The sequence below is a fragment of the Lytechinus variegatus genome, chromosome 8, assembly GCF_018143015.1.
Source record: "Lytechinus variegatus isolate NC3 chromosome 8, Lvar_3.0, whole genome shotgun sequence".
Lineage (NCBI taxonomy): Eukaryota > Metazoa > Echinodermata > Echinoidea > Temnopleuroida > Toxopneustidae > Lytechinus > Lytechinus variegatus.
The window spans coordinates 26,546,896-26,691,074 of NC_054747.1; the positions used below are offsets into that span (position 1 = coordinate 26,546,896).

A 144,179-nucleotide genomic window follows, 5' to 3' on the forward strand; every position below is an offset into this window, starting at 1 on the left:
CGTATACATCGTCTGCGTATAGCATCACTTGGCATTCGGATACCACATTTGGAAGGTCATTTACCATAATAGTAAACAATAACGGGCCCAAATTGGCGCCCTGTGGTACACCTGACACAGTGGTACCCCAATCAGATTCATATTTTCCTAATACCACTTTTTGTTTCCGATTAGTTAAGTATTCCATAAACCAATGTCTTTCTTTTCCTAGTACGCCATATTTACGTAGTTTTTCTATCAGAATTTTACGATCTACTGAATCGAATGCCTTGCGCAGGTCTATAAAGACTGCGCCTGTCATATGACCTTTGTCCATTTGTCTATAAATAAAATCAGAAAAATAAGTTAAAACTGTGAGGGTACTATGACCTTTACGAAAGCCAGATTGATTTGGGGGAGAATATTATTTTCTGTTAAGTATTCTTGTAATTGACTGTGCACTGCCCTTTCCATAAGTTTCATAACAATAGGTATAATGGAGATGGGCCTATAATTATTCAAATCAGATCTCTCACCACCCTTGAATAGTGGGATAACCTTAGCTGTCTTCCACTCATCTGGTAGTTTGCCTGAACGTAAAGATGAGTTGAAGAATTTGGTAAGATGTGTATAAATAATAGGTGCAGCCATTTTTAGAAACGTTGAAACGCAGGGTGCCTTACTATCATATTAAAGGGGTGCTTTGGGAGAGTTGATCGAAAATTCCAAAGTGCAGGTTTTAACCGATTATTCATTTACTGTTTCGTAGCTTTTAACATTAACATTAATAATGTCCTGAAGAGGTACATTTAGGGTCTGCCCTCTAGATAAAAAAATACAGAATAGTGTCTGACACGCTAATAACATATATTCAAACGGTTTACTTATTTTATTTTTTACTACTGTATAAGAAAATACACACAATTTTGAACTTTCAATGTCTCATTTCAGTTATTTGATTTTTGAAGCTGTGTATCCAATTTGTTAACAATACTAATCTAAGTAATTATTTTCTATTCCCACATGAACTGACTCTGCTGATAAAATCTTTAAAATTTCTTTCCAATCAAACATGATTATTAATGCTGTTTAGTGAGTACTCTTTCCAATTTATAGGAAGTATAATACTTCTATGAATCATTCACCATCTATGCGGTGAATTTTATGCATCTTATTAGAAATTCTATGTTAAACATTAAATGTCAGGTCTGTACCCATGGTCAGCATATCAGTGTTAAAAATACAATTGTACTCTCTTTATTTCAACAGTTGTATATGTTTATGTGTCTATGTGATGAGATATTAGTCAGTTTGTTTGTCAAATTGCTGGATTGATAACAAACAATAAAAAAGATAAAAAGGACGAGAATATTAAACACCTTTTTCATCAATTTTTAGTATGATGTGCATTAGCAGGTTAATAAATGATGAAGCGAATGCAGGAGAATGTGAGAATGTGTTCATAGAAATAACGAAACGTTGTAAGTAACGTTATGAAAATATAAATAGAAAATAATTAAGTTAACACTCTTGTAAACAATCTAAATAATGATCTTGCTACAGTTTAGAAATAGACTGGCCTTGAAAAAAAGATAAATGAGAGTTTGGAATAGGCATCCGATTGTTAAAACAGATAGCAGTACCCAATTTTACTGGTCCTGATGTAAGCAAAAGAGCAACTCAACTGAAATACTGATGAATTAGGATCATATTCCTACATGTAGGTACTGGAGCAAGCACAGAGAATAACAAGACGTCACTAAACAGTATCTATACATTCAAAAGCTTCCAACTACATTCGTATCCAAGCCACAACGCTGGTAAGAGTTCGATGCAAAGCATGTTTGATTGATGTGATACAATTTGGGGAAACTTAATAAAAACACTAAGTGATAATATATATATAAAAAAATAGATCCCTTGGGCTTACTTTAGATGTGGACTGGATGTATATATGAATTTGAACCAATAAATTTGAACCTATATGTAACGAATTAAAAGTTAAAGGACTAAATCATCGTTCTGATATGTAGCAATGATGAACTTTGAACTTTAGAAGCGGATTCCTATACGAATATTTTTGCCAAACAACCTAGGGTCACAGAGTAAATTGTCATTTCACAAAAGCCAGCTTTAGGAGTGTTGATTTTGTAAATAGGGTTGTCGGCGAAAATGGGTGATCATGCCACATTTTGAAGATAGACGTTATATATTTTACGTCACAATCTCATAGCTCGCTCCTTTAGAGGGTATTAGGAATAAACGTAAGCGGAGTTGTTAGAGATGCGCCAGCTGCTGCAGATCAACAACGCATGCAAAGCAAACTCATTAGCCTCTAAGATGGCGGCGCGACATGACGTCAATGTATAATCTCTTAAGTCAAAAGACAAGTGGTGTCATAAGTCATTTCGAAGTTTGGTTGATTAGCAGTAATTTATGTCCCAATGTCTCAGATTAGCTGTAGCTGTATAAGATTTTTTGTGTATTTTGTGCAAATTGGCTACAGTGGCATGTTCAAAGTTCACGGTGTTGATAAGGATCAATATGAATTTTAAACAAAATGCTTTCGGAACAGGTTTTCTGAAGTATCTCGGATTTATTGTGTATTGGAGCCCATCCCTAAAGAGTATGTGTCGTGAAATTTTTCTGCACGCAATCCTCAAAGCTCAACCTCAACTATAATAGGGAAAAGAGCACACTCTGTCGCTAAAACATTGAAATGCAGCAATACAGTTAATATAATCTATAGACCTAACATCGTACTTTCATTTTCGACCACTGACAAATTAAGACATTAAGTCGTACTGTTGTAATGTTGTAATGTGTTTAACGGCATGGACGACTGAAAGTAATCTAACAAATTGCCATCATATTCCTTCAACGTGTTTGGTACACATCGATGTCTTTCAAAAAAACGAAATTTGTATTACAAACTGCAACTCTCTTATAGTTTGATATTGAACGTTTCTTGGTTACTAGGATTTTAGATTAGTCAGTATCACCCTGATCTGAAATGGCATACCATATTTGGTGCTTGTTTGTTCTTCTTTTCCTTGTTAATGGTAAGTCGAATTCAAAAGATTTAAATTCATACATATTTGCTTGTAGCATTTCTCTGTGTAGTAAATAAAGGCTATGAATGGAATAAATAATATTACGCGAGGAAGTCATCCAGGATCTTGTAAGACCATTTGAAGTGATGTTATGGCCCAATACTGTCTGTATGTATTCATTTTTCCATCATAATTTTTTTTTTTACATTTTTTGATATCATATAAGAATGTGCACAATAGGCCTATCCATCTATAGATGACCTATGAACTACATTAAATACATATAAATAAAAATACGTTCACAAAGGGTGGATTCAGCAAAAGGTGAAATGGACACGTACATGACATATAATCAATATAATAATTTATGTATGATATAATTGAAAGTGCCCGAATGTAAACCAGCTCTAAGATTGTAGTCATTATATATCGAATTGGTTTCTCTGTATACAGGTAAAAAAGAAATATTAAACAAATCTGCAGCAGAACTCGAAAAAAGTGCAATTGTGACTCTTTTGGGTTAAATATCATGAAGGGTCCAACTTTGCACCTCTTGATACTCTAAAATTGATACCCGTCTTGGAAAATATACTATGAATTAGCAATCCGTCTGTTATTACCAATAATTGAAATATTCCTACCCAATCCATTTACAGGCTCCCGCACTACCATGTCTAGAGCCACGATTTCTTATCAACCAAGTCAGACCCTACCCGTCAAAGGAGAAGATTTTACGATGACGTGCATCTATTCGCCTCCTTCGAATGATCGTACAGTACATTGGACACACGGGGACAGCCAGGTTGCTTATGAATCGTGCAGTTCTGCGAGTAGCTGTACATCTGAAATTCCCAATCTTACAAAATACAAGTTAATGGGAGATAGCCGCAGCACATCGCTTACAATAATCAATTTGACTACTGGTGACAATGGGAGATACACATGCGATGTTTTTAACCTAGATGGACAACGTTCAGCGAATGAAATACTGGAAGTACTAAATCAAGGTAAAGAATATGGGGAGTGTAAAGCATACATGTATGAGCGACATTCAATGCAGTCTGACTTAGATTTGGCTAATAACAAAAAACACAACAGACAATGTCAATGAACGATCCTACTATAAAATATAATTTATATTCAAAAGTTAGACAATCAACAATCAATAATTGAAATTGTGATTTATATTTTTTATTGGTAAATCACCTACCATTCTGAAACACTGAAAAACAATACAGTGCTCCTCAAACAAAAGTTAGACAATCATAAAGTTAGACATTCAATAATTAACATTGTGATTTATTTTCGTTTATTGGTTAATCCCTACTATTCTGAAACACTGAAAAACAATACAGTGCTCATCAATCTAAAGTCAAAAGAAGATATACAAATGCAATTTCTACCAACATCCCTGAATGATTTATCGTTCCTTACCAATTTCAAAAATATCAAAATCAAAGTCCCGCATACTTTCAAAATCCTTACGAGACATTCATCACCGGCGATTATTTTAGTGTATGCCTATGCAGACAATTTATTGAAACAGTCAACCCACCATTCCCATCTTACGACCGTCATTTCAAAAATTTACATGGACCTGTCTCCTTTTTGCTAGCTATAAGACGTTTATTTATATACGAATTAATGTTTATCGTTACTCATTCCTGTTGAGTTCAGATTAACCATACCTTACGAAACAAGACACACGACTAATCTGAAATAGAAATAAACTTCACTCTGTATGATACAATTATTACTGTCTCTGGAAAACAAAGTTTCGTATAAATGAAAAATAAAACATAAAACAATGCAATTCATATTCTTCAAAAGTACATACAGTTTTTATAAAGTCCAGTCAAGAGGACATTCCAGTGGCTTTACCTCTGCCCATGCCATGGACAGCGCCAGTGCAAATCCAGTACATCTAATAGTTCTTCACAATCTACTTGAGATAGCAATTAGGATCTATGCGTTGAACGGTTTGATCTCCCTTACCTCAGAGCAAAGTGTTAAGTTATCTATTTTTTGTACGATACTGTATAAGAACGTCATAAAGATAAAAAACAGTCAATTATATTAATCATCGAAACATATGAATAGCAAAGTGAGGAAACTTGTTAGACACGAGTTTGAAATATATCATTTTTTCCTTTAGTGTCACCATCAAGGGTCGTTATGACTGATACGCAATCGGGCTGGCAATACTTGGACAACACCAGTATAAGTGTAACTGCTGGAGAGGCGTTTGGTATCACATGTGAAGCATCTCGGGCAAGGCCTCCTGTGGTATTGCAATGGGTGACACCTAAGGGTGTCTCCGCTGTTCATCACGATCAGTCGGATGTCATCCAAGATGGATCTTTCATCTCCCGGAGAACTTTGATAATCACACCGTCCAGGAACGATCACGGAAAGATTCTTAACTGCATTACATCACACCCAGAACTACAGAAAAATATGAGACGCTCAGTTAGTCTGAATGTTCATGGTATGTAACATTCATGAAATCATATACATATACATGTATTGATGTCATCATGAGCCTAAAAAATCCTGGATTTTTAGTCCTTGCTAAGTTTCTTAATATTCCATTTATGGAAAATAACCTAATAATTGAACCAATATTGCTGCAATATCACGTGCATTTCAGATCCTATTTCTAGTCCCCGAGTCCGTTTAAATGTAAGACGAACAGGCTGTTTCTAAACATCATTTCGCAGTAATCATGGTGATGTGATATGATATTGTATACTATTTCTATTTATTTCTCATTTATTTATATATCATTCAATTGCAAAACCGCTTTCCACAAAAGGGCATGTTCGTCTAGCATTCAATACTTCCTTCTTTATATATCCCTCTTTATGTTACTCTTATTTTATATCTTGCCATATTTACAGTTCTGCCAGCCAGTGTGCTGCTCTTTCCGACTGGAGGTAACCAGTCTCAATCAACGGTCATAAACGTTCAAGAAGATTCACCGACTTCAATCACTTGTAAAAGCATCGGGTCATTTCCAGCGACTGAACTATCATTTTGGCTTATAGTTGATGCCTTTGAGAGGACTCCGATCCTTGCAAATGTCTCAAGTAATAGGAGTATTTTAGACGACACTTTGTTTGACACTGAAAGTACCATTACCATAAGACCAGATGCCACGAAACATGGAATGCACATTGTATGTTCCTCGTATATGGAGGACGCCTTCTTTGTTAAATTACTGACAGCAAGACTAGTTGTTTACGGTGAGCTGTTATCCCTCAATGATAGTCTAACAATCAATATTTTTCACGGTAGAATTGTTTAAAGAGTATGATCATTCGATGGAAATTCATGTAGTATAATTTGCAAACCTGAAATGTATATTGCAATGTAGTTTTTCCCCTGTAGTTCTTTATGAAACGAACTCTCTATTGCTGTTATTGACGATTTAACGTTTATTTTGTTTTATTCCCCCATAAACTGTCCGGGATATGTTCAAGACCATGCTTATTTCTTCAGCTGAAGTTTAACTATGACCAATGGCTTTATGTTTCTATGAAGGGCTACCGGTCGATGTCACAATATCTATCCCAGGTGACATGTTTGAAGGTGCAGAGACCAACATAACCTGTAGAGCTCTTAATGGATACCCAGCTCCTCTCATTCACTGGTACATTGGATCAAGGAACCTGACAGATAATTCATCGCTGGAGGCTTCATTGAATGCAGCTGATCGATATGATGCTAAAAGCACTCTGACTATCATACCGTTGAGGTTTGACCATGGGAAACCTCTTCTCTGCCAGGCAGTCCAACCTAATATAACATCTTCTGCGGTGTTCGTGAATAACAGCATAGTTCTGAACATATCAACTCAGCACAGACATGGTCAACAGAGGGGCGATGACAGTATTGAACGATGAATTTGGTGGATTATTCAGAGATTGCAATAATAACCAAACGGGTAAATTAAATAATAATCGTCAAAGAAATGTGAATGGATGACATCAGTTCAAATCAGTATACCATATACAGAATTTTATTTTATTTTAACTATTGTTATTTCTTGGGTATGTGCGTTTCAACAAGCCTTTTTATGGCTTTTTTGTGCATGCCCGATTTCCATTCATTATTTTGTTCATCCATATTTTTATAATTATGTGCCAACCATAATTTCATTATCACCACTATTTGTTTCAGTTGTGTTCTGTTAATACCTTTTCTTTGTTTTATGTTACACAGCTATTTATTTTTACTTTGTGTATAGATACTTTTGTTCCCATTTTCTTCTTTTTAATGAATTTGGAAATAAATGCTGAATTGTTTAAACACGCTTTATTATGGCCATACGCATATTTTGTTCAAAGAAGGTCGTCGCTGAGCGAGCAAAGCGACCAAGCTCATCATGGGGACATTTTCTTTTGCATTTCGCGCACACTTTTGGTAAATATTTTGAAAATTGGAGTCAGTAAAAACGTGTCACTTTTGAAAATTCCGTGAAGGGGGGGGGGGGGTTCGCTGCGTACTGCTACGCACTAAATAACTAAGAAAATGCCAAAATCTTAAAAAAATAGAAAAAAAACTCAACACACAAAACACACACGTTAATATTATACAGGCTACCTTAAGTTACTCTTATAATGATGAAGAGTGACAGTTTTTCGAAAACTTCAAAAAGCATATTTTTATCTTTTTATTTATCATTTCATATAATCTAAATTTTAACTTCCTGACTAAAAACCCCATGTTATTCATTACTAATTATCTTGATTAGGATATGAAGAGAAACCTTGAGGTGGTGGGTCAGACAATATTGAAATAGGCGATGCGTAAAATTGATTTATATTGGAATATTACTTTTTATTTCACCTGTGAAGACAAATTAAAACAAATGTTGAATTATATAGTGAATCCGGTTGTATAAATGCTAATGAAAGTAATTATCTTCAATTGAAACAAAACTGACCATGCTGATTGTCAACAATGCCCCATTATATATAATGTATAATATACATATAATGTATAATATATTGTTTATTTCTTTATTTTATCTTATTTTTCATTCGTAAAATTCAATTAAAAAAGGGGTCCTTCACCCTTCAAGCTCTGCTTTTTAGTTGGTCTCATTCCCTTTCGATTTAATGGTACTATTGTATTAAAAAATGATTCAAATGTTATATTTTGTAAACATGTTTATTGAACTATCATTCTAAATGTAAAAATGTTTGAATGAGAATATGAATGAATTGAATTGAAATTGAATAATTACCCCTAGTATTGCAGCCAGAACTTAATTGAACCCATGATATTTAGTTGATTTTTATTCAACATCTATGCAAGGAACCCTATGCACCTTATTATAGATAAAATATTAAATGTCAGCACTGTACCTAGGATCAGAATATCAGTATTCACAATATAATTAAGTCTCTATATTTCAACAGCGGCCTATGCTATATGTATGTGATGTGATATCAAGCTCTTTATTTCTCACATTGCTGGATTGATAAAGAAGTCAAAAATAAGAAAAAAAATGTATTAAAATCAAACCTGTTTCTCCTTGATTAATAAGATACTATAGTGCGTGAGGACGTGTTTATAAAAGAATATATTGAGGTTCTAAAAATATTTAACGTCTAACCGATAACCAATTTATTCAAACGTTGACAAATAAGAAAATCTCAAGATAATGAAAAATATTGGAGACTCAGTATAGGGCATATATATTGTAGAATCTTGGTTGAAAAAAAAACTGTTAAAGCGTTCGACGAACATCGATTGAGTGACAGCAATAAAATATTTCAGATCTTCCTGTCTGTTGTGTGGTTTCTTTTCTGCTTCATGAGGTAAGTATATAAAAGAGTAAATAGTAAATTCTACAATTCAAATTAGCAAGTTAAATCAGTTTTATTATAGACAGAAGTGTAATCATTCAGTCAATTATCAATATCAACACCCAATTTCAGTTTTAAACTAATTTGGAGAAAATAAGTATTCTAAATATAACTTAAAAATAACAGTGATCGCACATCAACTTTTAAGGAAATAGGTAGAATCTGCTACCAGTTTGTTATCTTCAAGGAAAAACTCAATTAACTGAGTATATTATGCATTAATTAATGTATTCGGAAAAGTACTAACGATTCCTCTCCTTTTGTCTGACTTTCAACCTTGGGCAAACTAAATTGCACACTCTGTTGGTTAGATGTGGACAAGCCGATAGCCATAGATTACACAATAAATGTTAACAGATGGAAACTAAGTAGAGTATAACATGATTACTTTCGATTTTCGTGGCTGAACTTAAGTATACGACCTCATAGCCAATAGTGTAATTTGTTCAATGCAGTTTCGGACAACTTGGGAGTATGCATGTATTTTTTGGGGTCTATTACACTGCGATTGCTAAGCGAATTCTTATTAATATGACCGTGAGAATTCTATCATCGTATCTGGAAATGGCATCTTATTTGCACTTCTGCTTCATCATTCTCTTGTGCGGAAAAGGTATGTTGCATATCCTGTTCATAAAGTTCCAAAACATCATTTTCTGTCAAGAATTTCGAAAAACACGAAAAAATAAGTATTAAGGAGAAATACGGAATGCATAAAGTTCTATATAAACGTACTGATGATTTCCCCGTTCTAAAAAAGGGGGTAGTGTGGACGTATTCCGCATGTTCTTAGCTGATTCAAATATTTTCTTGCCACAAAATACATAATAAAATTGCTATAAACGGATTCTCATTTCGAAATGATGATACCTCTTGCTTTCAACATTAAATGTGGAATTTAGATATTATTAAGAAAATATTTCTATTAATCTATTTTGCAGACTCTCCTTCGGCAACTACGATTTCTTTTCAACTAGAGACCCTACCAGTCATCGGAGAAGATTTTACAATTGAATGCAGTTACTCACCTTCTTTCTATCCTCGCTCTGTACAGTGGAGACATGAGGACATCCAGGTTGCTTCTGAATCGTGTACTTCTACGAGTAGCTGTACAACTACAATTCCTAATCCAACAAAGTACAAGTTAATGGGAAATGACCACAGCACATCGCTTACAATAATCAATTTGACAGCTGGTGACAATGGGAGATACGCATGCGATTTTATAAACAAAAGTGGAATATGGTCGGCTGATGAGACAATACAAGTACTAAATCCAGGTAAGAAAGTAAAACAATTGGACAGCATGGGCGACATTCTATTCAAATTTTCTCAGGCTGTTTGGGGAAAGAAAATCAAGTTTCAAAGACAGCGCCAATGTTTCAAAGACAGCGCCAATATTTCAAAGACAGCGCCAATAGAATAACGTTTAATTTTGTTCATAGATAATGGCCTCGCTCAGCGATTCCAAGAAAGTAGGGGAAGGAGGGGCAAATTGAGCCACCAACCCCAGGCCAATAATGAATGAGTCAGACATTGTGGTGGTGTCATGTATTGATGATCCATTGCATAACCCCTTGCCCCACCACATTGTTTTCAACTAAAATGACATCCAATCAAGAGGGCATTCCGATGCAAGTGCAGTGCAGTCGTAGTTATCCTCAATTAACTGAAAATAGCTATTAGGACCAATGACTTGAACTGTTAGACCTTCCTAGCCTTATAGAAAATCTTAGTTTATTTATACATACGATATTGTAAAACACACACTAGATAGTCATTAAGATTGCAAGGAGAGCAATCAATTAAAGTAATCATCGAAGCAAGAGAGTTTGAAGAACTGTTTGACTCGAGTTTAACATCTAAATAATTATCTCCTGCCTTCCTTTTCCAAAGTTCCACCATCAAGGGTCTTTGTGTCTGATACGCAATCGGTCTGGCAATACTCGAACAACGCTAATATAAGAGTAACTTCTGGAGAGCAGTACAACATCATCTGTGGTGCAAATAGGGCAAGGCCTGCTGTAGTACTGGAATGGCTAATACCAGAGGACGTGACCGTTGTTCATCAGGATCAGTCTGATGACATTCGAGACGGGTCTTACATCTCCCGGAAATCTTTGACAGTTACACCCTCCAGAGAAGATCATGGAAAGATTCTTATCTGCATTGCATCACACCCAGAACTACAGAAAAATAGTAGACTCTCCATTAGTCTGAATGTTCATGGTATGTATCATTCATGTAATCATATACATGTTTCGATGTCATCATGAACCTAGCACATCTTAGATTTTCAGTCTTTGCGGAGTTTTTTAATATGCCATTTATGGAAAATAAGCTAAAGTTTGCAACACTACGTGCATGCTATATCCATTTTCTATATAGGCATCTGTTCAAATGCAAGACGAACCCGCTGCTTTTAAAAAAACATTTATCAGGAATCATGGTAATATTATTCATCTATCATTTGTTTGTATTTCACTAGCCGTTTATTTACAAAGGATTTCATTCGCTTACAAAACTGCTTTCCACAAATGGCCTACCCGCCTTGCATACAATACTTTTATTTTGTTATATCTCTCTCTGTGTTTGACACCTCTTTTCTATTACGCCTTATTTACAGTTCTGCCGACCAGTGTGCTGCTCTTTCTAACTGGAGGTAACCAGTCACCATCAACAGTCCTATACGTTCAAGAAGATTCACCGACTTCAATCACCTGTAAAAGTATTGGGTCATTCCCAGCAACAGAGCTATTGTTTGCGTTAGTTGGTGACTCTTACAGGACTCGGATCCATGCAAATTCCTCAAGCAATATGAGTGTTTTAGACGACATTTTGTTTGACACTGAAATTACCATAGCCATAAGACCAGATGCCGCGAACCATGGAATGAACATTGTATGTTCTTCGTATATGGAAGACGCCTTCTTTTTAAAAATACTGACAGCTAGACTAGTTGTTTACGGTGAGTTGTTTCCTTCAATGATATTAGAACTATGAATCAATATCGGTATTGGTAGAACAGATGCAAGAAAAAAATATGTTCATTCAATGTAAATTTATGTAGAATAATTTGGCAGGCATGAAATAAATTGCAAGGTAGTTACTTTCATGTACTAAAAAAAAAAACGATTTCACCATTGCTGTTATTAATGATTTAACTTTATTTTGTTTGATTCCCCAATAAACTATCCGGAATATGTTCAAGACCATGCTTATTTCTTCAGCTGAAGTTTAACAATGACCAATGGCTCTTTGTTTCTATGAAGGGTTACCGGTCGATGTCAGAATATCTTTCCCAGGTGACATGTTTGAAGGTGCAGAGACCAACATAACCTGTAGAGCTCTTAATGGATACCCAGCTCCTCTCATCCACTGGTACATTGGATCAAGAAACCTGACAGATAATTCATCACTTGAGACGTCATTGATTGCAGCTGATCGATATGATGCTGAAAGCACTCTCACTTTCATACCGACGAGGTTTGATCATAGGAAACGTCTTCTCTGTCAGGCAGTTCAACCTAATACAACATCTACTGCGGTGTCCAAGAATAACAGCACGGTTCTGAACATATCAAGTCAGCACAGAGGGGCGATGTCAGTAATGAAACAATAAATCTGGTGGACTATTCAGCGATTGCAATAATTACAAAACGGGTTAATGAAATAATAATCGTAACGATACAACAGTTGAAATGAACAATGCTTCATAGCTATTTTATACACGCTTTATCATGACCATACGCATATTTTGTTCAAAGAAGGTTGGCAGTGAGCGAGCAAAGCGGCCAAGCTTCTCACGGGACATGTTTTAAATTTCGCGCACACTTTTGGTAAATGTTGTGAAAATTGAGTCAGTAAAAACCTGTCATTAGTGTAATTTGTCTATGTGATGTGATATCAAGTTATTTTTTTTCTCACATTGCTGGATTGAAAAAGTTACCAAAAATAAAAACAAAACTATATTAAAATCATACCTGTTTCATCATTTATTGATAAAATACTATAGTGCACGATTACGGGTTCATACCCCCCAAAAAGAATATTAAGATTCTAAAAATATTCAATATATTAAAATGTTGACAAATAACAAAATCTCAAGATACTAAAAAGATTGGAAGTACAGTATGGGACATGTATATTGTAAAATTTTGGTTGGAAAAATAAAACTGTTAAAGCTTTCGACGAACATCCGAGTGACAGCAATAAATTGATATTCTTGAGAATTTCCTGTCTAATGTGTGGTTTCTATTCTATTTTTAAGAGGCAAGTGTAAAAGGGTACAATAGCAAACTCTACAATTCAAACTAGCAAATTAAATCTGTTTAGAAAGAAGTGTATTTATTCAGTCAATTATCAATATTAACAACCAATTTTAATTTTGAACTAATTTGGAGAAAGAAAGAGGTCTAAATAACTTAGAAATAACAGTGATGAGTAGAATCCGCTACCCGTTTGTTATTTTCAAGTAAATTTCAATTAGTATATTATGCAATAATCAATTCGGAAAAGTTCTAAAGATTCCTCTCCTTTTGTCTAACTTTCAACCTTGGGCAAACTAAATTGCACACTCTGTTGGTTAGATGTGGACAAGCCGATAGCCATAGATTACACAATAAATGTTAACAAATGGAAACTAAATAGAGTATAGCATGACTACTTTCGATTTCGTGGCTGAACTTAAGTGTACGACCTCATAGCCAATAGTGTAATTTGTTCAATGCAGTTTCGGACAACTTGGGAGTATGCATGTATTTTTTTCTATTACACTGCGATTGCTAAGCGAATTCTTATTAATATGACCGTAAGGATGTGAACATTCTATCACCGTATCTGGACATGGCATCTTATTTGCATTTCTGCTTCATCATTCTCTTGTGCGGAAAAGGTAAGTTGCATATCCTGTTCATATAGTTCCAAAACATCATTTTCTGTCAAGAATTTCGAAAAACATGCGAAGTATTGAAAAGAAATACGGAATGCATAAAGTTTTACTCCACAAACGTACTGATGATTGCACCGTTCTTACAAAAAGGGTAGTCTGAACGTATTCCGCATGTTCTAAAGCTGATTCAGATATTTTCTTGCCACCAAATACATAACAAGATTGCTGTAACGGATTCTTATTTCGAAATGAGGATACCTCTTGCTTTCAACATTAAATGTGGAATTTACCTATGATGAAGAAAAGAATTGTATTAATTTCTTTTGCAGACTCCCCATCTGCAGCTTCGATTTCTTTTCAACAACAGACCCTACCAGTCACCGGAGAAGATTTTACAATTGAATGCAGGTATCCACCTTCTTTATATCCTCGCTCTGCACAGTGGAGACACGAGGACATCCAGGTTGCTTCTGAATCGTGCACTTCTACGAGTAGCTGTACAACTACAATTCCTAATCCAACAAAGTACAAGATAATGGGAGATGACCGCAGCACATCGCTTACAATAATCAATTTGACGGCTGATGACAATGGGAGATACACATGCGATTTTCTAAACAAAAGTGGATTATGGTCGGCGGATGAGACAATACAAGTACTAAGTCCAGGTAAGAAAGTAAGACAATTGGACAGCATAGGCGACATTCCATTCAAATCGTCTCAGACTGTTTGGGAAAACAAATCAAATGTGCAAGACAGCGTCATTAAAAGAACGTTCAATTTTGTTAAAGGCCTGGCACAATGAATCCCAGAAAGTATAATGTCTTATTCTTTCACAATATTTCAACCTTTAGGTTTATTAATTACATTTTATTTTGACAAGACAAAAAAGATAAAAAAGTTCGCCTGAATCAAAGGAAACTGACGATGTCAGAATTATTCCTTGAAGCGCCGAAGCGAGTAATAGCTAATACACAGGGGATGATTATGGTCCATTATTATCAGACGTCTAAAAAACTAAATGCTTAGAGCCATTTAATGAGGAAAGATTATCATTGGCCATCAATAATCATTACAGCAGTGATGCTAGAAAGGCCAGGTAAGCAGAGGCCAAAACAAGATCGGACCTTCTGAGACCAAGGACATTGATTGCATGTCCGCTGCAAAGTCCAATTACTACTCTTCTATGGCCAAGCCCGAGTGCACTGCCTGAGTGAATGCATTGACTAAGTGAATGTCAAAGACCAATAAAACATGTCCGTCATTGAGTATGGACCCCCTCCCCTTCCCCATATGTAATTATTTTATTATTAATACCCCATCTTTCAGTGTATTATTTGATCTACGTAAAGAACTATGTAATTGCCGGTTGATTTTTATTTGATTGAAGGTTTTTTCGATAAAAAGTAGCATGAATAATGGACATTATTCCTAAATTAATGAACAATCTGTGTGAGCAGGAAATGTTGCACCTAGTCTCTACAATTGTTTTATAAATTTTCCCTACATTCATAGCTCCGCCGTCGCAGGTCTCCATTGACATTGCACAATCCAGCAACCCGATTTCGAACTCCGCAACTATAATAGTAACTTCTGGAGAACCGTATAACATTACATGCAATGCTTACCAGGCAAGACCTCCTGCAGTACTGACTTGGATTATACCAGATGATATGATATTTTATGTCCACGGTCAGTCCGATATAATTCAAAGAAACAAGTACGTGTCAAGTAAAAGAGCTACCATCACGCCCTCAATGAATGACCAAGGGAATGTTCTGCGCTGTGAAGCATCACATTCTACCCTATTCACCAACTTAAACGTTTCAGTGTCCCTGAGTGTTCATGGTATGTATAGGTTATAGATCAGCATAGCGTAGTATACATGTAATTATTTAATTGATAAAAAGGTCATTTTGGTACCGTTCAGTTAATCTGAAGGGTGCAGTCTATGGACTTGGTTCCATTCTTATGCAGGCTGTCAATCCTAAGATCATTCTATACGGTAAATAATAAATTCATAATTATGTTTAGCCAATATCGCAGAAATGTATCACGTTTAGTTATTGTTCATTGATTGGTGTATTAATACAAGACATATTCAAAATCATTTAACATTGTCACAAGATTAACGTCTGACTATTCTCTCTCCGTTTCCATTCAATTTTCAAAGTTCTACCGTCGAGCATGACCCTCTTTCAAAGTGGAATTGGCAAGGACAACGATTTTGGACAAGCAGTCATTTACGTTCAAGAGGGTTTACCCTCGTCAATAACCTGCAAATGCATTGGATCATTACCAGCAGTTGAATTTGTTTGGAAACTTGGTAGTTCTACCATTCTTCAAGATAATATTAGTCTTCAAAAGCATAACAATGCGATAGATCACAGTTTGTACGACACTAAAAGTATCATCACATTTATTCCAGAGAGAAAGCACCACGGAAAGTCTATCCAATGCTTTGCAAGCTTAGGAAGCTTTTCGGAACGAAGGTTTGCCAAAGTCCTTGTTAAAGGTGAGTTTCTTTCCTATATATACCTAAATTACATTTGTCTAATCCGTGTTTTCCTCCGAAATTACAAACATAATCCACTAAATCATATAAGATTTACACAGGTGGGATATATTTAATCATAAAACATCGTCGATACATCGGTTTCTTTACAAAAACACCATTATTTTTTTTTCAACTCTCTGTATGTTTTGGGTGAAATTACGTGTGACACCTAATATTACATCACGTTTGATAAGTAAATGTTTTTTTTCTATTATATTTACGTCATGTGTTTGCTGTACAAATTCCAGTTATTAGATGGTCCAAATAATTCCCCCAAACGAATTTCAGCTAGAACTAATGATAGTGACAGTTGTTGATGGTGAGAAATTTTGATAGTGAGGCGCACTTTGGCGGTAAATGTACACTAGTTAGATCTGTGGAGTAAATCGGCACCAAGTTTTATGAACACTAACCTTTTTACCGTGCAAGGACAATTTTCGAAAAGGTATTTCTTTTATTTGGATTTCCATTTCCATTATAAAGGTACACCTGACAGTATACAAATTGCTTCCCTTGAAGATGCTACGCTGGAGGAAGGAATGGAAATCAACGTAACCTGCAGGGCACTAAATGGATACCCTGCTCCATCAATTCATTGGTATATTGGATCAAGAAACATCACCAAAGACTCATCTCTTCAGAATACAGTCAATGCTGTTGACCGATACGATGCTGAAAGCACTCTGATATTAGTTCCAAATTGGCTTGAACATGGGAAGCGTCTCCTTTGCCAGGCAGTTCAAACTACACCAATTTCAAACATGTCAATAAACAAAAGCCTCATCTTGAACATATCATGTAAGAACTAACTCATGTCATGTTTTTGGTAGAAAAAGATAGGATAATTGTCCCTTTATAAATTCACGAAATTCCCAAAGAGACTGCTGAATATAAAATGATGTTCATATTCTTAAATGTAAATAAAGTAGTGCAAAGAGTAGAGATATTCATGATGTTGATTTGTTGATTGTTTTACCTCTTTGTATAAAAGGGTAACGTACAGATCGTTAAGCCTCTGAAGTCGAGACTTTTGGGATATTCTCTTTAAAAAAAATTCTCCTGCTTTTTCTTGCATAAAACCTATTGTTTTTATCACCTAGTGTCCTGAATGTTTATAAGGTTTTTCCCTTTTGTTTCTAGATCCGCCCATGGTCTCCATTACTGCTCGACGTCTTACATCACTTACATCCCATAAAGGAAGTGGGGCTTTAGAGTTCATGCTGACATGTAGAGCAGATTCCAATCCACCTGCCATTGTCTTTGAATGGTTCACTGATGAAACTGTTGTTTTCAATGACACCAGTAACATGAAGCTCCACCAGGATAACCCAGAACAAGCAGAAAGAGAGACCGTAACTACTAGTGACCTGATGATTCCAAGCCGACCCTCTGAACATCCATCGATTTACAATTGCAGTGCTGTGTCCAGATACGGATTCGGATCGGCAGTATTCAACTCCTCGTTATTTCGTAAGTTGAACTGCGATTTTATTTTTATTTTGGATATTCTGTTTTCTAAAGTATATATAATTGAATGCTTATAAAAGCTATACAAGTTAGCTTTCATTTATAATACAAAACATACAGTATGTCACATATGAGACAAAACAATGAATTGTGGTTAAATGAAATGAAAAAAATCGACTGATAACTTTTACTCTGTGTGCGCATTTTCATAAAGTTATCCCAGATCCACCTGCCTGGCTCATCGTTGATCAAGACCAGACAATATCTTCATCCATTGTCGTTGCTTGGCAGCCATGATTCATCATCGCGTTACATAAATATTGCTTTAAACTGAATCGAAAATAACTTTTAAAAATGCAGGGAATCAGATGAGTAAACGTATTCTATGTACATGTATAATGCATGGATGTAAGTATAAAAAGGCCCGAAACTATATTCACACTTAAAGTTGTTAGATATTTTTACTTCCGTGACGGAAATGCAAAATATTTACTTATGCATTAATAATGTTACATGTGTATTACAATGAATATTTGTTATAATAAATCATAATGTCCACCAACGACTAGATAATTGACTTTATTGGATATTATTGGATAGATTTGTGAGTGTGAGGCTGTATGTATGTTAATTCTGCCCAAATTTTCTTGTTCAGCATCTCCATTTATAGCGGAACACCACTGATTTTACAATAAAAAATGATAGATTCAAAAGGAATACCAAATTAATCACTCATTCAATGTCTACTGTTACCAATATTATCACTTTCCCCTAGAAACTGAGGAGTAACATAATCTGGATAATGTTCTGCCACCCTCATGCTAAGATAATCAAAGCCTGCCAACTGACGAAAGAGCGCCCCCTTTCCATCTACATGTAATAAGCTTTTATCGTTTTACTTGTAATGTTAATTTGAGTTTAAGTATGCGAAACCGAATCAGTGCAAGAAAGAGGATATATAAGGAAGTGTGATTGCTAATTCTCCTAAGCATTTTGTCTCTTGAAACTTTGTGCTCTCATAGTTTGTGAATCTACTCTCGGCTGAAACAAATAGAACGTCGTCGCATTGCTTATGATCACTGAATGATGACGTCAATTTCATTGCCAGTAGTTCTTGCTCTTTGCCTTGAAATTATCATGTCAAAAAGCTGTAAGTACAATGTTTTGTTTATTTTTTTCAATAAAGTAATTTGTTTGAAGCTCCTTGCTTGTAGTAAATAAATACCGGTCATCTGTTGTATATGGACCTATGACTTTTACCCACTGAAATCTTTACTTTGTTAGAGGGATATTAAACATATTACTTCAAAGCTATGACATCAAATATTTTCAGACTTTTTAACCTTCATAACTAATTCCTTCACGAATATATTATTATGTATGACACGAATTGGGCAAAATGTGATTGACTATTTACACTTAATTATTTCATTATATCATCAGCTCCACCCAGCATAATTTCAATCACGGATGGAAGGGGTATTCAACACTATTGTTTTAACAACCTCTCTTTAACTCCTGGGAAGAAAAATGATATCACATGTGAAGCTCATGGGGCAAGGCCTCCTGCAGTACTTCAGTGGCAGGTACCAGATGGTGTACTGATAGATCTTCAAGATCAGTCTGATATTATTCAAGACGGATCTTACATCTCTCGAAAAGCTGTGACAATCACACCCTCCAGGAACGACCACGGAAAGATTATCATCTGTATTGCATCACACCAAGAACTACAATATGAACCTCGGTGCTCAGTTCAGATCAATGTTCATGGTGTGTATGCCATAGTTATTTTGTGTTTGTAGATGCCATTCTTAATCTTTTGAGAGCCTTTTATTGCCTCCACTGTAATATTAAATATAACGAAATGTTTGAGCAATATTTATACGTTGCAGATTGCTTTGCAATATCTCAGCATTTACCTTCAAGTCGACATAACAGACAACTATGTCCTGTATAGTAGACAGTAGAGCATACATGTATCTCTCTTCAATATCATTTATCCACGTGTTAATCCAATAACATCCCTGATCATCCCGTCAGTTTAGCTCTCCAGCTTACCCACTCTCAATCTGTCTCTTTCTCCTTTCATTTGAAGTTCTTCCAAGGGATGTACTGATTTTTCGAAGTGGAGGTAACCAGTCCCATTCAACCGTCATAAACATTCAAGAAGATTCACCGACTTCAATCACATGTAAAAGCGTTGGGTCTTTTCCAGCCACCAAACTATCATTTAAGTTATTAGGTGGCACTGGTCAAGCTGACAATGTCCTCATTCGCGCAAATATCTCAAGTAAAAGGAGTGTTTTAGACGATACTCTGTTTGACACCGAGAGTACTATAATCCTACACCCAAATATTGAGCATCATGGGAAGTTCATTCAATGCTACGCAACACTTGATGGGGTCTTAGCCGAATTAGTGTTTGCCAAGCTGGTAGTTTACGGTGAGTTCTTCGTCGTCTGTTTCTGTTGGTGATTAGTGAAAGGAGAATGTTATTTATACAAATGTTGTTCAATCTAATGCCTTATTAAATGTGATCTGCTGGACGTCATCCTTAACATGATAAAGTATATACTAAATAGTCGTGTATTTTTTTTTCTTACGCTATTCCAAGCTGAGAAAGGGCACGTCGTCATGGCTTTATTGAGTTTCACTTAATCTAAAAAAAATGTTTCCAAGAAGTGTTTCCACTCTCTTTTACAATTTACAAAAGACGTTGTATGGGTTTAATTTGAACTAACACTTATTTCCTAATTTTAAAGCACTGAACTATGTATATCGATTTTACGTTTCGTCCAAAGGCTCACCAGAAGACATCATTATGAGCTCTCCTGTGGATCTTTACGATGGCAAAGAAATCAATGTAACCTGCAAAGCTGTTAATGGATACCCCGCACCGCATATCCATTGGTACATCGGATCAAGAAATCTTACAGAGGATTCATCTTTAAACATAAGTGAAAATAATGCTGGTCGATATGACATTGAAAGCACTCTGACTTTAATACCGACGAGGTTTTACCATGGGAAGCGTCTTCTCTGTGAGGCAGTTCAACCTACAACACTCCCAGCTCGATCGGTGAATCAAAGCTTGGTTCTGAACATAACGTGTAAGTATTGATTTCGGAAATGCATTTGATAAGACTTCTTGGCTGGTTGGAAAGATGGGGGCCTTGTTGAATTGCATATTGGTTGTCTACATGTTTACCTCATTGACCCGTTGACTATTTAAAGATTTGTTTTCGGCTTTTCTTGCTCGCTTGATTAGTAGATGTTTTACATATTTAAAGAAAACTTTAGACTTTTGGATTTCCTTTTATATTCATAGACTATAAACATCGCAATAAGACCAATTATATCCAAAATTACACTTCCCTCTTCTGTTTACAGAGTAGCTATACAATGTTTTGTTGTCTGTTTTTGTTTCTGTCTAAATAAGTTTGATTTTGATTATCTATTTCTGTTCTATCCACATGATTCTTATGCTATTCTCATTTTATATTCATTTCTGGTGTATTTGTATTTTGTCTACTCTATGTGATGTAGATCATCCCGTTGTGTCAATTACTGCTCGCCGTCTTACATCGCACAAAGCAAGTGGGACTACTGTGCTCGCGTTGATATGCAGAGCTGACGCATATCCTCCTATCATTACTTTCGTTTGGCTTTGCAACGAAACTGTAGTGTCAGACGACTCCAGTAACTACAGACTCCCTGAGACTATATCTGAAGATGCAACACTAAGGTCCAGCGTACTTGAGATACAAAACCCACTCTCCCAATACCATTCTGTTTATAAATGCAACGCTGAATCAGAATACGGCTCGGGAAGTGCAGAATTCGATTCCCTTTATTTGTGTAAGCTGACTATTATCATTTTCCTTTTGTATTAATCAATAACAAATAAAGTGGTGTGATCAAAATAATACTAAATACTTTGTGTAATTTTACATACATGTAATTGATGTTGTTTTGAGTCTTAAAAATAAAACATTATATTTTTAGACATGTGGCTTTTAATGGCTCCTCCATATTTCAAAAAAGGTGAATTTGATATGTTTTATTTAAAAATGAATAAAGAAAAAATAATAAACAAATTTATACATTTTGTTCAAAATGAAATATTTACTTTATCATATCAATAAGGTCTCAGCACAGAAAATATTGATGTGTATTGATTCATGTTATTAACTTATCCTGTTTTTTTAACCATATTTCTTCTGTTTTACAGATTTTATTCCGACTCCACCATCTGGGTTCATCATGTACCGAAACCAGACGAGATCGTCATCTCTCTTTGTTGCCTGGCAACCAGGATCACCATTAGGGTATGAGAAAATCGCTCCCTTTGCCATACTTTGTCGATGAAACAAACCTTCATACATGATACAACTTTTCAAATAATTCCAAGAACCAAAAAAAAAGATTGTTAAGAATTCGAACGAAGTGAAACAATCACTTTGACAATAATATAATTGAAAGAAAGGGAACAGGGTGTGAAACAAATCTAGGAGTATCACTTTCCACGTTTCGCTTTCCCCTTCATTTATCGCGTTTGAGCTTAGTTTTAGATAAATAAAATACATTTAATATGAAATAATATACTATTGTTTTAAGTTTTGCTCGTTGTTTGAATGTGAGTGCAATGAAAAACAGGTTTGTTTATTTTGGTATTCGAATTGAACAGATTTCTACAGCCGCATAAAACGCAGGATATCAGATATATGCTGGATACTATTTTGATACCCTTGCAGAATAATAATCATATCATACTCAGGTCCATTGACGAAAGAGCGCCCGCTTTCAATCTAGCGAACTTATGTATTGAAGACAGTTTGCGAAACCGAATCCAAGTAAAGAGTGCATATAAGGAAGTGCCACTGTTAATCGTCCAACCATTCCATAGAATCTTCTGTCTGTCGAAATAGACAGAACGTCGTCGCATTTCCTATGATCACTGAATGATGACGTCCATTTCTATGCAAGTAGTTATTGGTCTTTGCCTTGAAATTATCATCTCACAAAGCTGTAAGTATGATTCGTATTGTAATATCGTCTATGAACGTAGTGTACGAACCACATAAACACTTGCCGTATGAATATGCATGGGTTAGCATGACATATTTCCCCCTAAATTATTCCCCTAAGACCCCTGTACTCCATATTAGGGATGATACTTGAAGGTGCGAATATTCAACGAGGGCATTATTGAATAATTATATAATGTATATATACAAATGTATCCCTTTTCTGTAAAACTATTTAGAATAAAGAATATTTTCTTTAATACTGAATGTATTATATTTTCATCACAAGCTCCGCCCACTTGGATCTATATTATTGATGGAAAGGGCATCCGTTACTTCAATAACTACTCTTTAATGGTAATAGCTGGAGAGCCATACAACGTCTCATGTGCAGCAACTAAAGCAAGGCCTCCTGCAGTTCTGCAATGGCTGATACCAGAGGGCGTGGCCGTTGTTCATCAGGATCAGTCTGATGACATTGAAGGCAGTTTTTACATCTCGAGGAAATCGATTACAATCACATCCTCGAGAATTGACCAGGGAAAGATTTTAAGCTGTATTGCATTACACCCTGAACTACAAAGAAATCTTCAATGTTCTGTTCATCTCAATGTTCAGGGTAGGTATTTGTATGAATATTTCTATATCTGTAGGTTATGTTCCGATGCCATGCATTCTCATTTTTTGTCTAGCCTTTTATTGATCAAATAAGACAAACCTATATAGCAATATTACTGTTAAACAAGCCTTCTTTCAAAATCCTATGATCATTTGTTCCATTTAGTATGTGTTAAATGATCTAAATTCTAAAATCATTCCTTCTCTCATTTCCTCTTTGCCTTCCTTTAACCCGCTGACTTGCTCTTCTCTTTTCTTTTGAAGTACCTCCTGTAAATGTGCTGCTCTTTCCAACTGGAGATAAACAGTCAGAGTCAAGACACATAAACGTTCAAAACGATTCACCGACTTCAATTACTTGTAAAAGTATCGGGTCATTCCCAGCAACCGAGCTATCATTTCAGTTAGAAAGTGACATTGGTCTTGCTGACATGATCCCTATTCGTGCAAATATCTCCAGCAAAAGGAGTACTTTAGACGATACGTTGTTCGACACCGAGGGAAATATTACCAAGCACCTAAATATTGAGCATCATGAGAAGTACATTTATTGCTACGCATCATTTGAAAAACACATAGTCGGATTTACGTTCACCAAAGTGATCGTTTACGGTGAGTTTTCCCCCTTTTGGTTGGTGATCTGTTTTCCAAAAGGTGTTTTTTCCATACAAAATATTTTACAATTTGTTGGCCTATTAGGTGTTAGATGTATCTGGTGTTAACCGCCATCATTTGCATGACAAAAGTATATTCTAAATAAATGTGCATGGGGGGGGGTAAGGGCCAGTTCATCATCGCTAATATTCAGGATTTCAAGTAATGTACATGTAAGAAAACGAAGGTTTGCAAGATGTTTTTTTATCTCGGCCCCCTTTTACAAATTACAGAATACACCAAGTAGGTACCGTTGGAAATAAAATATTATTCTTAATTTTACGGTATTGATTTGTAAATACCCTTTTTACGATTTGTTAAAAGGCTCACCAGAAGGTATCAAAATTACTTATCCAGTGGACTTCTACGAAGGTATAGAGATAAATGTGACCTGCAAAGCTGTTAATGGATACCCCGCACCGCATATCCATTGGTACATCGGATCAAGAAATCATACAGAGGATTCGGCTTTGAACATTAGTGAAAATGAAGCTGGTCGATATGATGTTGAAAGCATCCTAAATCTAATACCGACGAGGTTCGATCATGGGAAAAGTCTTCTATGCGAGGCAGTTCAACCTACAACACATCCAGCTCGTTCGGTGAATCAAAGCTTGGTTCTGAACATAACATGTAAGTGGTGACTTTTTAAATGCATTTAATACGACTGGTGGACTGGTTGAATAGATAGTTAACCCGTTTGAATTGCAAATGATCTTGTCTGTCTACACACTTTCCTCGTTGACTCTGATTATTTAAGATATTTTTTTCTGCTTGTGCTGTCCGCTTGTTATGTGTTAAACAATATTTCTAAAGAAAACCTGACCCATTCGGATTTCTTTTTACGAGACAAACTTTATCCAAAATGACACTGCAAACTTCTTTTCAGAAAGTTATTGGACAATGTTTTGTTTTGTGCTTTGCTTCTTTTTACGTACATGAACTTGATTTTATCATCTTTATCCTGTCCCCATGATTATTATACTTTTCTTATTTCATATTCATTTCTAGCAAATTTGTATTTGTGTCTGTGATGTAGATCATCCCGTTGTGATAATTACTGCTCGACATTTTACATCAAACAAAGCAAGTGGGACTCCAAAGCTCGTGTTGACATGCAAAGCGGACGCCAATCCTCCTGTCAATACCTTCGATTGGCTATGCAACGAAACTGTAGTGTCTAACGACACCAACTACAGACTCACCGAGACTATATATGAAGATACAACACTAACCTCGAGCGTACTTGCGATTCAAAACCCACTCTCCAAATATCATTGTGTTTATAAATGCACCGCTCTATCAGAATACGACTCAAGAAGTGCAGAATTCAATTCACTTTATTTGTGTAAGCTGACTATTCTTATTTACTCTTGAAATAATAACAAATAAAGTGATGTGATCAAAATAATTCTAAATACTCTGTGGTTTTACATACATATATTTGATGTTTTTGGTCTTATACCAAACAAAAAGAAAACATTGTTAGACATGTGGCTTTTATTGGAAATTAGGTGAATTTGATATGTTGTATTTCAAATCGAATAAAGAAAATGAATAAATGAATTAATACATTTTCATTTTGTTTCAAAATCAAATACTCATTTAATCCAACCAATAATCTCTTAGCACAGAAATATTGAGGTATTGATTTAATATTTCATTTTTGTTATTAACGTATTCCGTTATGTTTTTTTAACCCTTTTTCTTTTGTTTTACAGATTTTATCCCGAATCCACCATCTGATTTCATCATTCACCGAAATCAGACGAGATCTTCATCTCTTTTCGTTGCCTGGCAACCAGGATCAACATTAGGGTATGAGAACATTGCTATATTGGCCATATGCACGTTGTCGTTAAACAAATCCTCATACATGATTAAACTTTTGTAAATAGTTCCAAGAACCAAACGGAGATTGATAAAAATTAGAACGAAGTGAAACGATCACTTGGACAAGAATATGATTTCAAGAAACGGAGCAGTGTGAAAAAAATAGGAGTATCACTTTCCACACTTCGATTGTGAACATCGCTTTCCCCTACTTTTATTGCGTTTGAGCTTAGTTTTACAAAAATAAAACTACATTCGTTATAACATAAAATACTTTTATTTTGCTCGTTGTTTGAATGTGAGTTCAATGAAACAAAGGCTTGTTCATTTTAGTGTTCAATTTGAACAGATTTCTACACTCGCATAAAACCCATGATATATACTGCATACTATATGTTGATACCCTTTTGCATAATGATAATCATACTCAAGCCCACTGACGAAAGAGCGCCCGCTTTCGATCTAACCAACTTGTGTTACCTGCTATGTTCATGGCTATTTAAAACAGTTTGCGAAACCGAATCTATAAAGGAGGGAAAATAAGGAAGTGCCATTGTTAATTTCCCAAACATTTCATGTTTCATAATTTCAGGTTCTTTTATTCTGCTTGCATTTAGAATCTATTGTCGATCTGAAGAGACAGAACGTAGTCACATTGCCTATGATCACTGAATGATGACGTCTATTTCAATGCATTTAATTCTCGGTCTTTGCCTTGAAATTATCATTTCACAAAGCTGTAAGTATGATGTGAAGTGTAATTTCTTTCATTAAAGAAGCTTGTATGAAGCAAATGAGCACTGTTCACGTGAATATGCAGAAGTTAGCACAGATGCGTGAATATGGCCCCTAAATTATTTGTAGGCCACATGAGGGATGATAGTTACTTCAACGGAACTTCGAATATTCTACTAGGGCATCTTATTATATAATTGTATTTCTAAGAATGTATCCTTTTACGTAAAATGCTTTACAAAAATAAAGAATGGTGTATCTAATACTTGAATGCATTAAGTTTACGTGAATGCATTATATTTTTTTCATCGCAAGCTCCACCCACTTGGCTCTATATCATTGATGGAGAGGGCATCATTTACAACTCAAACAACATCTCCCTAACCGTAATAACTGACCAACAACAAAACATCACATGTGAAGCATATGGAGCAAGACCCACTGCAGTATTAGAATGGCGTTTACCTGATGATATGGCAGTTGTTCACGATCAGTCTGATGATATTCTAGACGGATCTTACATCTCTCAGAAAGCCGTGACAATCACTCCCTCAAGGGATGACCACGGAAAGATTCTTCGCTGCATCGCATCACATCGAGAACTACCAGAAAACCTTCAATGCATAGTACATGTGAATGTACATGGTAGGTATTTTGTATAAATACATCTGTCTGTAGGTTATCTATACCGATGGCTGCCTCATTTACTCCCAGCTTGTCATCGTCCATTTTACACAAACCTCTTTACATTGAGCGACATTACTCTTAGACAAATCGGTTTTTTTTCTTGCAAATAATTTATTTCATCTGCCGATGTTAATATCATTCTCAGTATACCAAAAAAAAAATGCTAACGGCATGTCTCTTATAAAATTCATCCAATTCTACATGCCATTTAGCATCTGTTAATAATGTGCAACAGAACTCTTTATTTCCATTCCTTCTCCTTTCCCCTGCCTCTGTCTCTATCCCTTTGACTCGCTCTTTCACTTTTCCTTTCAAGTTCTTCCTACAAGTGTGTTGCTCTTTCCAACTGGAGGCAGCCAGTCCCAGACAAGACTCATATACGTTCAAGAGGATTCACCGACTTCAATCACATGTAGAAGCATTGGGTCATTCCCAACCACTCAACTATACTTTCAGTTAGAAAATGGCAATGATCTCGACGAAAGAATTCTTCCAAATATCTCAAGCGAAAGAAACATTTTAGACGATGCTCTTTTTGACACCGAGGGTACTGTCATCTTACACTTAAATATTGTGCATCACGGAAGGTACATCAAATGCTTCGTATCGCTTGAAAAATCTATAGTGGAATTGCTGTATGCCAAAGTAATCGTTTACGGTGAGTTCTTCTTTACCCATTTAGGTTTGCAATTTTTGAAACTGCATTTCCTATTCATACACAATATTGATGCAGGTGTTCCCTTTCATTCACATGCTAAAGAAATATTCTAAATTGCATTGTTTAGGATTTCTTACAATTTTCATTGCCAAAAATGGGCCACGTCGTCATCGCTTATATTAAGTTTTCACATAATCTAAGAAAATGAAGGCTTGCAAAAAAGTATTTTCCACCCTTGTACAAATCGCAAAATACATTAAGGGGGTTCAAATTCAACATGAACTTAGTTTTTCGTTTTTTAAAGCATCTAATTATGCATTTTGTTTTTACGTTTCGTTCAAAGGCCCACCAGAAGGCATCAATATTACTTCCCCTATGGACCTATACGATGGCATAGAAATCAATGTAACCTGCAAAGCTGTTAATGGATACCCCGCACCGCATATCCATTGGTACATCGGATCAAGAAATCTTACAGAGGATTCATCTTTAAACATAAGTGAAAATAAAGCTGGTCGATATGATGCTGAAAGCACTCTTACTCTAATACCGACGAGATTTGACAATGGGAAACACCTTCTCTGCGAGGCACTTCAACCTCCAGCATTCCAAACTCGTTCGATGAATCAAAGCTTGGTTCTGAACATTACATGTAAGTTTTGGTTTTGGTAATGGCTTTGATAAGACTTCTTGGCTGGTTGGATAGATAGGGGACCTTTAAAAAATGCAAACGACCTTGATCATGTTTTCCTAGTTGGCCCATTGGCTTTTAAAATATTTTTCTCTGATCTTCCTGCTCGCATCTTAAGTACATGTTTTAGAAATTGTAAAGAAAACTATAAACGTCGCCATGAGACAAATTATATAGAAAATGACACTGCAACTTTTTTTTACAAAGTAATTAGACAACATTTTGATTTCCATCTTGCCTCTTTCTAAGAAAAAAAATCATCGATTTCTGTCCTTTTCTTGTGATCCGTATGCTTCTTTTATTTCATATTCATTACTGGCAAATTGCATTTTGTTTCTTTGGTCTAGATGCTCCCGTTGTGTCAATTACTGTCATGCGTCGTACATCGAGCAAAGCAAGTGGGACTACGGACCTCGTGTTGATATGTAAAGCGGACGCTAATCCTCTTGTCACTACCTTCGTTTGGCTTTGCAACGAAACTGTAGTGTCCAAGGACACCAATAACTACAGATTCATCGAGACAATATCGGAAAACGCAACACTAACGTCCAGTGGACTTGGGATTCAAAACCCACTCTCCAAGTATTATTCTGTTTATAAATGCACCGCTATATCAGAATACGGCTCGGGGAGTGCGGTATTCGATTCCCTTTATTTGTGTAAGCTTACAACATTTTTTTTATTTTCTAATAATCGAATAACAAATAAAAGTATTTTAATATTTCTAAATGATTTTTGTAAATTTTAATAAATAATTTATGTCGGTTTGGTCTGAATACAGGAAGAATCATCATTCTTGTGGCTTGTTTCCCTAAACATTGTAAACTAGTTGAATATGATATGTTTCACTTTAAACTTAACAGATAATAAGGAGTAAATGAATTAACAAAATTTGTTTCAATATAAACATATACGTTGTCCTATCAATAATGTTTTATTACATAGAATATTGATGTATTGATTTAACATTTTGTTAATCTTTATAAATTCATTTTCTGTTTTTACAGATTTTATCCCGAATCCACCTTCTGGGTTTATCATCCGCCAAATCCAGACGAGATCTTCATCTCTTTTTGTTGCCTGGCAACCAGGATTCATCATCGGGAAATAAGACAAAAACATCTTTCCGAAAGTAAGGACCATGATATCAAATGATATGAGATCAGTAAAATGTAAAGTTTCATAGTAGCTTATATTAGCCATCGTATCGCCCACGTGCTTTTACAATATAAACACTCGAAAATGTGATACATCCGATGGTTATCTATTGCATATTATTTGATTGAATCAAAGGGTCTTTGAAGAGAAATGTATTTTATGGAATAAGTATAGTTTTGATAAATAAAAATATTTTTTTAATGTATCATGACATATACAAAGGATAATACCATGTGGTATATTGGATATGTCAGTGAATGTTGGTACCTGAAATTGTAAAGGTAGCCTTCAATCATTTTCCTCACTATCACACTATTGATGAATAAAGCAACAAAAAAGAGATCGTTCAACACTTTGAGCAGCTGAATAAAAAAAAATAAATATCAAGCTAAGACGAAACATGTGTATGAGTGCTTGTATTTGTTCTCCAATATGCTGAAACACTCCGTGATATATGATAAAATATAATTAAGACACAAGTAGCAATTTATTAGCATCATTTTGATAACCGTCTCTGAGACGTATTTAGCTTGTGCCCAGTTTTCTCAAATTCAAACAGTCTGTCGGCTGCGTTGAATGCTTTCTGTTGTGTGTAACTCATGTGCACCCACTATTATTCACTACACTGTACATTCATGGTGCATTGAATATACTGTATGTAGGTCATGGTGGGTTCATCCAGAGATTATGTGTTGTAACATGTAGTACAGATTCGCTCAATAAACGTTGTCATTGAAACTACACCTCATTCATTAAGAACCAAAATGAGATTTAAAAAAAGAAGAATCAGATCAAAGTGAATTGACCACTTTAACAAGACCATCATTGACGGAAACGAAGCACAGTGTGAAATATATCTAGGAGTATAGACACCTTCCATACTTCATTCATGAGCATCGCTTCCCCCTACTTTTAGAGCGCGTGTGCTTAACAAAATTTACATTCGTAATAACATGAAATACAATTACAATATCCGTTCGTTGTTTGAATATGAGTTTAATGAAAAATACACTTGTTCATATTGGCATAAAGTTCTAAAGGATTTTTGCAGTCACATAATGAGAATCATATCATACTAAGGCTCACAAACAAAATAGCGCCCGCTTTCCATCTAACAAGCTTTAACATACTTAACTTTTATGTTGACGTGTGTCTTAGACAATACGAAACCGAATCCATGTACGAAGAAAGGAATATAAAGAAGTACCGATGTTAATTCTCCAACTCATTTCATATCTCATAATTTCGTGTTCTTATACTTTCTTTCCATTCAGAACTGACTGTCGGTTGAAACAAGTAGGATCTCGTAGCATTGCCGTAAATTGTCGCTTAATTATGATGTCTATTTCTACACAAGTAGTTCTCGTACTTTTCCTTGGTGTTATCATCTCACAAAGCGGTAAGTAGACCTAGGTCGCATTTGCTTCATCAAAGCATGATGAGAGCAAGTTTTACGTAGCAAATAGATACTGATCGTATGAATTGGTAAGAACACTGTGTATGAACCAACGATTATTGATTATCGAAATATGTAGGGCCTACGCAATAGCATATTACCTATAAAACGAAATCATAATTTTACGGATAATATCCTGATAAGTGTGTATCAAGATATACATCATAACACAAAAAAATAAGTTACAAATTAAAAACCATTAATATAGCAAACTGACTTTACTACTGAATACATCTTATTCTTATATCTAGCTCCACCCACTTGGATCTACATCATTGATGGAAAGGGGGTTCGTTATTACTTTAACAACCTCTCTATAACGGTAAAAGCTGACCAACGGAATGACATTACATGTGAAGCATATGGGGCAAATCCTCCTTCTCAGTTCAGTATTGGATTGGCATGTACCAGATGATATAGTTATAGATCTTCAGGATCAGTCTGATGTTATTGAAGACGGATCTTACATCTCTCGTAAAGCTGTGACAATCACACCCACCAGGGATGACCACGAAAAGATTCTTAGCTGCATCGTGTCACACCCAGAACTACAAAATAAACGACTACGCTCAGTTCATCTCAATGTTTATGGTGTGTATGTCATATGTTGTCTTTGTTTGTAGAAGTCATTCTTAGTCATTTGAGAGCCTGTTGATTCCTCCACTGCAGTGTATAAAATGTCTTAGCGAATCTATTCCTTTGCAGATGGATTTACATTATCTGTGCATTTTGCTTTCATGTCCACATAGCATGCGTAATATACAGGAAAATGTTTTTAATGTATGTACTAAATCATTCAGTCTCCTCAATATCATTTTACCAAAGTGTAAATTCGATACCATCCATAATACGACCCTCCCGCCCCCCTCTCCTTAGTTCTCCATCTCACTCACTCAAAATGTCTCATTTTGTTTTGACTTTAAGTTCTCCCAAGGGATGTGCTGCTCTTTCGAATTGGAGGAAACCAGAACCATTCAACCGCCCTGAACGTTCAAGAAGATTCACCGACTTCAATCACTTGTAAAAGTATTGGGTCATTCCCAGCGACCAAACTATCATTTCAGTTAGTAGGGGGTACTGGTCAAGCTGACAATATCCCCCTTCGCGCAAATATCTCAAGCAAAAGAAGTGTTTTAGACGATAAGTTGTTCGACTCCGAGGGTACTATAACCATTCACCCAAATATTGAGCGTCATGGGAAGTACATTTATTGCTACGCATCACTTGAAAAACACATAGTTGGATTTAAGTTCGCCAAAGTAATCGTTTATGGTGAGTTTTTCTTCCTCCTTTTTAATTGGCATTTTTAAACTTCATCTTTAACTCATTCAAATGTTTTTCGATATCTTGCCATGTTAGGTGTTATATGTTGTTGACCGCCAACATTTATATGATAAAGTATATTCTAAATAGTTATTTTCAGCTTCTTACAATATTCTGAAAGGGGCCACATCGTCATCGCTGATATTGATGATAAACGCTATCTAAGGGTGCAGGGTGTGTTTCCTCCCTCCGACAAATAAAATAATACGTTATGTGGGTTAGTTTTGACACATATTCTTCAGTTTACGACATTGATCTAATGTATATATTACTATTCTAATTACGTTTCGTTCAAAGGCCCACCAGGAGGCATCAAGATTACTTCCCCTATGAACCTATACGATGGCATAGAAGTCAGTGTAACCTGCAAGGCTGTTAATGGATACCCCGCACCGCTTATCCATTGGTACATCGGATTAAGAAATCTTACAGAGGATTCGGCTTTGAACATTATTGAAAATGAAGCCGGTCGATATGATGCTAAAAGCATCCTAAATCTAATACCGACGAGGTTCGATCATGGGAAAAGTCTTCTATGCGAGGCAGTTCAACCTACAACACATCCAGCTCGTTCGGTGAATCAAAGCTTGGTTATGAACATATTATGTAAGTGGTGATTTTTTAATTGCATTTAATACGACTGGTGAACTGGTTGAATAGATAATAATAGTTAACCTGTTTGAATTACAAATGATCTTGTCTGTCTAAACACTTTCCTCGTTGACTTTTTGATTATTTAAGATAATTTTTTCTGCTTGTGCTGTCCGCTTGTCATGCTTGTTATGTGTTAAACAATATTTCTAAAGAAAACCTGACTATTCGGATTTCTTTTTATGTTCACACACTGTAAATGTAGAAACGAGACAAACTTTATCCAAAATGAACTGCAACCTTCTTTTCAGAAAGTTATTGTACAATGTTTTGTTTTGTGTTTTGCTTCTTTTTACGTACATGCCCTTGATTTTATCATCCCTCTTTATCCTGTCCCCATGATTATTACAATTTTCTTATTTCATGTTTATTTCTAGCAAATTTCTATTTTGTGTCTGTGATGTAGATCTCCCCGTTGTGATAATTAAAGCTCGACATCTTACATCAAACAAAGCAAGTGGGACTACTAAGCTCTTGTTGACATGCAAAGCGGACGCCAATCCTCCTGTCAATACCTTCGTTTGGCTATGCAACGAAACTGTAGTGTCTAACGACACCAACTACAGACTCACCGAGACTATATATGAAGATACAACACTAACCTCGAGCGTACTTGCGATTCAAAACCCACTCTCCAAATATCATTGTGTTTATAAATGCACCGCTCTATCAGAATACGACTCAAGAAGTGCAGAATTCAATTCACTTTATTTGTGTAAGCTGACTATTCTCATTTACTCTTGAAATAATAACAAATAAAGTGATGTGATCAAAATAATTCTAAATACTCTGTGGTTTTACATACATATATTTGATGTTTTTGGTCTTATACCAAACAAAAAGAAAACATTGTTAGACATGTGGCTTTTATTGGAAAATAGGTGAATTTGATATGCTGTATTTCAAATCGAATCAAGAAAATGAATAAATGAAGTAATACATTTTCATTTTGTTTCAAAATCAAATATTCATTTAATCCAACCAATAATGTCTTAGCACAGAAATATTGCGGTATTGATTTAATATTTCATTTTTGTTATTAACGTATTCCGTTATGTTTTTTTAACCCTTTTCTTCTGTTTTACAGATTTTATCCCGAATCCACCATCTGATTTCATCATTCAAAGAAATCAGACGAGATCTTCATCTCTTTTCGTTGCCTGGCAACCAGGATCAACATTAGGGTATGAGAACATTGCTATATTGGCCATATGCACGTTGTCGTTAAACAAATCCTCATACATGATTAAACTTTTGTAAATAGTTCCAAGAACCAAAACGGAGATTGATAAAAATTAGAACGAAGTGAAACGATCACTTGGACAAGAATATGATTTCAAGAAACGGAGCAGTGTGAAAAAAAATAGGAGTATCACTTTCCACACTTCAATTGTGAACATCGCTTTCCCCTACTTTTATTGCGTTTGAGCTTAGTTTTACAAAAATAAAACTACATTCGTTATAACATAAAATACTTTTATTTTGCTCGTTGTTTGAATGTGAGTTCAATGAAACAAAGGCTTGTTCATTTTAGTGTTCAATTTGAACAGATTTCTACACTCGCATAAACCCATGATATATACTGCATACTATATGTTGATACCCTCTTGCATAATGATAATCATACTCAAGCCCACTGACGAAAGAGCGCCCGCTTTCGATCTAACCAACTTGTGTTACCTGCTATGTTCATGGGTATTTAAAACAGTTTGCGAAACCGAATCTATAAAGGAGGGAAAATAAGGAAGTGCCATTGTTAATTTTCCAAACATTTCATGTTTCATAATTTCAGGTTCTTTTACTCTGCTTGCATTTAGAATCTACTGTCGATCTGAAGAGACAGAACGTTGTCACGTTGCCTATGATCACTGAATGATGACGTCTATTTCAATGCAATTAATTCTCGGTCTTTGCCTTGAAATTATCATTTCACAAAGCTGTAAGTATGATGTGAAGTGTAATTTCTTTCATGAAAGTAGCTTGTATGAAGCAAATGAGCACTGTTCACGTGAATATGCAGGAGTTAGCACAGATGCGTGAATATGGCCCCTAAATTATTTGTAGGCCACATGAGGGATGATAGTTACTTCAACGGAACTTCGAATATTCTACTAGGGCATCTTATTATATAATTGTATTTCTAAGAATGTATCCTTTTACGTAAAATGCTTTACAAAAATAAAGAATGATGCCTCTAATACTTGAATGCATTAAGTTTACGTGAATGCATTATATTTTTTCATCGCAAGCTCCACCCACTTGGCTCTATATCATTGATGGAGAGGGCATCATTTACTACTCAAACAACATCTCCCTAACCGTAATAGCTGACCAACAACAAGACATCACATGTGAAGCATATGGAGCAAGGCCAACTGCAGTATTGGAATGGCGTTTACCTGATGATATAACAGTTGTTCATCACGATCAGTCTGATGATATTCAAGACAGCTTTTACATCTCTCAGAAAGCCGTGACAATCACTCCCTCAAGGGATGACCACGGAAAGATTATTCGCTGCATCGCATCACATCAAGAACTATCAAAAAACCTTCAATGCACAGTAAATATGAATGTACATGGTAGGTATTTTGTATAAACAAGAGATATCACCTATCACCTTGGTATAAATATATCTGTCTATAGGTTATGAATACCGATGGCTGCCTCATTTACTCCCAGCTTGTCATCGCCCATTTTACACAAACCGCTTTACATTGAGCAATATTACTCTTAGACAAATCGATTTATTTTTCTTTCAAATATATTCATTTCATTTGCCGATGTTAATATCGTTCTATGTATACAAAAAAACAAAAATGCTTACCCCGTGTCTCTTATAAAATTCATCCATTTCTACATGCCATTTAGCATCTGTTGATAATGTTCAACTCTTTATTGCAATTCCTTCTCTTTTCCTCTTTCTCTGTCTCTCTTTATTCCTTTGACTCGCCCTTTCACTTTTCCTTTGAAGTTCTTCCTATGAGTGTGTTCCTCTTTCCAACTGGAGGTATCCAGTCCCGGACAAGACTCATTTACGTTCAAGAAGATTCACCGACTTCAATCACATGTAGAAGTATTGGGTCATTCCCAGCCACTGAACTATCCTTTCAGTTAGAAAGTGGCAATGGTCTCGGCGAAAGAATTCTTCCAAACATCTCAAGCGAAAGAAGCATTTTGGATGACGCTCTGTTTGACACTGAAGGTACTGTAACATTACACTTAAACATTGTGCATCATGGACAGTACATTAAATGCTTCACATCGCTTGAAGAATCTGTGGTGGAATTGGTGTATGCCAAAGTAATCGTTTACGGTGAGTTTTTCTTTTCCCTTTAGCGTTGCAATTTTTGAAACTGCATTCCTTATTCATACACAATGTTGATGAAATATTTTCCCTTTTTAGGTGTTATCCAATGTTAACCATGATCATTTACACGCTGAAAAAAATATTTTAAATAATATTGTTTAGGATTTCTTACAATTTTCATTGCTAAAAAGGGCCACATCGTCATCGCTGGCATTGAGGATTTCACCAAAGCTAAGAAAATGAACGTTTGCAAGATGTGTTTTCGACCACTTCTATTAATTACAAAATACATTCAGCGGGTGCGTATTGAACACGAACTTATTTCCTACTTTTACGGCATTAAATTATGTATATCGTTTTTTTTACGTTTCGTTCAAAGGCCCGCCAGGAGGCATCAAAATGACTTTCCTTGGGGATCTGTACGACGAAATAGAAATAAATATATCCTGCAAAGCTGTTAATGGATACCCCGCACCGCATATCCATTGGTACATCGGATCAAGAAATCTTACAGAGGATTCATTTTTAAACATAAGTGAAAATAAAGCTGGTCGATATGATGCTGAAAGCACGCTTACTCTAATGCCGACGAGATTTGACAATGGGAAACAACTTCTCTGCCGGGCACTTCAACCTACAACACTCAAAGCTAGTTCGGTGAATCAAAGCTTGGTTCTGAACGTAACGTGTAAGTTCTGGTTTTAGTAATAGCTTCGATAAGACTGATTGGCTGGTCGGATGGATAGGAAACCTTTTTTATGCAATCGACCTTAATCATTATTTCCTAGTTGACCCATTGGCTTTTTTCTGCTCTTTCTGCTCGCATGTTTAGTACACGTTTTAAAAATTGTAAAGAAAACTATAAACGTCGCCACGAGACAAATGATATATAAAATGACACTTCAACCCTTTTTTTACAAAGTAATTAGACAACGTGGTGTTTTCCGTCTTGTCTCTTTCAAAGAAAAACAATCATTTTTGATTACTGTTCGTTTGTTATGATCCGTATGCTTACTTTATTTCATATTCATTACTAGCAAATTGCATTTTGTCTCTCTGGTGTAGATGCTCCCGATGTGTCAATTGCTGTCCGACGTCGTACATCGAGCAAAGCAAGTGGGACTACGGAGCTCGTGTTGATATGTAAAGCGGACGCTAAGCCTCTTGTCACCACCTTCGTTTGGCTTTGCAACGAAACTGTAGTGTCCAAGGACACCAATAACTACAGATTCATCGAGACGATATCGGAAAACGCAACACTAACGTCCAGTGTACTTGGGATTCAAAACCCACTCTCCCAATATCATTCTGTTTATAAATGCACCGCTGTATCAGAATATGGGTCAGGAAGTGCGGTATTAAATTCCCTTTATTTGTGTAAGCTTACAGCTATTTTTTAAATATTTTATTTTATAATAATCGAATAGCAAATAAAAAATATATATTTCGAAATCCTTTGTGTAATTTGTATTACTTATTTGCATACATGGAGAATCATAATTTTTTTAGGCCTGTGGATTATACTGTCTGTAAACATTGTAAACTAGTTGAACTTGATATGTTTCACTTTAAACTGAATAGGAAATGAGGAATAAATAAATTGAAAAATTTGGTTTAATCTGAAATATATACGTTATCCTATCAATAATCTCTTATTACAGAAAATATTGTTGTGTTGATTTAGCATTTAGTTAATCTTTAGAATTCATCTCATTATATTCATTTTTTGCGGTTCGTATCATCTTTTTTCTGTTTTTAAAGATTTAATTCCGAATGCACCTTCTGGTTTCATCATCCAACAAAACCAGACGAGATCTTCATCTCTTTTCGTTGCCTGGAAACAAGAGTTCATCATCGGAAAATGAGACAAAAACATCTTTCCGAAAGTAAGGACAATGACATCGAATTATATGTAATCATTAACTATAGAGCTTCGTATAAAGTAGTTTATATTAACCATCATATCGCCTTCGTGTTTTTTTACAGTATAAACACTCGAAAATATGATAAATCTGATGTGTGTGTTTTTTTACATTTGATTGAACAAAAGAGTCTTTGAAGGGAGATTTATTTTATGGAATAAATTTATTTTCATAAATAATCATACTTTTAACAATATATCAAAACATGCACAAAGGACAAGACCGTCTGCTTCCCCAATATTGGATACTATGTTGGTACTTGAAAATGTAAAGGGCGCCTTCATTCATTTTCCTCACCATCACACTCTTGATGAATCAAACAAGTAGAGAGATCGTTGAAATTTATTAGCAGCTGAATAGAAAAACAATATTAACTGATTAAGCTAAGAAGATACATGTGCATGAGTGCTTGTATTTGTTCGCCAAAAAGCTGAAACTCTTTGTAGTATAGGATAATTTAGACACAATTAGCAATTTATTAGCATCATTTTGATTACCATCTCTGAGACGTATTTAGCTTGTGCCCAGTTTTCTCAATTTCAAATAGTCCGTTGGCTGTGTTTTATGCCTTCAGTTGAAAGAGACCCTATTTGAACATTGTACTCTCAATGGTACATTGAACGCACTGAATGTAGGTCATGCTGGGCTAATCAAGATCAAGAGATATGTGTTGAAGTGCAGATTCGCTCTACACACGCATTCACTGAAACCAAGCATTAGGAGATAATCAAAGCACACTTTGTGCACAGGAATGTCCTCCAGAACATTCAGATCTTCAGTTGAGGTCCTCCTGCCATCCATTTCGTCCCATTATTCCCAATATGGCTATGTGCCAGTAGCATCAGGACGTGATGCCACCTCCAGCTACTCAATTTTTGTAAGATGGCTTTATATCTCTTCCAAATCCGGGTTGAGGACATTGTAGCAATCTCCATAAAGTTCAAAGCCAACTTCCTTCTGTTGGTTATTCCCATCTTTGAGAGAAGAAACGGAGAGACTTTGTTTGATATCCACTGCATATAGGGGGGGGGGGGGGCTACAACCCCCCACCTTCCGACTTTGAAAACTTTGTTAGACAAGGGATTTCTGACATTCGGTCAATGCTTTCTAGTTTTGAGGAGTCTCTAGCTTTTCAGGATGTTGCACAACGGAATTGGAGAAGAAGGTTACTCCTCTCGAGAAACAGGTGTAGGATTTATGATCACGCATTTCGACCCATGAATCCCGTCTTGAAATGGCAGAGCTAGCCAAAAACAAGTTGGAGCGTTTCTCCAGGAGATATAACTTTAGAATCGTTGGGGTACCATTTCATCCCAATGAGAACCCCATGGAAGTTGTAAATCATTTTCTTACTGAGTATTTTGATATGGAACACCCACAGATAGAACGAGCCCATCGGTACGGCCCTCAAGTGAAGAACCTGCCACTCCATCTTCTGGTAAAAATGTTGTCGTATCAGGACAAGAGGTAGGCCTACATTGTTTCGCAGCAGAGAAAAAAGCTAGAAAGGGAAAGAATATATATCATCGATGATCTAACGTTAAGAGGTAGAGAATAGAAGAAGAAAATGGATGAATGAATGAAGGAAGGAACGCGGTGTTCCGTTCGGGAGCACGTTTTTATTTCTCTGCCGGAAAATGGCGGCAAGGGCGTGGCAACTTAGCACCATTCTCCAAGACCAGCGCCGCTGACTCGCCTACACAGAACGTCTCGCGGGGAAACCCAGGCAAGGCACGATACTCCAGGGAAGGAACCAGCGTTCATATATTCTCCTACACACCCACTGCCACACCCCCTTCCACGTCTTCTACCGGTGTTTAGGACCTCCTCATATTGATCGTATCGTCACAGCGTAAGTGCATCGTGATCCCGACGACGATGATTTGGTTCTTCCTTGATCTGATTGGCATGGAATTATTTTGAATAACGAATTGCGAAAGGTATGGAAAACAATATTTACTCTACTTATGTTTGGCGAAAACATTTCTACTGCCACAAAGTTCTTGTTTGCGATACGGAGTCTTTCGGTGAAATGTTACAGAAGTTACCTTTACTCATTCAAAGAAAAAGAACCGATATTGAAGCAACGATACAAGTTGATCTTTGTAACTTTTGTCTACATAGACACTTTAATTAATTCTCATGTTATGATGGACAAAACATTCTAATTCAAGCTATTAATAGTAGAATTGGATCCATGGATAACAAATGAATATTTAATTCTTAGAAGAAACAGAGAATTTCACAAATCTAAATTCGACTATTTCAAATCTATTGGAGATATGGAGAAAATGAATTACTTTTGGTCTGAATATAAACATATTCGTAATAAATTAAACAATATGAATAAAAAATTAAAACGTGAATATTACAGCAATAAATTTAAAGATTTCTCAAGTGATCTGAAACAAAAATGGAAAACAATAAAAGAGCTTTTGCCAAAAAGTAAAACCAATGATAAATATAATCTTCAATTTGAGGGTAAAATCATAGAGAATAGTAATGAAATTGGTAATATTTTCAATAATATATTCAATACTGTAAGAGACAGAATTAGTAATTCAGACACACAAAGGACAGAAGCAGATGTTGGTGAAGTAGATGATCCTTGCATTAGAAATATACCCGATGCTGATACGATATTTTGTTTTACAGAAATAAGTGAAGAATTTGTATTGAAAGAGCTTAAAAATATTGATACGACTAAAGCCTATGGACTCGATGACCTTCACCCTCGATTAATCAAAGACGCTGCAGATTTTATTGTAGGACCTATAACCTATATATTTAATTGTTCACTTAGAACTGGTTGTGTTCCAAATGATTTTAAATCAGCCAAAATAATACCAATACATAAAAGTGGTGACACGTCACAACCAATGAACTACAGACCTATATCGATTTTGTCGGTAGTTGGAAAAATTCTTGAGAAGGGAATTCATAAACAGCTGTATGAATATTTAAACGACCATTCATTGCTTACTGATAATCAATCGGGATTTCGACCATTTCATTCCACAAATTCTTGCCTCCTTGACATCACTGAATATATTTTACAAAATATGAGCTCTGGCTACCTAACGGGTGCTGTAAGAGCTGCAATCGGTCGCAACTCTAAAAATCATGCGCAACTTGATTTTCAACCAATCAACAGCGCGCATTTGGGACTTGCGTTTGATTTTTTGACCTGCGTTTAAACGCAACTCTTTCTGCAAAATATGAGCTCTGGCTACCTAACGGGTGCTGTATTTTTAGACCTTCGGAAAGCTTTCGATGTGATTCCGCATGATAAACTATTAAAAAAAATGTTATTGTATGGTATACGAGGTACTGAATATAAGTGGTTCCAATCATATTTAACAAATAGAATACAACGTGTCTCCATTAATAATGTTTTAAGTGATCCTCTCTTTGTTAAAACAGGAATTCCCCAAGGCTCAACCCTTGGGCCATTGATTTTTAGCTTATATATTAATGATATTTGTGAAACTATCAATATGCCACTTAATAAAATATCGTTATATGCAGATGATACCGTTATTTTTTGTAAATCAAAAAACAAAGAAAATTTAGAAATAACACTTCAATCTCAATTTAATATGATAGTTGATTGGATGAGGGTAAATCAAATGTATATTAATGTCGAAAAAACCAAAGTTATGGTATTTGGTACGACTAAAAGGATTAACAAATGCAAAATCAATATTTCATGTAATAACTCATACTTAGAAACAGTTGACAACGTAAAATACCTAGGAGTAATTATTGATTCTTCGATGAAATGGTCAAAACATATTGATGCACTTGTAAGCAAACTCTCTCGTTTCACTGCATGTATACGTCGAATTAAGATTTATCTAACACAGAAAACAGTAACTGATTTATACTATTCTATGTTTGTACCACACCTTGATTATTGCAGTATTATTTGGGGAACCTCAACGAAGCATAATATTACCAAACTGCAACGAGCTCAAAATAGATACGCTAGAATGATTTTGAATGTCGATAGATATACACCAACTAAGGTTCTGTTACATACCCTAAATTGGCAATCCGTTCAACAACGTATAAAATTCAATTACTGTATAATGATGTATAAAATAATTAATAACCTTGTACCAATGTATCTAACGAGACTCGTTTGCTTTAGACCAATTTATTACTCTACAAGATATGCTGCAACCAATCCTTTACATGTCCCAACACCTAGAACAGAATATATGAAATCAACTTTTTCTTATCAAGCAATCGTCATTTTTAATACCCTTCCTTTAAATATACAAACTTGTGGATCATTTGTCATATTTAAGAAGCATTGTAAACAACTAAGTTTAGAATTTTAGTTCATTTTAAAGTAAACTGAATACATTTTAACTGAATTCCGATATAATCATATGTGATAGTCATAGTGGGCTTTTAGTGGGGTTGGGGATGGGGAGGAATTGTTGCTGTTGTTGTTTTTCTTTCTTTAAATGTTTTATTGTAATCTATATTTTTATATGTGTTTACCCGTTTAGCATTTTTTTTTTACTTTGTTTATAATAAACCGATGATAAGATCGCCATTATGACGTTAACTGGCGTTAACTGATTTTACTGCATTACTCCATTTTTAAGTATTTCTATTTTATCATGCTGGTGTGATTTGTTGTTGTTCTCTGGTTTTTATAGTTGCTGTATGTTGTATGTAATGTTTTACTCTTTTACATTGTATAATATTGTAATATGTTTGTTTACATTTAACAGGGCTCTCTTGCAAAGCAGTTGTATACTGAAGAGACTACCCTAGGTAAATAAAACAAAATAAATAAATAAATTGAAACGACCTCATTTGTAATCCATTTTACGTGGTCGGTATATTGGTGAAAATATTCGCTTTACCTTAGATATGATTGAATTTACAAATGAACATGATATTCCAGGTTTTATGTTAATGGCCGACATAGAAAAGGTAAGCTTTGAAATATTTTAGTTTTGGTGAAGATTTGATATTATGGATTAGACTTAAGTACAATTATATATATTATTGTATTTTGAATAATGGACATGCTTCAGATTTTTTTCAAATTTCATGTGAAGTAAGGCAGGGCTGCCCTTTAAGTCTTCTTCTTAATATCATTTGTAAAGAAATGATGTGTTTATGGATAAGGGGAAACAGTGATATTAAAGGTATAACAGTGAATGGAATAGAAATGAAGCTTAACTCTTTTATATAAATGACGTCAAGTCTCTTAAACTCATTATGTATATTTTTGATGAATTTAAGGTTTTTTTAAGGGCTTTGTATTATTCGAAATAAATTCTGAAATTGTGGCACTTGGTTATTATAAAGCACATCCTCCAGACATATCCTTTTCCGGATTAAGAATTCCCAATGGCCCATTTTGATTATTAGGAGTATATCTTTCACCTGACTTAAAATACATATTTGAATTGAATTTTATTCCAAAGCTTTAAAAAATAAAGAATGTTTTAAGAGTATGGAAAATGAGAAATTTAACTCCAATAGGGAAAATAACTGTTTTGAAGTCTCTCGGCCTTTCTCAAATTATATTTCTATTGTCTGTATTACCAAAACCTCCAGAAGATTTTGTGAAAGAATGAGAAAATTTAACTTACGCTTTTATTTGGAATGAAATACCGGGTAAAATCAGTCGTCTTACAATTAGTAGAGACTATAGTCAAGGTGAATTGAAAATGTTACATTTGCCTTCTGTAATTTCTGGCTTGAAAATTGCGTGGGTTAAAAGTTATATGAGCACAGAAAAAAAGAAGAATGGAAATGTTTTTTTCGAACACAACTTGGTCACCTTTAGACATGTTGGAGGAAAATCGTTTTGGACATGTAATTTAAAATACGATGATCCCAAAATATAACAAATCAAAAATAAATTCATTCGAGAAATTTTAATTAATTGGAGTTGTTTAACATTCTCTCCTAATTTATCCGATTTGAATATAAAGAATCAAATGTTATGGAATAACTCATTGATCAAAGTAGATGGGAAAGTTATATATAAACAACTTTGGCTTAAAAATGGGATCATCAGTATTGAACATTTAATGGATGGACCAAACAGTTTTCTCTCACATGCAACTTTTTAACAAAAATACAAAATTAATTGTAATTATCTTGAATATTATTCATTGATTTCTGCAATACCCAATAAATAGAAACGTTTTAGTCATCATCTTGTTCAGAGTAGAACACTCAAGAAGTCCCCTACTTCGCAATCAAAATTGGCATCCATTTTAAATGAACCGGTTAATAATTGGAACAAATGGTATATAATTCCCTTTAAATGCTGTCTTTCAAAAAAAATCCGCTACTTTCAATATAAACTTTTCAATTGTATAATGGGGGTGAACAAACCTCTTTAGGATATTGACTTGTCTTGAATCTAATATATATACATTTTGTTCTTCCTCTGTTGAAAGTATTTCACATTTTGGGACTGCCCTGTAACTCAACAATTTATTCAAAACTTCCAAACCTCTTATTTAAACAATGACGTGCATTTGAAAAAGAATTTATTTCTTTTTGGTTGCCCTGACTCTCAATACTCTACTGTAAATCGTTATATTCTTTATGCTAAATATTTTATTTTTTTTCGACACGTTGTAAGGGTAATCGGTTGCGTTTTAGCTCTTTTAAGAACGTATTGAAACGCTATTGTGAAATTGAAAGGCTTCTTGGTTAAAAACATCATAATTTTGTTTTATCATTAAATAATAGTACGCATGGAGAGTTGTTGTAAACGTGTTAGCTTCATGTTTTTTCTGTAAATTGAATTGCTTTCGTGTTTGATTTTTGATAAAATCTTTCTATGAAAGAATAAAAAAGAACATCATGTTCAACAAAAGGAGACATTGCAAACACATTATAACTACGTATTGGCAGATTTTTTCGAAATCAAAAATTAGTAGTCGAGATGATGAATCTTTTCAGAGAAATTATTTCTTTGAGAACAACAGCTAAATGTATTTTAGCACAGAAGCGCACAAAAAAGCATAAGCATGGGGGGGGCGAAGGGAAATTACGCCAACTTTTAAAGAATGCGCTCAAATATTTTTCAGAAGAGACGCTTCTACTGGTTGACCTAAGCATATGCAGAATTTATTGATTGGTTTATGATAAAATATTGGGCATCTCAGAGATAAAAAAAGAGGCAGGGGACGTCCTTACAGAGATAAGACAATTTCCAGAACACCGATATGAGGCAATTTAGCGAGCTGTTATCTTACTAAAATTGCAATAATATTTAAGACAATTTTCAGAATATCACCCCAGGATTGTTTATTTTTGTATTTACTTTGAAAAGATGTCTACAGCTGTATAATAACCAAGGATATGTCGTATACTAAATACTTTGACACATGTACAAATGTACATGAAGAAAATCATATCACACTTACGCCTACTGACAAAAGAGCGCCCGCTTTCAAACTGACAAACTTTAAGCGTTTTGTATGTAATATTGATTGGTGTTTAAGTGTGCGAAACCGAATCACATGACGTATAAAGGGAATATAAGGAAGTAACATTGACAATTTTCCAACATATTGCGAATGTCATCATTTCATGTTCACATACTCTCTTTGAATTTTGGAATCTACGGTCAGTTGAAACATACAGCACCTCCTTGCATTTCCATCGATGTTCACCGAAGGATCATGTCCATTTCTACACACATAATACATGTACTTAGCCTTTGTATCATCATCTCAAGAAGCTGTAAGTATAATGCGTTGTTTTTTCATGGAAGTAGTTTGTGCGAAGCAAATAATTACTGGCCGTATGAATGAATATGGGATAGCATGAGTGAGTGTATCAAACTAAGTCTGTAAGCCATAATTATGAGGGATAATATAACCAGTATCTTGACGGAGGTCAGAATGTGGACCATTTCCTAATTACTTAATGGACAATTCTCTCAAATGACCTTTCATTTCTTTAATTATGAAAGGCAGATTTCCAAGCAAGATATTACGTAAGCATGCCTTACATAGCAGGTGGATAAAGTGAGTAGACCAGGTGACTTGAATAGCACATTAATAAACACTCTATGAAGAAATCTGTTGCATTCTACTTTGAATGCATATTATAGCATGTTGGACAATGTACCTGGCAAACTGTAAAATACCAGTCGTCCGTGGACGCATGGTTGTTTTTTGTAGATCAAAATCCACAATTTAAAAGAGAATATGAATAATCAATACATCGTAATTAGTGCTTATCTCAGATTTTAAATCACCATGTCACTTTTAGTACAAATAGCCTTCCTCTGATCATGTGCAGAATCTTTTGATCATGCACAGAAAGGAACTACGAACTGGCTTATTCTTAGAGTGCATCTTTTTAGAGAATGGTATGCCAAGTTATGTATCAACACACGTAAGATGATTTAAAGAAACAAAATGCATACTGCATGCTTTACATTTTTATTGCAACCTCCAACGAATTGGCCATATATCGGCAAGGGAATCAATTACTATTCAAATCCCACTATAACACAAATCGTCGACCAACAACAAGACATCACAAGTGAAGCATATGGAGCTAGTCCTCATGTAGTCCTGGAATGGCGTTTACCTTATGATATGGTTGGTTTTCATCAGGATCAGTGATGTTATTGTACACTGCCGATCTCATTTCAAATGTTCAAACATGCTCTCCTGAGTTATGTCAATGCTATGCTGGTGACACACAGCTGTATATATCATTCAGTCCCACTGAGCATGCTCAAGAACAAGCAGTATCACCTCTCGAAACATGTATTGACTACGTACGGGGATGGATGCTTCGGAGTAGGCTCATGCTAAATGATAGTAAAATTGAATTTATAATTGACACAGCTAAACAAATATCGAAACTGAACTTAAATGGTGTTTCACTTGGAAACTCTTTGATACAACCATCTTTTCGTGCTAGGAATATTGGTGTACAGTTTGATACAGAGATGAATATGAAAGACATATCACTACTGTTTGTAAATCGACACATTACACGGTCTATAACATTTGTCGTATCCGAAATAGATGTAGCAAAAGATTGTTCATGCATGCATCATTATCAATTTTGATTATTGTAATTGTCCACTATAGGATTCCTGACTCTCAATTATTGAAATTACAGAGGGTGCAAAACAGCTGCATAAGGCTTATATTTGGTTGTACAATACATGCACGCATCACACCAATACCAGGAAACCTACATTGGTTACCAATACGGTAGAGAATAACATTCAAAGTCTCACTTTATACAAAGCACTTCTTGCTCAAGCTCCTGGCTTTATTAAAGAAATATTTAGATATAAAACCAATAATCAAGGCCGCAATTTGCGCAGTTCAACGGATCCTTTACTTTTTCAGATTCCATTCTTCAAAACAAAAGTAACGCTAGGCGATCAAGCATTTGCTTGTGTAATTCATAGATTATCATTAATCGTATCAGACATCTGAGCAAGGCAACTTTAATACATTATTGCCTGCATAAGACTGGGATAAAGTGGTCGCTCAATAAGTTTGCATTTGTTTCACCACGGAGAAATGTATTGCCCGCTCAGGAAATTTATGAGAAAATGAGTGGACAGGTATCGGACAATAATTAAAGCATGTAAAGTAAGCTAACATCCGGGTATTCTACGCGTTTTGTACGCGGCCTTGAACTGCGCAGAACTATACGTCAAGTGGAGACGAATGCTGCGTCCCCAAGCCAGGGGAGCTTCCTGTCAATTGCGTCAAAATGGTAAAGTTCGGAGGCCCAGTCTGCTCAATTTAGATTCCCATTCTTAGACTGTAAATATTAAAATTGTCACAATTCTCGCTTTAGATGTCTGATCTGGTTTATAATAGCAATATTGACTGGCCTGGGGGAGATAGAATATATATCGCCCTCACCAAATTGATATCACCCTCGTCTACCACTCGGGCGATATAAATTGAGATTGGGCGATATATATCGTATCGCCGTGAGGCCAGTCAATATTGCTTTATTATTATTTTTAATATTATAAGATGGAGTTTACATCTCCTGGAAAGTTGCGACAAACGCACCATCTAGGACTGATCACGGGAAGATTCTTAACTGCATCGCATCACATCCAGAACTACCAGAAAACCTTCAATGCTCAGTTCATCTGAGTGTTCATGGTAGGTATTTTCTATTAAAAATCTATCTCTAGAATATGTAACAATTCCAGTCTCATTTCCTTCATTTTTTTTTTATATACACAAACCTCCGATTTTTAGAAACATTACTCTAACACAAATCGATTTTTTTTTTCTTTCATGTATATTTGCTTTATCCTCCCATTTCATCCTATTTATACTAAAATGGCAAACGGCATATGTCTTTTAACTCTTCATGCGTTACGTTCGCATTATTGCACATCCGTAGGTGTGTTTCGTTCGCATTTTTGCACAACCACACATTTCCCATAGACGTCCCCTGTCCCATTGTTTTTCAAACAATTGCATGCCCCGGTGCGTACCTAGCTACAATGTATAGCTTGGCGTTTTTGTATACCGTACATGTGTACCGATCGATCGATCGCGCGTGCGACATTAGTTTAGCGTTTGACGGATTATCGCAGTTTACAAATTACAGAATCGTTGAGTTATCCCCAAAAATCAATACATCCTGATTACAGCCATGAAGTTCATTGAAAAAGGAGAGGAGAAAATCAATAAAACCCTCCTCACAAACAATACCATGGGCCAGGTTTATTGTTAGAAATCTGTGACTCATGGCACGAATGTGAATGAGAGGGGATCACTGCTAAAATAATGCAACACACGGGGGGTTTACAGGTGAACGCATGAAGAGTTAAAGATCATAGGATCATTCATGACATTTACTAATTTTAAATTATATTCAATGGAATTATTCAAAACCATTCCTTCCCCCATTTATTTCTATCCCTCTTTATCCCTTTACTCGCTCTTTCTCTTTTACTTTGAAGTTCTTCCTATGAGAGTGTTACTCTTTCAACTTGGGGGTAGCCAGTCCCGGTCAAGACTCATGTATGTTCAAGAAGATTCACCGACTTCAATTATGTGTAAAAGTATTGGGTCATTCCCAGCGACCGAAATGATCTTTCTGTTAGAAAGTGGCAATGGTCTCGTCGAAAGAATTCTTCCAACTATCTCAAGCAAAAAAAGTATTTTAGACGATGCTCTGTTTGACACCGAGGGTATTGTAACCTTGCACTTAAATAGTGTGCATCATGGGAAGTACATCAAATGCTTCGCATCGCTTGAAGAATCTATAGTGGAATTGGTGTATGCCAAAGTGATCATTTACGGTGAGTTCTTCTTCACCCCTTTAGATTTGCAATTTGTTAATCTTTATTCCTTATTCATACATAATGTTCTTCTTTTCTGCATTTTTTTATAAACTAACTTCATATTTAGATGCATATAAGAGATTGATAAATATGTTCCCCCATTAGGTGATGTCTGATGTTCATTTAAATGCTGAACATATTCTAAAATGTATTTTGGGGTTTCTTACAGTTTTCCACGCTAAAAAAGGCCACACTATCATTACCTAATTAGGGAATTCATGTTGACGAAGGGAAATGAAGAATGCAAGATGTATCTTTAATCTATGCCACCAATTATAGAGAAAAAAATACGTTAAGCGGGTTCTATTAAAAAAGAAAAAAATATCAGTTTACGGCATTAATCTATGAATATTGTTCCTGCACTTCATATAAAGGCCCACCAGAAGGCATCAAAATGAGTCCCCTTGGGGATCTTTACGATGGCAAAGAAATCAATGTAACCTGTAAAGCTGTAAATCGATACCCGGCACCGTATATCCATTGGTACATCGGATCAAGAAATCTTACAGAGGAATCATCTTTAAACATAAATGAAAATACAGCTGGTCGATATGATGCTGAAAGCACACTGACTCTAATACCGACGAGGTTTGACCATGGGAAGCGTCTTCTCTGTGAGGCAGTTCAACCTTCAACACTCCCAGCTCGATCGGTGAATCAAAGCTTGGTTCTGAACATAACGTGTAAGTACCGTTTTTTTTTTTTTTTTTAATAATTTGATAAGATAACTTTGCAGGTTGGATAGATAGGGAAGCTTTTTCAATTATACCTGATCTTGTCTGTTTTCGTGGGGACCTTGTTGACTCGTTTGCTATTGATTTTTTTCTGCTTGTCCTGCCTGCTTGTTTATTAGATTTTGAGACAATATTAAAAAAAAACACTATCCCTTTGAGCTGCTTTTTTACATTCAAAGACTATAAACATGCTGTAGGTCGCGATGAGACAAATTATATCCGAAATGACACTGTAGCCCTTCAGCAAAATAATTGGGCAATGTTTTGTTTCCTGCTTTGCTTATTTCTTAACAAATATGATTATCTGCCTCTGCCTTTCCCTACGTTCGCTGCATTTATGCAAGTAGACGGTTTTGCTTTTCTAATAACAAATGACAAATGAAGTGATGTGTTAGAAATATAACTACATATCATTGATGTTGTTTACATTTTTTTAAATACAATTAGAATCACCCGTCATGCCCGTGTTCATCCGCTGGCTTTTGTAACTCCTCCACAATGAAATAGTTAAATTTGATGTTTCATTTTAAACTGAATGAATAACAAGAAACACATGCATTTGTTAATTTGTTTCAAAATGAAATAACCACATTATCATATCAATAGTGACTTATCAATGGAAATATTAAAGATCAGTAATATTTTTTTCCAAACATGCACTGTTATGTTTATGTTTGCAGTTTATATCATCTTCTCTTTCTACAGATTTTATCCCGAATGCACCTTCTGGGTTCATCATCCACCCAAACCAGACGAAATCTTCATCTCTTATCGTTGCCTGGCAACCAGGATTTATCATCAGGAAATAAGACATAAACATCTTTCCGAAAGCAAGGACAATCAGTAAAAATGTAGAATTTCATAGTAGGTAAGATTAGTCATCGTAACGTTCACGTGTTTTTTTTTTACATTATAAACAATGGAAAATGAGATAAATTTGATGGTTATTTATTTCAATTCAAAAATATTTTGAACAATATACTATGACATATACAAAGGGCAATACCATCTGCTTCCCCAATTTTTGATATGTTGATACTTGAATTCTGTAAAGGTCGCGTTCAGTAATTTCTCTCAACATCACACACTTGATGAACAAAATCAAGTGATCGTTTAAATTTATGAGCAGCTGATTAAAAAAAAAATATATATAAAGCTGAGAAGGAACATGTGTATGAGTGTTCGTATTTGCTTCCCATAATGCTGAAACACTGCAATATAGAGTGACCACTCTGATTGGCATACAAGTAGCAATCTATTAGCATCATTTTGATAACCGTCTCTGAGACGTATTTAGCTTGTGCCCATTTTTCTCAAATTCAAAGAGTCTGTTGGCTACGTTGAACGCTTTCCGTTGTGTGTGTGAATGATGGTCGAATCTTTGTGGCGTTACCTGCATCAAATGGCAAAACTGTCACGAAACTTGTTAGATTACTAGAGGAAGCGAAGCAACTCTCATCATCTACTAGATCAAAATAGAGATTTGGTATGACAGATGAAATGCAATTAACTCTGGAAGTTGTTGAAATTGAACAGAATTGTAAATGTCTTCAAACTGTAGCTGTGTATTATGTAGCAGGCAATGTAACTTAACTTGTAATGATTGTTTCTTATGTAGACCTTTAAGAAATGAACAAGAATCTGAAACTAGTTTTGATGAAAATGATGGGTACTTTGAAAATTTGATAAATAATAAATATTATACCCATACGGAATCCGGAAATGCCAAAATTACATGGTGAGAAAAATCTGATTTTGGCAAATTTTAAAGTGTAATTTTGAGACATTTACAAATTGTCTTGATGAAATTGGTCAGAAATTGTCATTTATTGGTACTTGTGAAACATGGCTCAATAATGAGGAAGAACATGAATGTATGATTCCAGGTTATACATTTGTAGGCAAACACAGATATAACAAAAGAGGAGGAGGCGTAGGCATATATATAAATGATAACATAAAATATATTAGACGCCCAGACTTGGTCACATTTACTGAAAATATCGAAAGCCTGTTTATTGAAATTCCAAATAAGATCGAGAATTATATTGTAGCTGTGATGTATCGTCCGCCAAGTCGGGAAATTATAGACGCTTTAAACGATATTAGTGTAAGTATGGGTAAGATTACAGGAGGAAGTAAAGAATGCATAATAATGGGAGACTTTGATGTCGATTTTCTGAACTAAGCAAAGTAAATTGGGATGTTTTGAACAATGTAAATACAAGGTATGATTGTTTTCTGAAGCTGTATAGAGATGTTTATAATATATATTTTAGTACAAAGATAAATAAAAAGAAAGTAAACGCAACAAGAAAACCATGGATAACCTATAAAAGGTGCTGTAATGATCTCGGTAACTTGATACGAGAAAAGAAACGCGAGCATTTTCACACAAAATTTGCCAAACTACAAGGTAATATGAAAGGGACATGGAATGTCATAAACCAGACTTTCAACAGAAATATATCGAAAACAATTGTAAGCGAGTTAGAAATAAAAAAAATGGTAGTACAATTACTGATCAACAGGAAATAGTCAATGAGTTCAATGACCATTTCACTTCAGTAGGTGTGAAGCTAAGAGAAATCATCAACAGTAATAGCACAGAAAATTCATTTAGAGAGGGTATGACTGGTCATTTTGAAAAGTCGTTGTTTTTTACATCCTGCTACGGAGAGGGATATTTTAAACGTTGTCCTGAAACTTGATGTAAGTAAAGGTCCAGGGTATGATAACGTTCCCCCCAAAGTCTTGAAGAAATCTATTCATATAGTCTTGACTCCTCTTTGTAATGTCATTAATTTGTCCTTACAACGTGGTATATTTCCTGATGCGCTCAAAATCGCCCGAGTAACTACGGTTTTTAAAAGTGGTAATACCTCTTCACTAAATAATTATAGACCTATATCAGTTTTAACAATTTTCAGTAAGATCTTTGAAAAAAATATATTTAATAAGTTGATTGTTTTTATTGAAAATAATAAAATTTTATTCGAAAAGCAAATTGGTTTTTGAAAAATTTTTTTCAAAAACATACTACTTGCCATGCACTTTTAAAATTTGTTGATAGCATATCTCAGGCTTTTGAGTGCAATGATTTCTTAATCAGTATATTTTTAGATCTATCAAAAGCTTTTGATTGTATTGATTTTAATATTTTATTCCATAAATTGTATTTTTATGGAATTAGAGGGACTCCATTGTTATTATTGAAAAGTTATTTATTAAATCGTAAGCAATATGTGAGCATTGGCGATAATTCATCAGCATAGAGCAATATACAAATGGGTGTACTTCAGGGATCTAATCTAGGCCCATTATTATTTTTATTGTATATAAATGACTTGCCAAGTGTTAGCAGTATTTTATCATTTATTCTTTTTGCTGACGACACAACAATATTTTCATCTGGTAATGATCCTTTTAATATGAATTTTATATTAAATACTGAAATAGCCAAAATTCAACGATGGTTTCTTGCCAATAAACTTTTTATTAATTACGAAAAAAACAAATTATGTTATTTTTAAAACACACAATAAACATATTGATAACAGTGCAATACGAATAACAATTGCCAATAAAGCAATAAAGCAGGTTAATCAAGTAAAATTCTTAGGAGTAATTCTTGACGAAAATATGACATGGAAATATCATATAGATTACATTTGTAAAAGATTTCTAGAGTAATCGGAGTATTGAACAGAGTAAAAAAAAAATTACCATTACGCATCCTTGTAAATATATATAATACCTTGATCTTGCCACATTTGAATTATTGTCTGATTATCTGGGGTGGCTGTGCCTCATATTTATTCCAAAGGATATATGTGATTCAAAAACGTGCAATAAGGGTAATAACGAATTCATGTTTTAGAGCTCATACACAGATTTTATTTTTTTAAGCTAAAAAAATTAAAGGTAAATTAACTTTATGACTCGCAAATTATTTTATTTATGTAGCAATATTTCATTTTAAATTCTACTTTTCCATCTTGTTTTAATAGTTATTTTATATTTAATAGCAGTATAAATAATTATGAAACGAGAAATTCAAACAAATTATATATACCGTTCTTTCGTTATACGCTTTCTAAATCTACAATTCGTTATAAAGGGCCAAACTTGTGGAATAATTTACCCGATACTTTAAAATCATCTGTTACATTCTCATCATTGAAACGTAGATTGAAACAAAACCAACTGTCTGTGTACAGTAAATAATTCCAACTGCCTATTTTATGTGTGTGTGTGTTTTTGGCCACTATTCTATTATGATTTTATTCGTATAATATAGTAATCAAGGGAGTCGGCTTGACAGGTCAATGGCCTTTCTGACTTCCTACATCCGCTGCATTTTATTTCCATTTCTCTTATATTTCCACCATTTTAATTTTTCTTATTGCTTATACTGTAATTTAAATTCTTTTACTCCTTTGTTGTATACTTGTTTATAGGCCTATGTTTGTATGTTTTTTTAAAGGATGTCAAATAAATAAATTTTAATTGAATTTAAAAAAAACGTGTACTGTATGTAGGTCATGAAGGTTCATCCAGAGATTATGTGTTGTAACATGTAGCACAGATTCGCTCAATAAACGTTGTCATTGAAACCACACCTCATTCATTAAGAACCAAAATGAGATTTTAAAAAAGAAGAATCAGATCAAAGTGAATTGACCACTTTAACAAGACCTTCATTGACAGAAACGAAGCACAGTGTGAAATATATCTAGGAGTATAGACACCTTCCGTACTTCAATCATGAGCATCGCTTCCCCCTACTTTTAGAGCGCGTGGGCTTAACTAAATTTACATTCGTTATAACATGAAATACAATTACAATATCCGTTCGTTGTTTGAATATGAGTTTAATGAAAAATACGCTTGTTCATATTGGCATAAAGTTTTAAAGGATTTTTGCAGTCACATAATGATAATCATATCATACTTAGGCTCACAGACAAAATAGCGCCCGCTTTCCATCTAACAAGCTTTAACATACTTAACTTTTATGTTGACGTGTGTCTTAGACAATACGAAACCGAATCCATGTACGAAGAAAGGAATATAAAGAAGTACCGATGTTAATTCTCCAACTCATTTCATATCTCATAATTTCGTGTTCTTATACTTTCTTTCCATTCAGAACTGACTGTCGGTTGAAACAAGTAGGATCTCGTAGCATTGCCGTAAATTGTCCCTTAATTATGATGTCTATTTCTACACAAGTAGTTCTCGTACTTTTCCTTGGTGTTATCATCTCACAAAGCGGTAAGTAGACCTAGGTCGCATTTGCTTCATCAAAGCATGATGAGAGCAAGTTTTACGTAGCAAATAGATACTGATCGTATGAATTGGTAAGAACACTGTGTATGAACCAAAGATTATTGATTATCGAACTATGAAGGGCCTACACAGTAGCCCATTACCTAATATCTTGATAAGTGTGTATCAAGATATACATCATAACACAAAACAATAATTTACAAATTAAAACCATTAATATAGCAAACTGACTTTACTACTGAATACATCTTATTCTTATATCTAGCTCCACCCACTTGGATCTACATCATTGATGGAAAGGGGGTTCGTTATTACTTTAACAACCTCTCTATAACGGTAAAAGCTGACCAACGGAATGACATTACATGTGAAGCATATGGAGCAAATCCTCCTTCAGTATTGGAATGGCGTTTACCTGATGATATGGCAGTTGTTCATCAGGATCAGTCTGATCTTATTCAAGACGGATCTTACATCTCTCGTAAAGCTGTGACAATCACACCCTCTAGGGATGACCACGGAAAGGTTCTTAGCTGCATCGCGTCACATCCAGAACTACAAAATGAACGTCTACGCTCAGTTCATCTCAATGTTCATGGTGTGTAAAACCATACAGGTCATTTATGTTTCAAACTGTCATTGTCAGTCTTTAGTGAGCCTGTTATTGTCGCCACTGTAATGTTTAAAATCTACATTTTTAGAGCAATGTTATTCATTCGCAGAAGGATTTGCGCTATCTGTGCATTTTACTTTAATGTCGACAAAAAATACTGGAAAATATGTCATGTATGTAATAAAACATATCTCTTCGGTCCCCTAAATATAATTTTACCAAAGTGCAAATTCGGTACCATCCATAATACCCCCCCCCCCCCCTCCTTGGCTCGCCATCTCTCTCATTCACTCAAAACGTCTCCTTTTGTTCTAATTTTAAGTTCTGCCAAGGGATGTGCTGCTCTTTCGAATTGGAGGAAACCAGAACCATTCAACCGTCCTCAACGTTCAAAAGATTTACTGACTTCAATCACTTGTAAAAGTATTGGGTCATTCCCAGCGACCAAACTATCATTTCAGTTAGTAGGGGGTACTGGTCAAGCTGACAATATCCCCCTTCGCGCAAATATCTCAAGCAAAAGAAGTGTTTTAGACGATAAGTTGTTCGACTCCGAGGGTACTATAACCATTCACCCAAATATTGAGCGTCATGGGAAGTACATTTATTGCTACGCATCACTTGAAAAACACATAGTTGGATTTAAGTTCGCCAAAGTAATCGTTTATGGTGAGTTCTTCCTCCTTTTTGATTGGTAATTTTTAACTTCATCTTTAACTCATTCAAATGTTTTTCGATATCTTGCCATGTTAGGTGTTATATGTTGTTGACCGCCAACATTTATACGATAAAGTATATTCTAAATAGTTATTTTTAACTTACAATATTCTGAAAGGGGCCACATCGTCATCGCTGATATTGAGGATTAACGCTATCTAAGGGTGCAGGGTGTGTTTCTCCCCTCCGACCAACAAAATAATACGTTATGTGGGTTATTTTTGACACATATTCTTCAGTTTACTACATTGATCTATATATTACTATTCTGTTTACGTTTCGTTCAAAGGCCAACCAGAAGGCATCAAGATTACTTCCCCTGTGGACCTATACGATGGCATAGAAGTCAATGTAACCTGCAAAGCTGTTAATGGATACCCCGCACCGCATATCCATTGGTACATCGGAACAAGAAATCTTACAGAGGATTCATCTTTAAACATAAGTGAAAATAAAGCTGGTCGATATGATGCTGAAAGCACTCTAACTCTAATACCGACGAGGTATGACCATGGGAAACGTCTTCTCTGTGAGGCAGTACAACCTACAATACTCCAAGCTCGTTCGGTGAATCAAAGCTTGGTTCTAAATATATACTGTAAGTACTGATTTCAATATATATTTAATAAGATTATTTGACTGATTAGATATACCATGTACATAGGGAATCAATTTTAAATACAAATGATTTTGTCTACATACATGTTTTTTTTTCGTTCGACTCGTTTGCTAAATAATTTTCTTGCTTGTATGCTATATGTTTCGTAGACACTGCCTTTTTATCTTAATATTTTATTGAATACTTAAGCCTCTTGGAATTCATTCTGCTTTCACAACAAACTGATTAAGTTCATGACGAGGCCAAAAAAATGAACCAAAAATTATATCTAACATCTAGGGAATATTTTGTCTCTGTGATGTAGATCATCCCGTTGTGTCAATCACTGCTCGACATCTTACATCAAACAAAGCAAGTGGGACTACAGAGCTCGTGGTGATATGTGAAGCTGATGCCAATCCCCCTGTCATTACCTTCGGATGGCTATGCAACGAAACTGTAGTGTCCAACGACTCCAATAACAACATACTCACTGAGACTCTACGTGAAGATGCAACCCTAACATACCTAAGGTCCAGCGTACTTGAGATTCAAAACCCACTCTCCAAATATTGTGTTTATAAATGCACCGCTGCATCGGAAAGGTACGGCTCAGGGAGTGCGATCTTCAATTCCCTTTATTTATGTAAGTTGAAGGTCATCTTGCTTTTCTACTAACCAAATGACAAATAAAGTGATAGAAACATTACTACATATCATTGATGTTGTGTTCTTTTTTTAAATAATACAATACGAATTGTCCGTGTTTTCTGGCTTTTATTCACCCCTCCCCAATGTAAAATAGTTGAATTTAATAAGTTTCATTTAAATGCGTTCATAATATTTCTTTCAAAATAAAATTACCACGTTATCATAACAATAATTATGACTTATAATTGAAAATATGAAAGATCAGTAATATTTTTTTACAAACATGTACTTTTATGTTTATTTTATTTTTTACAGTTTATATCATATTTCTTCTTTTTCTACAGATTTAATCCCGAATGCACCTTCTGGGATCATCATCCACCAAAACCAGACGAAATCGTCATCTCTTTTCGTTGCCTGGAAACAAAGTTTCATCATCGGAAATAAGACGAAAACATTTTTCCGAAAGTAAAGACAATGATATCAAATGATATGAAATCAATAAAATGTAGAGTTTCATATAGAATAGCTTATGATTTATTAGCAATCGTATCGTCCACGTATTTTTACAGTATAAAAATTCGAGAATGCGATGCATTCGATGGGTATTTATTTCATTTGAAAAATATTTTGAATAATATACAATAACATACACAAAGGTTAATACCATCTGCTTCCCAAATGTTGGATATGTTGGTACCTGAAAATTGTAAATGTCGCGTTCAATCATTTTTCTCAACATCACAATCTTGATGAAAGAAAAAAAATCAAGGGATCGTTTAATTAATATATATTTATCAAGCTACAGAAGGAACATGTGTAAGAGTGTTTGTAGGCCTATTTGTTCTCCAAAATGCTGATACACTCTGCAATAGAGGATGAAACACTATAATTTAGACACAAGTAGCAATTTATTAACGTGATTTTTATTACCGCCTATGAGAAGTATTAGCCTTAATATGCCCAGTTTTCTCAAATTCAAATAGTCCGTTGGCTGTGTTTTATACATTCTGTTGAAAGTAACTCCTAGTAACTACACTGTACACTCAGGGTTCATGGAACGCACTGTCCGTAGGTCATTAAGAGTTCAAGTGTTGGAGTACAAATTCGCTTTATACACGTAGTCATTGAAACTAACCATCATCCGTTATCAAACATTGTTTTACTTCTCCAAAGTTTTAAAATAGTATCTTGAAATTTTCCAAAGAACTAGAAGAGAATGTTTGAAATAGGAACAAAATAAAATTATCACTTTGAGACGAATATAGCTGCAAGAAACGGAGCGGTGTGAAACAAATCTAGGAGTGTCACTTTCCACACTTTAACCATAAACATCCCCTCCCTCTTCTTTTGGCGCGTTTGAGCTTAGTCTTTCAAAAATATAATTATATTCGTCATAACATCAAAACACAATTTCAGTTTCCGTTCGTTGTTTCCATATGACTTCAATGACAAAAAAAATCTTCATAATGGTACTCACTTTGAATAGATTTCTACAGTCGTATAACAACCCAGAATATCTACTGGATGCTATTCTGACACCTTTACATCTGTACATAAAAATAACAAATTATTCTTGGGCTCACTGACGAAAGAGCGCCCGCTTTCAGTCTAACAAACTTTTAACATTTTACCTGTAATATTGATTGGTGTTTAAGTGTGCGAAACCAAATCTTTGCACATGATGTAAAAGAATACACGGAAGTGCGATTGTTGATTTCCTACAAATTTCGAATGTAGTAATTTCGTGTTCACATACTCTGTTTTAGTTTAGAATCTACTGTCAGTTGGAACATACAGGACCTCCTTGCATTGTTCACCGAATGATGGCGTCCATTTCTGAACATATGGTTCTTATTATTTGCCTTGAAATTATCACCTCACAAAGCTGTAAGTATAATGTATTATTTATATATCCTTCGTGAAAGGAGTTTGTATGAAGCATATAAATGCTTACCGTATGGCTTTACATGAGTTCGTCTGAATAGTGTATATGTGTACCAAATTACTATACCCAATTGTATAGGCCATACGAGGGATGATATAGCCGATTTATACTGAACGGCATATTCTACGAGAGCATCATTTGAAATAATTCTATATTAAGAGGTGTATAAAATAAAATATATTTTCTTTCATATTGGACTCATTTTGTTTTTATCTCAAGCTCCACCAAATCGGCTGTATATCACTGATGGAGAGGGCATCTATAACCGCTCAAACAGCCTCCCTCTAACGGTAATAGCTGGCCAACAACATGACATCACGTGTGAAGCATATGAAGCAATGCCCTCTGCAGTATTGGAATGGCGTTTACCTGATGATATGGCAGTTGTTCATCAGGATCAGTCTGATGTCATCCAAGACAACTTTTACATTTCTCAGAAAGATGTGAGAATTCAATTTTCCAGGAATGATCACAGAAAGATTCTCACCTGCATCGCATCACATCCACAGCTATCTAAGAGCCTTAATTGCTCAGTTCATCTAAATGTTCATGGTAGGTACTTTGTATAGTTGCCAAGCTTGTAATTGCTTTACTTACATAGACCTATGAATTTTGAGCAGTATTACTGTTAAACGAATCGATTTCTTTCCTTTTAAATATAAATACTTTAATCTGTCATGTTCCTTTCATTATAAGGTCACATGAAAAAAAATCATGCAGTATGTATCCCGCAAAGATCATATGGTCATTCATGACATTCGGCATTTGCTAAATATTGTTTATAATCATTTTGTTTCCCATCCCCTCTCTATCTTTCTCTATCCTCCTGACTTGCTCTTCATCTTTTCCTTTGAAGTTCTTCCTATGAGTGTGTTGCTCTTTCCAACTGGAAGTATCCAGTCCCAGACAAGACTCATATACGTTCAAGAAGATTCACCGACTTCAATCACATGTAAAAGTATTGGATCATTCCCAGCGACCGAACTATCCTTTCAGTTAGAAAGTGGCAATGGTCTCGCCGAAAGAATTCTTCCAAATATCTCAAGAAAAACAAGTATTTTAGACCATGATTTGTTCGACACCGAGGGTACTGTAATCGTACACCCAACTATTGCACATCATGGGAAGTACATTAATTGCTTTGCATTACTTGAAGAATCTCTAGTGGAATGGGTGTTTGCCAAAGTGGTCGTTTACGGTGAGTCTTTTTCTTCCCTTTTGGTTGGTTATTTCTTAAGCCAAATTTCAATCCATACAAATGTTCAATATAATGTATCAGGTGTTATCTGTTAACCATCATCTTGGTAAAGTATATTAAAAATAGGTGTGTATTGTTTTTTAATTTCTTACAAGTTTCCAAACTGAAAAGGGTTACGTCGTCATCGCTGATAATGTACATTTCACGTTATCTGAGTATGCTAGGTGTTTTTCCCCCTTCTAAAAGCTACATACTATGCTAAGGTCTATTTGTACCAAAATATCATTCTTTAGTTAAGTACATTAATTTAGGACTATTTTTACGTTTCGTTCAAAGGCGCACCAGAAGGAATCAAAATTACTTCCCCTATGGACCTATACGATGGCATAGAAGTCAATGTAAGCTGTAAAGCTATAAATGGATACCCTGCACAGCATATCCATTGGTACATCGGATCAATGAATCTTACAGAGGAGTCCTCCTTAATCATAAGTGAAAATAAAGCTGGTCGATATGATGCTGAAAGCACTCTGACTCTAATACCGACGAGGTTTGATCATAGGAAACATCTTTTCTGCGAGGCAGTTCAACCTACAACACTCCCAGCTCGTTCGGTGAATCAAAGCTTGGTTCTCAATATTACATGTAAGTATTGATTTCGGTTATGCACTTGATAAGACTCCTTGGCACTTGATAACACTCCTTTAAAATTCCAACATATCTCGTCTGTCTCCATGTTTTTCTAGTTGGGTATTATCCATTTTTTTTATAGGATTTTTGGTCATGTTGGTAGAAGGTGTTTAAAGATGCTTTAACGAAAATTTGAGCTTCTATAGGATTTTTGTATTTACATAATTCACAACAGACTGAACATGCTGAATAAAAGTTTCGCGAGACAACTTATGACCACATCGGCTCTACCATCTTCTATTTACAAGATAAATTATTTTCATTATCTATTGCTGTCCTATCTTTATGCTTCTCCCATTAATAATAATTTATTTTAATATTCCATTTCGTCTCTGTGATGTAGATCATCCTGCTGTATCAATCACTGCTCGACGTCTTACATCAAACAAAGCAAGTGGGACTACTGAGCTCGTGTTGATATGTGAGGCGGACGCCAATCCTCCTGTCATTACCTTCGTTTGGCTATGCAACGAAACTCTAGTGTCCAGCTACTCCAATAACTACAGGCTCACCGAAACTCTATATGAAGATGCGACGCTAAGGTCCAGCGTACTTGCGATTCAAGACCCACTCATCATGTATCATTATGTTTACAACTGCACCGCTGTATCAGAATACGGCTCGGGAAGTGCAGCAATGAATTCCCTCTATTTGTGTGAGCTTAAAGTTATCTCTGTTCTTTTTTTATAATCAAACAACAAATGAAGTGATCAATATATTTCTTAATACTTTGTGTTCTGTTTTATTACATAATTGATGAGGTTTTGATATTCTTCTACATTTCGAGAAGAATCATCCTTTTTAGGACTAGGCCTGTGGCGTTTAGTGACTCCTCCAAAATTTTAAACTGAATAAAAATGAGTAAATAAGCCAAGAAAATTTGCTTTAAAATTATATATTAACGTTATCCTATCAGTAATGCCGTATCACAGAAAATGGTAAAGTGTTGATTTTTAACATCTTAGTGATACTTATAAACATTTCGTCTGAAGTTTATTTTTGTAGTTTATATCATATTTTTTAAGATTTCGTCCCAAATCCACCTTCTGGGTTCACGATTCACCAAAACCAGACGAAATCTTCATCTCTTTCTGTTGCCTGGCAACCAGGATTCATCATCTAGAAATAAGACCAAAATAAATCATTCAGAATTTAACAATGCAATGAACGATGATCCTTTACTTCTTTGTACAGCATAAACACACGGAAATATGATTTTGTTCAGATGTATTTGGTGGCTTAGCTATTTAATATTTTGAATGAAATACTCTGAGTTGATGTCTATTTTGTATTATGTAATATAAAATAATATATTAGATAGCCAAGCGCAATTGATCCAAAGCGCGTCACGTGATATAATCGAAATCAATGTATTTTCCCAGGCGGTCAACCTTCGATGAATATATTGACCAGCCGTTCCATGAATATATTTTTCTACGTGTATGGCGCCCTCTTGTGGATTAGATGTTATTACTTACACGGAAATAACATATATGGGACTAAAGTAGCGATCGTTTGCAATCGATCAACACTCTTCGAACGTACCGGACCGCGGAATTTAAGTGAGTCCGACGACGGAATAACCGTCTTTTCTGAAATTTTGGGGATCTATTTAATATATATGTATGGATATGTATTGATGAGTGGATCCAATGAATTAAGTTAGTTTAGCAGATAGAGACTGAAGGCGTGTTAGTTTAGCTTACTTTTAAAACATTTTTTGATTTGGGCTAACGTCAAAGATTTGTGGTGATGTCTGATGAGAAATGGGGAATATGATACGTTGGAGTGTTGTGGCCCAGTGGATCAGTTTCCGGACTCTGAAACAGAGGGTCTTGGGTTCGAATCCCAACCATGGCGTAATTTCCTTCAGCAAAAAATTAATCCACAATGTGCTGCACTCAACCCAGGTTAGGTAAATGGGTACCTGGCAGGAATTTATTCCTTGAAACGCAGCGCGCGTAACAGCTGCACTGCTAAAGCCAGGGTAATTATGGTGCATATACTTTAGAGCGCTTAGAGACTTCTGACAAAGTAAGTGTTAAGCGCTATATAAGCAAGTATAATTATGATCAGCTTCTGGACGATAAAATTATGTAAGTTGATCTATAGATTTAGGCCTCGGCCAAGAGGTGTTAAGGTCTAACTTTTTAATGTGTTAAATGTAGATCTAGGCTAAAGTAAAAAAGTTAAAGTAAAAAAATCTAGCGTAAAATCTTGCTAAAGAAAACGTAAGTTAGTGTTAGCGAAACATTACTTAGATTTGGTCCTGGACCTGGTTCGACAACAAAAAGATCAGAAGAACCTCCAACAGTAGTCTGAAATAATTTAGTTGTAACGTTAGATCTAACTTAGTCATGTCTCATCCCAAATTAGATCAGAATCTGCACCTGATCATGGCTCAACATGCATTCTCGATCTGCCTTGCCCTTGGGTACTGGACCTGGACTGCACTCTAAAATTAGATCTAACAAGTTAAGCTAAAACAAATTTTTAGTTAAGATTTAACGTTAGATCTATCTTCATCATTCAAGACTATCTAATATAACAGATATTGACCTCGTGAAAATCGTGATCATATTTTCCCTCAGCGCTGCGCACTTCGGGAAAATATAACCCCTCGGGAAAATATAAATCCGGCGGTCTAAAAAATTATTATATTGCAAACCCCATCAGTCAATATCTGTTTAATATCGCTATGTATCCAAGCTACCACTGACGTGAAGACTGTCTCTTGTCTGTGTGTGTGTGTGAATGCGCGGTAGGGTGCGTGTGTACGTTAGCTAAAGGTATCGGGCCGCCCATTTAGAATGAACTGACTTGAATTGAACAAAAAATGACTGACCGTTAATAATAATGAAAAGATAAATAATGAAAGAAAAATAATCCCATGAATGCGGAAAAGGGTACAATTCAAAACTTCAAAGCCTTTTACAATTTTTGTTTGGTTCGCTCCGAAAAATATGGGGAACGCTATACCTATATGGATGATGACTTATTTTGATACTTTGAGCGATCGGATATCTACTGCACCAGTATTGGCTAAAGCAATCAAACTGGAAGAAATGTGGTATCATGGCGTGAAGTAAATTGAAGGCTATGAAGTTTCATTCCCACTTCCCCACTTTGTTTTAAAAATGCATTTTACAGTCTTAAATCATTGCTTGAACATTAAAATATTATTTCAAAAACCATGATAACAAAAAAGAAGATTTGTTGGAATTCTAGTATACATAAGTTGTGCCATTACACCGAAAGTTTTAACATGCTTATAATACTTTTCCACCCTTACGTTAATCACATTTTCTGCTGAAAGAGCGCCCACTTTACCAATAAAATAGATTCAAAACATTAACATGTTCACATTAGGCCTACCTGTCATGTTGATGGATGTTTGAAGTGTGTGAAACTGAATCCTTGTATCGAATAAGGACTTAATACAACAAAGGGCCATTGGTGGCTTTTCGAAACGGTGTATGTCTTATTAGATCATTTTCCATAGTCTACGTGCATTCATGATTGACCACAGTGTGAAGTGAGTATACGACTTCATGGCATTTCTATATTTGTAATTACTGGACGGCGATGGCCATCTCGATTCAAGCAACTTTTATCTTATCCCTGGTTGTAATCATCTCGCAAAGCAGTAAGTTTTTATTATTTTTGCATTATGGAGGTAGGCCTATCGTAGTGAATTAAGATGCTAAAAATGAATAGGATTGTGTGAGCAATACGAGTTTTTATGTGCTGCCTGTCACACATGAGTATTTAAAATTGTTTGTATTCAATTTTACCAATTTTAACAAAATATATTTTAACTGACTAATAATGCTGATTAATGCATAAAATCCCATTTTCGCGGTAAATCTTTTAATATAGCCCCAAAAAGTTCATAAATTTCGGCTGGGACACTTTATGATTCTCATTAAAATAAATATATAAAAAAACATGGGAGTTCATACAATATTTTTATTCATTTTGTTTACCTTTTGTATGTATATGGTCTCGATTGATACTATCATATTGCTGAAAGAGGCCCTTGAAAAAGTAAAATATAGTATTTATTTTCCCTAAGAACAAACAGCAAAACTACACAATATTCTATTAAAGTGATTAAACTACCCGAAAAACCCTTATTATTACCATTACGGACAAAATACCAGTATTTTTTTTCAAAGCTGATTTATACAATTGTATTGTCTTATTCTAAGTTTGACAGACTTTTTTTACCTTTCTGCTTATTAGAACATGTTTTCCTAGAATGTCTAACAAGTAAAAAATTTCGCCCGGAATGATAACGGATAGCGGCATGAGCAATAGACAGATAGATATTGAGACAAAAATGCGGAGCTATCCATTCGAATTGACATGAAAACCATACTTTATAATACATTTATGTAGCGAAACTGAATATAATATAAACTGACAACATTTTACAAAGTATTTATTTGTTTCCAAACTTAAAATTGATATCGTAGGGTGGCTCATATATCATAAACGATCCCATTGAAATGTGCAATCATTGTAACTCATTATGTTTTGTTGAGTATGGTTTGGTTCTACATTAGGCCTACGTTATATAATGAATGATTTAAAATGAAAAAAAAAAATATTTCCTAACCAGGTACAAAAGAAAAATAAAAATGACAAAGTATCCATTAAGCCATAAATGCAATTCCTTTGTAAACTTAACACTTGCTATCGAAAGGTGGCTGATATATATAAAAAATAACCCCCACTAAAATGCTCAACCCTAGTAAAGCATAATGTTTTGAGCTTGCAAAACATGATATCGGTCTACGTTAGGTATACATGTGCATTACAGCGATTTTTAACTGAAAGATTCTATTCTAGCCAGGTTCAACATTAAAATGGAAATTAAAAACAATATCCAAGTAACTGTCATTCGTTTGCATACTTAAGGGTGGCTGAAATATCATTAACAATACCACCACAATGTTTAATCCTTGTAAACCATTATGTTTTGAGAACGTTGAACGTGGTTTGGTTCTAAGTTAGGTCTGTGTTGTAAAAAAAAATCTAACTAAAAGATGTTATTCGAGTGAGGTACATCATCAAAGTGAAAAGTACAAAGGAATTCATTAAAAAGGATATTCGGTGTATTCATTACTTCAATCACCAGATCCACCACATGTGATCGTTATTATTGATGGCACGGGGATTCGCTACTGCTTTAATAACCTTTCAGTGACTGTAATAGCTGGAGATAAACACAACATCACATGTGAAGCATATGGAGCAATGCCTCCTGCACTACTGGAATGGCGTACATCTGATGATGTGGCTGTTGTTCACCAGGATCAGTCTAATGTTATTCAAGACGGATCGTACATCTCCCAGAAAGCCATGACAATCACACCCTCCAGGAAAGACGACGGAAAGAGTCTTAGCTGCATTGCATCACATCCACAACTACAATATGAACGTCTATGCTCAGTTCATCTCATTGTTCAGGGTATGTACCCCCCCCCCCTCCCCCAAAAAATACTGTTCTCTATATTGTATATGGGATATAACTCAGTTAAGAGGGAGATTTATCCAAATAAAACACATTTCCCATTAATGAATTGGCTTTCGTTAGCGTGTGGATTGATCATTGATCATTTTCCTCCCTCTTAATCTCTTTATTAATTTGTTTTCTTTTTCTTATCTTTTTAGTTCTGCCGAGGGATGTGCTGCTCTTTGCGACTGGAGTTAACCAGTCACATTCAACCATCCTTAACATTCAAAAACATTCACCTTCTTCAATCACTTGCAAAAGTATTGGATCATTCCCAGCGACCGAACTATCATTTTGGTTAGTTGGCGGTGGTGATGATGATACTCAAATTTACTCAAACCTTTCAACGACTCGCAGTGTCTTAGACGGAACTTTGTTTGACACTGAAAGTACTATAACCATGAACCCAGACAAAAAGAACCACGGAAAGCACATCGTATGCTACTCATCCATAGAAGGCGTCTTTGTTAAGGCGGGGTTAGCTAGACTGGTTGTTCTTGGTGAGTTTTTTTTTATTTCTTTAACGAAGTATCACTAATAGTTTGTCTTTAGATCCTAAGAAAACTAATCATGCTAACTCAAAAGGAATACAACCATAGCAACTGTAACATAGACAGAATTACAACTAGCTCGCTGCTGTATTTTTTATTGATATTTTAGTTTTAATTAATCTATCGTCATCATTATTGGTAATATTGACGTCATATCAGAAGACAATGGCGTTAGATTAACTCTAAGCCTGTTGTACGCTGATGTCATATCTTATATTTTAGCTTCAATTTTACTATGATAATCGTAGGTTGTATCTTTCTTTAAAGGACCACCGGACGATATCACAATGACTCTCCCAGATGACGGTATGTTTGAAGGAGCAGGAACCAATGTAACATGCAGAGCTCTGAATGGAAACCCGGCCCCCGTCATCTACTGGTACCTAGGATCAACGAACGTGACTGATAATTTATCCATGCAGACAAGCAAAAACATAGCCGATCTGTATGATGCTGAAAGCACGTTATTCTTCACACCCAAGAGAACAGATCATGGGAAATGTCTTATCTGCGTGGCTGTTCAACCTGACATACCCTCTCCCCGTTCAGTGAATGACAGTACGATTCTGGCCATATCGTGTAAGTGCGATATAGGTTTGAGAATGATAGAGACTACGGCGTGATAGATATGCTGTTGACATGTGTCTGATTAATGTTTACATAATGCATATTTCATTGTTTGAAACAGATATCAGAAATAAAATAAATCGTCCGAAAATTCATTATGCCCAGTTGAACGTTGGCCCAGCAGTCACTATTAACTGAGCCAACACCAAAGCTCCTTCACTAAATTAGAATCATATAAACCTAAGGGGCAATGACATTAAAACAAGTGCTCTTCCAAACAACCTTTGTGAATGAATTCGATTCTTTACCCCAAAATGTGAGTTTTGTCATCATCCTGTCTTGATATCAGTTCTAATTAATTTCCAAGTGTCATTGCTTATTTTCATTTCAGATCATCCCATCGTGTCTAATACTTTTCGAAGACCTTCAACGATAGAACCAAGCGGATCTGCTAGATTCATGTTAAAATGTACAGCTGATGCATATCCTCCCGTCATTTATTTTGAATGGCTCTGTAACGAAACTCTGATTTCAAACGACACCGGTAGCATCTCCCTCCCTGAAAATTCATCAGAACGCGAAACCATGACCTCCTCAGAACTTGCAGTTCAAACCTCTCTTCCTGACTATCCATGTATTTACCGCTGCACTGCCAAATCAAGATACGGTGAGGGAAGTGTGGTCTTCAACACTTCCATTCCGAGTAAGTTCAAATGTGGCTCGCGCACGTCTTAACATGTGAACATAAATCGCGCCTTATATTAATCATGTCAATGGCAAAAACATTTACAGAACAACGTTAAGGCGCAGTATAAACTAAAACAACCACCAGCAACAACAATTGGTGATATTTCATCAATTTGAATGTTTAAGAGATAGGAAAAAAAAATCAAAATAGCAATAACAAGAGGGAAACTTTCGTATATTGAGGTAATTATGATATTTTGATTTTCCTCGACTTTTTCAAAGCTACACCAGATTCACCTCCGCTCATCATCGATCAAAAGCAGACGACATCTTTAGCTCTCTTCGTTGCCTGGCAACCAGGATTCATCATTCAGCTCCTTTTCACATTTATTTTCAAATGAGGTAACTTCATCATCATTGTAACATTCACGCAAAACCTTGACTGTGATTTGCTTCTGACCCTCGTTACTAATTACGGCAAACTTATACAAACACCCCACTCTCACGATTCTCGCCACGATTGACTGTTAAAAAAAACGTGATTTTACAGAAAATAAACAGAAGATTTTGCAGAAAGCAATAACAGAATCATTCTGTAAATTCATAAAACAGGAATTTTTCTGTAATTTAACTGAACAGGTCTGTTTAAAAAGGGGAAAAAGGATGTTTTATTCAAGGAAATTTGTAAGATTCCATACTCCAAATACCAATTTCTTGTAAGATTACGCAAATCGGTAAGATTACAGGTGTTCTCGAGACTCTGCTGCAGGAACTTTTTTTATTTTGAGGATAAATTTTCTAACAGTGTTGAAACGGTGATCGCACATGTACACGTGAAGTGATCGAAGTGATCGTATCATATCGTATTAGATCAGTCGTGAAAATCGTCATGATCAATAAAAATGCATTGTTAAATGTAGATTTTTTGCGATCAGTAACGATTGAAGGGCCAATCAAAGCGTTTGTTATTGATTGCGAAACAATGAAACGGGGTATCAATGTCTTTGGTAAAATAAACTGGCTCCTGGTCATGGGACAAGAACAAAATGTCTACATACCAACGACTGTGTTAATAATTTTAGAGTGGAGAAGTTGGAACCTTCAAACATGTTCCGTTTATCAAAATGTAATATCTTCTCTATAATTTTGTCTTCAAGTTGATATCTTGCTTTTCTGTTATAGAATAATGAACATACACTGTAGAGATAGCCATAAACCTTTCATAAATAAGTCATAAAGTATCTGCTTTAAGCCGGCAACGCCGATATCCCTACCTAGAACTGTAGTTTGAGTGACAGGTGGTTATGCATTTGTGGAGTGGCGGACCTTTTCAGATATTCGAATATTGACTCGGAGATAATCTTTTTCTTATTTATTATCAGATTTTGGGACAAAATTTTGGAACACATTCTGCTTGCAAGGTCTTATTCCATCTTTTAAAATATTTTTTAATAAGAATTCAAATCAATTCATTTTCATTTAGTTCGTTTGTTTCATTTTTGTTATCGGTTTATCTACTTATTCAGTAAAAAGTATAATTCACCCCCCCCCCCCTTTAGAGGGGGTATTGTCGTCCCCACAGTCATAAAGTGTAGTGTGTTTAAATGGATGCTCCGGGCTAAAGTAGAATTCACTGAGCAAAATACCGAAAATTTCATCAAAATCGGATAACAAATGATAAAGTTATTGAAGTTTAAAGTTAAGCCATATTTTGTGAAAACGTCATTATTAATATTCAATAGGTGGGCTGATGTCACGTCCCCACTTTTTGTTTTCTTATGTTATTACATAAGGTCATATTTTTTTATTATTTCAAACCTGTGTGAATAATATGTCTCCCTTATAATGAAATTAGTTGCAGCAATAAATATATAATGCACTAAATCAGTTGTCAATCCAAGTTTTATAGTTCTCGGAGGAAAAAATTGAATAAACCTGATTTCATATGATAAAAAACACAAGAACAAGTGGGGATGTGATATCATCAGCCAACCTAATGAATATTCATGACGACTGTTTTCACAAAATTTTGCAAAGCTTTAAAAATTCAATAACTTTTTTCACTTGTTATCCGATTTTGATGAGTCAATGCATCAACTAACAGGTCGGTGCAATCGGTTTTGTTAATGTAACTGGCAGCTGTCCCGCCCTATCCCTTTCTTTTCCTCAAAGCATCTGATATTGCTTTACATGCTCCGTTTACATTTTCTATTACCAATGGTTTGATTTAGTAAAGGAAAAACATCCACTTTGAAAAAAAGAGATGAATCTTTAGAGGTATAAAGCGTTATTATCGGCAGTTTTAGTTATCACATTTTTGCTTCTTCCTATTTTATTTCAGTATTTTGCTCAGTGAATTCTGCTCTATGTATTAAGATATAAATACGTTCAGCCCGGCAATCCCTTTAATTGTGTGCGCCTGTGTGTGTGTATTCGTATTCAACTGGCGTGCTTGTAAAGCCATAGAATATTTATTCTTTTATAGAAACTAAAACGAGAAAGTGTCGAAACCTCTTAAAAATACGCAATTCTGCTAAAAGCGACCCCCCCTAAATGATAAGATTCTTGATTCTGAAAGTACTTTTCACAGTATACTGCGTTCTTCATTTGGACAGGAGAAATGAATTACGCACAAGCCAGTACCTTTACATGCACTCCGATAATCAGATTTTGGCTTGGATATTTGCCGTCATCACTTAAGAACCAATTCAATTCATATTACAATCTTCAATTGGGAATCATATTCTACTGTTGCTTTCTTTTATCATCTTTGGGGAATATAGAATATGTAAAAGTACAATTTCGTTTTAAATATAGTTTGAATATAGTCCCAATTCACACACATTTTGTCACCTGACAAAGATATTACACACTGCAGGAGATTGATGGCAATTCTTCGTTGTTAGTATTGTGTGGAAATTGTAAAAAAAGGGTAAGAACTTGTGCTATGATGAAAACGAAAGAAAACAAGAAAAATAAGAGGAAAGTGAAATGAAAAAGAAGAGACCGACAATTGGAAAAGAAGGAAATGTATATCAAATGAATGAAAAAATGATAGAAACTGAGATAGAAAACCAATAAACGGAAGAGAAAGATCGCTTTTGCCAATTAGTCATCAAACAGATGTTTAATATCATTCGACAATTTGGTCAGTCAATCGATCGGTGAATACGTAGAACTCAAGCATGTTTTTATTCAAATTTGTCTCGATTATTCTTCAATCACATTTTACGCACAAGATCCCTAATGAAAGAGGAAAATTCAATATTTCAAGTTAAAAACTTTTTTTCGGAATGGATCAAATTCCAATTTCCTCATGCGAATGAAAATTTGGTAGCACCAATCTCCTTTATTCTCACTCAGTCATGGGTACATTATGAACGTCGATGTGGGCTTTATATATAAAAGATGTGAATCATATATTTTCATTTATGTACATCCATGAAGAAAATTGTTGATTATGATAGCAAAAACTTTCTTTAATTACGGTTTCGTTTTTTCTAACATAGCCTTTGTGATTTTAAATGCAGTGCCGAATTGTGACGTCATCAATTTTTCCTTTTTCCATTTTGGCATTTTTAACCATTTTTGGTAGTGCATGATGCAAAACCCCGATAACCCAAATTTGGTGGAAATTGGTAAATGGGGGCCCAAGATATGACATCATGCCTCATGAATACATAATTAGTCCCATTGAAGTCAATGTACTATTGGCCTGAACAAAAAGTTAGAAACCAGGCCAACAATACATTGACTTCAGTGGGGATAATTATATTTTATGAGGGTCATATTCAAGGGCCCCCCCCCCATGACCCGATTCGAACCAAATTTGGATTGTTGGGGGGGGGTAGGTATAATAGCTCTACCAAAATGTTAAAAAAAACGTTGAAATACAAAAAAACAGTTTTTGTGACGTCATCACTTCGGTACTCCATATAAGGAATAACGTAGCCACAACATATTGCTATTATACCGTGTGGTTAAAAACAATGGGGAAAAATAGCATGTCTTAATCACCAATTTAAGGGGGAAATGTCATGCAAATATATTCATTATAAGAGTAAATTTTCTCAAATAATTTGATACAATATTTATGCGGTATGCCTTCACGCTTAGGCCCATTATTTTGTAATATAATGCTCGAACAAGATAAGAAATTAGATAGAGTTTGCAGATTATAAGTAACCAAATAAATGGAATAAGGAAACACGATTTTTTTTTGGTCAGTTCTGCTACCCTAAGTACTTAAAATCATACTTTTGAGGGAAAATCTTTCAGACCGTTCCTGGTTACAGGGGAACACTGTTTTCTCACCACTCTTCTCCCATTGTTATTCTTTTGCTACAGGCCTAGTAATATTCATGCGAGTCAAACAACTTCTGACCTGCGCAGCCTGTTATCGGTGAAAACTTCACAATGATGTGCATCTTCTCGTCTCTACATGGTGATAAGAGAGTAAGATGGAAACGTGAGGAAACTTTCGTTGCGTATGAACACTGCAACACCACTACGAAACAGTGTCAACCTGTTGTGCTTAATCCAACAAAGTACATTTTCACGGTAGATGACCACAGCTCATCGCTTACTATATTCAATTTGACTACATTTGACAATGGACAATATAATTGTATCGTATTAACTTTGACGACAGCCCTTTCATCTAATACGACATTAACAGTTCTAAATGCAGGTAAGAAAATGGAGTGTTGTATTTGGTAAAATGGAAGTTTAAATTCTAGCATTGAATTTCGATTACAAACAATCCTATGTTGTAGATAAATATCGGTAATGAGACAGTATGCGTCCTGAACTCTTCAGATTAATTGCTTCGGCGCCTTTAACTACTAAAAAAAAAATTGCTACTCTAAATAATTCCAAAGAAAGATCATGGGCCCATGATCATGAATAATAAAATAAATATTAAAAATTCAAATAATTCGATTCAACCATTCTTAACGTCTTATCAATGTAAGTTAGAATATGTTAAAAAACACAGAGTTACGATTGATCCAAACAATCCCAACTGGAATCCATGAATACCATATTTTTTCTTGAGATATTCACAATATCCATAGAAAACGAATACAATAGAATGATGAATGTATGAATATGCATCATATCTATAAAGTATCTTAAACACATTAGCATTTTAGATGTTGACGTTTTTGGTTGCCCACAGTTGTGGTCGATCGAATCAATCACAACTCTATTTAAGACGGGACTCTAAAGCAAAGAGTTTGAAATATGAGAAACCATTACGTAAAACTCTCTTATAGATTTATATAAATTAGAGTCAATAAATATTGCTTCCCTCCTCAAAATGCTTGATTTCTAGTACGACCAAATGCGCTCATCATCGTCGATAGTCTGAATCAAGTCGAATATCAAGACATCCAAATCGTTTTGATGACAACCGGCGAACAGCTCAACGTCACATGCACAGTACGAGGGGCACGCCCACCAGCTCTTATTGAATGGCGCACTGATGTGAACGTATCCGGGTCATGGATCAGATCAATGTAGTTGAAGGTGAAAGCTACTTATCTACCAGGGTAGCAACCATCACCCCTTTTAAAGATGATCATAGCAAATTAGTTCGTTGTCAGGCAATTCATCGTGAACTTCAAAATGTACTTCAGTCAGCCTTCTCTCTTTACATTCAAGGTAGTATTTATTTAATTTTAATGTTTCATTAAATTTAAAGATACTCTATCACCTCACTTTGACAGCATTCTATTCCTTATCATTCGTCTCTACATTCAAGGTATCGTTATTTTTGCCGTTGAATAGCATCTATACAGTACCGTATTTTATGACGTTACATAATTATCTACTATTTCAGAAAAAAAGGAGAATTCTATTCGAAACCAAGCCAGTTCATTTTCTTACAACTGTTGTACACATTTTTTGACAATGATTGAACAGGAAATTTAAGTAATACTATTTGAAATGTTTTCCGTCTTTCCCATCTTCGGAGACATTACAATATACAGTACATCCTAGCCAACATATTCCTATTTTAACAACCGACTAGGTGAGCAGGCGTGACCTAGGGCTTGATACACCTTTAAAATGGGCAAGCAAAAGAACGGGTATTATTAAAATGAATAATCCAATGAGAAGTCCTGTAGATCGTCATATGTGCTTCTAAAACATATTCACTAAAAATGTCCGTACAACAAGCATCAAATATTTTTCTTTAGAATAGGCATACAAAGTATATTGAAACCCTCCCATCATTTTGGTATTCTCAAGTACATCGAGAGAAATTCATCTACATGTGTAACAGATCTGAAAAATGTTTTATTTATTGTACAAGTAACTCTAGATACGAGACGGGTCTAAGCGCATTCTCATTTTATCAATCATGGCATTTCTGGGATTATTTTCTCACTGCTATCAGTGCTGCTATAATTGATTTATGAAGGAAATACTGATTTAGCTTTCCAATATTTTGCTTCATAGTCCTGCAAAGAGAATTACAGCTTACATCTTCGCAAACCATAACAAACCAAACTGGAACGAACACTCTCATCGTGTTTGAAAATGTTCCAGTAATGATTTCCTGTCGGTATTTTGGATCTCGTCCTCCTGTTGAACTTTCCTGGGAACTTGGACCTACAAAGCTTTCTGGTGGTATCACATTTACCAGTAGACCAATACAACATTGACAACAGTGCTGATGGAGAGATGGAGAGAGTAGTTTGCGGATAACACCCCAAAGAAGGGATCATTTCAAATTTCTGCGATGTTCGACACCTGCCGGGGAATGGCAGATTAATGAACAAGTGAGAATCGTTGTTTATGGTGAGTTTATTAAAGTTATTTAATATTTCTAATGTAAATGTCAACAACTCTTCAATTTTAGTATCCAGCGTGAGACATCTTTAGCATAAGACGCTGTGAAAATGTTAGCATTATTATTATTATCATTATTAAAAAAATAGATTAACGCCATCAACTTTAATTCAAATGCACTTTTGATATCAAAGTTAACAAATTAGACGGTAATGTTAACCATAAATATTCGTCACTGCCATATTTCTTTTTTTTCCAAAGGTCCACCAGACACCCTCCAGAAATACTCAACATTACAGGCCTACCAGGCGGGATCCCCACTTCAGTCTCATGCATCGCAAACAACGGGTATCCAGCTCCTGTATTTCAATGGAATCTGGAGCGACTGATCTGACCAACGAATCAGGGACAGAAGAGCTCACAAATGACAACCATAGAGTTATGGCACAAAGCGAGCTTACTTTCATTCCTAATAAGAAAGACCATGGCCGATATCTTACCTGCCAGGTACATCATCTTGAGACCCCGGTGGATGGTCGAGGAGCACACGGATAAAGATCACCATCACATGTAAGTTGGTTTTATCTTTTCGACAATAATCAATTTAATCAGGTACAAGTTGGTAACAAATTTTCAGTTCCAGTTGTCACACACGTCAAAGCAACATCAACTGCTGGGATGTTCTCTTTAGCATGTTTAGAAACTTCATTATACAGTATTCTAGGTCTTAACTGCCTATATGACGAGTAGTAAGATGTGTTTTTTTCACGGGTTTAATTTTGTTTCAGGATAGTAGTATGAAGCTTAGATCCTTTGTCTTCATTCGAGCCCATTTCATGCACTACATGTATACCAAATTACCAATTCTTTCATTTAATATGCAGATCCTCCAACCATCGTGGACCTATCGATTCGCCGATCATTATCAGATGATGGCAACATTGCTGTACTATTCTCCTGTCGGGTAGACGCGAGACCAAAGGCTTATTCCATCCACTGGGTTTCAATGGATCCAGAGTGGAGAATACTTCCGTGTCACAATCAATCAAATTGACCTACCAGAAAGAGAAACACTTAGAACAAGCACACTGATGATAACGAATCCAAAAGAGTACAATGAAGGAGAGTACTTATGTGAGGCAACGACACCACTTGGCAGCGACAGTGATGCTCTCATTTTAAACTTGTGTAAGTTGACAAGAATTCATTATTTCCAGCTCATTACGATGAGCATTTCAATGTGCAGATGTGATGAAAGTTTGCAGAATTATAATTCACAATAGTTCATAAATGACTATCGATTCATTTATTATTTTTTCATTAATTCTCCGAAAATTCCAATTAAAACCACAAGTTTACTTAGAAAATTAAAATGGCAAAATATAAATTAACGTTCAAGAATGAAACATATGCAGAAAAATAATAGAAAGTCAGGCAGGTAATGACATCATTAAGTATACCCAATATTATAAACAAACGGAAGCTAAACACATTTTAATCGATGCAATTATCCACTTCATTTAGGCCTACTGGGTCAATATAAGCAGTATGTACGATCGCAATAACTTTCACTTTGGCTTGCTATTGAACAAAACCTGGTAGGCCGAATTAAGTATTAAAAAAAAAACCAAGTATGACTTAAAAAGACAAGAGTGGGACGTGTTGGATTTAGGTTGAGTAGTGAGCGGCCTGTTGGCGTCCCGAGTAAAAAGGCCCTTGTAAAAGTCTCTATCGATTATTCAATGATCATAAGAGCGGTAATGGCATCCTCACGTGTAGATCAGATAGTAGACCAACAGCCTCGATATCCTGGCAATGGAATGGTACAGAACTAAACAACAGCACCCGTCATCAGATCCACCAATGTCTATCACAAGAAGAGACCTTGACTACGGGTGTTCTGATCATTTCTAATATTTCGTCAGAAGACGATGGCAACTATACATGTTTTGCTGAGACGACGATTGGGAACGATAGCGAGACGATGGTCTTTTTATATTCTGGTAAATCTATTGATATCAGACCGATGCGCATTTTCATTATTGATTCTCTCTTCCATCAAATACCCTAGAGGAATGTATCCTTTGTAACCTAAATGTGATATGTCTGTACTTTCCGGGTGTAGTTGATGATTGTTATATTTTACACTATTGTCTTATTGTCCCACAACCGTTAACACCAAGTCTTAAATTCATACAGCCATCCCAGATCCACCTTCTTGGCTCATCGTCGACCAAAACCAGACGACATCTTCAACTCTCTTTGTTGCCTGGCAGCCAGGGTTCGATGGTGGGTTTAACCAGACGTTCAATCTGGAATACTGTTCAAACGACACAGCAGCGGAGGAGGAAGAATGTGGTGTTATCACCAACCTGACACAACCACCCTTTACACTGGATGGACTGAAAGCGTTCACATGGTACCGGTTGGCACTGTGGGCAGAGAACAGAGCAGGGAACAGTAGCACTGTGACTGCAATGGCTTCAACAGCTCGTATGTTCAATTCAAGCAATGAGAGTAAAATTAACAAAACAAAATGTTAACTTAACATCTTCTCTACCAAAGATAATAAACATTTTATCAATGAACACACAGAAAACAAAGATCTTCCTCTTGAATTCGAGATAACATATACATGTATATATTTTCTGTTACAGTGGAACAATGGATTTGTGTCATGACTTTCATTCTTTAAGTTTGTTTCTTATCTTAAATACTATAATCAGAAGGATATCTTCTTCTTTACACAAGGCTTCCAGAATAAATTAGAGTATCTAGTGTAGAATATAAGGTTTGAGTAAACATGAACATAGTCCTGACATTTTTTTGCCACGTGCAATTTATCATGTAAACTTCTATTCAAAGTTTAATTAATGATCGTGATCAAGACATAGTTTCAGTTTATGAAAATGCTTAACCACTTAATATTTTCATAATTTGCTTGCATTTAAATCGAAACTTCACAAACCACAATTTCTCGCTCGAGATAAAGGACCACTTATGAAATGTCATTGAATCATATTTCTGTTTGTTTTTCTCAAATGTACTTCCTTGTTGGGCATACAGCACTGCAGCCAGAGAACTATGGTAAGAATAAGATTTTATATCAGTTACATTTTCTCTCCTCTTTTTCCTTCTCTCATTAAAACATTCACTTTCTATGCATACATGTATTGACGAAGATAGCCATCACTACAACACGCTACATGGATGTTGCAAATCAATCCTGAATGAATAACTTGGAAAACCCTGCTAGTCTGTAATATTAAAGAAACTTACAACTAAACGAATGTACATGTATTGATTGGGGGAATATTTGGAATGTTTTTTTTTATGAAAGACACTTTATAAATATTTAATTAAAAAAAAACTTTCTATGAAAACTTAAAAACGATAAGTTGACAGTTGTAATATTTTTGACATTTCTGTAATAATTGATGATTCTCTTCCTGCTTGATAAAAAAAATATTCATGATTTCACAAGGAGAGTAAAAGGGTAACGAATAGGCAAATAGTAAACATCGTTTATCATAGTACATTCAATGCACTAAAAAGTTTGACTTTTTTAATGTATTTTGGTGGGTATTTCTTTCATATAGCTTGGAAGAAATAGACGTTTGTTCCCTCTTATAGTAAAATCTCCCAAACATTATAACTCAATTGAAATTGTATCACGGGTTGGATCTTATTCATTTATTCTTTGTGAATGTAGCTAAAAAAATTATAGTGTTCTTTTTTTCTTCAGTTTTATGACTAAAGTGTAATCATATTAACCAATATTTAATCTCTCGATGTGTGTCTAGAAATATACAGTAAATTTGATATTTCGTGTTCAGGTGTTATTGTGAGGTACAAGTATTACTATTTTTTTCATTCATCTTCATTTTACAGGCGTAAGCATTACTCGAGTCGGGGTGGGACAAGTACTTCATATACAGAAAGCAAATCAGTCGTTGGGTGAAGTTTGTTTTGTTTTGAAGTCCTCCAATGAGAGCTGTGCTCTCCTGGATAAATCAAAGTGCATTTACCCCACGAAAGGCATTAAAGAGGTCAGCGTTGACGCGGTTGATGATGTTGTTGTGACCTACGGAAGAGGGTTATGCAGTGAACCAGCTAATATAACAGGTAACCATTTGTATTTAGTCTCCATCGTTTGTCTCTTTCAGTATTGGGATTTTTATTACAGAAAAAAAATAAAAACAAACAGAACCCTAATTTATGGTTAAATGGCTATTATTCAGCAGTAAATCTAAAAGCGAAAGAGAGCTGAATAAATGGCTGCATAATATTTAAATGAAAATGAAATTCAATTAATAATTACATTTTGCGATGTGCAAAATGTGAGGGAATGAATAAGCAAATGTCTCACTGTGTACACGGATTGAGGTATGTATAAAATGTTTGGGCCGGTGTGTGTGAGGGTCGATCAATTGCGAGCGTGAGTGTTGAGTGAGTTACATACAGTTTTCATCATGTGTGAGAGCTTTTTTTATGGCGACACAGTGCGTGGGATAAATTGTCTGCGGCTCATAAGAATGACCTGATACATAAACGCTCCAATTAATTTGTTCTCTTAAACAAGCAATAACTGCACCTATCATTTTAATAAACTAGAGTATTTCAAGCTCATGAAATATGGGACCATCATGCATACTAATATTACATTGATTCTTGAAATGGTTATAACATGATGATGTATTCACAATATCTCATTGGTCGGGGTTTTACCCTCTCATCCTAGATCAACCTGGTCCGACAGTTCCATCAAGTGATCAAGGAACTCCTTACATGATAATTGCTATTGGTGTGATTGCTTCAATCAGCGTCATCATAGTAATCTCACTTGGTCTCACGTACTTTTATGGATTGATGTGCTGTACCAAACGGAAAAAAGGTATGTTTCAGAGAAAATGATTTACCCCTACCAATATTCATCACTAAAGTATTAAAAATAAATATGTCCATTTCCAAAGTTATCATCCCAAATCTCGATTTATAGTGACAATATTTTTTTCTTCCAAACTTGTCATTCATTTCACTATTTGATTTAACACTCAATATCAGTTTGTTTGTATGTTGTTGTATTTTTTTTCTTTCTTGTGATTCCAGCATCTTTCGGAATGTTAATGTCCACAAATCCATGACGTAACGAAATTTTCATGTAATAAAATAAGTAAGAAGAACAACCACCTTTTAATACATAGAAAATATAATATAGACAACAGCCATTCTTAGTTAATAACCGACATGAACGACGTGTTTGATGATAAATTGAAAAGTGGTGTTTTTCAGTTTTTTTCTCAAAACGATAAGAATGAGTGCATGGTTATGTTTTAACGTATTGTTTGTATGTGCTCTGTATATCATTCTTATTTTTTTTTAGAAAGGAACAAGTAAAATCTTAATATCAATAAAATATGTTAGTTGTGTGGTAATTTTGGATTACAAACTGTTCATCAGAGTTTTAAATGCAGTCGAGATTCAAGATTCAGGCGAATAGAACATGTATCTGACCATGTAATAAACCTTTTTTCAATTGTTTAATCATTTAGTTATTGAGCTGACGATTTCATATCCTGGATTTTTATGCATTCCATTACAGCCAACCAAAATGCAACTCAACATCAAGACAGTATGGTATGTTCCTTATTATCTCCTTGTATTTTTATAAACATTATACTGAATAATGTCTTCATTATTAGGTATTTTTTTCTAGGTAAAAAAAGTCATATAAAGTGGAAATTAAGAGTTAATATGAAAATGGTTCAACTTTTACTTTATTATAATAATATTAATGTATTTGCATACCTGGGTGTAAACAGTGTATTGATATCAGTATGATTTTTTTTCTCCTTGTTTCGTATTATGTTTTTGTTTACTTATTTAGTATCGTTAAAAATCCATTGGACAATATAGTTATCGGCACAATAGATATCTAAGCAATTTATTGGTTTTTCGATTACGTCCTTCACATCTTTATACAAACATTCCAATTAAGATGTATTTTAAGAATGCTTTTTACGTTCCCGATATAACATGGTTTGTACAAATGCCCAGACATTGAATACAAAAAAAAAACAAGAATACAAAGAGAGCTTAGTCTGTAGCAAAATATTACTCGGGAGTGATGAAATTGTGACCATCCTCAGTGTATTCCCAATTGTTTTTTAAGTACCCTTTTTTATCATGTGGATACTTCGTCAAGTGCTCATAATTTTTTGTGCCTTTTTTACATTGTGTGGTAATTTGTTATTGTGCTCAGTATTTTTGAACCTTTGTTAAGATTCTGAAATGCTCCTGACAAACTTGATTTACCAAACTATTTTATTTTTATCAATAGTGCATAATCATATAATCACATATAATCACATATCCTCCTTTCACAACATATAGTATATATATGTATGTATATATATATAAGAATCAAGACATGGATGCTAGACGTAGCTTTCAAAGGTATCTCATGTTATTTAATGCTAGCTTTAGAACAAAACCATACAAATAAAATCGTAATAACAACAAAATAAATAAATAGTAACAAAAGGTACAGAAGGATAACAGTAACTTAACAAAATAAAGAGTAGGTAATGATTTAAACAAGATGATTAAGTACAATAGAAAAGGATTTGTGTAACTTAAACTGCGAAGAAAGACAAAGACAAAGAAATGACGTAGTCTAACGCCCATGCCAGGATTTTTTTATGCCTACATAGAACATGACACGCTGCCACACACGTTGTGCAAAAGTCCCTCTTCCTTTATATATGTATATATCTATAAATATATGCATATATATGTATATAAATATATATATGTGTGTGTGTGTGTGCATTGTTTTTGTGAGGAGGGGGTAAAAATTTGCCTGTAGATTAGAGTCGTAGTAAATGAGATGACAACTACTACCCCATAAAATATGGCCTAAGTGAACATTGGGGGTAACTAAATCATTACTAGGAGATAGTCTCGATCTGTCCATAAATCCCATTTATTTTGTTATCACAGGAGGGACAAGGAATCTATACTGAACTCGCAAAGGACAGACAATCGCACTCCTCGGGGCCAGGTACGAGCTACTACATGGACCTAAAGCCTACCAATCCTACATCAACCGCCGTAGCAACCTCCGACGGCAGGGGAGATCATGACTATGATACGCCCAATGTTTCTAATACCGCATATATGGATGCAGACAGTAAAGACGAACACAGACCAAACCATGACTACGTAAGCCCCAGTTCTTCTCCAAAGGGTTCTGAAAGTCATTATATGAATACCGACGGTATGGTACTTGAGGGTGAGTCTGATGGCCATCAGTCCATCAACCATCTGTACACGGGAGAAGGAGATGGAGATGAGACTACGACTCACATCTATATGGACATGAAACCTATGCAGATGCCGTCAACTTCTCTTGGTGTGTCTTCCGTGGAAGATGATATACCGGATGAAGAAGTTGTGTATGCCAACACATGATAAATTATATAAATTTGCCACTCATGAAACCGGGGGATATTTTGTTCTTTCGTACGAAAAAAAAGTCGTTAATCACCTAAGATTTCCTCAAAATGAAAGTAGGAACTCAAGTTAAAATTGAAAATAAGCCATGCCTAAAACGATAGAGAAAGGACAATTTGTCATAGATCTAGAAATCCCTTTAATGCTCCAAAAGAGACACAATAAAAACCTTTAGTTCAGTTTGTATTGGTGGCAAAGTTTGTAATATTCAATTCAGAAGTTCAGTATATTCCATCCGTTTGTTTGATTCGATTCCTTCATCTATATATGCACGTTTGATTCAAGTACCATCCTCAAATTTGATGCTTCATATTTTATCTTTAGGATCTACATGTAGTATTTGTCTGATTAAACACTTAAACACTTTTTTACACGTATGAATCACATGCATGTCATGTAACTTTATTAAATTAATGATGAAGAAAAATCCGTATTAATCGAAAATATTTTCCAGTGACAAATACGTTTTCTACGCTTTTCCTGATAAGAAGGAAACAAATATTATGGCATTGCTGTCATTTATTTAACACATGCTTTCTGTACATAAATCCATCGATTGAACGTCTTCACCTAAGCGTTAATTGAATCATGCAGAGTATAAATATGTATTTTGTTGTTGCACATGTTTAAACATGTACATATTTACTGAAGCACCAAAATATCTTGTCGAATTAACAGACGAATTTTTAATTTTTTTTATATATCATCGATTTTTTTTATCATTTTGATATAAATTTTGAATTAGAACATATGCAATATAATTAATCACGGATTATGTTACCATGACTATGGCGTTTCTAAATTAAGACTTAGAGTGATGTTGTATGATGTCTTTGGTGTTTCTTCTACCAAAACACCAACGATTTAATTTAACAAAGGTTTCTTAATGAACAAAAAAAAAATGTTTCAACACGAAATAAAGTTGTAAAATATCATATGCATATATCTATAAATAAGTAAATACGGTTATTAGTGTAATTTTTGCTATCTAATGAAACTCATATTAATCTAGAAGAGATACCGTTGTGAACTGCATCTATTAAATAATGATGATATTAAGGTGATTTGTTTTAAATATATCAACCCAATTACAAATACCATTAATGCTGCATTGCTATGATACTGCACGGATAAGCGTTACTTGCCATATATTTTATTGCAATTTAGAAATAAGTAATCTATGATGAATTGCATTAGTTCAATACTGTACTAACTTGTTAGGTATATATTCTACAAACAAGTGAAATAATAAGTTTTTTTATATTAAACTTCACAATATCTAATTGTTGAAATTAACTATGAATATTACATTGTAGAATAGTGTCCGATATTTTACCATTTGACATGAAACTCTTGTAGATAAATTTCTGCTGCATGAATAATTTTTCTTTTAATTAACGAAGTCATTATTCATTCACTGTATTATACCAGTTAAATTAGGCATACTAATATACGGGATAAGTAATACGTTTAAATGAAAATAACCCAATCTTAATGAACAATTTTGATTATTAACAAGCATCATCATTCAAATGTACTCTAATTTTGTGTAGACATGATAGAAGCTTAATAACACACTGTAGTTTTTAACATTTATATTATTCATTACTATTATAAATCACGTGCGAAATTCCATTGGTAGACAAAGATGTATCTGATGAAAAAGTTGGATTATCGATAAACTTTATCATGAAAAATATACTCTATAATGCGCTCACATGGTGTGAGCTAAATAATGCACCTTATTTTTTTACATTTAGATTCTTCATACTATTACAGTCCTTTCATCATTCCATTGGTAGACAAAGTTGTATAAAGTATGTAGCAGTTGTTAATTTTTCATCATTAATTCATATAATGAAAATGGTATGTGGTAGATATCGTTGATTTTTCCAATCATGTACAGTCATGTGCCAGATTCATTCTTTTCCTCCCATTGGATGCAAAATGCGTGACTCTTCTATTATTATTCTGTCATGTCTATGAAGAAGTGATTTTTTCCTTTGCATCAACTCTTTGTTTTAAACGGTCATAACTCTGAACATCGTGACGCAAATAAAATTGCAAAATAAAAAAGGAAAAATAATCTTGATTATCCATTGCAAGTATTTGGGTTCACAGTTGCCTGGGCGATACTCTGACCTGTGCATCATTTCATACAACAAAACCAAAAATGAAATGAGCCAATAAGTTGTAAATATTTCAGTGACTTATAACAAACAGTCTGTAAAATCAATGGATACGTGTAGCAGTTTCATGAATTGTTTTCCTTTCCACATCAGGCATGTCTGAGATACCCCTGTTCTACCAGTTACATGTATTTTGAACATGGGCAATGCCAAGGAGGTATCGATATAGTAATTCATCCTTGGTTAAAATCAATTGTTGGAAAGTATCGCCTGTACGACCTTAAAGATTGCATTACCGTGCATCAACATGTAAAATCTTTGCAATGCACTAATAAAATTTTCAGTTTCATTGTAAAACTGTGAATATTTCTTTGTGTGGACTCATTCAATTGATTAGTTTCCTTTGTACACATGTCAAGAACAAAAATGTTTTATAATGATAAGCATACTTTGTTCACTTTGTGGAGAGATTCCTAATTTGGATAGGGACAGAAAAAAAGGTGGGTGGAAATTGGAATAGTATAATAAATAATACCCCTATTAAAAAAGTTGGGGATGAGCGACCACTGGGGAATCAAAGTAAAGAAGGAAAATACTGGGGAAATGAATAAAAGAGCAGGGTAAAGAGCAAGTTGGTGAGTCACTAAACGAGAGGGGAACATGCAGAGCAAGAGAGAGGGGACAGGTATGTCGTAATGCAAGCTATTAAATCAGGACATGAGATTCGATTATTATAGATGAGGAATGCTTGTTAAATTAAATCAAGATAGATATGTTCAGGCAAGCGATTTCGAAAGGTGAAATCCTTCCTAGGTGTAGTCTTTATAATTATTTTTGTTTTGTTTTGCTCCTGTTTTGTGGGGTTTTTTTGTTGCTTTATGTATATGTTTGTGTTTTATAATTATATATATATAATATTTTACGGAAGAGATGTGCCTTAAGTGTTAGTTTAAAGGAACTGAGACAAGAATGAGATCTTAAGTTAAGAGGAAGTGAGTTCCAGAGTGTGGGAGCCAGAGGCGAAAGGGCCTTGTCGCCATGGGTATGGGAGGAGGTTGCCTTGGGAACAACCAAAAGGTTCTTGTCGGATGACCGAAGTGAACGGGAGGGTTGAGAGGTGTTGATAATACGATGTATAAGGGGGACCATTAAATTAGGCAATGGTACATACATGTAAGGTGTGTCTCCCCCCTCCCCCTAAAATGGAGAGAACGTATCACTAAGGGCCAAACCATAAAATATAGATGCATTTACATTAAAACACACAGCATAGAATGAGAAATACTTACATTGGACAGAAAAGCAATCAGTGGTTTGTAAAACTCCAACAGTATGGTTAACATTATAAGATATTAAAGCAAACATGCAACTGCAGTTAAACAAAAAGATTATCAATTAATTAATCTTCAAACTGCAAGGACGCACGTCTTAACGTAAACCTTTTGTTCTTTTTCAAATAAGGTAGCAGTTGAGCTTTCTTTGAGACCTTTAGATAGAAGATAGGTTATTCCACATTGTTGGTGCATTGACTCGTAGGGAGTGTTCTGATGTGCATTTTCCCGAAAATTTAGTTGGAAGATTGATTTATTTTCCTATTCATTAGAACATATTTATTTAGGTACAAAAGATCGGAATAATTAGTTTTTCTTCAATGAGCTGGTGAAAACATAACATGGCAAAAGAAGCTGCTGAAAACTGCTTATCTAAAAAAAGCCAATGGAGTAAAACATAACATCTCTGAAAACATAACGTAAATCATCATAATCATACATGTACACGAAAATAAAGTCATCATCTAAGTAAAATATAACACTGCATGGCAAAATATATAATATATTTACTTAAATAATAATCTGAATCAAACTAAAATAGGTTATCAGAAGGGGACAGTTACTAATCATGAAACTACTAATTCTATAATTTATTCACTGGTAAAACACGCTGAAATGAAAGCAATGAAAGAATTATGGCATTATAGAAAATCGAGTGAAACAACGACAATCAGCTATACATGTTTAGTCCCGAGGAGATGGGGATATCATAGCCCCTACGTCTTATCGTAAGAGAGGCATTGCTTTTACAATCATTCCCCATTCGTTTAATGACAGAAACACTGTTTTGTATGATAAATGATTAATACTATTGTAAATGCTTAGATTTATATAAAATGCTTTTTGAAATGCTTAGATTTTGGCATTCTAAAATTGCAGCAGTTCTTGCTCGGTTGCTCCGCTCCCGCGGTCAATTTTTCACGAGAGTTGGCCACCTTTTGACAAAGTACTGCTTTTGTCTTTTTGCAAATGTTATATTTGTCGCTCCACCACGAAGTGTGATTTGTAGAAATATAATTGGCATAACCCCCAAACTTCAAGTTCAATGCACCATGAACTAGAAACCGGTGACCATGATGACATTAATCAAATCAGTGCGGTAAATACCTAGGACCGCGATATTTTCCATACCTTTACAAGTTTTCAATTTTAGAGGAGATTTAACAATCGAAATATATTTTTCAAGAATATGTTACACTTTCTCTGAATACACTTTTCTTTATATTATTTAAAACCTGACCTTTCTGCAGTTTTTTCCTGTTTATCTGCACCATTGTACTGTCTAAAAATTGTTGGAATTTTATCATATCGTTTGTGATGGCCTTTTATCGATTATTAACTTCATAGGGCACTCCTATTAATAACGATAGTCATAATCCCGTGTTTTTCATTCTCATCTCACCTCTAAGCAGTAAAAAAAAATCAGTTTTGAAATTGAAGGACATATTTGCACGCCATTTAGTCTTCAAATTAGTTTAAATTCGCTCCTACACTTCGCTCCCTCGCATATCAATATACATTCTCAGACAAAATATATTTCATATGATAACAAACCAATGGAACATTCATGAAAAAGTGATAGCTATTACACTGTCATAAGCAAAAGTGATAGATGATAGTTTTATGTATCTTCGGTTACGTAGCGCTTGATGTGGGCTTGCCCCCTCCTCCCACTATAAATGAATGTTCAGCTTTACATATTGATATTATCATAAGAACAAATATACTCTCTTAAAGTCATCTTACAAAAGTTATGTTACTCTATAAGAAGAATCGCAACAAATGAATAGCAAATTTGATTTGGCTATTTTTATTACAATAAATAAAAAAAAATCTTACATAAATTTCCGTAGGAAGGTATAGACAGTTCTGGTAAATCCAAAGTATGGTCCAATTAGTCAAAATAGTTATCCAAATTGGCTGGCAAAGAATTTTTATTTTAAATGAATAATGATCATGATGGATTGATGTTGAGTTGCGATGGGCAATCAAAGTCCGTTACCAGAATGAGTCGATAATGACAGATATTCGATTTCGGCAATCCATGGGTTGATAAAAGTTCTCTTGACCTTGATGAGAGCTGAAAATTCCTTTCTGTAAATAATTGCCAGGAGTCCATTGAGTGAAAATAATTAAAGAAAATTTAATTCTGTATTACACAAATTAATTCACTATGCACCGACATAAAACCCGGGCTCTGATATTAGTTCTGATTCATTTGATAACGATTTTATTATCTTTTATTTCAATGCGCGCAGTTTGAATAAGAACTTTTGTGAAATAGTTGATTCAATGCGCGCAGTTTGAATAGAACTTTTGTGAAATAGTTGATTTTATATCTTCATTATCTTTCTCATTTTCTGTATATGGTTTCTCTGAAACATGGATTCATTGTAAAACTCCAATGCTTTTTAACTTAGAAGGATATTCATTTGTACATTCCGATCGCAATGAGGAAGAGTAGTATTATTAGTTTTAAATACATTAAATTTCAAAATCAGAAATGATATACATATTGATCATGATGGCACTGATATGTTATTTATCGAAATTATAGTTCAATCAGGGAAAAACATTATTGTTGGAATCATGTATAGTCAACCAAAGAGCAAAATTGACGGTTTTATTACTGAATTTGATAAATGTATTCAGGAATTTATTAAAGAAAATAAACTCATGTACATTATGGGGGATTTTAATATTGATATTTCTAAATGTACTTATAAATACAGTGTTAATTTTTACAGGTATTATATTCATCACAGCTCTTACCATTAATTGATAAGCCCACGCGCATTTCAGCTCTCAGTGCAACACTAATAGATATTATTTTTTACCAACAATATCAATTCATTCATCACCTCTGGAATTTTTTATCATGATGTCACTGACCACTTGCCAATTTTTCAAATTATAAATCATACCTTATTCAATACGTATAAACATGTACAGAATGTAAAAAAGCAATTGATAAATGATAATACTATTGATTATTTGAAATCAGATTTGATCACGGAAGAGTGGACAAGCATTATTCATTGTGATGATGTAGAGATTGCTTACAAGAAGTTTAAAACTAAGTTTGCCTTCTATTAAAATAAAAGCTTTACATTAGTCAAAAAGAAAAGTAAACAAAAATGCAGAAAACCTTGGTTGAATTTTGAATGATTAGAATTAATTCAAATAAGAATAAGCTATATAAAAGATATTGTAAAGTTAGGTCATTTTCAAATAAAACAAAATATCATGAAGCCCGTAATAAGGTGAATAAACTAAGAAAACAAGCACGTAGAAATTATTTCGCTCATAAATTCAAAAAGACAAAAGGTGATATTAGGCAAACTTGGTCTGTGGTCAAAGAAATATTTGGTAAGTCAAAAAAAATCTCTTCCAACATATTTCAAGATAAATGATCAAGATATTTATGATTCTAGCATAATTGCCAATCATTTTAATGATTTTTTTTATCAATATTGGTCCAAATATGTGCAATAATATTCCACGAAGTGATGAAAATGATTTTTATAAATTCTTGCCTGGATTGAATGAAGCGTTACTATTTTTTTACTCCTGTTAATGAATCTGAAATTTTCAAAATTGTACAATCACTTAAAAGCACTAATAGCTGTGGTATCGATAATTTTAAACTATGTGTTTAAAAAAAGGTATCTGCCTTGATTTTGAAACCTCTTGTACATATTTTTAATCTTTCTTTATGTACTGGAAAAATTCCATCGGAGTTGAAAATTGCTAAAATGACACCAATACACAAAAAGATCATATGAATATTATAGGAAATTATAGACCAATATCTGTACTGCCATTTTTGTCTAAAATTCTTGAGAAAATTGTTTATAATCGTCTAGAAATCTTTTTAACGAAACATGCAATATTGAATTCTTGCCAGTATGGTTTTAGAAAAAACGTATCCACTGAAATGGCTCTCGTTGACTTTCATAATTATTTAATATGTTCATTAAATAAGAAATTACATACTGTTGGTTTATTTTTAGATCTAAGCAAAGCGTTTGATTCTATTGATCATGCAATTGTGTTAAAAGAACTAAAAATATATGGAATACGAGGTACGGTATTGAAATGGTTTAAAGATTATTTGAAAGATAGAACTCAAATAACTTTTTACAGTGGTGTTTTGTCAGACCCAAAGAGAGTCAAATGTGGTGTGCCTCAGGGCTCAATTTTGGGGCCGTTATTGTTTTTATTGTACATAAATGATTTGATTAATTGTTCTAATAAACTGAAATTTATTCTTTTTGCTGATGACACCAATATTCTATGTAGTGATGAAAATTTTAACGATTTAAAGAAAACTATGAACGATGAATTACAATACGTCTCGCAATGGTTTAATTGTAATAAGTTGTCACTTAACACATCGAAGTCCAGTTTCATTTATTTTAGTTAGAAGCAAAGTTTTATTACAGATGACTTATCAAATAATTTAATCATCAAGATGAATAATGTGGTCATAAAACGTGTGCGATCTACAAATTTCCTTGGGGTTGTTATTGACCAACATTTAACATGGAACGAACATATAAGAGTCATATCAAACAGAATATCAAGGAATATTGGTGTCATCAGCAAACTGCGCCATTTCTTGCCACAGTATATTTTGATTTTACTGTATAACTCAATGATTTTGCCTTATTTAATGTATTGTAACACTGTCTGGGCGAACACATATCCGACCAGGCTCATTGGGTTGTTCAAATTACAAAAGAAGATTGTTAGAATATGTTGCATGTCTGATTTTAATGCTCCCTCAAAACCACTTTTTAAAAAAACTTAATTTCCTGAATGTATATCAATTGAATCAATATTGTGTAGCATTAATGGTTTTTAAACATAAGCAAAATAAAGTGCCGTATTATCTTGACTCAATGATCAAAAGTAAAATATCGATGCACAGTTATAACACTCGAAATCATCAAAATTATTATGTGAAGAATGTAAAAATGCAGCATCTTCCTTTCTTTTAAATTCAAAGGACCTTGCATTTGGAATTCTCTTCCCCGTAACATCAAACAAATCCCATACTTAAATTCTTTTAAATCCAAGTTGAAAAACTTTCTTTTTAACCATCAAACATCTTAATTCAATTTAATGTATCCCATCATATTTCCTAATTATTATATGTTTATTTTATCAGTACAAGTCTTGAATTTTATATTTTACTGTCCATAGGGACTGCCTCGACAGAACATTTGCTTTGTTCTTTTGCAGTTTCCCATTTCATGTTCATTTTTTTTATACATGTACTGTAATTATCCTTATACAATCTTAGCCCTTTTCTAAAATCTTTCTTGCATCTTGCTATGTGTCTTTGTTTCTTTTTTTTATGTATATTTTTGATGTTTTTTGTATGCTCAATGTATATTAATGGACGTGAATAAATGAATAAATGAAATGAAAATGATATCCTCGAAGCATTTCCCAGCATTTGCACCCATTTCCAATATTCCAGGGATGTCCAAATTAATCTCGAATGAGAACATTCTCCTTCTTTCTTGAAAATTCCACTTCTACATGTGCTACAAGCGTCTTGAATTACCCCAGTGAAATCGAAAATTTAAACAACACACCTCATCATATTGTCCATTTTCCACGCTATCCATATTGTCTACTAGGACTGCGAATTCCTTGTTGTAAATTTCAACATACTGGCATTCCAGTACGTCATAAAATATGCAACCATCACATACTATCGAATGGAGTATTGTTTGTTGAGTGTACAGGAGATCTTACCTACAATCTTGAGAAAATGAAACAAACTGACATCTTAATAATGGACTATGCTGATGCACTGATAAATGTAGCCTATTGTTACATTGCTGTACACTTTCCTGGATACCCACAAAAGGTGCCAAGCCGTGCTAATTGATGGCAAAAATCGTCGTCATCCATGCCAAATCGGGAATACCGCAAGGGTCTGTGCACGACCCATGCCAGTTCCTGACATACATAAATGATCTACCCAAGTGTGGGTCATCAGATGTTCGTCTGATTGATATGACAGTTTACAGGGCGGTGACTAGTGATGGTGACCAAAGTATCATACATTGAGACCTCCCATATCTGAGAGAACAGCTGAGACATGATGCTCCACCCTACCAAGTGCACATCACTGGCTATCACCAGGAGCAGACACCCTCTTGACATTAGATAATGAGATGGGATAGACACATCAGCATGATCAGTGAAATGCCGTAAGGCCATGAAAACCATTGGCTTCCTTATAACAAATCTGAACATAAGCCCTACAAAGAGCAAGGGGAGAGCATATAGAGCCTCTCTGAGACATGTGCTCGAGTACAGCTCCTCAGTGTGGGACCCTTCTACACAGAAACACATTGAAAAGCTAGAGCCAGTACAGAAACGTGCTGCACGTTTTTTTTTTCATGAACAAGTACCCCCCCCCCCCGAAATAAAGAAGATAGTAATAATAATAACTCAAAGTGTCATTGTGTTGGGCATAAACGGAAAAACGAAACAACATATTACTTTAATGAGACATTCAAGAATATTTTAGTCTACTTCGAACATTACAATCCTTTATTGTAATTTCTTTCATATGAATTTATAATTTCGTATTTGTAACAATTCTCTCTAGAGTTAGTTACAGCAAAAATAGTAAAAATAGTTATCCTACATTTTTTATGTAACAGTATTTTACCATGAGTAAACATCCATTTGCACTTGGTGCTTAAAGGACGATACGAAGTATTCTGTAAAGGAATGATATATATTACTATCGGCATAGGGAATGTTAATGTTGTTAAAACAAACAAATCATGTAAGTTTTCGCGTTGATCCGGGGATGAGCGGGAGGTGTGCGTGTACCCCGTAAGTTTATAGAACCACCAAAAGTGGTTCCCCAAATGCGATCATCGAGGAGTGATAGACCCTTTTTCGGGGGGGGGGGGTCCCTGTCCATTTTTTTCCGGGAGACCGAGCACTCTCCACCCTATGAGAGAGAGATTAGCTTTATTAATATAATTTTTATAATTTATCATTGTTATTACTATTTTCTTTTAACTATTTAGGTTTTTCTTTTCAGATTTTTATGGGAACCAGCGCAGTTCATCTGTGAGCACTGGACCTGTATGTTTTTTTTTCTTCTTTTGGGGCGCTTTTCAATTTTTTGGGAAGTGTAGGCGATTGTCTTACGTCCATGTACAGGATGTCCATTTTATACCTTAGTAGTCATGGTAACTGCCTGGCATTTAAATAGGGATGTTACCCATATACATGTAAATTAGACTGTAGGCATGATAGCTTGCCTGGAATGTCAGCAGCGTTGTCATTAAAAGTAGACTATAGGTTAACAGGTGTATAGCAGACTATTGCAGACTGTTAGTGTTACGTATTCTGTATGATGTGCTGGCAAGAAAAGCTAAGCCAGCTCATTCTGATTTTTTATTTTTTTATTTTTATTTATTTATTTATTTATTTTTATTTTTTTTTTTTTTTGGGGGGGGTTCGGTCTGTGATTTGGGGTGTTTTCCTAGCCAAGGAAAAAGGCATGTGCCACTCAACCCAGTGCAGGCAGGTTCCCCGGGGGGGGGGGGGCACTCTGTATATAATGCATAGTGGGTATGTGCCGCGGAGGGGACCCCCATTTTTACACTCAAATTTCCGTTCCGAGGCATAGCATTTTTGTCTTGTTGAGAAAAGAAGAGAGAAATCCGCTCCAAAGCTTCGCATATTTTTCGTTACGCCGCTGGAATCGCATAGATCTCCTACAATGTTCTACAATTTTGGTGAAAAGCGGCCGCAGAGCTCACCCGGCGGAGGCCGCGCTAGCTAGCTGCATCATTCACACATGACCGTTCCATAGGGATGCATACGCACGCACACGCTGGCGATCCGTTCCAAGGACCCCCGTTTTCACAAAACATTTGTCGTTCCGAAGCCCGTTCCGAGGACCCTCCTTTTTATAATAAGCCCTCTCCAAGGCCCCCGTTTTTTGTCTCGCCAGCGACACACCCCCACACCACTTTTTTGGTCGAGTGCCCCCCCCCCCCGGGCAGGTTCCTCTCTTCTCAATGCCGAATTACGACTGTCAACCAAGGGTCAGCCCAGGGTCAACTTAGAGTCAATGTGGGTCAGCCCAGGACCTACCCATAATGTCAAGATCATGAGTCACAATGTCATTCAAGGGCAATGTCTCACATTTCAGTCAATGAGCTACTGTTTGTCAGACTTGACCGTAATTCTTCCTAATTGATGCTAGAAAATCTGGAGCTTCAACTCAACTCCGGTTCTTCACTTTTATTTTTTGGTGGCGCCCTTTCCTCATAGCTGCACTCTCGCTTTCCACTTTTGCTATGTATACGTTCAGGGTCGGATCCAGCCTTCGCCAATAGGGGTGGGGGGGGCTGGAATTTTTGTTCAGCCATATTTTGTTTGTTTCTTTGAAGGGGGTAGTCCATTAGGTCACGTACTTCTTAGCTTTATTCTTTAAATCAACATAAATATATATCATAATCCTTATTTTAAATGCGAGCGCGTTTAAGAAATTGTATGTATTTTTTCCTAAAATTTGAAAATTCTTAAAAAAGATGTGCCTGCACTAATTACTACGAACACAAAGCGCAAGCAGAAATTTTTGATAGACGTTTTGAACTGATCGGAAAGGTAGGCCTACCTGTGAAAGACTGCTTGCAGTTAGCCATGAAGACGTTACATATTTTAACAATCAAATAATGTGAGCGCGAAGCGTGAGCTGAAATATTTTGAAATTTCTACGTAAAGAATTAATTGTAATCATTTTTTTGTAATCATGAACAGAATAGCTAAATAACTAAACAATTGATTTGAGCGCGAAGCGCGAGCGGAAAAATTCAGTTTTAGTCCTAGAACGGGACACTCTATTCAGGTTTTGTAAATCATGAAAAGGATGAGTAAAAGGGGATATTCTACATTAATAAAGCGCGAGCAGAAAATGTTTGTATACGTTTTGAACTGATAGAAAATTGCCTTTTAAGGACTGCTAGCACTTAGCCATGAAGACGTTACATATTTCAACAAGTAATGCGATCGCGAAGCGCGAGCGGAAAATCTGAGATATAGACTCTATTCATGTTTTGTAAATCATGAAAGGGATGAGAAAGAAGGGATCTTCCTACATTAATAACAAAGGGCGAGCAGAATTTTTTTTATATGGTGATCTGAACTGGATAACGTACTGAATGAACATGCGCGCGCGTGTTTAAGATTTAGAGCTAGAATCTAGGCATTCTAACATCTTTTGTCATGATAAAAGCGAGGGCACAGAGCAAGCTTAAAATATTTGATATTCCAAACTGAAAAAGGGGGTCAAAGAACAACTCTATATTTCAAATACTTTGTTGGAAAATTGTAAGGTGGATATAAATCGCACTTGATGAAGAGCTGATATTTTCTATTATTACTTTGTTTAAGACATAGGACTGTGACATCCTTAGGACATGTTGTCATATGAATATGATGACTAGGGGAAGGCGGGGTAAGTTGTGACAGTTTTTGCTTTTTGCATGTTAGAATTGATATGATTAATAATCTTGTCGAAATAAGTACCTTGCCTTGAAATTTAATTCTTCTGAAATATTTTCCACCTATATATAACTTTCTATCCCCACACTGAAAGTCATCGTGACCTTTGAAAAAAACGATGTCAAATGGCTCAACTTGCCCCATATATGGGGTAAGTTTGAGCCACCTTCTGGGGTAAGTTGAGCCACAAAAACTATGTACAAAATGTATGAGGGAGAACCAGCATGTCAATTTTTTGTTTAAAGTCTTTTCACTTGCTAATTCTCTATAAATACTAACATTCTTTAAAAGGAAAAGAGCAGTCATGTAAATTTGCTCCTTTCAGCCAGCATTTCAATCGATTTTTATGGTTTGTTTGTTTTTAAGATACATTACCATAGGAATTACCATGGCTCAACTTGCCCCATGCTGTTTGGCTCAACTTACCCCAGTCCGAACTTCGTGCGATAATTTTGTATCCACACATTTATTATGCATCCATCATATAAAAGACTATGACAAGTATGAAGATCCATACCTAGACTAATAATGTTGTTATCATGTCTTTATTATATTTAAAGACGTGTGTGTTTATAAAGCACTTATCTATTTCACACTCTTTTTTTACTTTTTTGGCTGAAATTCATATTTTTCCCTCTAAAAAACTACTTTTGTTTCAAAGTTGAAAACAATGTGGTGGGGTTAGGGTTATGCTATGGGTCATCAATACATGACACCACCACAATGTCTGACTCATTCATTATTGGCCTGGGGCTGGTGGCTCAACTTGCCCCTATGCTCAACTTACCCCGCCTTCCCCTATATATCTTCCTATTCATCTTGCTAAGCCCAATATTAAGGGACAATTTAATTATTAAATTGATATCTTAAGCATAATGAGGGCACGGAATCTGATGTTATTATGGACTGAACACCGTATATTTCATGCACTTTCTTATTATGAATAGGATGCATCAGCAATCAGTTGATATATTTTTAACCATTAATGCGACCGCGAATCGCGATCCGAAATTTTTGATAAACTGTCATGAAAAGGTGATTTTAAGTAGTTTGTTATAAAATCAATATTGAGGCATACATAATATAACCTGTCAATCAAAATGCAAGCATGGCAGCGCTAGCTGATACGCTTTGACAATCAGACCTGAAAAGGGATATTTTGTAAACTTTATGGAATGCATGAAAATAAAAGGTACATGATAAATAAAAATTAGCGAGCGCGCAGCGGGAGCGGAAAATGTTAATATTCAGACCATAAAACTGACATTTTTACATAGCATTTTTAAACAATAAATTTGTAAATCACACAAATCAAATGAAAGTTCGATGTCCGAGGAGAAATATGTTTTGTATATTGACTTCAAAACTTGATATCTAAGCTCCATGTTCAACAAGATATGTGAATCACTTAACAGGCAATGCGAGCGCGAAGCGCGATCGAAAATTTTATATAGTGACATGAAATATTTTTTCCAAGTCTTCCTCTCGTCTTATTCTATTCACTCGTCTTCCTCCTCTTCTTTTTTCTCGTTGTTTTCCTTCCCTTTTTCTTTCTTTCCTTTTTTTCTTCTTTTGCTCCGCCAATAGGGGGGCCCGGGCCCCTCGGGCCCCACCTGGATCCGCCTATGTATGTTTCATCGTTTTATACATACCTGCTGATCAAGTTTCAATGTTAGATATAATATTCTGCTTTCTTGTTTAATATATCCAAGTCATGTATTGAAGTTTGGACAGAATCTTGTCGTTAAAAGGGACTGTAATTTGGAAAACTTATTTTCATCGAGAAGTTCGATTTTTAGGCCTTGCATGGTGTATACAGTATATAGGCCTACATTTACATAATACACCCTTGCCGCGATCGCGCTTATCCTTTCTTCATACGCCATTGCAAGGACTAGCTACTTTCGCGAAGAGTTTTTGAGTATTGGACAGAGCGTTTCTTCAAACTGTCATGATCGTCTAATGCCATTCTCTCGCGATGAATGGGATCTATTGAAAACTTGGGACATCGCTCGGAAAACAAAAAGGGTACTTGAGATGGACGCACCGCTAGAAAGTTTGCAATGCCCCGTGTAAAATGTTTTGGATGGAAACTCCTATTCATCCAAGTGATCATTATGTCCGTCGTTGATCGCATGTTGGATTGCCTCGTCCTAATAAGCAAAGCTATTTACATATTGGCGTTTGGAATGCTCGTTCCATGTCAAACAAGACTACAGGTATATGTGATATGATTATGGACAGTGAATGGGATGCTCTTGTCCTGACAGAATCCTGGTAATCAGGAAACCAAAGAGATGATTTGGTTATCGGTGATATCAAGTCAACACTTCCGAAAAGTAAATTTCTGCATTGCCCTCGCCTTGAATCAAAAGGAGGTGGGATCTGCATTTTGTATCACTCTTCGGCGAAAGTGGCCTTGAATAGTAGGATTGAATTTAAAATCTTTGACCTCATGGATGTTCCTATCCGATTCTTCGTAGGATCAGTTTCGAGATGCTATGCAGTATACAGGCCTCCACCTTCCGCACGTAACAAGTTCACCTTTAGTATGTTCCTGAAGTATTTTTTGTACCCTTCTTGAGACTGCAGGAATTTCAGACAATTATGCCCATATTTCTTGGTGATTTCGACTTTCACATTGACGATATTAACGACTCCGAGGCCAAGTAATTCATGTATTCAATCGATTGTGGGGTTTTTTTTTATCCTCACAGGAAGAATAGACGTTAGAATAGACGAATAATAGAAGAATAGACGAATAGACTGTTCGTATCATGGCTGGGTGTCCTTCCGCTCATTCAGCCTTCGTTCCTGACGTAGATCTTGCAGCCTCCAAGACCCCAAACGAAACTTGTGCAGTATGGAACATTGATTTATGGTGCCTTTACATACGATATTCATAATTCTTCTTTGGCAACGTCTACACCGGGACATTCTTTTGAAGCGGGTGGTATCTACAATGAAACCCAAAGCCAACTCATCGACTAACATACGCCGTTAAAGAGCAAGGCTATCACATTTAGACCTTTTATTCCGTTGTAGACACAGGAGTTGAGAGAGGCTAAGAGAATCCGACGCAAGACAGAACGGCGGATGAAGAGTTTTGGTCTTTCCATCGACAAACAACTGTATCAGCAAAGTTGTTTGGCTTATAATACGGAGTTACAAGAAGCTAAATCAGAGTACTTTAACACTGAGATTACAGAGACAGACACCAAATAGCTTTTCCGTTTTGTTAAAATATTTACGTCTCATTCTAGCCAGGAAACTTTCGTACCTGAACATCGGAATGATGTGGCAATGGTCAATGAATTTGGTAACTACTTTAGTGGCAAAATTGCCAGCATTGTGTCTGGAGTTCAGTCTTCTGCAGCGTGCTCTCAGTTTTCGCCAGCTGCTAGTCGAGCTCCTGACCTGGAACCAGGCAAATGTTTCTCAGCATTCAAAGAAGGTTCCTTGAATCAAGTGAAGAACTCGTTGAGTCACTCAAGCCTAAGTCATGCAGCCTGGATCCGTTGCTAACGTGGCTGGAAGAAATCTGTCTACAATACCTTCTGTCTATCATAACGTCAGCATTTAACCTCTCACTCATGTCTGGCGAATTCCCTTAAGTACTGAAGACCTCTATTATAACACCTTTCGTGAAGAAGTCATCACTTGACCGGAACGACTTGAAGAATCAAGGCAATGTTCTAGAGAGGATTGTGGTTATGCAGCTTAGGTGTAACCTCGAGTCTAATGTCTTGTTTCCAGCAAACCAGTCGGCCTACCGGCACTATCATTCGACTGAAACACCCATTGTAAAGGTTGCAAACGATCTCATGTTGAAAGTGGACGTGAAGCGGCCTGGTACTATTACACCTCTCATCTGCATTCGACTGCCTGGACCACACAACATTATTGAATCGACTTGAAACCACTTACGGTACTGCGCTGAGTGGATTAAGTCATATCTGTGTGATCGTCCAGAAAGTAAGAGTAAGGGGTTCTCTGTCACAGACATACCCTCTATGATGGGCTGTCCCACAATGGTCGGTTGTGGGCATTTTGCTTTTCATCCTCTATACAGGACCTCTTTGCGAAGTGATTGCTTCCCATCATGGTATACATCACGTTATGTATGCTGATGGTATCCAGCTGTATCTTGTTATGAGAGCAGATGTAGACGACAGAAATGGCGCCATATATAGACACACAGTGTTTATGTGATATCAAGTCTAGGTCCGTAATCAACAACTTGAAGCTTAACGAAGCAAAGACTGAAATGGTGCATATATCATCCCGGGCCAAGGCAGCAGTGTAATGATCTCTCCCCCCAAGATCTGTCTGAAACGTGCATTCAGAAATCGGATTTTGTCTGTGATCTCGGTGTGACAACCATTTTTCTCTTGCACAACACATCCACAAGTGCAGGACGGCTTCTTGGTGGTATATCTAGAATTTGCCGAATCTGCAAGTACCTTAACACTGCATCTACTGAAAAGCTCATCCATGCATTTGTTTCTTCCCATCTGGATTATTGTAATAGCCTTCTAGCTGGTCTTCCCCAATCCCACATTGCTCCCCTCGAACGGATCCAGAATACAGTAGCCAGATTGATTACCCGGACTAAAAAAACATGAAAGCATCACCCCAAACATCAAGTCTTTACATTGGTTACCAGTTCAGCAACGCATTGTCTACAAAACTCTCCTTCTAGTCTACAAGACAATGTATCCATAATCAACCTCTTATTTACAGTACCTCGTCTCCCTCCAATCCCCATCAGTTTAATCTGCATCCAGACGTCTCCGCTCCCACACCACTGCACATCTTCAACTGCAGCTGCCCGTACCAAGAACTAAATCCCAACAGATCCATTTCAGTTATTTCCCCGAAGGTTCGGAATAATCTCCCCATTAATGTATGCGGGGTAACATCGTGAGAACTGTTTCAGTTCCTCTTTTAAAAAAAAAAACCTCTTTAGTAAATTTCATTTTCATTTCATTTCAAATAAACATTTATTTTCCTCCATTTTAACAAAATTTCTTCATTTTTGTAAACAAGAATTCATATGAAATCAATTTCCATAAAGAATATAAATATATACAACTTCTGTGTACGGAGGAAGGGCGTAGGTCCCTAGAAGCACAATACACAAAATACAATACAAAGATAAGAAGGGCTAGAAAAAGAGAAGAGAAGAAGGGAAGAAAACGAGAGAGGGATACGTGAGCAGGAAGGCGGGCATGAGTTACCGAGTACCGAGCAAATTGAGCGTACAACAATGTATGATGGAGAAGAGAGAGGGAGAGAGAGAGAGAAAAAAATAATGCCGCAGCAACAGTTGCACATTATTCATGTTAACTTAAGATCAAAAGGAGTATGAGGTATGAGGATATTCAAGCATAGGATGACATTTTATTTTTCTTAATCTGAAATTTTAAGCTAGTTTCTGACAAAGATTTTGTTTATGTAGTCCGGAATATCATTCCATATTTTCGGGCCACTTTCCTATATTTCGCTTCCATTGTATTCTGTATGAAACAAATACCCCTCGGATAATTTGCATTATCATATTGTGTTCAGACATTTTAAGTCTGATAGTTTTCTTAGTTATTAGGATTATTTCAATTTATATACATGATTATCGACCCGTTATATTCAAGTTGTATATTCGCCGATTATCTATTTATTTGTCTATATATGTTCTTTTACTGAGCTATTTTGTTCTCATTTTCTTTTTTTTCCTTCTTTCTTCGCGCTTTGAAACTTCGTATATATAAATAATTGTATATAATTCTTATTTGTTCTTCAAGAACGCGTCTCTTCGCTTATGATGTCAGTCGCGTCTTCATCGTTCCACACTCGTTCATCGTCTTCGTCGTCTATCATCGGCATACTTGTTTTGCGCCATAACCGTCCATCTTCGTAGTCGTCGTGGATCGTCGATGTGCTCTGTCTTCGAACTCTACAATTATCCGATTGAGGTTTGGTCGAACAGTTTATAAACTTTAACTGGACTTTCGGAAACGTAATTTAAAAGGCCTTTTAGATCGATCTACTCCCTTACTTTGACAATCGATTATGCTTGTACTCAATCTCTTATGCATATACTGTATATACTCCATTTTATACGATTGAATATTTATTGGTCGTTTTCAACGAATGATGATAATGAATAAGTCTATTTTGTGACATTTAATTGATCACTTCATGTTTATCTTGAATATCTTTTGGTCGTTTATTCAGGGTGGTTAGGTAGCCTGCACATTAATATGTTAATTAGAGCAGTTTCGCTCGTGGCAGGACGAAATCCATTCCTTCGTAAACATTATGTTTTGATCTCATCACCTCTCTCCTGACCTTATTTAATGTCGTCGAAAGAATATTTGTCGTAAGCTTTGGACCAGAGTTGACGAATGGAAGAATTAGACCCTACAGACAAGACAGAAGAACAAAGTTGTTAATTCGAATATCTATGAAATGGGCTACATATCTAATCGCATCACTTTATTATTGTTAGGTAATGTATATAGTTTATGTATACAGTTTAGGGTGATTCCATGATTTCAGAAATAATATAAATAAGCATCGGATTTAATTTGATTTATCATCACATTCCATTTTGTTCTCCCCAATATTTTCCTTTTATCAGCATTGTTCAACATTGAAATGTCATTAGAATACAACGGTTTGTCCTCTTTTTTTCGGAACTGAATTATTTCGGTATTTTATCTAATTTTGCGATTTGAATTTATGAATGGTCATTACAATAGATGTTACCCCCCCAAATTGTATTTTCTTGCGATTTATGTTAACAATTTTAATATGTAAATATCATTTGAATTCTTTGTCCACTTTCTTCATTACTGGTCAGATTATTCATTATCAATGCCTTACCGTACATGTAGGTACTTGGATTATCAATCACCATGGGACTGGTGAGGTAACATTTTTTACAATAAATAAATTTCCTATTTAACTGTTTCATTTCTTCTTTTTTAAAGTCTTATATACACACAATCAATTCCAAGTGTAGATAACTGAGCAGTGTTGTTATTTAATGATTGAATATTCATTGGTCGATTTACATATGTTTTAAACGATATGATGATAATGAATTATTGTATTTTGTGACATTAAATTGTTCACTTCATGTACATCTTGAATATCTTTTGGTCGTATATTCAGGGTGGTTAAGTAGTCTGCACATTAAATAATTCAACTAGAGTAGTTTCGCTCGTGACAAAACGAAATACATTCCCTTCACAATTATAGTAATAAGAGTAATGATAACTACATGTAGCATTTAGTAAGCTCTCCATAGTTTACTATATCACAGCGTTTACAAACGATTTAAAACAAAAGTACATAACGATTACAATACAAATACACGCCAAAAAAAATTATCGGAAAAGAGGTATGTTTGTAAAAGTTTCTTAAATTGATGCGAAGAGTTTGATGATTTAATGAAAGGGGATGTTGTTCCATAAATTTCCCTGAACCGCTGCTGAAACATGACATATTTAGAGTAATGATCTCATTACCTATTTCCTGACCTTATTTATATAATGGCGTTCAAAATATTAATCGTAAGTTTTGGACCAGAGTTGAAGAATGGAAGAATTAGACCCTACAGAAGAACAAAGCTGTTAAATCGAAGATATCTGACGTGGGCTATTTTATTCGCAGCATGTTATTATTGTTAAGTAATGTATTTAGTCTATGTAGATATTATACTGTGTTTCCGTGATTTCAGAAATGAATACAAAATATGAATAAGCATCTGATTTAATTTGATTTAGCATCACATCCCATTTTGTTCTCCCCGATATTTTCCTTTTATCAGCATTGTTCAACATCGATGATAGTTGTCATACTGTCGGTATTTTCCTGGACTTCCCCAAGGCCTTCGACACTATAAATCATGAAATTCCCTTTCATAAACTGTGTCATTATGGAGTTAGAGGGAAGGCCTTGGAGTGGTTCAGGAGTTACCTCACTGATAGGACCCAATTTGTATCAGTAAATAATAGCAATTCGACTACTCTTCCAATTACTTGCGGTGCCCCCCAGGGTAGCCTACTAGGCCCACTTCTTTTTATTACTTACATCAATGATATCAAAAATACATCAAATTCACTTTCATTTATACTTATTGCTGACGATTCCAATATTTTCTTTTCCCATGATCATGATGATGATCCAACCAACTCGTTAGAATCTTAAACTTTGAACTAACAAATGTTACAGATTGGATCAAGGCCAACCAACCTTCACTTAATCACCAGAAGACAAACTACATGCTTTTCAGTTATAAAATCAATACTCTAACTGACAGGATTTTCTTCGATAATTTCGTTCTTAATAATGTTTACACTACTAGATTCTTGGGTGTCCTTATTGATGACAAATTATCCTGGAAGCCTCATTACGATAGTATATGTAAATTCTAGAAACATTGGAATTATTAATAAACTCAAACATTTTTCTCCCTTCCCGCACTTTGTTAACATTATATTACAGCCTTATTCTACCATATATTAATTATGGAATTATTGCGTGGGGATGTACAATACAAACAAAAGTAAATAGAATATTACTTCTCCAGAAAAAAGCTCTAAGAAAATTTTTTCGAACACACTTTAGATCACATACTGATATCTTATTTTTTTAAATAACATTCTTAAAGTAAATGATATATATCTTTTCGAACTTAGTCAATTTATGTTTAAATTAAGCAGGACTATCTCCCGCCATTTTCTCTAATATGTTCCGTAAAAATGTTTCCGTACACTGCTACCTAACAAGGCAACGTCAATGTTATTATCTTCCTTTGACAACTTTATTTGCAAAAAAAACTAATTTGTCTTCCCCGGGCCTGCCTACTTGAACGCTCTGCCTCAAGATTTCAAAGAATCCCCTAATGTAAATATTTTTAAACGCAAACTGAGAAAATGTTAATTCTGCAATATTCGTCGCAAACAGGTCAAGCTGAATAACGAATTTAATTATACTCGACTTTTGTGTATATGTGCTTACAGTTGTATATTACATACATACATGTATAGTCATGTATATCATTTGTTTTACTTTTTTTCTTCTAAAAACTGCAACTAGCCAAGTACCTGCTCCTGCTGCCTGCCATCTTTCTTTCTTCTTAGTGTACTGCACTCCTCTGTCCCTTCTGCCCCCCCCCCCCTCCACCTCCCCCTCTCTTATAATATTGTGTTTCTTCAAGTGCACAAAAGTTGTATTTATTTTTAAACAAAATTATTATTACGACCAAATATCTATTTGTTGTAGTTTTGTAATGTAACTAAGATAGGGGCTTACCTCTTGTACAAGCTTTGCTTTTTTCGGCAAGTCCCTCCGTTTTACTTTTAAATACAAATGTCATTTGAGATAAATTTATTTACTGAATTGTGTTCCTTAAATTTATGATTATTTATATAAATACATATTATATTTTGTAGTATTTTTGAACTTGTTTTGTTATGTTTATCATATTATTGTTATGTTTATCATATTACTGTGAAACGGAAATAAGTAAATCAAATCAAGTCAATCTAAATGTCATTAGAATATTACTATTTTGTCCTCTTTCTTTGGAACTGAATTATTTCGGTATTTTATTTAATTTGATGATTTGAATCTATAAATTGTCATCACCAAAGATGTTACCCCGAAAATGTGTTCTAGCGATTAAAAAAAAATATGTAAATATCATAATGTCATGTGAACTCTTTGTCCACTTTCTTAATAACTAGTCAGATTGTTTCTTTATCAATGTCATACTTTGATTATCAATCGCCATAGGATTGTGTAAATTAATATTTAAAAAAAATAAATAACTCTCCTCAGTTCAATTTCTTCATTTATTAAGTATTATATCGACACAGTAAATTCTTAGTGTAGATAAATGGGCAGTGTTGTTATGAGTGTATTTTCATAATTAAACCTGCTTAATGATGTTTCATATGTTGCATAAGTGTTTGTAATATGTGTTACCAAATGACTATAGAAATTTTAATTGAAATTTGAATGAATGATGTAGCCTTTGGCTATACCAATTTATATTACTTGACATATACGAAATAATTATGTTAATAAAAGGTCACGGACAGCACCATCAATCACCTGTTTATAGACAATAATTGCTTTCATTTTCGCTGTGACCAAAAGAGCCCAACAACATGTACGTAAGTATTCAATTTATCCTTAAAATGCAATAAACTGCTTCCTCTTTTGAGATCTTTTCTAGATATCTCGGTAAATTGCTTATATTGATTAATGCTACAAAATCAATATTCTTCCTGAAACCAAGACGAAGAACCCATTAACCGCACACTATCACCATGTCTAGAAAAGGGATTCTTCGAGGGTTCTATGCTTGTCCCGTTTGAGGAACATCTCAAAGTTTCCTATAAAGGGTTCTACAAACAACGCTTTTAAAGGTTCTTTATAAAACCATTTCGGCTTCTTGAGCAGGAAAAAAACTGTTATCTCTAGTGTTCCAATTCGCACCTGTTTTTAATAGGAATACAGGCAGTATGAATAGTGACTTCGCTCTTCTGATTGTAACTTTCGCCGTCTTCCAAGCTTCTAAGATTCATGGGATGAATGTGTCTACCTATCTGCTAAACCTAGGTATTCTTCCAGTTGTTGGGGATGATATTACTCTAATTTGTACATTTAGCCCTCCATCTGCACATCGTGTGGTAAACTTGGCTATATCAGAAACGAATGGTGATGGAAATAGCTACTGATAAAGGAAATGGCATGGAATTCAGAAACGACCAACTCATCTCAGATACGTCAAAATACAGTTTGAAAGCCGACTCTGTAAGCGGAAACCTGACTATTCAGGATTTGCAACAGGATGACAGTGGATTATATATTTGCTCGGTACGCATATTTAAAGATGTCGAAGGAAGTTCAGTCAGATTGGAGGTCCTCTTACCAGTAAATTCTTGATTCGATTCAATCTAATTAAATGCAATTCATTTTCACTTTGTATTAGTCTATGGCGTAGAATATGTATATTGGTTTCATTTCCTCAAATGAGATTTCCTAAGAAAATTGAGATGAAAACTGCACACGTGGATATACATACACACACACATACACACACTCCCCACACCTCACCCACCCACACACACACACACATACATACATACATACACACACACACACACACACACACACATATATATATATATATATATATATATATATATAATATATATATATATTATATATATATATATATATTTATATATATATATATATAAACGCATTACATAAGAAGTAATGAGGCAGTATACAACTTGAAGTACATAGGCTAACGTAAAAAAGCTACAAATATTTAATGATCCATCCAAGTTTCAAAGGTATGATAAAGTTACATATATTATGTTTAATGTTTGGAGCAGCGGTGTAGTGGTTCTGACTCTCGCCTTGTAAACAGGGTGGTAGTCGTGTGTACGAGTCCAACCATGGTCTGTCGTCCTTTTGCAAGGCGTTAATCCACACTTTGCCACTCATGACCCAGGTGCTAAATGGGTACCAGTTAGGATGTGAAAGTCATTGTAGCTTGTCCAGTACTGTGTGTACCTCACTCGCGACTGACTAGAATACTCCCCAGGGAGTGAAAGATGAGCATTCATTGTCTACGGGAATGACTGATTGATCTGATGACCGGGGTAAAAATATATCTGTAAAACGCTTAGACACGTTGTTTCGATGTATTAAGATCAATATAAGAGCAGGTTATTATTATTGTTGTTTAGTATACTTTAATTGTTTATTGTAATTGTTTTTTTTATGGATTTTGTATACTTTTCTGATGGAAATGAGAAAAAATGAAATTTATATATTCAATACCTTTATTAGTTATTTTAATGTATCTTTGATGCAACAAAATCAACAGAACGTGTACATTCTAAAAAAAGATCCCAACTAGGAACGTATTACCATGATAACATTTTAATTTACATACCACGGTCCCATTGTACAAAGAACTGCTGAATATTTGAATCAAACTGCATGCGGTTGATCTAAGATGTAATTAAGAGTTCGGAAACTTAAATCGCCAAAAACTTGTTGATCGAAAGCCCATGCTTGGAACTAACTAGTAAAACGGGGTCAAAATACTATCCCTTTTTCATGTTCATGGTCACAACTGAGGTATGTGTAGTTAGATACTTCATATAGCTCGGATACAGTAGATTTTGAAAAAGAACTATGAGATGACCACGTTCATGGATATTAATGAAACTTTGGATTTATTAAAGGTCAATGTTCTGTTTTTAATTACTTCTAGCTAAACCGAGATCTTTGTCTATTTCTGACAATCAATCTGAAATCGAAAACAACGTGGAGTCAATAAGCATCACTTTGGGTCAAACTCACAAAATAATGTGTGTTGTTCAAGAGATCAGGCCACCTGCTACACTGGAATGGATAAATCCTGGAAGAGTAACAGTTCGTCAAGATGATCAGTACAATACTATCCATGGTGTCACCTACACATCTATTAGAACCGTATTAATTACCCCATCAAGGCATGATGATGGGAAGATTTTACGTTGTATCGCTTCACATCGGGAGCTTGATCATGATATTAATTCAACCGTTCGGCTTTCTGTTCAATGTAAGTATTGAGATTACCAATAATTGGCCTAGGTGCGGTGATTTTATTGTAGACTGTACTTGTTGAGTACAGTGAAAATACATTTAAACTATATGTTTCAAACATCACAGATGGAAAAACGGTTTGTCATTATATCTTTTTTTAGATATTTGTTCACATCGGGGGGGGGGGGGGCGATCACCACCAATTGGTTGATATACACAATCTAAATTTAATTGGATGGGCATGATCCATTTCCCTGGACGTATCCCGGCTCATATTAATGCATTTCCCAATCACGTTGACTATTGTCTTCACTTAACTTCTTAAAGGCTCATTGTTAATAAAAATATTGGTATCGAAGTGAAACTTCTCATCATGTTAAATAATTTTCCCATGCATCAGCGTTCCGAGCGTGACCCCCACCCCCCCCCCTTCCACCCAATAATGAAATGCTAAATAAATCTCATTTATAATTTTTTCCTTATAATGCATGTTCACGAGAAATATGAAAGAAAATAAAGCATGATAAATCTCTAGCAATGTTTTTGTTCTTATTGTAAAAACGTCATTCTTTTGAATTTTATTTTTATCCCGATTATAGACTCTCCTGTCATCGTGGATTCCTCAGTCCGTCGTGTATTCAATATCCGACCAAAAGTTGACGCCATCCTAACATGTAGATCAGACAGTAGACCAATAGCCTCGATAACCTGGCTCTCGTATGGTACCGAACACAAGAACGACGCTCGTCATCAAAACACCCTGCACCTCCTACTTCATTCCTAATAGAGACCTTTCGCATATACTCCAGAGCCGCTCTCTAATATACAACGACCAAAGTCCTTTGAAAATGAATTCTAATCGCAATGGAGATGAGTGGCATTTGTCGAAAATTGATGGACCATTCCCCTTCATTCCTTGATTTTATTTAGCAATAAGTCATGATTGACTATTTTTGCCACTCACTATAAAAAGAGTATAGGGTAACAAATTTATTCATTATTATTACTTTTATTTTCTCCCCTTTTTTATCATTTCTTGTATATTCATTCCTTTCTTATGAAAAAAGACTATCTGGAGAGTTATATTTTATTTGGCAATAAGTCATGACTGACTATTTTCGCCACTCACTGTATAACGAGTAGGGTAACAAATGTATTATTATTTTTTTCTTTTATGCTCTTAATCGAGGTATTTATTCACAATAACATGTATATTTATATACAAAGAATAACAAAATCAATTCAATCCAATAATGTAATAATTTTTGAATATCACGTTTTTTTCAAAATTCCGAACTTGGTTTTTTGTTCACATAAGCTTTCTAAATAAATAATCATAGTAAGCTTGAATTCGATCCATAAAGAATTCGCATCATATCTTTTTCCTTTGAATATGCTTTTTTATAATTTCGATAAATAACAAATTGAGCAATAACGCAAAATAGATTACACATAATATTGCTGGCATTTTGCAGATCACAACCTATAATTAATGTTTTTTCATCTATAGAAATAGTAATCCTGAAAATATAAAATACCAACCTTTCTATAACTTTCCAAAATAATCGAACATAGTAACAATACAGTATGAAATGAAAAGTGGTATCAACTTCTCCACAAATGTTACATGTGTTGCTTTCTAATACATGCCACTTAAATAAATTGTCTCTTGATGGTAAAATCTTGTTTAAAAATTAAAAACTAAACTGTCTAACTCTGTTATCAACAATTAAATGCAACTTGAAATAAAATTCATGGCTCCAATTAAAGGAAATTGGTAATGAGAACAGATTAGACCAAAAAAGATACAACGCCTGGGTTCTTCTGATAGCTCTGAACATAATAAAGATATCTTTCTTGTTGGTAAAGTAAAGAGTTATGGGTACTCCACATTTTAATGAAATTAAATTTCGTTCACTTTTCTTTAATTCTAGTACACAATTTTATTTTCCTTAAACAACTTATTCAACCTATAAACAGGAAAAGACTTTTTTTAATTTAACGTATTTTAAATCGAATAAAAACTGAGAAGAATAGACAGATTTATTCAAAATATTTGGTGCTAACCACTGACGATTTCTAATAACATCTTTTACCCTAATTATACCTGCATGCTTACATTTCTCAAATATCAACATACGTTTATTAAAAGTTATATTGCTGTTATTCCAAATAATTTCATTATCAATGTTTTTTTTACTCCAAATATACCAATATATCTTAACTTAGACCAGTTAAAAAAAATCATAGTAAAAACTGGGCATGTTTGCTTTTGTACAAAGAAAATGCATATCTTTTGTTGAAATGTATTCAAAACATAGAATAAACAGGTTGCATTGCAAGCAAATATCTACATTATTCCAAGTGTACTATTGTATTTAACAACACCTTGCCCCTTTTCGGATTTAATTGTGGCATCTCAATTAGTCTTTTTGCCTTGTTTGATTGTTTGAAACAAAAAATTCCAGGATAAATGAGGATCCCATATAATCACGTTTCCGACACATTACATATTGTCTACTGTGTATACCATGCACTATAAATGCATTCTTTTGTATCTATCATCATTCCCAGCAAACATTTAGATTGTTTCAATTGTGGTCTGACATAAATACCTTTTTGTAGTTATATTGCATTCATTGATCAATTAGAATTGAATAGAATTGAATCGGTTATACAGTATACGTATATAGGTGTGTCGGAATCCCATGTAAATGAGGATCTTTTTGCTCTTTCAACGACTTAAAAAAAAATCGCTATTTGTATAACAATTGAGACGTTGCTATGTATATATTTGATCTCGTACTTTTTTTAATCACAGCAATACCTGTATTGCCCTAATATACATTCTCAATCATTCATGGCTTGCTGACACAGAAGTAAATGCTTTTCTATCTATCTATGTGCATTCCAATGCCATTCACAGTGTGATGGCAATTTCCTATATTTTTTCTATCTCTGAGAGGCAAGAAACTTTCTATTCAAATTGAAGACGCCTCTTTATTCATTAACAATCACATTTTGCTCTTGATTATTGTATTTGTTGGAGCTAATGACTCTATAGATGGACTATTCCCCATTCACTGTATATACATATAGATATGCCTATGCAGAAGATAGACCTGCTGTAAGTGAAGAATAATGTAAAGCACATTAATCATTTAAGGCACTATGATGTAATGAAATCGTCTGGAAAGGAAAAATCTTTATTACCAGCTGTTGATTGTATTAAACGTTTTAAAAAGTCATTTCAATTTCATATTATCTTTAAAACTTATTTTTACCATATTGGACAATTATATAAAGATATATCAATATCTTCAAAGATCCACCTTATAACTTGTTTTAATGATAATGATGTAAGCACCAGCCCGAGTCTGTCAGATCGTCACACATAATGAACATGTATAACACTTTCTTCAATGCTTCTGGCATACACCCTTATTTGCACTCACATGCACCACGCACCTCGGATACTTCTTCAACGATTGCAAACAAATCTTATCTATTCTCTTTCAATAGAGCAGGACGTACTAAACGGGGAAACCTTTTCACCCCAGTGCAAATATTATACAGCCAGTGAATTTAATAAGGCTTTTCATAAATTAGCTCAAAGTGATATTCCCGACTACTTTAGTTTAATGCATTTAAATATAAGAAGCTTACAAAAAATTTTGATACTTTCTGCGAATTTTTATCCACATTAAACACATTTCCATTTTCTATTATTGGTCTCACGGAGACATGGTTGCATCCAATGTCTCCTCCAATTTACAACATTGATAATTACAATTTCCTCCATATAGATAGAAAAGTTGGTAAGGGAGGAGGTGTCGCTCTCTATGTACATAAAGATCTTAATTACAAAGTAAGACATGATATTGAACTTCAAAATGTGGAATCCTTATTCATTGAAATTTCTAACGCTAAAAATAAGAATAAAAAATCGGTGTAATCTATAGACCCCCAACCAATAATGCTGACATATTTTTAAATGAATTGGAATCTAGTCTTGAATCAGTTTCTCGAGAAAACAAAAAAATCTATATCATGGGCGACTTTAACATTGATTTGTCATTTCCCTATACTACAATAGGTCAACATTTTACTAATTTATTATCATCATTTGGATTACAACATCTCGTTAATAAACCAACTAGAATTTCTAACATATCAAATACAATACTTGATAATATTTTTTTCTAATGCACTTGATAAAAGTGATAATGGAATAATATACTATGATATTTCAGACCATCTGCCTATTTTTGCAATGTATCCAAATGACAAACGCCCTCACCAACCTAGGGACAAAGAAAACATAACCAGACGGAATGAAACCCAACGTAATATAGAATCCCTTAAGGTAGATTTGGCTGAAGAAGATTGGCATGATATTTACCTAAACAAAATGCAAATGACTCTTATGTAATATTCTTAAACAAACTTCTTTATTATTATGATAAAAACGTGCCATTACTAAGAGTTAAATCGAGTAAAAAGAAGAACAAACAACCGTGGGTCACAAAGGTATAATTAAATCCATATTCACTCGGAATAGACTTTATAAAATATCCATTAAATCGCCTACAATTCAAAACAACATAAATAAATACAAAAAATTCCGCAACAAATTAACTTCAGTTATTCGCCGAGCTCGCAAATCTTACTTTTCTGATGAAATTGAAATAACAAAGATAATAAAAATTCATTATGGAATTCTGTAAATGAGATTTTAGGTAAGAAAAAAGAAAACTATGATAACATCAATTTCGTAGAAAATGGTCAACTCTTGCGAAACCCAAATGATGTTGCTAATGCCTTTAATAACTTCTTCAATAATATCGGTCCAAATTTAGCTTCAAAAATAGTATCTAATGATAATGATTTTTCTGAATACTTAAACGACTTTCCGGAACATTCTTTATTTTTTAATCCGACTAACACTCATGAGATCTTAGAAATTGTTAGGTCTTTGAAACCAACTAAATCTTTAGGGCATGATGGAATAAGTGTCTGTTTATTAAAACAAATAATTCACTTTATAGCTTCACCGCTCATGCATATTTTTAACCTCTCTCTGTATCATGGCATTGTTCCCGATTCACTTAAGATTGCAAAAATAATACCAATATATAAGAAAGATGACCCATGTCTCACTTCCAACTACCGACCAATATCTTTATTACCGAGTATCTCTAAAATTTCTTGAAAAAGTAGTTTACAAACGATTGTATTCCTTTTTGAACAATAACAATATATTATTTCCAAATCAATATGGTTTCAGAGAGAATCACTCAACCAATTATGCAATTTTACAATTATTCGACAAAATATCTGATTCTCTCTCTAAAAAAGAACACAATGTTGGGGTTTTATGGACTTATCAAAAGCATTTGATACTATGGATCACCGCATTTTACTTTCTAAATTAAAGAGATATGGAATCAGGGGGGTTGTTTTCACTTGGTTCAAAGATTACTTAAGTAATCGACGCCATTATGTTTCTTTCAAATCAAACACATCCAATATTTGTACTATGAAATGTGGAGTACCACAAGGATCGATTTTAGGTCCCTTGCTATTTTTGATTTATATGAATGATATTGTAAATGCATCTCGAGAATTAACATATGTTTTATTTGCAGACGATACAAATGTCTTCTATTCCCACAAAGACTTAAGTATACTCGTCCCGACACATAATTTAGAATTAAAGAAATTATCAAAATGGTTTAAAGCTAATAAACTCTCCCTAAATATAAGCAAAACAAATTTTATGTATTTTAAACACATTCAAACTAAACATATGTTCCTTAATATATACATAGATGACATCCCTATCATTGAAAAACAAGAAACCAAATTTTTAGGTGTATGGATTGACTCAAATTTAACCTGGAACAGTCACATTCACAATATTTGCATGATGGCATCCAGAGGAATAGGAATTCTGTTTAGATTAAAATATTATCTCTCCCAAAAATCATTATTTATGCTTTATAATTCGTTCGTTTTATCTCACTTATCTTACTGCAACTTAGTATGGGGGTATGGTAGTAAGGTAAAAAAAAATAGAAAGGATTTTCCGTCTCCAAAAAAAGCACTCCGCATATGTACTCATTCACATTTCATTGCACATACTGATCCAATATTTCACAACTTAAAAACATTGAAAATTGAAGATATTAACATTTATCAAACGGCCATATTTATGTTTAAATTTTCATCCAATACAATCCCGATTCCATTTCGCAATTTTTTTGTTTACAACAAAGACATTCACAATTATCCAACACGGCATTCAACAGATCTCCACTTAACCAACCCAAGAATATTACTCGCTCATAAGACGATACACCACCGTGGCCCAGACATTTGGAATGCATTGCCACATGATATAAAACAATGTACATCTCTCTATTCGTTTAAAGCTTCGTTGAAAAAATTTCTTATTTCTAAGTATACCTAATTTAATTCACCTGCACTCACCCACATGCACACACTTGCACTTCTTTTTACCAATTTTTTTTTTATATACCAATATGTATATATATATATATATATAAATCTTATTTTTCGTGACGATCAGTTTATCAAATATAATTTATGATGGTTTTCATGTAGCCCCCTCTCCTGGCTGCTATTGCTTCAAGCACCTCTGTGCTTATAATAGCTGGCCCCTGTATTTTACCGAACTATATCACATGCTTAGGTATGATTTAATTACCAGTCTTGTTTGTATTATTTACATTGTATCTTTTAAATTGTCACATTTAATTTGTATTCATTCAATTATGTGAACATGTTAATCTATCATTGATTTCTGAATAAAATGCAGAAACTCCTGCAAAAAAAAAACATAAAGGAATTTCACCAATATTTGATAACCAGTTATTAAAAAGAAATTTCCAACTACGTTCGCTTTGCTCTAACAGCTTGCTTATCCACGAAATCTTAAGTGATACAATTTTCGATTCTAAGTAGACCATACCAAGACCACCTTTGTTTGTTTTATTTATACAAATATTTTTTTAACCTTTTCTTTTGAAGAATTCCAAATAAAAGTATATAACATTTTATTTAGAGATTTGATTATTTTGGGGGGAACTCTAATTACTTTTGCAGGATACACAATTTGCGAGACCAACAAAGTTTTGATGATAATAATTTTTCCGAAAAATGTTAGATTTCTTAGTTTCCATACGCTAATGATATTTTGTATCTTGTCTAGTTTGTTTTGCCAATTATAATCTTCAACAACTTTCTCATTTTTCTCCAACATATATACCTAAATATTTTATTGGTTCTTTAGTGCATTCTATTTGTCTTGGGACAATATCAATATTATACTTCAGTAGTTTGTTTTTTTGCAAATTTTGCCAAATTTATTCATTACTATTATTTTTATTTTGTCCCCTTTTTTATCATTTGTTGTATATTCATGCAAGCTTCTTTTTTTATGAAAAAAAAGACTATCCGGAGAGTTACACCGGACGAACAATTGCAAATTTGTGGTTGTTCAGAGTCAAGAGACTCCGTTGCTGTTCTAACCTATTATCTAGGCGGAGACTGCAGTTATTGTCTTTGCTGTCCCAGTCCACCAACTTTTGACAAATGCCATTCAGCTCTCCATTGTGATTTGACTTGCATTCTTAAAGGAATCGATGTGTTGTAGAGAGCGGCTCCGTAGTAAATGCGATTATCGATATTGAACTCGATGTGTGACAGGGCACTTACCCGCGTTGATGTATCAACAAGCAACATGGGGTTGGCGTTTTACCGACAATTTGTTTTCCAACAAGTTGTCAGATCTGAGAAGCGAAAATTTTGTCGGATGAAACGTCATATCATAACACGTTGAGGACGACGCTTTTCCATTGTCGATTAAATTCTTTTCGCACTGGTGTAGGTGTCGCGGCGGGGGATCGAACCCCGGATTTTCATTAAGTACCCAATGCTACGTGTACCTTGTTTGGATCAGGAAGTGGGGGGCGCAATCTTGCATATGGATCAGTTTTCTGTTTGCATAAAATTATCAACATTTCAGTCTTGTGATTAATTTTCCATCCTTCATTTTTTCTTTTGTATCCTTTTAACCTTTTCTCTTCTCATATTTCTCCTCTTCTTAACTGAATTATATTCTCCCCTCGTTTTCTTCATCACCTAATTTCTTTCCTCCATCGACATACATATTCTTCTCTGATTTCATATGATGTATTTTTAAAACTGAACTGGTATTATATATACTTCTAAATTGTGCTCCGTTTTATGAAATTACGAATATATGATATGTTATATATATATTTCAATTTTTTGTATTATGATGTTTATGCAATGGTTCTTTACCTCTGTGAACTCGTCGCAATTCATCTTTGTCGCAGTGATTTTTTTTTTATCAATAAGCCACTTTATCTTTTCTATCTATCTACTCAGATATCCTCCCAGTCGTTGGGATTATATTACCCTTGTTTGTAAGTTTAACCCTATATCTACTAATCTACTAACTTGATTACATCATAATCGTATCGTGATGCATACAGCTACTGGTTACCAGAAAAGAGCAACGCTATTAATTCAGCGGTTATTGCTTCATGTTCAATGTAAGTATGATAATAGAGGACCTAGGGGTGATGAACTTGTGGTTATTAACTTGTTGATAGGTAGTGATAGCTCCGTTTAAGTTTAGAAGATCGGTAATTGAAACTACATCACAGAGGAATCGGCGTAGGGTTAATATATTTGTTTATTCATTATTAGAAGTAGTATTTTTTTGTCACGAGCGTGGGGGGGGGCTGGGTACCTTTAATACTGATTGGTTGATATACAACATTCAAAGTGGCAATCATCTTCAATCGGTTGATATACAAAATTCAAAGAGGCAATCATCTGCATTTGGTAGATAAACAAAATTCAAAAGGGCGATCACCTTCAATTGGTTGATATACACAATCCGGGGTGGCAATTATTTCCAATTGGTTGATTTATAAACATTCAAAGTGGCAATCATCTCCAATTGGTTGATTTATATACAATCAAAGTGACAATCATCTCCAATTGGTTGTATACAAAATTCAAAAGTGGCAACCATCTTCAACTGGTGGATGTACACAATTTGAAATGCATGGGATGCGCACGATCCATTTCCTCGGCTTTATGGCTCATATCATTGCATACACCTAATGACCTTGAATCATGTCTTCACTTAAGTTCTGATTATCTCACAGTTAATCAAATATTTCTTTTAAAAAGATCTTGGTATCGAAGTGGAAATTTATTATAATTTTTGTAGTATTTTTCCCATGCATTCTCTCTGCCAATGTCCCGAGCGTACTGGTAATATTGTCGGTTGGAGACTACCCATCCTCAATTGGCGTTGTGGCGTGCGCCTGTAATCCAAGCTATGTGGAGAAGTTACAAATTGATGCAGAGGTTCGAGACCCGGTCACGTCTTTCTGATGGTGACATTAAAGGTCGGTCCCGGACGTAAATATTCATATCTGATTGACATGGTACACGTCTGACAAAACTCAAAATACACACACATACCCCATAATAATAGTGGTAAATGAGACTATGTTCCCTTATGTATACGATTACTATGAAAAAAAAATAGCATTAATACATCTTTAACAATTTATTTTATAGCGCTAATCAGCCAAATCATATTTTTAAAAACGTATTTTTTCTGATTTTTCTTTTTCTTTTGAAGTCATTCTCATATGTAGATCAGACAGTAGACCAGAAGCCTCAGAAACCTGGTTCATGAATGGTACACTGAGCTCAATACTATCACTCGTCATCAAAGACACACTGAACCTGTATTTCATTCTTAATATCAATTTTCACCATATAAGTAGTGTCGTCTCCTTCCTTATGAAGTTCTTGGAATTTGTTGTGATACTGTTTTTGTTTCATCTTTTAAATCGATTTTTATAAGATTTGAATTTACCGAATGAGGGCGTATTGCTTTTTTTTCTGGTCATGGGAAGTGTGCCGCTTGTCCATAGTTGTTAAATTTCTTTAATTTGGTGATACGAGCCCAATGACGTGAGTATTACTTGTTTATCTCAAAGTTCATTGGTTATGTTATCATTTAAGCCAAGTGCCAAGGTGAAATATGGTTTTTAAGTATAAGAGTTAATGTGTCAAAGTTATGTAGGCCAAGTGAATTTGTTCAAATGAAAAGGCAACATACGTGTACATGCACGGATTACGTATTTGAAAGCGTAAAGTCGTACTTGTGCGAATGTTGTGTATGGCATGCAACTTGAATTTGGCGCCTTCGGGCACGTGATGAATGCATAGTTATTAAATTACTACTTGAACGTATGAAAGAAGTAAACAAAGACGCCTTCTAAAGACGTATTTAATATTTTTGCAGTTAAGAAAGTTGTGTGACAAAAAAGGTGAATTTTAGGTACACAATTAGTGTAATTATAGTAATTGATATGACCTTGAACATGTCAAGGTCACTCTTAGTTGTCGAATAGATTTGCAAGTAGACGTGCTAGTCAACATTTACTTGTTTTTGTTTTGGAAATCTGATGCGATAGACATATTATTTAAATATGTCATGACATGTTGTCAATTCTGTTTATAATCATTGTTTATTCTGTATCAAATTACAGATTGAACCAGTCGCGTTGTCTCAGCAGACATCGAAACACTGGACTTGGTCTGATTCATCGGTTTTCTTTAGTTTTTGACGTATCACACGTCACAAGTATTGTGAGCACTTGTTAACTGCTACCACCCTGCCTGTGGGGAATCTACAGGTAGGACTATGGTATGCCAATGTTGTACAGAGCACACACTTTAAAACATCATTAAAATATCACTTTTGTGACCAAAATTACTAATTTCCATACAGTTTCAATTATTTTTTTATAAGTAACTTGGGAATAATTTTTGTATTCACTAGAGCGCTCAAAAACTTGAATTTTGGGCATATTTTTGTGTACGCATTCTATTGGTGGAAAGTAATATGGCAAGAAAATTTTCATTTTTTGATCTCTATTTTTAATCAAGAAAAAAATAATTTAAAGAATCAAATTTAAATAAGAGTCAGGTTGTATTAATACTAGGTGTAATGGAACCTGACAGTGTAAAAAAAATCAAGCATTTGTCCCAAAGAAAAAGAGAAAATAAGCCAAACATTGTCACCCTTATTTTGCCACACATGGAGATATAACTGAGAACAAGGTTATATTAACCTTGTTCATTGAATGAGTGATTGTAAGGGCTCTTACCTGCTCTGATGTATAAAAATGCAACATTGGGCGGGGGCGTTTCATCGACACTCGTTCAAGCGCGGGTTTAGGGGGACTGAAGCCCCCCCCCCCTTAAAAACAAAGAAAATAAATAAATACCACATTTGAAAAAAAAATCGCTCAATCCCCCCGACCCCACCTCCCAAAAAAAAAACAAATGAAAAAAAATAAAGATAATAATAAAATAAATAGAAATAGATTAATTAAAATTTCGGACCATAAAAAAAGATATATGAGGTAATAGATTCTAATACAAGCAATTCTTTGGCTTTCTCATACACCATTTTCTAATTAAACACCTCCATTTGTTTAGTGTCAAATTCTACTTTTGTTACGTTTTCCGCTGTATTTTCTAACCTGTATTTTTACATTTTTATTGATTTGTGACTACTTGTTTTTTATCGAACACTATGATTTTTTGGAAATCAAGTTTACTTTTACCTTGCCTTTACCTTAAATTGTGTGGGTCCTATATGCCTATAGATGTACCGATTAATGGAGTCAAGTGCTCTCGAATCAAAGTTTTTACTATTCAATTCGATTTCTCTTTTCCAAACATTTAAATGCAGAATACATAATAGCAGTCAATGATCTTTTGCAAGGTAGTAGAATTCTTTGCATTTTTTTTTCAAATTAACCACACTATACATGTATACCGCACCCCGACTTCACCCACCACGAATATGTGTGCCAATGCCATAAAATTGAACATTTTGTTCTAAAGCTATCCATGTCTTAATCAAAGCGGTCCGAATATTTGTCATTCTGTGGGACATTTTTTTTCTTAGAAAATGGGTCTGTCGCTATAAAATCCCTGATTCAGGCTGAACTTATCTGAAACATAGTTTAGAGTCAGAAGTGTCGATCCACGTCCATCCAACAACACGATCCTATTTCCTGATAACCAGCCCCTCCCCCCTTATTATAAATGCTCTCATCTATATCTATGACATCAATCAGGCCCTGATGCATGTTATACTTCAACAATTCTCAACCATTCTGAAAAAAATGTTTGGTTTTGCTCGGTCGCTAATAAAATAAATTTTCAGGGGGGTCGGAACATTTTTAAAGCCCTCAGAAGCCCCCCCCCCCTGAAAAATTCAGTCTGGAATCGCCCCTGCCTAACAGGCTGCTAAAACGCTATGAATCTGCGGGTAACATAACAATTGTGAAGAGTTTTAAGCGGTCGTAGATTGATAAAAAGCTATAATATATATATATATATATATATATATATCAATTCAGTACTGAATTCTTTTTAGTTAATTGAGTAACATATGGATAAAGTAAAAAAAATGGACTTAAATTCACTATGCAGTGTGTTTAAGGCGATATTCAAGAATTCATAATGGAAATTAAAAAGAATTAGAACTATAATTATGATTCGAATTACTTTTTTTTTTTGGGGGGGGGGGGGGGGGTGTTAAAGCAAACCATTCACTATGCAGTGTGTTTAAGGCGATATTCAAGAATTCATTATGGAAATTAAGAAGGAAGAATTAGAATTAGAATTATGATTCGAATTACTTATTTTTTGGGGGGCGGATGTTAAAGCAAACCATAGATGAAGAAGATTTATTGCAGTATGAAACCGAATATAACACTTCTTCAATTCAATTTTAAACCAATTGTGATTGGATAAAACATTGTCAGTAGACCAAATACACACAGGTGGATCCAGAACTATGACCGAATCAGACTATGCCACAATTAAAGCCCCAGGCCTGAAGAGCGCCCTCTTATTCCGAATCATCACCTAACGTATCATTTCATTTAAGATGAATGTCTTTATGAGGTTCTGACACTGAATCACTATTATAAATTCTCTTAAATATCCTTTCCTCGTGCAATAAATTATTGGCCATTTTTCAAAGCAGTGATCCTTCTACTCAATCTCTCTTTGTGATTTGCTGAGCAATGGAGGTCATTCTTGAAGAAATGTGTGTATTACTGAGCCTCGCCATTTCGTTTGGTAAGTTTTGAGCAAATATTGATATGATTGATTGATAAATGGTATTTATTGTGATAAAAATTCAATTAGCAGCCAAAGGCTGAATTACATGAATTTGTACAAAGTAAAATTTAAGTAAACAAACAAGCGAAACAGTAAAAGAAAATAATAACAAGGTATGCTAGTGTATAATATTGAAAAGGGGATACAGAAAGAAAAGTATGCAGAGGGAGAAGTAATGTCAAATGCAGGAATCGGGAAAGGTTAGGAGTAGACTAACAGTATATAGCTTTAACATAATGAATATTTTAACATAAATATATATTTAACCAATTTTGAATGAATAACAATACATGTAGATTCAGGAGTGGATTGTATTAAATAATACTTGAAAAGAAAAAAAAGATTCAGGGCAGAGAACTTTCCGGGTAATGAGAGTGAGACACACCCATTTTGATCTTTTCCCTCTCTACAATTATGCTTACTTTGCATGAAGTTCCATTCATGTCACTTATTTTGACCCCTAAATGATACCATTGCTCTAGAATATATCAGTATAGAATTCACTCACAACTAGTATTCTAACCTTGCAGCCCTATGATATATACCCATGCTATTTTTCATAGAACTACATTGGATATGTAAAATTTAAGAGAAAACTGAAGCCAATGACCATCTCTGTGCCTCACTTGCCTTTTCTTTAAATCTCCCGCACTCTGTATATATTTTGCAATTTTAATGACATCTTAATTTTAGCAAAGGAACCATAAATCTCTATATGGGCGCATCATTTCATCGGATTTTATGTGATCCTGATAAATATTCCAATCCACTGTTTTATCTTGCAGTTCTACCATCTAGTATGATGCTCTTTATTCATCACGATGAAGGCTACGAGGTTCATGGGACTCGGTCAAGAAGCATAAACGTCGAAGAAGATTCACCTACTACCTTCACGTGTAAAGCAATTGGAACATTCCCAGCGACTGAATTACAATGGTATCTTTATGATGGTAATATTAGCATTCTTAAAATCACAAAGACTCGTAGTGTCGTTTCAGCTGATAATTTGGTTGACACTAAAACCTCCATCACAATATTACCAGGGAAGAAGGACCATGGAAGGTACATTCAATGCAACGCATATGTTGGTGGCAAGTTTGTTGATCAAGCGGTAGCCAGATTGATGGTGTACGGTGAGTTACGATGTATCTTTGAATCATCTATTTTAGGGGTTTTCAAACATTTTTCTTTGAAGGACCATATGAGACTCGAAATAAACCTGAAAGGACCACGGTAAAGTGGATACTTAGATGCTCTGTGGTGCCATCTGGCCCTTACATTTGGAGAATTTAATAAAATAAATTCATAACAGTGGTACACATTTAAAATTTAAAAAGATTTTTAAAAAATACATCGACAGTCAATAGTAATGATCACAAAATCGAAGTACTTTGTTTTATAAAGGAATGTACATTGTACCTTTTTTATTTTAACACATACCTGGAATTGAATAGACAGATAATGTTTTGTAGTAGGCCTATCAATATTTTTTGTAGTCAAAGTAGATTGGCCAACACACTGGCATTGTGTTGGATACTTGTCTGTCCATTCTTCATGGAAAACACAATTTTCAGCATCCACCTTTCTTTTCTTTGCAGAATTTGATGCCATCCTGACCTGGCTAACAATTAATGATGACTAATGTACCCCTGTGAAAATCCGCAGAACTGAACCGGCAATTAAGTTTACGTTTTAACCAAATTGATCGCGTGTTGGAATGTGTGCTCATAATGGAACGTGTTATCAACAATTGACGTGAAACTACTTTTTTCAATGTAGCGCCGCGCTGGTCATCTAATAAGAAAGTAGAACAGACAGAAAAGACTCCACTAATTTTTTTTAAGTCAAATTAATTTGACTGACATTACTGTTATTACGGTTTCATGGATACACGATGTAATCATATTGAGCTATATTTCATATTGTGACTTACATGTAAAAGTGATAAAAAAACACCATAGTCTCGCGGGCCGGATAGAGAAGCTCCGCGGGCCGTAGTTTAAGAACCCCTGATCTATTTGATATCGGGGCAAATATTTTCTTCCATTGGGACATGGGCGGAAATCCGAGGGGAGAGGGAGGGGGCAGGGAGGACGTTTCCCCCTACTCAAAATAGTGTGTGTGTGGGGGCACAATATAAAATTTCCCCCTACTATTTCTGGTCTTCTATGATGGTAAAAATTCACCATTAAAATTTGAAATAAAACATGTATTTTAGGACGAGACGAGATGACCCTACTTTTGGGATGATGATTATTTTTTTTTTTGCTTGTCAAAATTGATATATTCCCCTACCTTATGGGATATATTTCTGCCCCTGCATTGTGAATGTATTCTTTATAATGAATAAACCAAAACACGCTATTGATATGCATATCAAATAACCCCATGTAAATATCGTCACAACTAAAGGCTTGTTAGCACCTTGTGCTGGAAATTTCACTAGCAATGTTGGCTTTTCCATTTGAGTTAAAGCGTTCGTGCGTTTTGTATTCTCATTATTATTAACATCACCTGTTAAGGGTATGCTCATCGATAACCAAATATATTTTACGTCAAATATTAGCTATCTTGTATTTCACTATTTACTTTGTTTTCCTAAAGGTCCACTGGAAGATGTTAAAATGATGATCCCAGAGGATCTCAAAGACGGTATAAACACCAACATAACCTGCATAGCTTTCAATGTATACCCTGTTCCTCTCATCCATTGGTTCATCGGATCAAGAAACGTCACAGACAATTCAACCTTTAAAACGTCCATCAACAGCGCTGATCGATATGATGCTAAAAGCACTCTGATCTTCATACCAAGTAGGTTTTACCATGGGAAACGTCTTCTCTGCCAGGCAGTTCAAACTACAACACCCTTGGTACCCTCAGTAAATGCAAGCGTAATTTTAAACATTTCATGTAAGTATCAATAACTACTGCTTTAGTATAAATGAATAGTGAAATGGAATGTCATAAAGATTTGCAAAAATGTGCAACTCTCATTAGGTGATCTGTCAATTGACAGATCACCTCTTGTGTTTCTACGAATTTTCTTTTTTATTTATTTCTTTATTTATTCTTTTTATTTATTTTTCTTTTTCCACCCTTTTCTTGTTCCACCAAAATCATCAAAACTATTCAATCAATTTTCATCAAAATATTATCAATTATGGACAGTTATCATGCGATGTGTACGAAACAAGTTCAACGTCAAACGGTCATCGTGACGTCATCTACGCGCCATTTTGTAAAATCACATTATCAACAATATCTCCATTATCAATCATCAAAAATTAACAATATTAACATCAAATTAACTTCAGATCAAGGGTCAACTGTCCATGTCATCAAAGGTCATTTACAGGTCACGACGCGCATGTACGCGCGCGTCAAAATTTTAAAATGCTCAAAATCATTTTTTGATCAAAGTAGAGTACGGTTCAGGTCATTCTAAGCATTTCAGGAATTTGCGCGCTCACAGGTTTTCGCGCGCGTATACGCGCGTAACGTCCTTACGCAACACACAACTGCACTTTAATTTACATCAATGCATTCTTTATAAAATTCCCAATAAGTTGATACCTTAACCGACCTTCTACGACCAGTAATAAAGGAATGCGCCTCCGTCAAAGTTTGAATTACGCGCGTAAGCGCGCGTTCACAATAGGCCAAAAATGTGCAAAAACATGCTTTTACAAAATTCTATATAACTCTTCAGATAGTCCGTTGACCCCCAAATTTTCTTTTATATTCGGATAGAGTAGGACTTGTAGATGTGATTTCATGTCACATTTGACAATAAATTTTATCATAACGTCATCAAATTTTCGTCAGAACTAAAATTTTCCATTTTTGTTTTATGACGTTTTAATAATTTTGGAAATATGACTATAACTCCGTAATCATTGGTCGTTTTTGGCCCGGTTTTCTACATATTGTAGCTGGTTTTATATTCTTCTAGGTTATGTTACATTTTTATCATTTTGAGCAGGAGATCATCATAAATATTAGCAATGTATAGAAGTATATTATTATGATAAAACTTTAACTTGAAAAATTCAATTTGAGGTTATATTTTGTCGTTGCCTTGTAAGTGTATGGCAGTTACTATGGTCTGATGGTTAGTGCATCTGCCTTGTAATGCGAGGTCCCTGGATCGAAACCCATCAGCATCTACTTTTTTATTTATTAAATTTTGTCTCATTTTGCAAGTAACCCCTATAAGCCGGTTTGGGGTTCCATTCTGCGCATGATAAGAAGTTCATTCATATAATTCAGTGACATGATTGTTTTATATTTAATGAGATATTAGCAACAACCTTGATGTCTTGGTTATTCTTTTGAATTGTATGTTTCATTACATCCATAAAAACAACAACGCGTGCACTAGCAACTGGTATTTCAAACTTGGCTACGTATTGTTATTAGAACAAGCTAGTGCATTCCAAGAAGAAAGGCAACAAATGCCTCCGTCAGTGTTCATTGCTTTGCTATTCTATTCACCAGCTCTAAGAAATTTCTTCATCTTGTTATGCAAGACATGCTTGCATAATATCTCTCAATGAAATCTATCTCTCAACGAAGTCTGTTTATTCTCGTGATGATCATAATGATCTCATTGACATGGTCAAAATGATCGAATATTAGATCGTGATCAGGAGATTCACAGACAGATCACCTAATTCGTCCGTAAGACGAATTAAAATTCTAGTTTATTTTTCTTTTTCCACCCTTTTCTTGTTCCACCAAAATCATCAAAACTATTCAATCAATTTTCATCAAAATATTATCAATTATGGACAGTTATCATACGATGTGTACGAAACAAGTTCAACGTCAAATGGTCATCGTGACGTCATCTACGCGCCATTTTGTAAAATCACATTATCAACAATATCTCCATTATCAATCATCAAAAATTAACAATATTAACATCAAATTAACTTCAGATCAAGGGTCAACTGTCCATGTCATCAAAGGTCATTTACAGGTCACGACGCGCATGTACGCGCGCGTCAAAATTTTAAAATGCTCAAAATCATTTTTTGATCAAAGTAGAGTACGTTTCAGGTCATTCTAAGCATTTCAGGAATTTGCGCGCTCACAGGTTTTCGCGCGCGTTTACGCGCGTAACATCCTTACGCAACGCACAACTGCACTTTATTTTACATCTATGCATTCTTTATATAATTCCCAATAATTTGATACCTTAACCGACCTTCTACGACCAGTAATAAAGGAATGCGCCTCCGTCAAAGTTTGAATTACGCGCGCAAGCGCGCGTTCACAATAGGCCAAAAATGTGCAAAAACATGCTTTTACAAAATTCTATATAACTCTTCAGATAGTCCGTTGACCCCCAAATTTTCTTTTATATTCGGATAGAATAGGACTTGTAGATGTGATTTCATGTCACATTTGACAATAAATTTTATCATAACGTCATCAAATTTTCGTCAGAACTAAAATTTTCCAATTTTGTTTTTTGACGTTTTAATAATTTTGGAAATATGACTATAACTCCGTAATCATTGGTCGTTTTTGGCCCGGTTTTCTACATATTGTAGCTGGTTTTACATTCTTCCAAATTATTTTACAATCTTATCATTTTAAGCAAAACATCATCATAAATATCAAGAATGTATAGAAGTATAATTTATGATAAAACTTTCACCTTAAAAATTCAATTTGAGGTTATATTTTATCGTTGCCTTGCAAGTGTATGGCAGTTACTATGGTCTGATGGTTAGTGCATCTGCCTTGTAATGCGAGGGTCCCTGGATCGAAACCCATCAGCATCTATTATTTTTTTTATTAAATTTTGTCTCATTTTGCGTGTAACCCCTATAAGCCAGTTTGGGGTTCATTCTGCAAATGATAAGAAAAAGTTCATTGGTACTAAAGTGACATGATTGTTTTATATTTAATGAAATATTAGTAATAACCTTGATGTCTTGATTATTCTTTTAGATTGTGCGATTCAATACATGCAAAAAACAACAATGCGTGTACTAGTAACTGGTATTTCAGAGTTGGCTATGTATTGTTATAAGAACACGGCTAACGCTGCATTCCAGAAAGAAATGCAACAAATGCCTCCGTCAGTGTTCATTGCTTTGCTATTCTATTCACCTGGTCTATGCAATTGCTCCAACCTGCTCTGTAAGGCATGCTTGTATAATATCTTGCAATGAAATCTACATATCGTAATGTAAGAAATTAAATGTCATTTAGTCATTACTGCTCATGAGGCAACTAAATACTGGTCAATGTATACTGGTTTAAATTTTTTTCAAAACTGGATTCTAGAATCTTGCTTTCGTCAACACTATGCTCACTATTTCGTGTTATTACTTGCTTAATTGGAATCGACATTCTTCAGAAAAACAAGATTTATACAACCTTTTATTTCAATGTCTTTCAACAGTATTTAACAGGTCCTTTCATTGATAAAACTACGTTTATTGTGATGATATTCATATTGATCTGCATTGAAATGATGATCATGATTAAAAAAAATAGATCGTGATCGTGATCATGAGATTCACAGACAGATCACCTAATTCGTCCGTAAGACGAATTAAAATTCTAGTTTTTTTTTCTTTTTCAAAGAAAGTCTTTATTCAATATTTCTCCACAACGCATATAAACAAATGCAAAATGTATGTGATACATCAAATTCAATATCATACATATACACAATACATAATTTAAATAAGCTCGATGTGCCTCGATTCATCAAGATATACAATAAACTTATTTTGTTGCATGTGCATAGATCGTTCTACATGTACTTCATGCTGATACTTTAATTTCTTTTGAAATGATGAGAATGATAAGTTTCTTTTAAACATTTAGTTGAAAAGATATAATATTTGGCATATAAAATATCAAAATTAAAAGAAGAATTTCCAACTGGTATGCCAAATACAAAGTCATTGAAAGATAATTTTATTTCACTTTTAAGAGTGTATTTTTCAAAATCATCTAAAAATCGACGAGTAAGGGGACATTCCCAAAATAAATGAGCAATAGTTTCCGTGTGTGCTGAACAAAAGGAACATAAATCAGAATGTGATATACCAACAGTTTTCAAGTACTTGTTAACGCCAAGAATATTATGAAAAATTTTGTACTGAAAATATCTAAGCTTTGTTGAAAAAGTACATTTAAAAGGAATCATATAGATTTTGTCCCAAGTAACGATTGGATCTGAAATAATACTTTTCCATTTGTTTTGTGAAATAGGAACTTTAAAAATTTTCTCAACACACGTTTTATGAATATATTTACACACTTTTGTTACCTTGTTTATGTTATATATAATTTCCTCTTGGTAATTCACTTTCTTTTTAGGAGGTTCTTTGCAAACCATTTTCCATTCAATTGGTATGGCAGATATAACAGAATAATAATCAATAAAATTACAATGAATATCAAACTTACAAAAACAAAATCAGAATGTGAGAGAAAGTTACCATCCTGCTTCAACAAATGATTTAACCTAGTAATACCTTTATTCATCCAATCTTTTTTAAAAAGTAAAGAACCATTTACCTTGATACAAGAGTTATTCCATATAACCTGATTGTGAATAAACTCAGCAGGAGGATTTTCATTAAAAGTTAACTCACACCAAGACTGCAAAACTTCTTTAATAAAAATATTATCCATATGAAATTTCTTTTCATTGTTTCTAATATTGCAATAAAAAAAAGTTTATTACCAAGACCATTTAGGAATAAGTTAAAAAAAACATTTCCATTTACCTGTGTTATAATCATTAAAAAATCTTTTCACCCATGTAATTTTCAAGCCCATAATAACTGACTGTATGTGTAACATTTTTAGGCCTCCAACATTATAATCTCCAACAATAGTCTTACGATTAATTTTGTCAGGTTTTTTGTCCCATACAAATTCAAAGATTACAGAATCAAGTTCCCGCATAAACCATTGAGAAGGTTTTGGAAGGACAGAAAACAAAAATATAAGTTGAGATATACCCAGACTTTTGACAACAGTAATTTTGCCCAAAGGCGTGAGGTCTCTTGTTGTGACCATATTTTTAGAGTTCTTTTTAATTTTTCAAGTTTAGGAATATAATTGAGTGCATAAAAATCTTTTGGATCATAAGTAAATTGAACACCCAATAAATGAAAAGGGCCATTCGAATACCTTAACCCTGTAGTATGAATATCCGGAGGGTGGGCTTTGTAATAGCCAAGTGCTATGATTTCAGATTTATTGCGATTCATCTGTAATCCAGAATATGTTGTTAAGTTGTCAAAAATATGGAAAATTCTGTAGAGAGATTTTACATCCTTTATATAAAATGCAGTATCGTCAGCATACAAACTGATTTTAATTTCAACATCATTTATATAAATACCTTTAATGCCAGGGTCTTTTTTAATACAGATACTCAATATTTCATGACAAATTATAAAAAGTAATGGACTTAGGGGGCAGCCCTGACGAATACCTCGAGTGATATTGAAAAATTCGGAGGCATGACCATTATTAATGACACAGGAGTATATATCAGTATATATTACTTTAATCCATCTTATGAAATTTTCTCCGAAATTAAAATATTGTAACACTTCAAACATGTATGACCATTCTAACTTATCGAAGGCCTTTTCAATATCTGCTAATAAAATAAAACCAGAAACGTTACTACTATTTGTATATTCTATCATATCTAACGCAAGTCTTATATTCTCTCCTATGTATCTATCTTTAATAAAGCCTGTTTGATCCGAACTAATAATATCATCTATTACTTTTCTTAATCTTTGTGCAAGGCACTTCGTAAGTAATTTATAATCAGTGTTTAAAATAGAAATCGGGCGCCAATTTTTTAAATATAGAAGATCGTGATTTTTTTTTAGGAATAAGATTGATTTAGCTCTTCTTTGCTCTAATGACAATTTACCTGTTTCAAATGAAAAATTAAAACTATTCAACAAAATGTCCCCTAAATCTTTAAAGAAAAACTTATAAAACTCACATGGAAACCCATCTGTACCAGGGGTTTTATTATTTTTCATTGTTTTAAGTGTATCCATCAATTCTTTCGTCGATATTAGACCTTCACAATGTTTTCTATCATTAACCGATAGCTTATACGTTTGGCAATCTTGAGGCAAAATATCATCAAAAGAGACCATTGGTGGATCACAAGAACAAAACATTGTCTCATAGAAATTTTTAATGGCATGAACAATAGGTTTAGTACCTTCGACAATCTCCCCTTTTCGTTATTGATTTTTGAAATTAATTTTTGTCGTTGATTTCTCTTTTCTAAATTCAAAAAATATCGGGTACTCTTTTCCCCATGTTCGATCCAGTTTGATTTGGATCTAACGATAGCACCGTCTGTTTTCTTTTTATATAATAACTCGAGATCTTCTCTGCATTGTTTTATCATATCTAAAAGGGAATCGGACGGATTTTCATCATAATCTAATTCTAATTTATTTATTCAATTTCAGGACCAAGTCAGTTTCATATTTTTTGTTTTCTTTAGATTTATTTATTGAATAGTTTATTGAAACTGATCTCATCTGACACTTTAAGAAATCCCAAAATGTATTTGGATCTAAATTATTATAATAATACAATTTATTCTCTGCAATACAATTACGAATGATTTCAACGAATGTATTGTCATTAAGGAGTGAGGTGTTAAACTTCCAAAATCCCCGACCTCTGGTTTCACTAAAAGCAGTTAAATATAAGTTTATGGCCGAGTGGTCGGTTTTAAATCCCGGGGCTATAGTACATTTATCTGTTTGTGCAACCAAATTGCACGAAATGAGAAAAAAGTCTAAACGGCAAAATACATCCACCGAGTGCCAGGTAAACCGAACCAAATTTGGATTTTGAAATCTCCAAATATCAGTAAGATTGTACTCATCCATTATCTCATGTATACATTTAACGCTATTGCCATGTGTAACATGACGACCTCCCCTTTTGTCTAAATTTAAATCTAGTACACAGTTAAAATCTCCTCCCCATACAATAGACTCGCAATCAAAATTGCTTAGAGTTTCAAATATATAATTAAAGAACATTGAATCATCCGTGTTTGGACCGTAAACATTTATAAATGTTATTTTTTGACATCCAAAATCAGTATCTAAAACAATTATTCTTCCATAGTCATCTTGAAATTGTTTGGTGATTGTAATCTGAGAAAGATCTTTAATCAAAATGCAGACTCCTCGACTGTTAGAAGCTCCATGTGAAAAATATACAAAATCATTTCCCCAGTCTTCTTTCCATGCTTTTACACAGTTTTCAGTTGAATGAGTTTCTTGTAGGAAGAATATATTCGCATCTTTGTTTCGAAGCCAGGTGAAAACTTGACGACGCTTAACTCGATCCTGTAGACCCCGTACATTCATCGAATAAATTCCGATCTTACTCGTCATAAAAATAAGTTGAAATTACCCAAATGAAATTTAAGAGCATACACATTTTATAATTAAGCATCAAATGCAACTTAATCGGGCACGACATAAAAGTTATAAAAGACATTTCTATATCATTTAAGCAAAAGGGTATGAATCTATCACTTTCCTTTGATAACATTTTACAGTCAAATTTTACATGTGATAACATACAAGCTCTCTTTGCCTTATTTCTTGAGAGAAAAAATCCTAAATAAAATTTTGCGACTGCCATTTCGAACGAGGATCGGTTCAACAAGAGTGTAGATATGCAATTACTATTAAAAACCTTTATAAAGTTAATGCCAAACTATAAGACTTGACAGAAAATAAACAGTGACACAACATCATTTGCGGAGCGGCTAAGTACAATATTTCTTGCCACATGATTGATTCTGATTAAGATGATGATTTGTAAAATGGAAAAAGCACTTTAAAAAGCTGATGAGAGAAAAAAAGGCCAAAATTAAATCAACCTAACCTAAACTGCATTAACAAATTGCGTAATAGCATGACGATGTTAATGCGTTTCTAACTTGTCTAAATCAAATTTGGATCGCAATCATTTAAAATTCAACTGGAACTTGTGGCGTTGATATGTAAATTTAAAATGAAAGAACGTAGCACAGAAGCATCGCCTGAAACATGGAACAATGGCATGGATCTCAACGTAATGACGCAATTTAAGTGGAATTCGCGAAATTAACCCTCGGGTTGAATGAGATCCTCGGCGTGTACTTGGGCCGTGACGATGCGAGTTAAGATTGGTGGGTGATCTCCGCTACGGTGAGTGACTTTGGTATGCAGGTCGGGTGAAGTGCTTCGTACCAGATCCTCGGTGACGTGGCTCTCGTTGCTTCCCGGTGAAAAAGCCCGAGGGGGGCGTTGCCCTTCCTTCGAATGCGGCGATCTTTCAGCAGGTCGGACCGGGGCAGTAGCGGGTCGGATGGACTGCTCAATAGCCGTTGCGGTCGAATAGAAAGCTGCAAGGTTGCCACGCCCATCTCGCCACTTCCCAGCTGAGAAGTGGTATCGTGTTCCAGCATGAAAAGCCCGTTGAACTTCTCTACCCCACTTTCTCTTCTCTTCTCTATCTAACTTCGTCAAATCATCAACAATATACATATTCACCTTCTCAAGCTTCTTTCTCTGTTGGGACACGATGTACTTCTTATCTTGGAAGGATAGCATTTTCACAAGTAGGTGACGTGGCATATTGTTTATTCCAGGTCCGTCTCTGTGAGCTCTTTCAATATTTGGATTATCCATTCCAAAATAATCTTTCAGAAAATCTCTCACGAGAAGCATTGGGTTTTCATTTTGACGTTGGGGCAAGCCAATTATTCGGAAATTGTTTCTCCTGGAGAAGCGTTCTAGTTTATTTTCTGTTATCTCTGCTCGTTGAAGTCGTTGTTCAATCACCTCGACTTATCATCCCATTTCTGCATTTTCTCCTCGATAGGTAGAGTTTTCTGCTCCAAAACGGTAGTCCGTTGGCTTTGGAATTCCAATGCTTCTTCGAAATTACTCAACATTGAACGTATGTCCAAAATGCCTTTCCTAACAAAAGTCTCAAAATCCGATCCATCCGCCTCAGTTTGTGTTTCCTTCGCCCCGGGCTTCTCTGGCGGGGCTCCGCTTCTAAGACCGTAAGGCATTATATTCAAATGTAAGCGTACCTATAGCATGCAAATCAAACGACCCGTCAAACCCACGTCTTACTCGCGCGACATCGCAGTAGCAATATTTTTTTTACTTTATTCAGATTTTGACAGGTATTTTTCTTTATTTTGAAAATCCCTCGAAAACATTTATTCAGATTTTGACAGGTATTTTTCTTTATTTTGAAAATCCCTCGAAAACAAACTGTATTTGGCTTTGGTCACAATATTTTTTTTGGGGCCTCTATGTCTTTGTAACTTGTCACAGTGACGAGACGATACAATCCTCATTTTACCTGAAATTTCAGCCACCCCAAATCAAACATCATCGCCCTTCATAGACCGAAGTCAGACGAAAACTTAAATTATCTTCGTTTCCTGCCAACTTGTTTTAAAACCGGTTAATGAAGAAAATAGTATTTGATTTGATCATTTGTAATAGTTTTTAATGCATTTCAACTTCATTGTATCGAATGACAATTTATTAAAGTTCCTGCTTTATTGCATTTGCCGATTAGAGCAACTTTTAAAACATTATCATGGAAAAAGAAATTCAATCAATGCAAGAGCAATCAATTATTTCTTCGTCTTTTACATGAAGCTTAATTGCTTTCATTTTCACTGTGACTGAAAAGGGTCAATCTATAGCTTGGCAGTCTATAATTCATCGAAAGTAAACTCCTCTTCCTGTTCATTTCAAATCTTGGGATAGCTCAAAAGGTAGTATACTGTTTAGATACATTCAGTAATAAAACATCTGGACTCGATATACGGGAAGCAGAATGAATTTCTCCGTTCATGTAATGGTCTTCATCATCTTCACAGTTTCTAAAGCATATGGTGTGAATGTGTCTACCTTACTGCAGAACTCGGATATTCTCCAGGTTATTGGTGAGAATATAACCCTTGTTTGCGCCTTCACACCTCCATCCAGACATCGCACGTTGTCTTGGCTGCACGTGGATAGCAATAGGCTGATCACAACCAGCGATGAGAGTGAGGGAATAGAACCTACACACGAGAAAGACATTTCGGATGAGTCCAAGTACAGTCTGGTGTCTGATTCTTCAAGCGGAAATCTGACAATACGTCATCTAGGAGTTGGTGACAGCGGCATATATCGTTGCTTGGTTGCCACGTATGTTGATACATTTTCAAGTTTAATTGAACTGAACGTACTGCCACCAGGTAAATATTGTGCAACATATTTTTACTTTTTTTTACTGATTTTCCAATTTCTTGAAAATGCTAATTAGTTTAAAAGAAATAATCGGTCTATCCGTATAGATCAAAAGAAATCAAAGAAATAGCACAACGTAATATTCCACAAACCATCGTAATATTCAGAATAAATTATCACGTCAATGCTGTCGAAGGTGGGTTCGTTATTACGCGCTTCGAGTCTCGCATATTGTTGCATGTAGAGTTTGAATCATCACTAAAAATAATAATTTAAAGAAAAAATATTTTTCCACGAAAATTCTGATTAAGTGACACTTTTTGGTAATGAACACTAATTTGTACATCTAGATTAACATTTCCATGAATATTCTCTTTAACATTCAGTCACAGCAAGTTCAGTGTTGATTAAAGACAACCGCTCTGACTACACTGATGGAGAATCAGTTACCCTTACACTTGGACGAACACACAACCTAACATGTACAGTACAAGGTGCTAGACCACCTCCAGAACTCGAGTGGCATAATCCTGAAGGAGTAGCGATTGGAATAGAAGATCAGATCAACACTGTTGAGGGTGATGCTTACACTTCTCGTAGAAGCATTTATATAACCCTGCATAGACACGATGATGAAATTTTTTTAACTTGTGTTGCATTACATCGGCAGCTAGATCGCAGTATCAGTTCAACTATTTATGTAGAAGTACAGGGTGAGTACGATTACCGTTAAAGGGCCTTCTCTCGGTCACACACGCACAATCGTTCACTCACACCCACACACACACCCTCTCTCACACACACATACATTATCCACTTATATTACCATGTGTTGACATTGTGGATATAAAATGAACATCCGGACTGTTTGACTACATATAACAAATTTATCCTGTTCAAATGACTGATGACTGCCTAAATGTTAGAAATGCGCGATAGTCTTTCACTGAGCTTCACTCTCTGTACGGCTAAAGTAACATGTAAAACACCTTTATTCTGCCAGAAGTAGAAATCGCACCTTTTCTTTGTGTCCTTGTATTACCACTAGCCGTAATCTTCTAGCATAACATAACTTAAAGTGTCAATGTTGTATATGGCTGTCTTACCATTCCACACTATTTTGACATACATGCCAACATAATTCAACAATAGAGGTAGAACAAAGCAGTACAGCAATTGTATGAATCAAAATGAATTTTATAAGTATAACAATGGAACAAGGAAAACAGATAGATTAACGTTTTCCATATGCATCCCTAAATTTCAGGGGAAAATAAAATAATGAAATTCAGTCCTACGGTGTGCGATTTCAAGTGGGTTAAAACTATTTTCCATTCTTGTGCCATTTCTAGTTTCCCCTACTGATCTGTTGCTTACATCTTCTAAGGAAATTACGATCTCCACGACTGGAACAAGAAGCGTGACTATCTCTGAAGACACAGTGACATCATTCATCTGCACAAGTGTAGGATCTCGGCCGACAGCAGTTATATCATGGTCTGTTGGGTTTGATGGAGACCCCGGAAGGACGACCTCTACGTCTAGAACAAACCAGGATGACCAAAGTTTGCGTGACACAGAGTCTTCGCTTCAGCTGAATCCAAAAAGGAGTCACCACCATCAATATCTTCGGTGTGTGGCTAATGCCGGTATGAACAAACGCCATACAGAGTTAATGGTCATGGTCAATGGTAGGTATCCGTAAATTTCTTAAACAATTCACACATTTTGTGCACATTAATATGTTAATAGTCAGCACGAAAAGCCTGTGACAATATTACCTTTGATAATTTGGTAGCACTTGCAAGACGTTTTGATACATCTGCAACATGGACGTATCACTTTCTATACAGATAATAATTGTTAATTTTTGGAAAGTAGAGATTGAACTGCAAGCATTCCTAACCAATCATTTCAGCGAACGTATTTTATCTTAACAATTCCCCAGGACCATCTGATCCTCCTATACTCGAGGGAACACAAAGCTTACAGGATGGTGTGTCATCTAATGTAACTTGTACAGCAAACAATGGTTACCCAGAACCAACCTTCCAGTGGTATCTTGGATCAAAGAACGTCACCAGCACATCTAAAAGACAGTCCTCCTTGAATACTTATAATCGATTTGATGCCAGAAGTGTTCTTACACTCGCCCCGACGAAAGATGATCATGGGAGATCTATAGTCTGTCTGGTTTCTCAACCGAACGATGTATCTATTAAGCCTCAGAATGTTAATAAAGTTCTTCATGTTCTTTGTAAGAACCCTTCGTAAAACTTGACCCATTCATTTTAAGATTGTTTCCGGATTTATAATTATTATTAAGCTAAACCCCTTTTGAATCTAGCAACAAACCTAACGGCCTCATTGTCTGAAAAAGATGACATTAATTATCATGTTGTATTTATTCATACATCTTAATTAGTGGTAACATTTGGAAAATGTATATTTTCTTTAAATGTGGTATCCGAAAGATTATTTCCAAATATCATTTTTGACTGGCCATGATGACCATGCGGTCTCGCATCGAACAAATCGCATTTATTTTTTTTATTTTGTAGATTCCCCTGTCATTGTGGACTACTCTATTCGTCGAGTATTCAATATTCTAGACAGCGTCGATGTCATTTTCACATGTAGATCAGATAGTAGACCAATAGCCTCAATAACTTGGTTCTCGAATGGTACTGAACTCAACAACAGCGCCCTTCATCAGATCCAATAGAGGATTCTAATTTACTGTTGACGTGTAAAACTGTTGGTTGATCCTTTTGAGTTGTTGGAATGATGGACCCAATCCTGTTTTTTTTCTGGAATAAAGTAAATCTATCAACGAACAAGAGAAACAGTTTTATGTGAAAATAGTTCAATCTGTATTCATTTAATTTAATAGATCACATCATATTAAAATGTATTTAATAAATAACAATTATTCTGAACTAATTGTCAGATCGTGAATACGACAAAATTATAAATACTTATATTGATATATATTTATATTATAGTGCATGATTAAAATTAATGACATCACTGTTCACAGAAATAACATGAAGGCCCGTTACTATAATTATAAAGAAGATGATTTTCGAAAAGGATGATGCAATGTAAATAAGATAAGCAAGTCGTCAGTCTTGTGAGTATATGCCGATTACTGCCAAAACGTCACATTATTTGCTTCTTGATTCGCCATGATATTACGACAGAGCACAAAACATTATTTTCAAAATATCACTCAACCTCAAGTTTCTAATCCTTAAAACTTAACAAAATTTTTCGCGTAAACATGCCATATTTTTTTTAACTAGGTGAAGGTAAGGTGCAACTTACAGGTTTTTCAAAGTATTGAAAATGTGCCTTCCGCATCATTCAAAAAGAATATGAATATATTTCATCTCGATTAATGAGCTACTGGCCTCTAAACAGACGTCACTTATTTCTGAACATGTATAACATGTAGTATGTTACTCTCTTGAACGTAGTCTACATACACAGCTGATCTACGGTAGATCTGAAATAAGCGAATCATTGTTCTTGATTTTTTTTGTTTCTATCTTTTTTGAGTTTGATCCTATAAGTGAAGTTAAGATATGCAAATGTTTGATGCTCTGCGCAACATTACAATACAAACATTACGGGTGGAAATACAGTTTCCGCGAGGTTTATTTAAGGCCCAGTCACATCTCGTTCCGTGCAAGACTTGCGGATGATTGCCCGCAGCTCACCCGCTAAATGTTTTGAGCATTTTAAAAACTTTTCTGCGTGCAAATCATACATGAGTGCGCTTCTGCGTGTGAGCTGCGTGCGAGATATTCTCAACGCAGGCGACCTGCGGGAAGCAAAACTAGTTACCCGCCAGTCTTACGCAAGGCTAGTGACTGGGCTTTTTGATATGCGCCATACTGTGCACGATCTTTTAGATGAGTGCTCAGTGTCAACCATCTAAAGTGACTTGCTGTGTTTTTTTTTTTACTGCTTTCGTTTTTTTAATACATCCCTTCTAGTTGGTGTTTATTCTCCGTCTTCCTCGTCGTTTGCATTATGCCTATACACAGAGAGTGCCTTGTACACTGCATTAATATGCACTTGCCGTGGGTCTGTAGATAGTTCCAATTGTTAAATTCGATTCGCGCCTTTTTTGAGGAAATATAACATATTTCCAGGTTGCATCAAATTCACTAACAATAATAAAATTCAAATCCATGCATCGTGATACAATATTTGAATGTCTTTCAATGCAAACGTGTTTTCTCAGTACCCATAGCATTGCAATAAAAAAGTTTTATACTTTCATGATTATTATTCACCATCTATGCACGGAACCTTATGTACCAGGTCTATACCAAGTATATGTCAGTCTTTACAATACAATTGTTGGCTCTTTATTTCAACTGTGGCCTATGTATACTTTGTAAATATCTAGTTGCTGTGATGTCACGATGTTTATTTCTCACATAGCTCGAATGATATATTCGCAAAAAAGTTGAATAAAGATAAAGAATATTGAAATCAAACCGCTCCATAATTTTCAGTCTGATGTGGTATATGAGTAGGGTTCATTTGACTCAATATTATGAAGCGATTGCGTGATAATATGTCAATTATTAATATTATTATTTATTTGACCAAATAATGATACAAAGAGCGATGACATTATACATGGTAAAAACAAACAATACAAAATGGAGCAGTGCTACATGCTGGTCAGGGGTGATAAAAGCATAATAAATAGATGTTGCTCGGAAGTATATCACTTCCCTCCCCCGCATGTAGCACTGCGTATAAATATCAACTTAGAAAACAAATAAAACATAACAAAACTTTAGGTACGGTTTACAACATAGAAAACATTATTTCGAACAAATTGTGAACAACCTTGATGATGATCTTTCTGCAGCTAACAAATGGTTAGCAAAAAATATATTGGGGTTGAATGCAGATGAATGCACGGGCTTTTGCTGGCTGGGAATATGCATCCTATTGCAAATATAGAGGTCACCAATGTGTTTGCAAGTCCTAATGTAATCAATTAGAAACTCCAATTAAATACCTAAAAGTTATGACTATAACTTTACTGATGAAACAAATAGAACTAAAACATGACATCACTAAAAAGCTGTGCCTACTCAAAAGAATCCGACCATTCATTAAAAAAACCAGCGCTGATATTTCATAAGAGTTTGATGCAAATCAAATTTGATGACTGTGATATAATTTTGGGGAAAGGATTTTAGTGATAAAGGAAACTTAAAAAAAGAAAAAAAAACCTTTGCTGTATTACTGGTAGGGAGTGGATGTATCCATTCGAACTTATATTTAATTGATTAGAAATTAAAGAAGTGACATTTGGACATTGGAAGCGGATCCCTATGAATATATTCTGCACTGTATCATACAAGTAAATTGTGATTTCACACAATCCAGCTAAAGTTTCTTGTCATTGTACATAAGCTTGTAGGGAGGATGGGTGATTATGGTTCATCGTTATGATGGACCTTATGCATTTGACGTCATAATCTAATAACGCCCTCACTCAGGGGATACTTAAGAATGCACATAAGCTGATTTGTCAGAGATGCGCCAGCTACAGATCAACTACATATCTAAGATGAAGGCATCAGCCTCTAAGATGGCGGCGCGCCATGGCGTCAATGCATAACGTCTTAGGTTAGAAGACAGACGGTGTAATAACTTATTTGAAAGTTGGGGCGGGTGAAGGGGAGGTTATTAGCAGTTCAGTCATTCTCAACGTTTCAGATTAGTTGCAGCTCAGTTTTCTTTTGTATTATTATTTATTGCCGATTTTCCACGGTGGCATGTTTCATTTCATTGTATTTAGTTTCTTTTCATTTTTAACGTTTACAACTGTTCGTGCATTATGATATACGGATACATACAAAACAGACATTTAGCAAATTTTACATACAAAAATTATGGTTACGATTATCAGGTTGGGAATAGAGGAGGCTGCCAAAAATCATAGTTTTATGGTGCAGCCTCCTAATAAAACATATATTGTTTTAAAATAATATACCCCCCCCCCCCCGACACACACACACACACAAGAAATGAAAAAAAAAATGATCACTTAAGCATCAAACTAGTTAAACAAAACAAAATAGGGTAAAATTAAATAAAAAGAGAAAATGATAGAGAGATTAAATATTTAACTATGATGATAAGTATCAATATAAATTCTAAACACACAAAATGCGCTGGGGTTCAGTAGGTTTCTGGGATTTATTTCGTATCGGAGGCCAACCCGAAGAGTATGTATCGTAACAGTCATCTGGACGCTATCTCAGTCCATTATTTGCTATTCGTACATGTAGGTAAATCAAATCTCAACCTCAAATCGGATAGGAGAAAGAGCACACTCTCTCGCCAGATCACTGAAATGCTATTATATACTCAATGTAGTTTACATAATATTGTACTTTCATTTTCGATCATTGACAACTTAAGACATTTATTCGTACTTTGAAATGTTGTAACAGCATGGGCGATTGAAAGTAATCGAACAAACTCATTTTCATCATATTATTTCAATGTTTGGGGGACACATTAAGGATGTCTTCTAGAAACGAAAGCTGTGTCACCTACTGCAACTCTCTGATATTTTGATATTGAATGTTTCTTTATTACCAGGATTATTTGATTGGTCTATAATGGCGTGCTCTATTTGGTGCTTACTTGGTATTTTATTCCTCGGTGAAGGTAAGTCGAATTTACTACCAATGATAACATTGAATCTATATACCCGCTCGCACCATATCCCTTTGTAGTAAGCAGGCCACATGTATGAAGGCAATAGTCTGTTACACGTAGACTTCACCCGTACACTGTAAGATAATTTGAAGGAAGGTTATTGCCCACTACATTAAAAAAAGTCTGTAAGTAGTTATCATGAAAATGCTTTATTTCATTCTTAATTGCGGTGTCTAAATTCGTCTCAGTATGCGCTTTATGTGCTTAGGCATATATGGATGACTCATTAAATTCATTATATGTTTGTCAGGTTCACAAAGGTTGCAAAACAATAAATTGAGATGAGCACACATATGATCAATATAATATATATATGCTTTAATGAAAAGCGCCCAATCGTATACCAGCTTCTATACTTTGTTCATTAATTATCGCATTGGTTGCTCTGTATATATTCAAATGATTAAATCAATCTGCAGCAAAACTCGAAAGAGTGCAATTTTGCATCCGTTTGGGTTAGATATCACGAAAGGTGTAACTTTGCATCCCTTGATAGTCTAAAATGAATGCCCTTCAGAAGAGATATGAATTAGAAATACGTATATCATTACAAACAGTATTCCCAACCAATCCTTTGCAGGCTCCCCCGCTACCATGTCTGTCGCCACGATTTATTTTCAACCAAGGCAGTCCCTACCCGTCATAGGACAAGATTTTACGATGGAGTGCACCTATTCCCCTCCCTCGAATCTTCGCACTGTCAAGTGGAAACACGAAGAAACACCTATTGCGTCTGAATCGTGCACAACTGCGAGTGAATGTACACCTAATATTTCTAATCCTACAAAGTACAAGTTATTGGGAGATGACCGCAGCACATCGCTTACAATAATCAATTTGAACACTGGTGACAATGGGAGATACACATGCGCTTTTCTAAGCAAAAGTGGATTAAGGTCGGCGTATGAACAGTTGGAAGTACTAAGCCCAGGTAAGTAATATGGGAGGCTGGACAGCATATGGGCGACATTCAAATCAGTTTGACTTAGATTGGGTTATAACAAACGAAAGAACATAGAAAACCACGTGAAATGCATACACCATCTCAACATTAAAGAATATAACTACAGTCAAAGGCTAGACACCAAGTAATGCTTGTAATTTTTGATTGAATAAAAAAAAAACAGTTCCGTTTATTTTCGTTTGTGTGTATACCATTCTGACAAAGTAACAACATATATTGTGATGCACATGAAATAAATGTTATA

The 144,179-nt window shown here is 34.9% G+C and overlaps 12 protein-coding genes across 15 annotated transcripts; all 12 read left to right on the plus strand.

Moving 5' to 3' along the window:
* The first annotated feature begins 9,439 nt into the window (after positions 1 to 9,439).
* Positions 9,440 to 11,574, plus strand: LOC121419589. Its single transcript, XM_041614045.1, has 4 exons — positions 9,440 to 9,521; positions 9,850 to 10,188; positions 10,805 to 11,141; positions 11,535 to 11,574. The coding sequence occupies exons 1-4, from the start codon at positions 9,440 to 9,442 to the stop codon at positions 11,572 to 11,574; spliced, it is 798 nt and encodes a 265-aa protein (XP_041469979.1).
* LOC121420819 lies at positions 11,541 to 12,879 on the plus strand. Its single transcript, XM_041615450.1, has 2 exons — positions 11,541 to 11,876; positions 12,181 to 12,879. Exons 1-2 carry the CDS (start codon positions 11,726 to 11,728, stop codon positions 12,528 to 12,530), a joined length of 501 nt encoding a protein of 166 aa, XP_041471384.1. The 5' UTR covers positions 11,541 to 11,725; the 3' UTR covers positions 12,531 to 12,879.
* A 2,490-nt stretch (positions 12,880 to 15,369) lies between these two features.
* LOC121419590 (synaptogenesis protein syg-2-like) lies at positions 15,370 to 22,250 on the plus strand. The gene is made up of 9 exons (XM_041614047.1): positions 15,370 to 15,647; positions 15,973 to 16,314; positions 16,840 to 17,154; positions 17,497 to 17,826; positions 19,267 to 19,596; positions 19,922 to 20,269; positions 20,628 to 20,936; positions 21,373 to 21,684; positions 22,058 to 22,250. The coding sequence occupies exons 1-9, from the start codon at positions 15,473 to 15,475 to the stop codon at positions 22,192 to 22,194; spliced, it is 2,598 nt and encodes an 865-aa protein (XP_041469981.1). The 5' UTR covers positions 15,370 to 15,472; the 3' UTR covers positions 22,195 to 22,250.
* An 898-nt stretch (positions 22,251 to 23,148) lies between these two features.
* LOC121420254 (synaptogenesis protein syg-2-like) lies at positions 23,149 to 31,695 on the plus strand. Of its 2 annotated transcripts, XM_041614827.1 has the most exons (9): positions 23,149 to 23,472; positions 23,736 to 24,083; positions 24,450 to 24,758; positions 25,165 to 25,473; positions 25,847 to 25,943; positions 27,009 to 27,338; positions 27,697 to 28,038; positions 28,382 to 28,690; positions 29,077 to 29,366. In XM_041614827.1, the coding sequence occupies exons 1-6, from the start codon at positions 23,208 to 23,210 to the stop codon at positions 27,034 to 27,036; spliced, it is 1,356 nt and encodes a 451-aa protein (XP_041470761.1). In that variant the 5' UTR covers positions 23,149 to 23,207; the 3' UTR covers positions 27,037 to 27,338; positions 27,697 to 28,038; positions 28,382 to 28,690; positions 29,077 to 29,366. The 2 variants fall into 2 exon arrangements, with proteins under 2 accessions (XP_041470761.1, XP_041470760.1); XM_041614826.1 differs by lacking the exons at positions 23,149 to 23,472; positions 23,736 to 24,083; positions 24,450 to 24,758; positions 25,165 to 25,473; positions 25,847 to 25,943 and adding exons at positions 26,611 to 26,697; positions 29,737 to 29,861; positions 31,162 to 31,286; positions 31,595 to 31,695 and having other exon boundaries at positions 29,077 to 29,388.
* Positions 31,696 to 34,443: 2,748 nt separating this feature from the next.
* Positions 34,444 to 38,524, plus strand: LOC121420255 (immunoglobulin superfamily member 10-like). Of its 2 annotated transcripts, none has more exons than XM_041614829.1 (6): positions 34,444 to 34,501; positions 35,567 to 35,899; positions 36,292 to 36,633; positions 37,007 to 37,315; positions 37,693 to 38,004; positions 38,389 to 38,524. In XM_041614829.1, exons 2-6 carry the CDS (start codon positions 35,887 to 35,889, stop codon positions 38,490 to 38,492), a joined length of 1,080 nt encoding a protein of 359 aa, XP_041470763.1. In that variant the 5' UTR covers positions 34,444 to 34,501; positions 35,567 to 35,886; the 3' UTR covers positions 38,493 to 38,524. The 2 variants fall into 2 exon arrangements, with proteins under 2 accessions (XP_041470763.1, XP_041470762.1); XM_041614828.1 differs by lacking the exon at positions 34,444 to 34,501 and adding an exon at positions 35,134 to 35,256.
* Positions 38,525 to 48,250: 9,726 nt separating this feature from the next.
* LOC121419591 (synaptogenesis protein syg-2-like) lies at positions 48,251 to 51,477 on the plus strand. The gene is made up of 5 exons (XM_041614048.1): positions 48,251 to 48,299; positions 48,569 to 48,703; positions 49,516 to 49,857; positions 50,274 to 50,582; positions 51,339 to 51,477. Exons 1-5 carry the CDS (start codon positions 48,251 to 48,253, stop codon positions 51,440 to 51,442), a joined length of 939 nt encoding a protein of 312 aa, XP_041469982.1. The 3' UTR covers positions 51,443 to 51,477.
* Positions 51,478 to 56,348: 4,871 nt separating this feature from the next.
* Positions 56,349 to 58,854, plus strand: LOC121419592 (nectin-3-like). The gene is made up of 5 exons (XM_041614049.1): positions 56,349 to 56,523; positions 56,935 to 57,207; positions 57,545 to 57,853; positions 58,179 to 58,393; positions 58,849 to 58,854. The coding sequence occupies exons 1-5, from the start codon at positions 56,349 to 56,351 to the stop codon at positions 58,852 to 58,854; spliced, it is 978 nt and encodes a 325-aa protein (XP_041469983.1).
* Positions 58,460 to 63,658, plus strand: LOC121420257. Of its 2 annotated transcripts, XM_041614830.1 has the most exons (7): positions 58,460 to 58,499; positions 58,849 to 58,972; positions 60,274 to 60,394; positions 60,672 to 61,004; positions 61,309 to 61,650; positions 61,987 to 62,295; positions 62,684 to 63,658. In XM_041614830.1, exons 3-7 carry the CDS (start codon positions 60,328 to 60,330, stop codon positions 63,028 to 63,030), a joined length of 1,398 nt encoding a protein of 465 aa, XP_041470764.1. In that variant the 5' UTR covers positions 58,460 to 58,499; positions 58,849 to 58,972; positions 60,274 to 60,327; the 3' UTR covers positions 63,031 to 63,658. The 2 variants fall into 2 exon arrangements, with proteins under 2 accessions (XP_041470764.1, XP_041470765.1); XM_041614831.1 differs by lacking the exons at positions 58,460 to 58,499; positions 58,849 to 58,972 and having other exon boundaries at positions 59,231 to 60,394.
* Positions 63,659 to 64,972: 1,314 nt separating this feature from the next.
* Positions 64,973 to 69,714, plus strand: LOC121419593 (synaptogenesis protein syg-2-like). Its single transcript, XM_041614050.1, has 4 exons — positions 64,973 to 67,816; positions 68,020 to 68,361; positions 68,680 to 68,991; positions 69,371 to 69,714. The coding sequence occupies exons 1-4, from the start codon at positions 67,603 to 67,605 to the stop codon at positions 69,712 to 69,714; spliced, it is 1,212 nt and encodes a 403-aa protein (XP_041469984.1). The 5' UTR covers positions 64,973 to 67,602.
* Positions 69,715 to 77,544: 7,830 nt separating this feature from the next.
* Positions 77,545 to 84,684, plus strand: LOC121420782 (protein turtle homolog B-like). The gene is made up of 7 exons (XM_041615417.1): positions 77,545 to 77,652; positions 78,664 to 78,957; positions 79,531 to 79,551; positions 80,356 to 80,589; positions 81,206 to 81,358; positions 82,067 to 82,101; positions 83,467 to 84,684. Exons 1-7 carry the CDS (start codon positions 77,556 to 77,558, stop codon positions 83,935 to 83,937), a joined length of 1,305 nt encoding a protein of 434 aa, XP_041471351.1. The 5' UTR covers positions 77,545 to 77,555; the 3' UTR covers positions 83,938 to 84,684.
* A 22,978-nt stretch (positions 84,685 to 107,662) lies between these two features.
* On the plus strand, positions 107,663 to 110,432 carry LOC121419861 (nectin-2-like). Its single transcript, XM_041614326.1, has 3 exons — positions 107,663 to 107,946; positions 109,306 to 109,637; positions 110,221 to 110,432. Exons 1-3 carry the CDS (start codon positions 107,729 to 107,731, stop codon positions 110,403 to 110,405), a joined length of 735 nt encoding a protein of 244 aa, XP_041470260.1. The 5' UTR covers positions 107,663 to 107,728; the 3' UTR covers positions 110,406 to 110,432.
* Positions 110,433 to 135,687: 25,255 nt separating this feature from the next.
* LOC121420258 (synaptogenesis protein syg-2-like) lies at positions 135,688 to 140,947 on the plus strand. The gene is made up of 5 exons (XM_041614832.1): positions 135,688 to 136,214; positions 136,593 to 136,919; positions 137,559 to 137,897; positions 138,155 to 138,463; positions 138,768 to 140,947. Exons 1-5 carry the CDS (start codon positions 135,809 to 135,811, stop codon positions 138,929 to 138,931), a joined length of 1,545 nt encoding a protein of 514 aa, XP_041470766.1. The 5' UTR covers positions 135,688 to 135,808; the 3' UTR covers positions 138,932 to 140,947.
* The last annotated feature ends 3,232 nt before the right edge of the window (positions 140,948 to 144,179 follow it).

What these genes read in the sequence shown, in the direction of transcription:
- LOC121419593 (XM_041614050.1), top strand. Translation starts at nt 67,603, where the DNA reads ATGCCTCCTGCACTACTGGAATGGCGTACATCTGATGATGTGGCTGTT. An exon ending in AGTTCATCTCATTGTTCAGG is followed by an intron (nt 67,817 to 68,019) that starts GTATGTACCCCC and finishes TTATCTTTTTAG; the next exon opens with TTCTGCCGAGGGATGTGCTG. An exon ending in AGCTAGACTGGTTGTTCTTG is followed by an intron (nt 68,362 to 68,679) that starts GTGAGTTTTTTT and finishes CTTTCTTTAAAG; the next exon opens with GACCACCGGACGATATCACA.
- LOC121419590 (XM_041614047.1), top strand. Translation starts at nt 15,473, where the DNA reads ATGATATTTTATGTCCACGGTCAGTCCGATATAATTCAAAGAAACAAG. An exon ending in AGTGTCCCTGAGTGTTCATG is followed by an intron (nt 15,648 to 15,972) that starts GTATGTATAGGT and finishes CAATTTTCAAAG; the next exon opens with TTCTACCGTCGAGCATGACC. An exon ending in TGCCAAAGTCCTTGTTAAAG is followed by an intron (nt 16,315 to 16,839) that starts GTGAGTTTCTTT and finishes TCCATTATAAAG; the next exon opens with GTACACCTGACAGTATACAA.
- LOC121420819 (XM_041615450.1), top strand. Translation starts at nt 11,726, where the DNA reads ATGAGTGTTTTAGACGACATTTTGTTTGACACTGAAATTACCATAGCC. An exon ending in AGCTAGACTAGTTGTTTACG is followed by an intron (nt 11,877 to 12,180) that starts GTGAGTTGTTTC and finishes GTTTCTATGAAG; the next exon opens with GGTTACCGGTCGATGTCAGA.
- LOC121419861 (XM_041614326.1), top strand. Translation starts at nt 107,729, where the DNA reads ATGGTGATGGAAATAGCTACTGATAAAGGAAATGGCATGGAATTCAGA. An exon ending in AGATTGGAGGTCCTCTTACC is followed by an intron (nt 107,947 to 109,305) that starts AGTAAATTCTTG and finishes TTAATTACTTCT; the next exon opens with AGCTAAACCGAGATCTTTGT. An exon ending in CGTTCGGCTTTCTGTTCAAT is followed by an intron (nt 109,638 to 110,220) that starts GTAAGTATTGAG and finishes TCCCGATTATAG; the next exon opens with ACTCTCCTGTCATCGTGGAT.
- LOC121420258 (XM_041614832.1), top strand. Translation starts at nt 135,809, where the DNA reads ATGAATTTCTCCGTTCATGTAATGGTCTTCATCATCTTCACAGTTTCT. An exon ending in TATTTATGTAGAAGTACAGG is followed by an intron (nt 136,920 to 137,558) that starts GTGAGTACGATT and finishes TGCCATTTCTAG; the next exon opens with TTTCCCCTACTGATCTGTTG. An exon ending in GTTAATGGTCATGGTCAATG is followed by an intron (nt 137,898 to 138,154) that starts GTAGGTATCCGT and finishes ACAATTCCCCAG; the next exon opens with GACCATCTGATCCTCCTATA.
- LOC121420254 (XM_041614826.1), top strand. Translation starts at nt 26,631, where the DNA reads ATGATGACGTCTATTTCAATGCATTTAATTCTCGGTCTTTGCCTTGAA. An exon ending in CTTGGTTCTGAACATTACAT is followed by an intron (nt 28,691 to 29,076) that starts GTAAGTTTTGGT and finishes TCTTTGGTCTAG; the next exon opens with ATGCTCCCGTTGTGTCAATT. An exon ending in ATTCGATTCCCTTTATTTGT is followed by an intron (nt 29,389 to 29,736) that starts GTAAGCTTACAA and finishes CTGTTTTTACAG; the next exon opens with ATTTTATCCCGAATCCACCT.
- LOC121419591 (XM_041614048.1), top strand. Translation starts at nt 48,251, where the DNA reads ATGCTGCGTCCCCAAGCCAGGGGAGCTTCCTGTCAATTGCGTCAAAAT. An exon ending in CTGTCAATTGCGTCAAAATG is followed by an intron (nt 48,300 to 48,568) that starts GTAAAGTTCGGA and finishes TAATATTATAAG; the next exon opens with ATGGAGTTTACATCTCCTGG. An exon ending in AGTTCATCTGAGTGTTCATG is followed by an intron (nt 48,704 to 49,515) that starts GTAGGTATTTTC and finishes TTTACTTTGAAG; the next exon opens with TTCTTCCTATGAGAGTGTTA.
- LOC121420782 (XM_041615417.1), top strand. Translation starts at nt 77,556, where the DNA reads ATGATAACGAATCCAAAAGAGTACAATGAAGGAGAGTACTTATGTGAG. An exon ending in TGCTCTCATTTTAAACTTGT is followed by an intron (nt 77,653 to 78,663) that starts GTAAGTTGACAA and finishes AAATTCATACAG; the next exon opens with CCATCCCAGATCCACCTTCT. An exon ending in ACTGCAGCCAGAGAACTATG is followed by an intron (nt 79,552 to 80,355) that starts GTAAGAATAAGA and finishes TTCATTTTACAG; the next exon opens with GCGTAAGCATTACTCGAGTC.
- LOC121420257 (XM_041614830.1), top strand. Translation starts at nt 60,328, where the DNA reads ATGATGGCGTCCATTTCTGAACATATGGTTCTTATTATTTGCCTTGAA. An exon ending in TGCCAAAGTGGTCGTTTACG is followed by an intron (nt 61,651 to 61,986) that starts GTGAGTCTTTTT and finishes TTTCGTTCAAAG; the next exon opens with GCGCACCAGAAGGAATCAAA. An exon ending in CTTGGTTCTCAATATTACAT is followed by an intron (nt 62,296 to 62,683) that starts GTAAGTATTGAT and finishes TCTGTGATGTAG; the next exon opens with ATCATCCTGCTGTATCAATC.
- LOC121420255 (XM_041614828.1), top strand. Translation starts at nt 35,190, where the DNA reads ATGATGACGTCTATTTCAATGCAATTAATTCTCGGTCTTTGCCTTGAA. An exon ending in AATTATCATTTCACAAAGCT is followed by an intron (nt 35,257 to 35,566) that starts GTAAGTATGATG and finishes TTTCATCGCAAG; the next exon opens with CTCCACCCACTTGGCTCTAT. An exon ending in AGTAAATATGAATGTACATG is followed by an intron (nt 35,900 to 36,291) that starts GTAGGTATTTTG and finishes TTTCCTTTGAAG; the next exon opens with TTCTTCCTATGAGTGTGTTC.
- LOC121419589 (XM_041614045.1), top strand. Translation starts at nt 9,440, where the DNA reads ATGACCGTGAGAATTCTATCATCGTATCTGGAAATGGCATCTTATTTG. An exon ending in CATTCTCTTGTGCGGAAAAG is followed by an intron (nt 9,522 to 9,849) that starts GTATGTTGCATA and finishes TCTATTTTGCAG; the next exon opens with ACTCTCCTTCGGCAACTACG. An exon ending in AGTCTGAATGTTCATGGTAT is followed by an intron (nt 11,142 to 11,534) that starts GTATCATTCATG and finishes CCTTATTTACAG; the next exon opens with TTCTGCCGACCAGTGTGCTG.
- LOC121419592 (XM_041614049.1), top strand. Translation starts at nt 56,349, where the DNA reads ATGGCAGTTGTTCATCAGGATCAGTCTGATCTTATTCAAGACGGATCT. An exon ending in AGTTCATCTCAATGTTCATG is followed by an intron (nt 56,524 to 56,934) that starts GTGTGTAAAACC and finishes AACGTTCAAAAG; the next exon opens with ATTTACTGACTTCAATCACT. An exon ending in CGCCAAAGTAATCGTTTATG is followed by an intron (nt 57,208 to 57,544) that starts GTGAGTTCTTCC and finishes TTTCGTTCAAAG; the next exon opens with GCCAACCAGAAGGCATCAAG.